Raw genomic sequence first — 115,702 nt, 5'->3', positions numbered from 1 at the left:
ACAACCACCGCCCACACCCTCGCCCCCCAAAAAACCAACCAAACGAACAAAATGCCCCACCAAAAAACACCCCAGAACATGCCACTTCCCCCCCCCCCCCAAAAAAAAAAACCCCGAAGGAGGGTTTTGGTGGGTATGGACAACAAATCTTTGAATCTTCTAGCCTCAGGTGGAATAACTCTGATGAGATAAGGCAGCTCTTAACTCCCACCCACGTTCCTAGACCATATGTCATCAACAGGCACTGTACAAACAGAGCAGATCCAAAATCCCAGAGGTTCAGACCCCAACAGTGCTCTGATACTGGAACAAAAATAAATGGGAGATTGACAACATGTCTCATTAGTAAAGGCAATGTCTTACTCAAGTTTCATCTAAGACAGCAACTTAAGTGTCAGCTTCATGTCTTACATGACTGAGAAACAAAGAAAAAAACTTTCACTGGGCCTCTGAAGAGCAGCAGGTTGTAACTGGCTTGCTCAGCAGCGCTAAGGGAGGTACCTTATTCAGAGAAGTTTTACAGCACGCTCATCAGTACAGCACCAGAGCACTTTCCTTAAACAGATCAAAATGATAACTCACTCCCTACAGGGAAAAAAAATAAAAATAAAATTAAAATACATGCATATGAACACGAGTGAGGAAGCACAGTCACTTGTACATTTCTCTAGGGCTCTATTTTTATATTCCTGTGTCTTAGAAAAAAAGGTCAGAACTGAATCAAATCACCCACAGTCTCACTCTATTCTTACTCTCATACATATTTTTATTACCTATCCTATTTCTGCCACATATATTAATATATTTTCTATGTTCAAGATTATCACTAATGCAGAATTTTACGTCAATCTCAAATTTTACTATCTTCCATAGTCATTATGAGTCAAATTACCACTGTCCACAGTTTACTAAATAAGGCCAAAGTGTTGAGTTCCTCACTCACTCTCCACCATGCATGTATTTCAATACAAATCTTGAGCAATATTTGCTGTGACCACAAACAGTCAACAAATGTTAAATGCTTTGCCCTGTTAGCTGAAGGGCTGACTAAGATGATCTTTCTCCTGTTGCCAGTGTCTCTCCTCCTTAGCCCTCACTTCCCCTCAGTAATTTTAAAAAGAAAAGAGCAGTATCTGTAAGTATAGTATAGTTGTCTGTAATTACAGACAACTGAGGCACTCAAACTGCTGCACTGCCCTCCTTCCAGCTGTTATTAAAAAAGTGCTTTCAGCCCCTTCCAGTGCAATGCAGCAGTTTTCTGCAGGAAAGCAGGGCCAGCAGCTTTCCTACCAGACATTTCTGACTCACCTCAGCACTCCTCTCAAGGCTCTAAGTAAAACAGCTGGAAACAATGCCTGCCACCTTCTCCCTGATACAACACTGTAAAATATGCACACAATAATATATATCTGCATGATAATTACTTTATTATAAAGACAGAAATCAGTCAGAAATGGTATTCAGGAAAGAGACTGATGCAGAAAATTCAGAAGTCTGCTAAAACTGCTACTGAAAGAAGTGTAGTTGAAATGGCCCCATTTTGGAAAGAACACTTAACAAAAAGGAACCGCTTCAAGTCCAGGGTTTCAGATTGTCAGAGTAATACAGAATGCTAAAAAAAAGCAAAAATACAACAACTTTGTACCAAAATTATATAAAATATATCTAATCATGTTTGTAATACTATACTTCCCAGTAATATACCCAATCTTTTACCAAATTTGTTAGTGTTCCAAGTGAAGCAGAAAAATGTCTAGGTAACACACACACTGAAGAGAAATAAGATTCCTTCTGATGTCCTCAAAGGCATCAAAGTTTCTTTTTTATACTTTTTTTAATTAAGAACTTTGCATTGTTCCTTGAATTAGATGTCGAATCTTCTCAGCGTCTTTTTCTAGAATTTTATTTCTAGGATCGATCTTGAGAGCTGCTTCATAATCCTGAAGGCCTAATACAGACACATTAATAAGAATATCAATCAATAATGCAAGAGCATCCTCTTTAGTAACTAACTGGAAATAAATACTCCCCAGTCATACGCATAAAGTGCTCATCTTGACATTTGACCTTAAGTAAGATGGCATCAGAATGACATTAGTTTAGCTTCCACCTGTAAATAAACTTATATTTTATCTTATTTTACAAAACTTTTTAGTGGAAACATTCTACCACATAAATATTTTCAGGTTTTGAGACATGAAAATAGAGCCTCTTCATTCATGTACATATACACCTATATATGTGTGTGTGCATGAGGGGACTGTTCTAAAGTGTTCTGCAGAAGAGAGGAAATGATCCTTTGTGAAAATATGAACAAAAAAGACATGAACTGTGAAAACCAGAGCTTGTGGGGGGAAAAAAAAACAAATCATGAGTACAAGAAGTAAAATCTTGCCTAGATTAGTCTTTTTTTATAAGGTTTCAAAGTGCAAACGAAGCTGTAAGGGAATAACCAAGTGAGCCTGTAGAAAAAGGTAAACAATGGCCAAAGCTTAGTACTTTAACACTGACATTTTGAATATTCTTCAGTTTCTATCACCAGCTCTCACTTGTAAATTTGCTTTACAAAACTAATCTGATACTCTTGAGGAACTGCATAGGGACACTATAAATGCAGTTATTTTCACAAATCACATGTACTTGATGAATCATTTTACTCATTAATATGGGCTTCCTACCTCATTTTACGAAGATGTTACTAAGCACTTGACAAGTATTTTAGAAATATTTCAGGTTTTTTTAATATCTTCAATGGAAAAACTCCTTAAATTAGGCATGCAATCCATTTTCTCAAACTTGTAAAGGTTTTTTGAAGTATCCAGTAAATTTTAAAAAAATTAAAGAATGTGGTATAAAGTTTCATAACAAATAGACATAGATTATACAGACCTCCTTCAAAATCACTTCTGAAAACATAAAGGTGTGAGCAGGCTCACTGAGCTAAAGAGAGTTACTTGCATGTCACTATAAATTCCTGTGCATGCTTTCATAAAACCAAGGCCTCACCTTCAGTGTATAATTCCAGCTGACAAAACGCTGTTCCACGTCTCACATGGGCTTTCACTCGAGCGTTCTCATTATCAGGAACAGGTGGTGTCAACAGTTCCAGTGCCTTTACAATGAGAACACCCAAACTATTTATAAGTAAATTTTACATAATTTGGGGCTTTTTTAAATTTATGAACACTTCTCTCACCTAATTACTATTATTATACAGTCACATAATAACTATTCAAACAAATAGAAAATAGCTATTCAAATTTAACTATAAATGGCTTGTGACTCTAGTCATTAAGATTTGTATCCATCACCCCAGTTTGCCAACTACAGTTACATTGCCATGGCTAAAAACTGACAAATACCATGTTAAATGTTTATTGCAATTAAATAATGTGTTCTGTTTTCATACATCATATGACCTATCATGCTATAAACAGAAAAAAAAAAAGGTAGCACTAAAACAGCACATGTGTTTTAGTAGCAGTTAGTAGGAAAAAACAAGACCAAAAACCCCCAAGTTTCAAGACTCAAGTACTTATTAGTTCAAAAAACAATAATTTTTGGAAACTTTTCCCAAATTACTCAGGTGCCATTTGAGATCATTCCTCTTGTTGCACAAATAACACTGCTAAAACATCAGGACAATACAGCCCTTCTTTAAAAATGTTTGGTCTGTTGGAAGTTTTTTAAGGTATCCTCTCATCACCACCACTTTTTTTCCGTCCAACCAAATGAAGCACACCACAACATAAGAGAAAATGTATGAGTATACTTTGGTTTTGTTTTTCTCTGCTCCAAGTTGTGGGTTTTTTCAAGTGTACATATTGCTACAATATTTTTATCTGTAAAGAAACATACTGGCCAATATATGGCCAATTGTCACAAATGTGTGGAAGCTTGGTTTAAGTTTATTTCATTGTTGTTTCATTTTAAATTTCTGAAGGTTCATTAATCACTATCAAATTTTAATATTTTACCATGGCTTCATTATATCAATTTTGAATTTTAAAACTTTGAATTGCACTAATACGTATTTACAGATCTGCTTAAAATAAAACCATCACAGTAACAAATCACATTAATGCAAAAGATGACAGCCTGAGCTCCTGAGGTTTTATACCTTGGAGGAATCTTCGATAGCTTTGTGCAAATTTCTCAGTTTAAGGTGGCAAGCAGCACGGTTCAGGTACAGCAGGGGAAGTTTATTGTTCAGCCTCACTGCAAGGTTATAGGCATTTACAGCCCCAAGGTAGTCTCCCATTGCAAACATTTTGCTGAGTATTAAAAAAGTGAAAGATGCACTTTAAATAAGGGGATAAATACAAAATAACCACCTACTTATTGTTAACTCATTTTCAAAAATTTGAGGTTTTAGCATCTTTTCCTTTGAAATGCCCCTTTATTGCCTTTTCTGAGAACAACATTGCTGAAGCTCAGTGCACCTCGCTGCTGACAATACAGCTTAGAGATACACAACAAAAATAGTCACTGCTTACAAGCAATGAAGGATTGTAAGAGTGGACACATTTATGTAGACACAGGATTAATTTTGAAAGCTTTGTATATCTGATTATGATTGCCTAATAAAAGCTTTCTGTATAACACAGCTATATAAATAAACCAATATTCATATAAAGTCCCTAAAGTTTATTTTACACAGATGTCTAATGTCTCACTAAAAAAGTACAAATGAAATGAAATCCACTTAAGTATAATAGTGCACTGTCTCAACTTTCTTCAAAGAAGAATATACATAATGTGTTTACAATGATTTTGTTCATCATGAACTTCAGCAATTGCATCTCATGATTTATCACATTCTAACCCCATAAGCTGTCAATAAAATCTCAAGTATGACTACCATGACTAATCTAGACATTCACCAACTCTGTCTACAATAAATAGAATATACCAAAACTGAACAGTAGAGAAACACCATAAAACTAATTCATTTTTAATACATCTTCAAGTGGAATGTAACTTACTTTCCTTTGTCCTTTAACCAGTCTGGATTCTTCTCCTCTTCTTTTAAATCTTCCAGCTCAGATAAATCAGAATTTATTATTCTTCGAGCTTCTGCTTGTTTGTGTAGCCACTGTAAATACAAAATGTACAAGTATTATTTCTGAAGCAAAAATTCAAATCCAAAAAAGGATTTTATTTTTATCTCTTCGCTCATACTTATCAAAAGAATTTTACTGACCACATATTTCAGACACAGGAAAATATTTGATAGTGTCCAGTATGAAAAACTTCCAAGTTTCCCCAAATATTTTATTACCATGAGAAGTCAGGTTACCACATCTCTAATACTTTTTTGTTTACTTGTCTGTTTTGATCTTTCAAAATTACTTTGTGTTCATTGAATCGAGCTCAAAAGAGCTGTGAGCTTCTTTTAAGACAGAACTGAAAGAATCTTAAATATAAGAGTTAGGACACTTCAGATTTTGTACTTCAAGGAATTAAATTAATATTGCTGCTTTTTCTCCCCTCCCAAAAAAGGAACGTATTATTTATTAATCTGCACACCGACATGGAGAAAAGAATTTTTATATAAAATTGTTTCTTTATATCTTAATTTAAATAAGACTGCCTTGGAAGATAAGGATATTGCACAGGTAACATTCCTTGGCACAGACACTATTTTTGTATTGACTGAATACACAATAATTAATTCCCCACCATACCTCCTCCTCTTCTGCAACACGAGATTCTCGCAGAGCTGTGGGAAAAACTCGTGGTGTAAAGTTGACTTTAATTGTAGCAGCAACTCGGGGAGCTGGTAACTGTTCTTCCTTTAAATTCTGTGAAAATATACTACAGGAGCCATGACCTATGAAAAGAGTTAGGGCACTGGAAATAAAAAATGAAGCAAGAGATTTTTCTGTTTTTCTAACAAAGTCCAAAGTACACCTAACTCAGAAATGTGGCACATTAGAATTAAACCTCTAGTTGCTTGAGAAAAGTTTAGACTTGTTCATCTGAAGGGAAGGTTCAAACAACTTTTCTTCCTAATGTAGCAAGTAAATAAATGGAGTTATACAGCATCTGTCACAAATGAACTTAAACTCCTATAAAACCTCTCTCTTTGTTGTTTGCGTGATGCTTTCGCAGGGCAACAATAAGAGCTAAAACTAACCTATCAAATCAAGCAAACAAACAATTAAATGTCTTCTGCTGGTTTAGTTCCCTGAATTGGGTCTCCATGGAGCCAAGACACAGGACAGAGAGCACAAAAGGAGATTGAGTATTTCTATGAAATCCAGCAGTTAGGTAACACTGGGTAACAGAAACCCCACCCCCAGGAAGTCTGCATTACACTGCCAGAAAGGCTTTCTGATTTACTTTCCTAAAGCTTAGAACAAAACCCACCCTTGTATTTCCAAAGACTTCAGCAAGAGCTAAGAACTCATGTGCTTTAGCTCAATAAATTGCCTGAAAATAACCATTTAAAAATAACTGCGAGCTAAAAGAACTGGTGGAGGCAAAGATAAGTGATGAATTAGAAACATCTGGGAATAAAGTTATATCCCACTTAAAAGAATTACAAAGTACAGTTCAATTATACAACCTCTTGTGGATTTGAGTCTTGTCTTAGAACTTCCTTCATTAGGTATCCGAGTTTTGTTCATTTTTTCATTTTTTCTCTCTTCTAATGGCTCTATTTCTTGATGTAATTCCTCCTTTTTTTGTATGCTCTTGTATTTATCACTATCTTTTTGTTGGTTTTTCCATAACTCTAACTCTTTAGCAACCTTCTGCCGCTCCTTTTCTTTTAGAGCTTCAATTCTTTTTCTTTCTGCTTCTTCTAGCTATTTGAACAAAAAAAAAAAAAAAAAACCCTATGAGATACAAAACATCTGACAATACTGACTTGACTAAGTTACCATTATTTTCCCAGCTCCATATCCCAAGCATAATGTAACCAATAATGTGACCATACAAGCAGAGTTAATTAAGATGCTTGAAAATGACTGTGAGAGAAAAGATTTCTGAATAGCTTTTAGAGGTGTCATCTTTAAACTATTTCGCTAACAACCCTAAGGTACAATTCAGATATATTCAGAAATAAGTTTTACTTTTAAACAGTGAAAATCCTAGCCATGTTCCAATGTAGATCTCTGGAAAATACAGAAATGTAAAATATATGTGATGATCTGAATACACTGTTTCTTATTTCTCCTCTTCTCTTTGAGATTGTTACATATTTAGAAGAGGTACAACGTTGCTACAAAGAAAGTCACTAACTGTAGTTCTTTTTGGTCCATATTGCGTATGCAATCTTAAAATTTCATTGCATGCTCAAAAAAAAAATCCTTGGAACACAAGTAAAGGGACCAGACTTTTTATATACATAAAATTTTTAAGAACATATCTTTAAATATACATAAAAAGCAGAATAACAAAGACAAAAATACACAAAAGACAAAAAAAAAAAAAAAGGCAAGTCTGATATAAAATACAATGAAGAATAAGTGAGAATTTTTAAAATCAGTATTTTTTCACAGTGCTAAAGAGGACTAAACACATGGAAAGGCCACAAAAGACTAGAGTTTTGCCACATGACTGTACTCTCCTTTGAACAGACAAAAATCTGAGCTTGTCACCAAAAACTTTCATTAGTATTACTCACAGAAAATGGCAACTTGTAAGCACTTTGTCAGTTACATTTTCATATTTGGTAATAAATAGGTTTTAAGTGCAAAGAAATAACAAGATTCACCACCACTATTAAAAAAAATTGAACTTCTCATATTTTTAATGTACATTTAACAAAGCATCTGCCAGATTAGTTGGTAGCTGTTTACATTTATGTCTTGCAGAGCTCCTTCTAAACCTACCTTCATTGTGGCCTCCAAAGCATATTTTTTGTGTTCCTGTTTTGTAATTTTTTTTGCTTCCGTCTCCTCTTTTGCCTTTTCTTGGGCTTTTAGAACAGCATTCTCTCTCAGATATTGTAGTTTCTCCTTGTCAGCTTAAAAAAATAAACTATCTTAGTCATTTAGGCCTGGTGTTCTACTGGTACATAAGATGTTAATGAAAACATGATTTCTTCTGCTACTTTGGCAAAATACAACATGATTACAATTTGACAAACCAGTGTCTACCAAGCCTGTCTCGAAAAGAGAAACATTAAGATTTGCTTAAACACAAAATGTAAATTTTACAAGAAGTATTGTGTTATTTCATACATGTTAGAACCAGTAGGTATTCTTCATTCTCACATACTTTCTATTTTTAATAATGAACAAGGCTGAACGGAGCAGATATCTACCAGGAGAAGTTTCACAGTATGGTTTCCTTACACGCAATCTACTTTTCAGAGTAGAAAACTTACCATTGGCTAGAGTTAGGGAATCCCACAAGGCCGGTTCTTTTTTATACAAAGTGAAGAAAATGTTTCCATTTCCAATCTTGGCTGTGCTGTTTGTGTCATCAATAGGAGCATATAAAATGGCTTCAAATAAAAAGGGAGGGATGCTTACCTACAAAAGTATAATTTGCACTAATATTAACTATTTTTAATTAGCTCTCACTTATTCAAAACAGAGCACAAGCATACAGTAAACCTCTAAAAACAATACTACTGACAGAACTAATTTGCTTTGTATCCACTGTGGAGCTTTGTAGAAGCCCAGAGAAGGTGCTTCCTTCCCGATAAGGGTGGGTCATCACAAGGTTATGTATTTCATTAATGAGATTGAGAAAGTCGTTCTTCAGCACTGCAATAGAAGCCATACATTTCAAATTTCGGATTATTCACAGTATAAGCAAATGTATAATTTCAGTCCATTTATGAGAGCAAAGGCAGCTGGCACCTGTTGAGTGGCAAGAGCATTAGTAGGGAATGAGCAGTGGTAAAGCCATTTTCTGCCGCAGGACGGGCGTTTAACAGCCTGCAGCACCCAGAGGAGATTATAAAAGATAAAGGGCTATGGACTGGAAGAGTTGCCATGGTGCACGGCGCGCGTGCTTTGAGCAGGGTCGCGGAGTCACCCCGCGGCCGTGCGCGGCAGGAGGCCCGTGAGGCGAGCGGCCCCACCTTCAGGTACTGCTCGCCGCAGAAGATGTTGGCGGGGGTGGCCCGGGCGCCGCGCAAGGGCAGCGAGAGGTACACGGCGGTGAGGGTCTGGCGCCAGCTGTGCTCCCGCAGCCACACCGGCATCGCCGCGGCCGGAGCGGCTCCCGGGCGCTCCCGGCCTCAGCCCCGCGGCGCACGCCGGGAGCTGTAGTCCCGAGGGGCCTGAGGGCCGCGGGCACGGCTCGGGCTGCCGGCGCTCACAGCTCCGCAGAGCAGGAAGGAACGCAGCTCATGTCATCCACGTACATTTCTAGAAAGAGACAAACTCATGATAGTGTAGAATTTCTGACAAAAACGATCAAACGTCAGGTTTTTATCAAAAAACCATCTGGTCCAGCCTCCCTGTTCAAGTAGGGTCATCCCAGAGCACATAGCACAGGATTGTGTCCAGATAGTTCTGGAATATCTCCAGAGAGGAAGACTCCACAGCCTCTCTGGGCAGCCTGTACCCACAGAGAAGGTCTTCCTCAGCTAAGGTAGAATTTCCTGAGCATCATTTTCTGCCTGTTGCCTCTTGCTCTATTGCTCAGAACCACTGAGAAGAGCCTGGCTCCATCCTCTAGCACCTCCATTCAGACATTTGCACACATTGCTGAGGTCCCCTCCCAGCCACCTCTCCTTGAGGCTAAACAAGCCCAGCTCCCTCAGCCTGTCCTCGTGAGAGATTCTCCAGACCCTCGAATGAACGTGGCAGCTCTGTGCCAGACCTGCTCCAGGATCTCCAAGTCTCCAGTACTGAGGAGCCCAGAACTGCACACAATACTCCAAGTGTGGCCTCACCATGGCTCAGCAGAGGGCAGGATCACCTTCCTTGACCTGCTCTGGCAATGCTGGCACTGAAACTTCCACATGTCCCCTAAAAATAACTGGGTCATACAGGCAGCCCCCTGCTATTGCTGAGCAATATTATCTGCTGCACTGTCTCTGCCAAAAACTCAGGAGGTAATTTGCACATTACCACTCCAGGGTTCTCAAACAAACTGTAACACTGTACCTGCCAAAATAAAGTCTAGTGTATTGAAAGCAACTGCTTCTGGAGAATATGGCCTGAAAGATGAGCCAAACACAGCTGGATAAAAAATCAGGTATGTTTAAGAGCCTAAAAAGTATACAATTACCTAGAACTATTAGGAAAAATCCAGAAACAAAAGTCTAGTTTTCCTTCTTTCTTTTAAAATGAGACCAAGAATAATGGAGTTTAATGACTCACATTAGCTAGTATTTCTAATGTGTATCACTGAAGATTTAATTTTTATGTTAAGATTTCATTTTTATGTTCTACTACATGTAATACACAGCAATATTCAAACAGTAGAGGTTACTTTTAAGTACTGTTTATATATAAAAGTAGGTATTGCAGAGATTTATAACTTTTTTAGAGCAAGAAATCCATTATAACTCATATGATTTCTGGGTTATTCTCCACCCTCACTCACCCACATCAATATCATCTGGAAGAATTCTTGCATAGACTGGAATCCAAGAATTGAATTAAATTCCTCTTTCCAAGAACATTCAAAGTACATAGCAGCAGCAGCTAGAATGATTATAATGTAGTAACTCAAAATCTCCTACCACTCCAGCCGTAGTCATCCAGAAAGTCAGAGGTTTTGAGTGCAGGTCTTCTGTCTTGGTCACCCAGGTGTCATTTTTACTTTAATCACAGAGAATATACTGAAATGAAGCAGCTTATTATTTATTCCTGCTAAAAGAACTATATTATGCATAAATGTTTTACAAGACACAGTTATGGTTACCAGTATTCAGTCTTCTCAAGTTACACAAAAGAGCTCTAATACATCAACAGAAATGCGTATTTACTTAAAATCTAGATCTGCAATGCAAAGCTGGTAGGAGATACAGTAAATATCACTAATGTTTTTTATGTCAAAGTAGCAGATTTAGCTGCTAAAGGACAGAAAAGGGATTCAGCAAGGTCTTGGATCAACCTTAAAGGTTTTGAATTGTTGTGTATGTGCAGAACCACCACCTCTGTCCCACCCACTCCACAGCCTTAGCTGGGCAAGCTGCTGTGCTCTCACTGTGACACACTTGAAAAATAAACAAGAGACATCCATGCAGCATGGTTCTCCTGCTGGCACTGACTTTATCGGTCAAAAAGTCTGCAGTGGAAAGTTTGCAGTGAAAGAAGATACATTTTTTTCCATTGAAAATCTAATTCCTAAGCTATGAAGGATGCAGATTTATGTTCCAGATAACCCTTAACAACATTATTAATATTCTGCACCTTCCAGCTGCCTATACATACATATATATTTTCTTGGGTTTTTTCACTTCTAATGGCTTCAGAAATTTTAATATATGGAAGAAAAAAACATCTTTTAGATATCACATTTTCTTACCTTTAATTATTAACCTTTTTTTTCTCACATCCTTTCTAAATTCCCTCTCATTTCTCTCATCCATCCATATTTTTAACAAAAAGCAGAAACATTTTATGAGACTCTGTTTATTCCAACAAACTGTTTTGCAAATAGCTTGGGACCTATATCCGTTACTTTTAAAAATGATTGGTAAAGCAGTGATTTGGAATGTGCTAGTTCTGGCATTTTAACTAACAGGAAGAGCTTAGTAATAATTTTATAAACTGGAATAAATAATTCTTTGTATAATCAATTTCCAAGTGCAGAAAGTTATTTTAAAAAATCTATTTGGACAAATGGTGCTTGAGCATCCCTTCCTATCCTGTGAGGAAAGAAATGGGGCTGAAGGCAGAAGACCTTTTCCCATCTGCCTTGAAGTCACTGCAGATGAACACCTTTACAGAGCAGTGGAGCTCTCCAAGAGAGGCAGGAGCTGTATTTTCTGATCCATATGACCTCATGCTGCTTCTTGCAGGATTATACCTAATCCAAATGTGTTCTCACAGGCAGAATATGAGAAGTATCCATCTAAGCATTACATCATCTTCAGAAAGTCCACAGGCAACTTCCCCACAAAAATTATCTTTATTTTAAAAGAAATTTAAACTAGACAACAGAAAGCAACAAAGTTACATACAGTGCTGGACAAAGCCTACCATATACATTTTCCAAGAACACTTGAATCAGATTCTGATATATGTTCTTCTAAAAGATAAAAATATCACATCATTATTTAAAAAAAAAAAAAGTCAACAATTTTAATCAGCTTGTATTTTGCATTGTTTGGATGGCAGTAGATTGGTAACTTGCCTTTTTCTACTCACTTATAACTCTAAAAGGAGAAGGTGGACAAAAAATTCCAAGTCAGAAGGCCCTAAAGACCACAGTGCCTGCTCTAAAGGCCACCAACACAAGCTTGGAGGAAAGACCAACTTTTGAATAAAAATCTCTAAAAATTTTGTATTATTTCACATTAAAAAAAAAAAGCTATAAAAAAAGAAAAACAAAAATAAAAAATAATATATTAAGAGCTTGCCCTCCTTAATTTATACGGAAACTCAGATTTAGACCATTCTGTAGAGGAAAAGATGAGTGTCTAGGAACGGACAACTCTCATAACTCCAATCCCAAAACGTCCCCAGTACAGCAATTCCTGAAATACAGTGCACAAATCTCCAAGGAAAAAGGTGGGGTTGGATCAAAAAATTATTTCAAGACAGTTTCTTTGAACATGAAAAGGAAAATTATGTATGGTAAACAATGCAGAAATAGTTATTCCCCATGGTGCTGGGATAAGCCATTTCTAAACCAGGAGACAAAGGGTGACACTGAAAACTTCAAGCTAGAGGCAGCACCTCTGAGGGCCTGAACACCACTCAGAACTAATTACCCCAGAACTGATGACACACAGCACTAGGCCACTAAAGGAACCTTTCTTTTCTTCTATAGAAAGCAGAAGTTATCACTTCCACATAAAGAAGTGAATGTTCATAACTCAAGATGTAGTGTAGGACAATTATATCGCCTTAAAGAGTTCTGCTAAGTACACTTAGTTTCCAATTTTAGGGAAGAGTCTATGCCAATATAGAAAGCTTCTGCCAAAACTTAGCAACTGCAGAATAACTTTAAAATACATCCAGTTCTACATCTTCCTGCATATTATCTAATCACATCCAATAGACAAAAAAATTATAGGCCTTCTAAACAAACAAAAAAAGTATATGTTTTGTAAAACAAAATAGAATAGAATAGAATTTTCACGCACAAGAGCTGATTACCAAATGTTCACGTATCAGTGGATAATATTAAGAAATTCATATTAAATAATGGCAACAAGAAGATAATACATATAAGTGCTGTGTGTTCTGAAAGGTACTCAGTTTTAATTATGAATTGCTACCATCTATCATACCTCATTCTATGCAAGATACCTCACCAGCTACCAATCCATAAACAATAATGTTTCACATACTTCATAGAGTAGCTTAAAACACATCATGGTATGAAATAATTTGTATTACATAGTAATTTAATCCCTGGCCACAGGGTTAATGTTGGACAAAGTCTGGAAACTTTTCCAATTTGAATTACATACATTAACTTTGTCACACACCACAGCACTAATGCATGTATTACATCAGACATGCTCTAATTTAAAATCAAAACAAAAAAGTTGTTGCAAAAATACATGTCACCAATGTGGAACACATTCAAGATTGTATAAAAAGTACTGAACTGATATCCCAAAACAGGTATATTTAAGCAGTACATAAGGAAAGATTAGTTTTAATATGAAACAGTCATTTAAGTCACATACAACATGATAAGAAGCATGACTTCCTTTTTTTAAAAATGTTACACCAATGCTTTTACTGACAGGCAATGTTTATTTATAAAATGAGAGGGATATATTTAATGCGATGTGTTACTGTATTAAGTTGGAATAAAGACAAATGTTAAAAAGGTGCTACATTTTAACACCGCTGATTTTGTAAAAATCTCAAACCATCTAAGCATTTCACTTGCAAATATCACAGGCCCCAAACTGCAAACACTTTAAAACATTCTTGACTGTGTGCATGCAGTTTCACTGACTTCATTAATTGTCACATGCTTGAAATTAAGCCTGAAAAATGTGATTGCAAAACTGGTTCTTAGATTAAAAACTTCAGAGGTCACAAAGTATAATCTTCTTTGAGCAGCCCCCAAAATTATATTTTTCTTTTAAGTAAACTTCATTACTTTTCTCTAGCTTCTTTAATCTGAAGATCTCAAACAATAACTAGGCCTCTAAACAACCTTTGGAAGTAAGCACCAATCCCATCTTCTTTCAGAAGAGACAAGCACAAACCTGCTAGTTTCAAGTTGTAGAAGGAATGAGTAAAACAGGAAGAAACAGGATTTTTGCTACCTGCCCTCTAGTCTGTATCCAGCACTGTCACTTACATGTTTTCTCATTTAAAATTGGTCACTAGCAAAAAAGTATGAAGGACAGCACAATCCAATTTATACCTGTTTATTTCACCTTGGGGAGTGGGGGGGAATTTGGGAGCAATATAAGGCTGCATTTCTGATCACGACCACAAACCATGTAAAAAGGACACAGGCATTTCCCACAAAAATGTTAAGGTTTGCAAGATTTACAAAATCTTTGCAATATTTTTGGTGTGCAGCACCAGTAAAGTCTAAATCACCAGTAATGAAAGAAGCACATGAGAGTTCAATACAAATTGTTTAATGTATTACAAAAAACCTCACCTATTCTAGCCAACCCTCCCACCCTCCCTCCCACCCATCATTCTAGAACTAACTTCTAATGCTAATCAGCTGACATTTTCCTAGTATCTCACTAATTAAACATGATTGCTGTTTCTCCTGTGCATACTTGAACTACTATTTAGTCAACACATGCAGAGAAAACCAAAATATAACTGCTCTCTAGATAAAGAGTTCAAGTATGCCAAGAGCATATCAGTAGGGCAAGCATATTAGCTGGATGACTTCTGGAGATCCTTCTCAGTCCTATCTCTAAGATCAGTGTGCTAACAAGTGTGGAGTTGGTTGTTCATTTGTTTTTATTTGATATCATTGACATTTGCTAATGCCTTGAACTTACAAGTTAATAAATGCAGAAAATTTACTGAGTTACAAACCCAGTATAATACCAGTTTAGAAAAAAAATCTAAAATAAATTGTTAGAGTAAGTTTCATAAATACACAATTTAAGGCCTCATAAAATGATATTCCAGATGATTTTAGGTATTTAAGAACACTATGTTTAAATACTAATGTCCCGACACCTAATCTAGAAAACAGTTACCTAACTTCATGTTGGGTTGAGGAAAAGAGTAAGAAATACATGGCTATTTTAAATACAATGTCTGCTCCAAATGTTAAAACATGAATTAGACTTCCAAGAACAAATGCCCCAAAATCTTCTCACAAGAGGCATGGGGGCGTGGGAGTGGGAAAGGTAACAATGTCATCATTGGAGCTTTGGTTGAATTTTCACTGAGCAAAATTTTGATTTCACTTATATTACTATAGGTGTGAACCAGCTCCATTATGTTCACAGTGGTAATTGTTGCAGTGATTAAACTGATTCCTAGAGGAACGAATCTATCTAAACAAGGCTTGGTTTAATTGCTACTTCAGGTACCAAAAGCAAATTCAAACAGTCTGTCAGTCATTAGGAGAACTACTGAAGAATAAATCTCTCTAACAGAGGTTGTTGCTTGTTTGGTGTTTTGTTGGTAGTTTTAAAATCACACCTCTAACAAAACAAGATTAAGTCTAGTTAATGTACTAAATTAAAGCAACTATTGATGAAAACAGGAGCTCTGGATCTACCTTACACTTTACATCTCCATACAGAAAAATTCTAAATTTCTCGTATGAAATATGTCACTTGCACTCTAGATATTATTTTCTTTTTTCTGGTAAGAGGAAAAAAAAAAAAAAAAAAAAAAAAAAAAAAAAAAAAAAAAAAAGCCCACAAAACCCACCAAAAAACTCAAAAAACAAAAAACACCCAACAAAAACATGGTGGGGTCATACTGCACTTATACAACAAAACTTTTCACTTTTAAAATAAAACAAGTTGTATAGATCTGCACAGTATCTTCCAGGAATGTACACAGTAGAGCCCGTTTAAAATCAAACACAATGGTGAGCTATCAAACAGGCCTTACTTTCATTCATTAGCATGGCTTACCATGAAAATACCTCTTCATTAGATGACTGTATTCTCTATAAACTCCTATATCACTCATGATCACAGACCTGAAAAATTTATCACATTAAGGAACATGACTAGTACCTGTAAGCTTGACATATGATTTAATTGCTGTTTAAAGTCTGTTTCCAGCACAGTGGTATATATTCCAAGCAGAATCTGTCATCACAGTGCCTCCTTTTATTAATTCAAAACAATACTTCTCTCAAAAGAAACTTTTTAAGTTGCACGTGCAACTTCATCACACTGCTAAGGCTGAACTGTTCAAGGCTAGATGCTTCCCAACATTAAAAAAAGAAGGGGAGTTATTTTTGAGATCAAGAATGAGATCAAATTACCCTTATTAAAATAGAATTTCTTAGCATCACACATAAGGCTCTAGTGCCATTAATACTGGTCAGTAGGATATCAGGTTTAGCAAAGGAGCTAAACTTCTGATTACTTAATTCTGATATGAGCTAAACTCACCTGATATGACAGCTGCATTTTCTTTCTTCACCTTAGATTTCCCACCCCCTCACTGCAAGACTGGCTGAGGCAGTTGTGGGAATTTAGTTTTAAGACTTTGCTAGCCAAATTATCAAGCAATTTGGAGGCTGTGCAGAGCACACTCCATTGCCTTGCCCCCTCCTTCATGCCAAGTGGACTGTGTAAGCTCAGGGTGACTGAGCAGGCTGGAGCTGACAGCCCTAGAAGCTGGGCAGGATTTTCCGTGCACTACTTCATCACAATTCTCAGGTAGCACTGAGGCAGGAGACTGGAACCATCAGTGAGAAAGAATGAGAGAGAGGTGCATGACTGCACAAGCGTGACAGATGCAAAGACTGTATCCCAAGGTATGTCCTCAAGATAAATGAATTAAGGTTACATGAGCAACCCTAGTTCTGGCAGTCTCTAGATTTAAAGCAGTGGACTTCATAAACTCGATGTGTTCTTTTTCCAATTTAATCTTATTTCACAAGAATTTCCAAATAATGCAAGGCCTAGCAAGAGCCTTCAGCATGTAATTGCCGAGAAGTCAAGAGATTATTGCCTTTTCAAGGAAACAGAAATTTGTAATAGTTAGCAGGTTTCAATGTGTTACTAAGCATGAATTCATGATTTTTGAATAGCACATTAATGCTTTACTTCAAAAATAGGAAAAATCACATTAAAAATTCTCTGTATTTACCCTAAAATAACAACTATTAGTACTGCACATTCCTCCATGTCATGTCTACTATATTCAAAGAAAGGCTAGCAAGAACATCAATAACAGACATTCACGCCAAAAGAAAAAAACAAAGTAATGAGTACTTGCAAATATAGTACCATCAAAACCAAGCACTAAATGCTAGTGTTAGTTAACACATTAATACACACTAGCAAATTAGAGCTATTCATACAGGCACATTTTTTTCTTCAATAATATTGTCAATGCTCATCCTACTTCCGATCAATTGTCAGTTACAGTTTAATCAGAAACAAAAAAATATTCCATCCTGTAAAACATTTGCACGCATAAAACTAAGAGTACAAAAGCTGAGATGGAAGTTTATGAATGACTACAGATTAGGGGAAAAAAAGATGACAGCAATCAAACACAACTGATTGTCTGCAGAAAGTGAAGTACCCAATTTGTAACCGAATTCTCATAGCAAGTATCTGCTCCACTAGCACCCATTAAGAGTGTCAGCCTTCTGTGTTCAGTGCAGGGGGTCCTGCAGTCTCTCTCGTGCGCATTAGCTGCACATCCTTGTCAGCCATGCAAGTGTCACAGCCCCACACTGCCGATGCCTCTGCCGTGAGAAGGCCATAAGCTGACTCTGTCATGCCTGTACAGATCCGATGGAACCATTTCTGACAAGAGGCTTCACAGAGGATGGCGTCCTGGTCATCATTGACTTCATGTGTACAAATTCCACACGGGTAGACGGGTTCAGAGGACGAGTGTCCATGGCGACTGGGATGGAGGGGTGTTTTGCTGCTCTTTTCAGAGTTGCATCCTTCAGCAGTACCTCGAGGCTGGCGGGACTTGCTCTGAGTCCCATTTGAGTGGCCAGCATTGGTGTTATCAGCACTGTTAGAATGGCTGTTATCCTGATTTACCACATTGTTCCGAGTAACATTTTTCAGATCACTGTTACCTTGACTCACAACGTCCTCTGTCCTGTGATGATGCTGATGAGCAGCAGTGTTCTGGCTAGATGCTTTGCTTGCACCTTGGCTAAAGTCTTGCTTTTGTGCTGATGATTTTGTCTGGTTGTACGTGTTTGGTGGAGGAACAAAAGAATGGTTTGACTCTAGCTGAGAATTTGGAAAATTTGGATTGTTTCCAGGACCAAAGTTAGTCGGCACATCTGGGTGAGGTATCTGACCAGAATGGCCAAAGTTCTCTCCAGGATTTGGTCTGAAATGCTGAGCAGACATATTGACATTTTGATTTATCTGACCACTGCCATAAGGTGGTTGATTCCCAAAACCTGGGTTATCATGTGGACCAAAGCTGAAAGAGTGGGGTCGACTAAAACCCATGCCAACAGGGTTTTGAGGAAGAGGATGTGGTTGGTTTCTGAGGGAGTAAGAACCACCATATGGTGAGGACACTCTGGGTAGCATGTGAGGTGGCATTCTGAAAGTGTTATAGCCTCCAAAGCCAGGATAACCAGGATTACTAAAATATGGATTTCCTGAAGGAAGTGGTTTATAAGACACGGTATTATAGTTGTCATCAAATGGATTTGCAGCTACAAGGTGGTCAGAGCTTGGGTTCGGTGGTGGAGCATATTCAGATGGAGGAGGAAATGACGACCCCTACAAATATTTTAAATACAATACTAATTAGTTTTAGTATTTCCCTGCAAGACAGACCAACCACAAAGATTCTGGATTAGCAATACAACTGCTGAAAGAACTGTTCAGCTGTTGTGTAAAATTCACCCGCTGCACCCTGCCAGGCTGTCTGAAATTTCAGTACAGAAGCAGGAGAGGAGTTTGGGCTCCAGATAATGTGGTGATTTATAGTAGTTTCAGTGTTTCAAAAAGTTTGCAGTTGAAAATACTACTTGATATGTGACTTCTATTTCATAATCTTTTACAAAAGGCAAGCAACAATACAGAAATCCAACTGTCACAAACACATGCACAAAGTATTTCCAAATGTTGAAGAGCGGATTTGAAGCATTTCCTTAATTTCATTTTGGGTTCATGTTACTGAACATACATCTCTTAAGACATCCCACTTCTATGAGGATATACAAACCTAATGGTACTATAATCCTAAAAAAGGCATTTAGAATATAGGACTCAGCAGACTGGTATTTTCTATAGTCTGTGGAATATTCTATGCTGTACATTTCTATACCAAACAGAGCATTCAGTGATTGTGGACATTCTACAAAGCATAGTCAGTAGGTATGAAACACGAGGATTATGCTCTGGCTACAGAGCATAATCAAGTGTTTAATGGAGCCCAGAGTCTGTTTAAATGTCACCAGTGCAGTCATACAATTGAAATTCATTCTAGACTAGCCTGTAGGGAACACCTGCTGGGTTCACCCTCACACTAACTGTGCTCACAGAAAGCACTTCCTCCTAAGTACTAATAAACTAAGACTGAAAATTTATTAAAAAAAAAATAAATTTGCTGCAGTGCAAATTTTAACCTGATCTGAAGGAACACAAACTAGTCTGCATGTCCTCTAGAGTTATTAACATTCCAGAACACAAGAAAACTGCACCAAGAAAGAGGTGTGAAGCCTTGTAAAGTATCTGAATATTTCTTGAAGCAAGTTTCAGCATGACTACTTTAAAACAAAACAAAAACAGATCCACATCTCAATGGACTCTACATAAGCTTAAGTGATTGTTTTACCTACATAAATAAAGGTTTTCCCACTGGGCAGTACCAAATGAACAGATACTCTCACTCAAAGAATACACAAAGGAAAACTCGGTGCTATATCCAATTGCTTAAGATATTTTGTATTGAGGCTTTCTTTTCTGGAAAGAACAACTGCATAGAAATGTCACATTGCAAGGATTTACTGGAAAGGAGCTCTACCTGACTTAGCTTTTGCCTGAAAATCACCTGTAGGGTATGCCAAGAGCTTTATCAAAGCAATAACAAACTGTACTGATTCACTAGCCCACAAACCTACACATACTGAAATGAAAGTAAGGTAAGAAGTAGTCTCATGGCAGCTACTCATGCTGTACAGATTTCTACCAATGGCTACAAAGTCATTAAAAAAAGTCTGCCTCAGAATCAAATCCCTAAGGTAAAAATCCAAGTTATTGCAGTCTCACTGTGCTCCTTTCTTTATATGTCTTTGGCAACTTACAGGGATTAAAATGACTTCTGCACAAATACTAGTATTCAGGAAGACTTCAACTTCAAAGTAAAACTGAAATACTTGGTATGTAGCTGCTATTTGTGACAACAAACTGATATTCTGAACAATGAGAGATAGTCATACCAGCAAACAACATTTGAGTGCACTGTTTATTAAGACTTCAAAAGAAGCAAAGGAAATTTACCTGTGTATTTGCTTTGCGCTTTTTCTTATCAGGGCTTCCAAGCTGAACTCCTGGTCCTCCTAACCCATCCAATCCACCGTCACCACCTACAAGATATCAATCAGTGCAATAGTACATTAATTTTATTGCAGACTGTATTTTAAGCTTGCCTTTAACTACCATAGCCTCAGATATCTGTTACAAATACTGCATTTGCATTGACTCTGGTGCCTTATGTTGCAAGTGCTAAAGGAGCACACATCTGGAGGTAAGCTAACACCCCTCCTATACCTCTGTCTGCTACCACTATCATGTCCCATTCATGCTCATTCTTATTGAAATAGACATTTCCATTTATTTTATTTTTATCTGTCCCTTGATTCTTAACATCTCCACATCACCAGTTAGAAGTATTTCTTGTTTGCATAAATCATAAAACTTTCAAAAGAACTGCAAAAAGCCATGTCTAAGACTCCCCTCTTAACTCACATAGACATAGCATCAGTGTAGCAATATATAACAGATTGTTACAATCCACCATGAAGGAAAAAAAAAGCAAACAGTAGTAGATCCATGAACAAAAAACCACTGAAAACTTGCTGTGTTGCTTAGACCAATCTCCAGTGCATCTAAATTTCACTAAGTCCAAGACTTGATCAAACAAAAAGACACCTGCCAATAAAAAGTGAACCAGCCCACCTCTGCAAAAACCTTATAAAATAACTGAGCAAGGCTATCCTGGCACAAAAAAAAAAAGGTAAGGAATATTCATTTCACTGGTTGCTCAATCAGACTTCACCCTGAGCAATACAAAGAGATATCTGTACTTCCCCTGGGATTCTCCACCTTTCACAACAGTGAGACAAGCTCTCAAATTTGTATAAATTGTGGCTTTCATTTTTAAAAACCTAGTTAGACCATAAGTGAAAAATAAATCTAGCAAATTCATTATTATCCCAGTCAATCTGTCTTCACAGGCTCAAGTGAAATTGCCACAATGGGAATGTAAAGAAAACCCTGAGCTGAAGTATGAGAAGCATTTTCAGGTGATACCAGAGCAACACATGTTAAAGTACTAACATAATTATATTAAGAAACTATATTAATTCTTTTTTTTTCCCAGGCCCATTAGGATAATAGCTTATTTGCTCTTTTATATAAATATATAATAACAGCACAGAACAGTAAGCAGGCAATCCAACCTAAAAATTTTACTGTTGTTTGTTTAAAATTGATATTCAGAATATGAGTCAAACTTTATCAAGATGCAAGCACCCAGCTGAACACACAGGTCTTCATTACCAAAGACAACCTGGAGATAACTGTGAATTATCAACAGTATTATGCAAAGCAGCACAATGTGTGACATTACACTGCTCTGTTAGACAAGTGTTCCCAGCAGACAGGTAAACCAGCTTTAGGAATATTCAGCAACATAATACAAAATCTCTTCTCACAGAGAAGCAGCAGTCCTATTGTACACAGACCAAAATATACAAGTTATTTGAAATACTCCTGATACAAAGAGGCCTGACAAATTTTCACTCCTAGCACTTCCTCCATGCCTTTTTTTTTACTTCAAGTAAGAATCCAGTTCTGCCTCTGCTTTAATAAGTTCCTTTTGGCTCTAGCTGTCACTGTTAAAACTGATTTTATTTTTCATTACACATAAGAAAGATATGTGGATATCCCATATCAACACCTATCAAATTTTAAGTCTGAATTTCAAAGCCAAGGGCATGATGTCACAATCAAGTTCTCAACATAAACTCATGCACATAGCACTTTGTGCTGATACCATCAGAGAAACTAGGAGAAACTAAGAGAAACTTTTCTTCCAAAAGAGACCTTTTTGCCTTGATTTAGAATATAAAATCCTGCATATACGTAGTGTGCTATGAAGCATTGCCACTACATTACCTGTAGATACTAAAAATATTACAGCATAAAGTTTTACATAAAGAATGATGGCAAATTTCAACTCTATAAATCATCTTTTTTATAATCTATTTTCTCAAAACTGTTCCTGTACTTTCTGTTGGCTTCTTCTCCATCGTTCCTATAAGTTTATACTAAATTTAGCGTAAGACTGCACCATGAACACTAATCCTCACAACTGCATAAATTACACTCCTGTTCATGTCCCTGTACACTTAAAAAAATAATTGACATTAACCACTGACAGCAAAATATTCCAAATATCCAGATTTCTTTTAATAAATTCAACTACTAGCACAGACATCAGTAAATTTGTGATCAGGTAGAATACATAGGGTCATATGCAAATGCTGGTTTACAGTAGCTGAAGTTAAAACTTTACAAAACTATATATAAATTCCCTCTCTGGGACATCATTCTTCAAAAGCATAAGCATATGAACATTAGAATTCCAGTGACAAGTTCCATCAATTTCTACCTGAATTACTTTAATCAGCAAAGCCATTCACATGCCTCGGTTTACAGAAGGGAGTCCTGTGTCTGGAAAGGCACAAAGCTTTTGTATTTTCAGTACTCACTGTGTGAGGCCAATGATTTAATTCAGCCCTAAGAATTCATATTTTCCCTGTGGGTTCTATAATGATTTAATTTATACATGAAAGGAAACAGAATGTTAGTCCTAGCATACCTCCAAAATAGAGTGAATAACGCTCATTTTCATGAAGCCAAAATAAACTTTCCACAAAGTCACTTTTGGTACCTACCACACAGACTTTCATTAAAGGAGTACCAAGCATTTTGGAATGCTGCACTAATGAAAAATTATTCATCATCCAAGACTAATTTTTCAGGCAAAAATACAATCCTTTTGACTGGGACATCACCTATCTCATGAATCTAAAGATATAAATACCTATCTGATAACTATTCCCCTATTAAACTACAGATCAAATTAATTTCAGCCATTCACAGTTGGGCAAAGGAGAAGAGATAAGCCTCATATTCTCTTTTACTTCATACATACCTAAGATGGACATTTTCAGTGTTAGGAGAATTGCAAGTTGTAGTTTTGTTTACACATTAAGGGATTTTGACTTTGCATGTAATTTATGCCATACTTAACATACTGCAAATACAGTATGGAATATTTTCATATTCACTGACAAATCTCAGTCTACGTTTCTAGAGGATGGATGCCAGAGTCTTTTTAAACAGTACTTTATCTCAGTAAGAACATTTTCCCAAGAAACATAAATGGCTGAATAAACTTTTCATAATAGACAGAAACCTACAAATAGTCTATTTTCAACCAAATTTGGTGAGCTTATTCCGTGGCCCTAAGACTGTAAACAGTTTTGATATTAAGCTGTAATCGGGTGGAACTTGGTGGGTAACTCCGGCATGTGAAACCATATATGCTTAAATATTTGCAGAATCAGGGCTTGAGAGTGGAGGAGTCTAATGAATCCCAGTCTCCTTTGTAACACTGCTGTGTGTCTTCATTCTCTCATTTTCAAGCTTGCAATCCAGCTGTTACTATAGCAGTTTTAGAAAAGCAAACTGTAAATCAATGACAATGTGCACCGTGGAATCCACACCTTTTCCCACTTATCCAACCAGAAAAAGAGCTTAAAATATCAAGAACAATAGAATTCCAGGGGCAAAACAGGAGGCAAGAAAACGAGAAGCACTAAATTGCAAATTTTATAATTTTGCCATGATTTTCACCCAACTCAGTCACCCATCCTGCTGTCTTTGATTATTTCATTCAGAGAGGCATTTCTGTGTCTAAGGACTATAAGGACACAACAATCACTACACAGGCTGATGTGCCACTGCCATTAAAGTCAGCCACTGCCATTAAAGTCAGCCGCACTGCCGAAGTCGGAGGAGACCCTGCATTTCTGCCCTTTTCCCTACTCCTTTGAAAGAAACGCATACCTTAAACCTCACCAGAGCCATACACCAGTGCTATTAGTAAAGAATAATATTTCGATTTTTTTCTTTTTTCATTTCCCGGAAAGGGAAAGACAAAACTACAACTAGACTCAAGCACAGGAGCCAGAACTGGGGGCAGAAGAGAGAACATTCAAGTGTAATTTATGGGCTCTGCATCAGCACGAACTCGGACATGTGGCACTGCCGCCGTATTCCCTTGCACCAGCAGTATGCTCGCTGCATACTAATGCGCTGCACATCCCCAGACACACAAGAGACAGGACCGCACGCCGCCCTCCCCCGCGGGGCACACCTGCGCGCACAGCGAGCCCCGGGGCTGCTTTTCAAGGCCCGCAGGCTGCGGGAGCCCGCGGGGCCCGGCCGGGCCCCACCGACCAAACTTCGAGCAGCCCCCGCACCGCCGGCCCCGCCGCAGCCGCAGGGAGGGACCGCGGCGGGGGCGGCCCGGCCCGCGCTGCGCGGCGAGAGGAGCCCGGCGGGCAGCGGCGGCGCGGGCGGTGCGCGCATCCCGCGGCTCCGCCAGCGCTCCGCACGGGAGCCAGGCCCCAGCGGCGGCCGCCCCCGGGCCCGGCCCAGCCCTTGCCGTACCTCGAGATCTCTTCAGCGCGATGGGGTCCTTCTCCTGTTCCGCTGACATTACAGACAGCAGCGCATGGCTCCCAGGGCGGCAAGAATCGGGGCTCTTTGATGCTGCTGCCGCCGCCGCCGCTGCCGGCCCGCACCCCGCCCCCTCCGCCCCCGCCTCCTCCTCCGCCACCCCCGCCCGCCGCTGCCCTAGCCGCCGCCGCCCCAGCAGCGGAGCTACGAGACTTTGCAAAGTTTGGGCGCGGGAGGACTCCGCTACAGCCCGCGGCAGGGGCCAGGCCAGGCGGGGTCCGGCGAGTGGAGCGCCGCTGCCCGGAGGCCGCCCGGGGGTCCGCGGAGCGCCGAGCCGCGCCGGCCAGGGCCCCCTCAGGCTGCAGGCGCCCGCCTCGCCCGGCCCCCGCCGCCGGGGCTGCCGGGCCCCGCGCAGCGCCCCCGCCGGACACGGCGCCGCTCAGCGCGCCGAGCCCCCGCTGCCCGCCGGCTCCCGGGCGCGCAGGGGCGGCAGCGCCCGCGGGGCACTCCGCGGGGCTCCCCCTGCGCCCGCCATGAGCGCGGCGGGACTCTCGGCCCGGGCCGCGCCGCCGCTCGGAACAAAGGCGCCGCGCTGGGGCGGCTCCGCCGGCGCCTCCACCCTCCGCTCGGCCACCGCTGGGACTCGGTCCGGCCGCGGGACAGCCGCGGAGCGGGCCGGGGCCGGCGGTGCCCGTGAGCGCGGGGGCCGCGGCAGGAGCGGGGCAGGGGCCGCCTCGGCCGCCGTGCGGGGGGAGTCGCTGGCCGGGACCGCGTCCGGGGCCGTCAGTGGTTCCACGGCGCGGCTCCGGTGCGGCACGTGCCTCACGCCTGCTTCCCGCCTCCGGGCTGCGGCTCCCGTTCTCCCAGCCCAGGCGGGCGGGTGTCTGAAGCGTTGGAGCACGGCGCTCCGGCGACTCCCGGGCAGGCGGGGGGACCTTCTGCAGGGAGGGGTTCCCCACCCCAGGTATCACCCGCCGGCCGGGTCTCTGGCCTGGGGGTACCGCACAAACCACTGGGCCCAGCCGGTGCCCTCAACGGCGTCGGTAAACCCTGCCGAACCCTTAAAAACATACGGGACAGATAAATCGCCGTCGGTGTAATTTTGTGCAAACACATTCTGCCTCAGTTTCCCGTCTTCTGAAATGGCTGCATTTTAGAGGTGTTACATATGCAGTTCTTGATCTAGATCAAAATTGTTAATCAACTGCATTAAAAGTACCATTTGAATTTATTCTCCCTAAAAGGATAAAAAATGCCCGGCTGTACAGTGTAGGGTTTGCTCACGTGCCTGACTTTGAAATACTTGTCAGTGCTATTTCTTTATGTACCTTCTTGTTAGATGGATAGTTGATACTTTTCCAGTCTTTGGAACACTTTTTCTGAGGGGAAAAGGTTACATTCGTGTAAAGGTTAAGATATTGGTATGGCTATTACTTACTTAGATGTGCAAAATGCAAAAGTAAAGTGGAGGAAGTAATTCAATTTATGTTGATTTCTGTCCTTCCCTAGACATCATTTTTATTTGTCCACAGTCTCTTACTTTGCAGCGATCCCAGATGCTCGTACCTCGAAGTACAGCACACCACCAGTATTCTCAAGGGATGTGCTGCTTGATTCTGTGTGATCTTACTGAACAGAAGCAGAGCCTGTTATTAGCAAGGTGGGTGTGAGCTTGTCTATATTTGGAGGAAGATGTGCCTTATCTGTGAAGAGATTTGCATTTTCTGTGGCAGAGCTTGCTGCAGGCCCAGCTGATTCTCCCAGGGCTGCACGAGCTTTGTGCACGGCTGCCGTGTAATGGCATGTAGACTGTAATTATGGATGCGCAGATTGATGTCACTGAGTCTACGAAGATTCCTACGGGGACATTGTCTGCATCAGAAATGTGAGCTGGGAATTCAGATTTAACCCAGTGCTCTACTTGCAAAAAATTATGTCTGTTTTGCTGTTCATCCAAATTCAGCTTTTAACTGGCTCCGGTCTTTTGTGAGCAGTCTGTGGGAATCCTGTTGGACTCACTTCTAAACTCTCATTGGAAATAGCTGATGTGGTGTCTGAAAGGAGCTAATTCACTGGCTCAAGTGCCTGCTACACCAGCATCCCAAATATTTCCCAAAAATCTACATAAGTTCTCATTATGACACATAATTCACCACCTGATAAGCCTCACTGCTCATTGGTTGCCCTTAAAATTACTCCAACATTTCTTCCTCTCAAAAGCTGGCATTAATTAAGAAGACTTAGGGGTAGCTAGTTAGCAACCTTCCAAAGTGGAAGTTACCAAGACAAGAGAGACAAAGGTCTTCACAGAAGAGTGTGACAGAAAAATTAGACTAATAATTTGAAATAAGCTTCCCATGGGACAAACCCCAGAACTGCCTGGTCCAAGTTCAGCATTAGACTTGCTTTATGCAAGAGCCTGGACTCAAACTCAAGACCTCCAAAGTCCTTTTGAACTGCCATGATGCTGTCATTCTGAAATAATTTTCTTCTGGAAAAAAAAGGGACACATTTAAGGAAATTTGTATTGCAATAGTCTTAGCTGGTAACAGTATTCGAGCATCGGTAGATTCTATTCCCCCACTTGCTATGAGGGGAAAAAATATAGTAATTCACTTTTCTAAAAGGCCTCTTTTCATGTTAAACAAATTTAAGTGCTAATTCTGCAACCTCATACATGTTTCACAGCACCACTGTGATAAACAGGACTGTTTATCAAGGCTGGAGGGGGTTTCTGTCAGGCCTGAGACAATACTAAAAATCTGGGTTTGTTGTTCTGCTGGAGTTATACCCCTGCTCCAGACTCATTTGTTCTCCTCCTCCACACCTCCCTTTGTTTGTAGTAGAACTGAACACGTGCATGTTTATAAGTTACACTAAGATGTGCTTTTTATGATTTTTTAGCCTGGCTGGTTAGGCAGCTGATACTACTCTGGGAAAATGTGTTAAGCAGGTCCCTTCTGGGTCTGTCGGATGCAGAGCATCTCTGCCGACCTGACTGGGTTGTGGCTGTATCTGCAACAGCACGAGCACGAGTCATTGAAGCCATTTCAGTGCAAACTGCTCTGCCTGCTGGTGAATGCTACATCTGTTCTGGTGATGCAAACCAGGCCTCACCAGCACACGTCTGTTTCGTTTCTGCTTTTAATCAGCAAAAATTAGGACTGTCTAAACTTCTGCACTAGCCACTTAGCCACATAATATAAAGTACAAAATACAAAACAGAATCTAATTAATCGTTTATTCATGTTTAAACTTCAGTCTGAAATGAATACAAAACTGTTTGTAGGAAAAAAGTGCAAAATATATTGGCTTATGAATTGATCCATGAAAGAATGTAAGTTTTTATCTGTAAACCATTACATTAGTTTTCTTCCATATGACACAAGTCTGAGAATGATCATGCCTTTGTCTAGTCACATTGCAAATCACTGGCTGATGAAACACATTTTTCTAAGCTTTGCAAGACAAGTTATTAGTGAACTGATCAAAAAAAGTCTCAGCTGTGCAAAGGCCACTCTAGTGTCATATCTATACTGGAACAAAATTTTTGAAGTTCAAAGCAAGCTCTTGGTTATGAAACCTAGTGAGACTAATTGATTTTTTTTTGAGTGCACATTTATTTTTTCAGCTTACATCTAAAACATGTATATGCTCAAGTATATCAGAAAGAGCAGCTTTCATGTACTCAGATACTCTTGCCAACAATGCACGACTTATAAAATTAAAACCTAAATTTTTCCATTAGTTTTAAACTATAAAATTTTATATCCAATATATAAAAAATAATTAGTACCTAAAGAATTAAAATATAAAGATGATATTGATTATCTAGGAACTTAAGTTTAGTTATTGTATTTACAGCTATATATACACCAAATAACAAAAGTTTTGACAAGCAATCCAGTGTGTATGTGTGTATGCATTAAAAAAACCTCATTTGATTTTCAAGTCACCAAGACAGATAGAACCTCTGTGACAAGTAAAAGGGAACTTCCACTTTGCCTTGTTAACTGCAATATAGTACCTTTTAGAAAGGGACAAATACATGCTTAAGTAACCTTTGTAGGCTTCTCTGCAAAATGGACTTCTGCCTACTCAGAGGTGGTCGCCTGTTGAGCAACGAACAGTGAAATGGGGACACTCTGTGGGGAAAGGAAAGAAATGCAATTTATTGCTTTTTCTGGATCATCATCTTGAATCCTTTGCATTTTCCCGTTTATCGTGGTCTGATGAAAAGAAGGGAAGCATGTAATTCCTGCACTTCATTGCTTACAAAATGCACAATGAAAAAAAAAAAAAAAAAAGAAAAATTACAAACATTGTTAGAAAATGTAGCAAAAAAAAAACTCCACTATGAAATGTCTTCTGCCATCCTTGGAGAGGAGATAACAAATCCAACTTCATTGCCTCTTTTGTTTACTGTGCCACTAAAGTAGGGAAGAACACAAGAACAGATAACTAAATATGCCTAAGTACACCGTGACCTAGTTACATAGATGCTGCACTCACCCATTACATCTGAGAGGAGCCTCCCTAATCCCCAGGCTAAAATTCACATGAAATCCAGGATTTCAAGAAAAGAATGTAGAATTATTTAAAAGATATGCTCTATCTGTCTGCAAACACCAAACTGGATTAAATTACTTGACATGTATTATATTTAGTGGGGACAATTCCAAATGGGAAATTTAGAGGCAGAGGTTTTAGGATGCTATGCAGCTGTTCCTCTGGGGATCCTGTCATTTTCTTATCTGCAACTGCAGGGCTGGGCTCTATGTTTTGGCCCAGTTGAGCTACAGAAAAGAAACATCATCATAAACTCTTAAAACCTAGTTGAATGCTAAACCAAGCTGCAGAATGCTCCTATTTCTGGCTGTTTCCAGTCATCGCCACTATAAATGGCAACCTCCTCCCTTGGGCTGAGACCTCTGAACCCCAGGCTGTGGCAGCAGCCAGCACTGCTGGGTGCCAGGGTCCCACCCCTGGCCAGTGCCCAACAGCCCAGCATGGAGGTGGCCTCTGAGCCTTTCCCAGCACAGGTGAGCTCCTGGGGACTGGCTGGGACTGTCAGCTGTGCTACAATGCCTTCTGACACGCTGACCTTCTCCACTGATTTTCTCCTATGCTGCCTACACCACAGAGGTGGAGAAGCAGTTTATAAAAAATGAGAGTGCTTTCCTCCTTAATATAGCCATTTTTCTGTAAAGTATTTTAAAAGCCAGAATTCTTCCTATTATGAACTAGAGCTTGTCTTTCTTTTGATTTATCAGAAGAATTTTAATTGAAATACTTAGAAACTCAAGCCTGGGGTTTACTTATCCTTTGAAGCTGGAAATCTCGATCTCAAGGGATTCATTCTGCCTTGACTGTGGGTTTTGTGTAAAGCAAAGCCAGATTGTTTTATTTGGTAGAGACTGAGCAAGCTGTTACTGACTTTTAAATATTCAGGACCTATTCCAAAGCAGGATGGTTGCTAACATGAATAATTTTAATGGGATTTTTTTATTATTTTACAGTCTGTGCTGTAAACTATCTTACTTCCAACTTCAGTTGTATAACCTATCATAAGGAAGGCTATGAGCAAGTAGTTCAGGGATTGTTTTATGGGATTGTTTTATGCTATTGTGTCTGTAAACTGCAAAAAGTGAGGAGGCAGCATAGATTGAGGTCTGTCACTCATCCCCTGCTGATAGTTTTCAGCAAACCAGGGGGGTTAATCTCCTAGACCAGCACACCAAACTGCAAATTGTTAAAAGGCTGTAGTGAGTTGCAGTGTATGCAACACTTTTCCTGCTTTCATGTGGTGCAATAGCCTGGCAGCCTAACCAGAAATCTGCTGCTTTACTCATGAAAATCTTTTTTTCCCAGCGTATTGCTATGCAGATAAAAGGAAATTCAAAACCATTCTATTAACAGGAGCTCTGGGGAGTCCCCATTTTATTTCCAGCTAAAGTAGAATCCAGTGTTTTAGACAGTGATTTAAAATGTCCCACAGAGTATAATAGGAAACATTATCTTCCATTGCCCATAAAAATTTATTTTCACCCTTCAAAACTGTGGATAATTACAGTATCCAGCACCCCTTGAACCCACCTGGAATTTTGGTCAACTTCCAGTGACACTTGAGTCAACTCTCCAGAGGAACTTGGGCCACTTGGCAGCGCTCCAAATGCACCTCAGCTGGTTCTTGCAGGGGACTCAGAGCCACCAGGACGGGCAGGAGGTCAGAGCCCAGGCCTCTGTTGGCAGCCAAGGGTGATCCTATGGACCAGGGATATCCGTGAACAACATCTCTGTCACTGAGCACAGCTAGATCCTGAATTATTTATATTTTCTGTATGTCTTAAAGGTGCTTTCCTGTGTAAATAGGATTTAAATTACGGGGTTTATATAAAGCTTACACTCCTCTTTCAGTAGAAACAATTTGATCTCTCCTTGTCAAATCTGAATGTGTTTACCTTGGGCTCTGACATGCAAGTATGTGAAGAGAGAGGGGCCCAAATCCCATCTTCTTTGCTGTGTGGGGAAGAAAAGGTGAAGCCAAGGCTTAATACATCAGTTGTAGAAGGAGTAGAACCCTGCAACATGGACAGCAGCAACATTAGCACCTGCAGCTTCTCTCTTACCGACAGAGCATGTGCTTTACTCTCCAGCAACCAATGCTGAGCCATGACTGCAGAGAAAGGAAGAAGGGAAAACAGGCTGGGCTGCACAGTGCCAACACGTATCAGAAGGCATAGTTTAATCCTGCAGGTAACAAATGTTTATGCGTCCCCAAACAGAAAACCCAACTGGATTTACTTGTATATATTCAGAGAAGTAACTAATAAATGGAAGGAAAGCAGAGGTCTTTTTTCATATATAACAAGATGTGAAATCTGGCTTCAGGTGCAAAGGAGATTCTTAGCCCAGCTGGCCTTCATATTCCAAGGTATTGATCCTTTTATCCAAAAAACAGATAAGCCGACTGTAGATTGTTGTCACTGCTAAACTAAACAAAGCAATAGCAATGCTGTCACCTCAATGAATGTGGCCAAACAGCACTCACCTGTCTGTAGCTCAGACATTCAGGTTGGTGGCAGACTGCAGGCAGGTAGCACAGCATCAGATCCCAAACCAGGGCTGCTTCTACCAGTGCAATCCACCAGAGATGTTACTCTTTCTCTAGGTGAGAACAGGAACCAACTGCAGTTTCCAGTTATGTTACTGCTGGCTAGTACAGGTTCATCTTACAGTCCAGAATCCTTTTTCTCAGTAGCAATAACTAAACAGTAAAGCTCCATCTTCCAAGGAGTTACTATTGCAAAGAAAAGCTTAGAAGCAGGTGTAAATGTGCTGGGGAAACTCAGCAGTGCAGCTTTGTCAGCAGCTTTCCAGGCTTTTGAGAGCAACTGCTCTCAACTTTCCAGGCTTTTGAGAGCAACTGCACTGAGAACCACGTGTTTCATACCCCATGAAAATAAAGCAGAACAGAGATCTTGCATGGGTGTTCAGCAATGGGACACAGAGATTTAGGTGGGAAATAATTCCAGGTACATAAGTGATAAATGAATACATGGTTGGGAAAGTTCTATGAAATTCAATGATAAGTTCAGTTTACTGTCTACCTCTTTTTATGACTTCAAGTGCCAACAATATCCCTATCTGCTCAGCCTGAAATGAGGTGCTGCAGTTTTTATCTTCTTTGTTTTGAGCCACTCCTCAGAGACACTGAAAATAAAATATCAAGTAACACTTTTACTAAGGAAAACTTTTATTTCAACTGTGCAATCAATCAGTATTTAGACAGCAGTTTCATAAACATTTGGCATTTAAACTTCTATTATTTTTTGGCATGACCTTGGGGTAGCATATAAACAACCCTGGAGGGGGAAAATTAACCAACACACTAGGTAACATTTACTAGAATGCTAGAAAAAGAAAAACAAATCCACATTATTAAACAAAATAGTTTTTAAAAGACATTAAAAAGTTACATTCAAATCAGGGCAAACATTAGCTTCCCTCATGCAATGGAATTCATGGAGCTGATCCCCTGAGACAAATATAAAATTAATACAATTCAGCTCCATCCTCCATTAACCAGTCAGCCATTGCTGCCCTTAGAAGAAAATGGCACACAGAGTGAAAGGATCCAGACCACCACAATGTCAGATACACACCTGGCTCCTACACTGGCAAGTCATTCACAACTTAAAAAAAAAAAAAAAAAAAAAAAAGAACCCAAACAATCAAAAAGCAACATTTGTATAAATCAGTTTTTCATATACAGTTAGTCTTCACTGAGAACACACCAGGCAGATGCAATGTGAGTATATGCAACCTAAAAAGCTGAAAACTTCTGTTTTTGAAGGAGCCCTATGGAACCAGAGGGCCCAACACAGCAAAGCCTTAAGCACACTTTTATTTCCCTTTTGAGTCAGTCAGGAGTGGGCTCAGCATAAATCCAGAGGAATTTCAAAGAAATAAACTTACATTTGAGCCAAACTGAATTTGTGTTCTTTTCTCTGTTAACAGAAAGTGATTTGAGTTTGGACTTGTATTGAAGAACTGTGTTTTTTGAAACACATGCTCCAAAATGCTACAGTGTTATTGTAGAAAGGTGCTCAGGATTTCCTGCAGAGAGGATTCCCTCTGCCTTAGAGGCTGCCTGCCATTAGCAGAGCTGCAGCTGCAGCAACTGCAAGCGTGTAACAATTGCTCAAGCTAAGAACTACCACTTCAGCAATTACTAACTGTAATTCTGCTTTCAATTTTATGAGAATAATGTCAGTTAATTGATTTCTGTGAAATACCACCAGCATTACACCTGTGCAGCTCTCTCTGGTTGCCATGAATAGGATTTTGGGCTAAACATGGAGTGCCCTGCAAAACCTACCAATTTTCCCCATGTTAGGAGATGGAATTTTCCCTGCATGGACTTCATTAAATGAGCAAAAATGCATAAAATGAACAAAAGCTCAGAGTTTGCTCAGAGTAACATTTTACTGACAGCCAGCAGTAGCTATGCTTGTGTACACCCAGGCTGCAGCAAATGAGAAGTCATTCAAGTTGACTTGATTTGCAATGAAAAAGAGGTAAACTGACTTGAAATACTCAGCGTTTACTACAGGCTAATACTGGATTCATGGAGAGTTCTAAGACTTCTGTCCTTTTAAAATAATAGTACTGTGAAAATTTAAAAAACAAACAGAAGCTTATTTTGTTTGTCCAGACTATGCAAACTGAAATACAAATTAATTCTCCCATAGGCTTAAAAAGAAACAGGATGAGGACCCTGATTTGAATAAGACAAACAAGATGAAGCTCATATCAAAAGCTTGGGATTAAACCCAGAGAAGGAATGAACTATAAGAATAATTAAGGACAGCAAAGCAATCTCTTGATACTCTTTCCTGTTAAAAATATTATCAATTATCCAAAAAATTGAGAGCTAATATAGGAAATTACTGAAAGTGATGTCGATTTTTCAGGTTTCTCTTACAATAACAGAGCTATTAAAAAGTAACCAAGTGATGTGCCCTGTCCTGCACAGCACACACGTTCCCAGTCCTGGATAACTCCTGAAAGATGGCAGTGCTTTGTATTTGTTAAACATGAAGAAAGCACACAAGTGTAGCTGTGGGCAGATTGAGCATTTAGTTTTGACTCCAGGCCTTGCTGGGGCACTGAAGGGCAGATCCTTTCTTACAAATACTATCACCATGGTAAGGCAGTTTGGAGGTTTCATCTGTAAGTTTTGATGTCACATCATCAAGCTTTTCAAGTCACATCAACAGTAACATTTTTGCTTTTTTTTTTTAAAACACAAGGGTTGCACATACACCCATTACACCAGCCATGACCCCTTAGTTCTTACAACACTTAAACAAAATCAATTCACATAGTGTAACACTAAATTCCACATTTATGTTCATCTTCCAGAACATATTTAGCAAAATTCACAATTAAGAAATTATATTTTTTTTCTCCAGGACCCAGTTTCTACAGACATCACCTAGAAGAAAAACCTGGAAAACCTGAAACCAGTCTGCCTGTTGTGTTCTGCCAGCTCTTTCTAGGCAAATGGAATGAACAAAGTGAAAAACTCATTCCCTTAGACAGCCATGGGTATAAAGTTTGAAAACAAATATCATCTGTAAGATCATATTTATAATTACAAGTGTTGGCTATGAAGCATTTAAACTTTTAAATTTTGCACTGTTACAATTATGACGGATTGATTCTGCTATGAAGTTCAATAGAGATATTATCAATTTATACAATTTTTCTGGATATTCCTTTGCTTACTTTGTTAGTGATTTCAACAAGAAGACAAATTTTCTCTCACAAAATCTTGTGGTATATTAGTACTAGGCTATGAATTTTGAGGAGAGGATTTTTGTTCTGTAGAAATCATGGCTGTGCCAAAGGGAAGCACATGAATGTAGACTGGGTTCTGGAGAAGTGTTTTATATTTGGTTAACATAAAAATAAAGAAAAAGACAGAATAATTAATGCCTAACTAAGCTTGCCTATACGCTGAGGTAACCTTAAATATCTTTGGTTTTCTTTATTTGCTGATAAGAAGTACCTTTATAAAACATTAAGTGATGAATCCAGTTCTGGGTGCGCTGCTCTCCAATACACTGCGTATTTTCAACTCCTTGGCTATTGAACTTCAAGCATCTATATAAGATTGGCAGATTTAATATGAAGTCTCTTTCTCTCAGATTATTCATAGGTTAAATTACAGAATGGGTCTTTGGAAGGAAGAGTTTAGGATTTACAGTATTTACCTGTAATGAGGATCATTAAATTATACCCCATTGCCAGTACTTACAGCAAACAAATCTTTGGAGAAGCAGTTACCATCTGCATATCAGCTCTTTCTGAATGCAACTAACACAAGAGGCTACTCTGAAAGATGAAGTGTGAAACTTCATGCTACAGTTACACATTCTTACTCTAGTTTTGATTAATTAACACTCTACCTAACTAAAAACAGTACTCTGCTGTACACTACACGTTCTGCCTGACAAGACCGAAAATAAATCTTTGGTGAAAAGTTTTCTTTTTCTTCAGCAAGTAGTAAAAAAACTGTTTAAAAATATTTTTCTTAATACTGTACTGTTCATCAACTACAAGCTGGAGAAAAAAATTACACTTGGAATTCTTTGGAAATATCTGCTGGCATTTTAACTCTCTTTAAAGGCTCTTGTAACAACAAGGTAGTTAAAATTGTTGAATACAACTCACCTATGCAATCGGCTACTACAATCAAGAAGTCCTATTGGTTTTTGTTAGTAACTACTTATACAATAAAATGTATTCAGCTCTTCAAACCTATAGCTTTTTAACTAGTTCAATCCTTTTGGATAATATGTGGCTTCCTTCTCCTCCACAGAAAAGTCTTTGGTACAAGATCATACTTCAAGCATTTGAATCGCCACTGTTAGGGAGAGGTGAGCGTGTACTGTGTGCTTCAGGACTGACAGCGGTTCCAGGGCAAAGAACTCCAGGAACCAGAGCCCGATTCCTCAGCACAATCCAACCACGAGAGTAGGGCTTACCCACATCTTCTGACCACCCACAGATACTGAGGAGAGACAGGAGTCAGCCTGGCACACCTGGAGGTGACATCTCAGCCCCAGTAACGTCAGTGGGAGTTCTGACAGACTTAAATAGAGCCAGGAGTTCCTATGGTTGATTTCTCACAACATTATATTTTAAACAATTTTTTAAAGTAAAAACATATGCCTATTTTTTTTCTTTTTCTTTCTTTCTTTCTTTCTTTCTAACTTTTTTTTTTTTAAAGTAGAACAGGGAAAGAGGGGGAGTGAGAAGAGGACTGGATATAGATACAGGCAAGTTTATAACATTGGATGATTCCAGCCTCCTCCCCGTCTCTCGCTCTCTCCTATTAAAACACAAAATGATACCCTGTCAGTTTGCTCCACGTTTCCGTGAGGCAGATTAAAAGTAACAAACTGTTCCCTGAGTACAGGAAAAAACAACAACAACAAAATCCAAAAAAACACTAGAATCATTTTTAAAGGAGGTAGTATAAAACAGGAATTGCATGGGTTCGAGGCAGTAGCAGTACTCACCTCTTTCAACAGACTCTTCAACTAAAGCTCTGGCTTTTTTATTTGTCATGGTAGCCTAATCAGAGTTTTAGATTAGTATATAGGTAAAGTCACTCCCTGAGCTAAAATTCCTGGCTAATAGCACACTAGGCGAAGGCAAGGAGGAGGTTTGCATCCTAACAACAGTTCTGAGACATACTACAATGCTAGCACTGCTTATCAGCACTCAAAGATGGGTAAAAATGAACTATAAACTCATGCTACAGTTTATTTAAAGTATCTAAGAAGCATTTAAGGCATCTTTCTGTACTCCAAAGGAACTTTATGAATACTAAAAAGGAATAAGGCAAATCAGTAATTTCACAATATATAATGCAAGGCACCACTGCTAAGAAGTACTGCGATACTGGAATACTCAGTGTTGTTATCTATTCCATCACTCTCAGGTAAAGCCAAGCTGTTTGAAAATACTGAGTACTTCATTTTGCTATGATTTTTAGCCTTAACTGTGAATACAGGGGCAATATTTGTCACACTCTGGGGAATCCAGCATGTCCCAGAGCCCCAGGGCTACAGCATATATGCTGCCAGCAGCTGCTGGCAGAGGTTTCTGAGGAAAGGCACTGTCCTAGGCTTACTGAGGGTCTAAGAAATCAAGAGGTACAAAAGATTTCATGTGGCTGTATATGTGAAAGTCTCACTTCTCCCAGTTTTTAACATACTTTGTGTCAACCACATGAAATCATAACATTTTATACTCTGAGGTTTCCTTCTTTTTAAAGACAGAGCTTCAGCTAAACAATCTTGTCCACCAACCTATACAACTCCCTGATCACTGAGTACATACACATGCACGCCCACACACACACACACGCTCTCTACACACCACTTGGGATGAGGTGGGAAAATGAAAACAAAAAAACCCAAAATAAAACAGCACTACTAGGAAGTATCAGTTCCATAGCTGAGACCAACTAGAACACAAATGAGGTAAAGCAGTCGTCATTCAGAGTTCACCTCTCGGCAAACTGAGGTAGATAGTCAGCAAAAGGGCCAACAGCCTTCCCTTTGCTCCAGTGAAATATTTTTAACCTTAGTCAGAAATCTTCACTCCTTTCACATTTTTTGACCACCGAACATTCAAAATGTGTGAACTTTAAAAAACAATCCAAAATATAGGGGAAAAAAAAAAAACCAAAACCCCCAACATTCAACAGAACTATGGATCGCCTGCTAGGTAGCCAGGCTTTCCACAATGAAACTTTGGCTCCCTGTTCATTGTCCTTCGAACAGACGCACGCTGCGAAGGGCGGGCGCGGCCGGGCTCAGTGGGGCGCGGCGGGCTGGCTCCGCGGAGCGCAGGGGGCAGCGGCCAGCAGCAGCGCGGCCTCCGCGCAGCCGCTCGCGGCCAGAGGGCTCCCCGCGCTCGAGTCCCTGCTGGCCGAAGGGCTGCCGCCCGGAGGGGTGGCACCCGGCACGGAGGAGAGGTGAATCTCATCGTTGGACTCGTGGGAAAACCTCCCGGAGTCGCCGGTCTCGTGGCTCCCCTCGCTGTTGGCCGAATGCTCCGTGTCGGCCGCGCACCCGAAGGGCACCTGGAAGTTCGACCGCGGGCCGGGGGAGCCGGGGGAGCCGGCCTGGCTGAGCAGCGCGGCGGGGCCTGCCTGGTACAGACACACGAACCTCCTCTGGGGCTGCACAAGAGCACACAGAAAAGAGCCTCTGAAAAGCTAAGCCATAATTCGAATTTTTACTGCATTTCCTGTCTCCTATTCCACCAGAATGCTTCTCTCAGGACTTTCCTAGAGGAGTTTAGAAATAATCCATCTCAAGTCTTGCTCATACTTTTCTCTTCCACAGCAGATGAAATAATCCTTCTAGGTAAGCATGGCTAATAAAAAATTGTTTCACTAGAGAGACGTGAAGAGTATTTTAAAAACACACTTGGTAGAGCTCCCTCCCATCCCCTCATGCATATTCTTTAAGCATTACTTAAATGATAGCAAGAGGCATCAGAAATACACAGCTGCTTGTAGAAATATTTTTCAATAAGATTTTACAACATAGATATCAAGACTTTCTAATTCTTAAACACACAGGAGCATAATACAAGTTAAAGTGCAATGAAGATTGGTTATATGCTCCATAGGTATGAATTTGCATAGTAATGTTCCAGATTTGGTTTAACACTTCAGTTTCAAAGTGCTCTTTTCCTCAGACAAATAGCAAATATGTCCAGACCAACAATTTCAGAAGCTAGACAGTTCTATTCAGGTTCTCAATTTTCTCAGTACTTTGGGTATATCATCTAGTTTCCCTTATTTGTTTCTCTTCAGCCAACAAAAATTTTATCTGCCAGAGTAGGAAAAGATTCTTTCTATTTTAATATTATTTTTATTTGTAAATATATATTTAATTTGTACTTATATTTATACAGAGTCTCTGCAGAAGTAGTTAATGCAATGCAAAGTACACAGAAATCTTTCTGTTCACAGATACAAAGGCAAAGGCAAGTAAGCAATCAGTAAACAGTAGAGTTAATGTCTGCTAACTGTAGAGCCACAGTGTCTTGACAACAATATCTGTCAGAAAATGGAATTTCTGTCAGACTTTACTATGGTGAGATAGAACACCATCAGCCTTACACAACTGAAACTATCTAATTAATATTAAGACCACTAAATATGTTTTTCCATGAACAGAAAACTATGTATTTTCCTTTGCAAAGAGGGTATTACAGTAAAGATTGTGCATCTCTGCCCATTAGAGCAATTACCTCCTCAGTCTTCGCCTTCTTGGCATCTTGGAAAAACAGCCACCTTTTCTTGCCATTAGTCTTTGTGACAGGCCCATAGCTGTTAATAATCAGATCAGATCCTCCCTACAACAGAGGAAGATGCAGACATTTATTTTAATAAAGTAAATTTCTAAGAGACTTGAAAATATTTTTCTATTCCTACCTATCGGTTCCATACTAAAAATGAAGACAAATGAAGTAGTGAGTCACATTTTCGTGGTCTGGTACACATCTGCTCAAGACAAGTCAAGAGCAGACCTGCTAAATCTGGCAAGGTTTCTGTCCAGACCCAAGGCTGCAATACTGCAGGCACACAGCAAAATACTCCAGCTACTGCTCTTGCTCTCGTACTTAGAGTGAGGCCATTCCTAGGCAGTGTCTGTGCCTCTGCTGGCTCCATTTCCACTTCTCAGCTCTCGCACATCTCCTCAGGGAGCAGCTGCACTCAAGTTTGCAGTGTGAACAGAAGAAGCCTGAACACAGTATGTGAGCATGTGAAAGAAAGGCCACTGTGATGGTGTCACACTGGCCTCCTGGACTGAAGGCTCTGCACATCCACTGGTACATCCTGCCTCTAGCCTGATTTATAATGTGACTGAGTATGAGTTTATAAACTGCAACACTGCCTTACCAGTAAATATATGGAAAAAGAATCCTCTCCTGAACACCTGCTTAGTGCCATAGTTGACTAGACAGTGCACAGGCACTGACTGAGCTAGGTGCTGACAGGAACTCTCACTTTTCTCCTGGGACCAGCAGAGGCCACTGAGCAGCCCCGAGTCTGTGGAGCCTTCATCCTTTGATGCTGTACCAGGGCCAAACTCCGCAATCTGCAGAGTACAGTTGAAGACAAGTGTACTCAACCAGATCTCCAACTGAATTTTCTGATAATTTGAAAATTTGAGCCTGGATTGCCAACTTTGTGCTTGTCCCATTAATAAAACAGCCTCGTTCATAGGAGGTTCATAGGATATATATTTTACTTTTGATAAGGACTCTGATATTATAACAATGAATACTAAAGAAAGATTTCTGACCTGGGAGTTAGTAAAACTCACAGTACCTTAGCATCAATGAAGCTGTTTCCCACTATCATTGGCAATAAGGATTCTTCATTCTCTGCAATTCCTTCAATATTCTTCTCCACCTCACTAGGGCTGGCTAATGAAATGCTGGTACGTGACAGCTGGTCAGTGCTTTGCTGCACAGGCTTAGGAGCAGATGCTTTCCTACACAATGTTAAGAAGGAATAAAATTGACCCACAGGAATACAATACAAAAAAAAAAATCAAGGATAAACTTCAAAGCTATTATTAATCAAGTAATCCTGGTATATTCTTGGCATTTACATTTTGTTATATGATACTCCTAACTCACATGGAATTTAAATGTTATTGCTTGTGATAAAAATAACATCTGCTTCCAGTTAATCATACACAGTAGGCAACAAGCTTATGTGCAGACAGGAATTGTCATGATTAGCAATATTACTTGGAGGAAGTAACCACTAATGACATTAAGACCTGTCTACCATACTACGCAGAGACTGTCTCCCAATCCATACTTTTTCCTGCATGTAAACTAAGAAGCCCTTGTTACTGAAAAGACACTTTCAGTGAGTTCTTTTAATTTATTTATTTATTTATTTATTCTTTTAATTTATTATTTCAAGTGATTTATATTTGTTCTGATCCCAAAGTTTTGGGCAGAGTCACTGGGCCAGTTTATACCCTCTAGCAGCTGATGACAGATACAGCCAGTGGCTTGCACCACTGCAAAGAAACTGCATCAGGGATCTGCTTTAAAATCTGCATCATGGAGCTCTTTAATGTCAGAGTTCCTCTTGTCCAGCAGCACCAGGGGGGTTAAAGCCTTGCCAGCCAGGTGTGGGCAGGCTGGAGGGCTCAGCAGGAGGAGCAGATGATGAACAGCAGCCTGCTTATCTGACCCAGCTGGAAACATGCCTCATACTGGTTTGCCAAAGCACCACCACTGACTCAGTCTGTGGGCTCTTCCTCCTTTTCATTGCAGAGGGGGCTCGGGTACAGTAGGAAGAACCAACAAAGTGCTTTGTTTCCAACACTGGTAGAAACAGGTGAAGAGACAGAGTACTTCAGAGAACTCTTGGAGGAGAAGGCACATCCTAGAGTGAGTGCATTGAAAAAGAGTCCAGTCTTCGAGAACAAAAACATACCTGGCTTTACTGCGATAAATTAAGATCAGGATGCAGATAAGGATGCAGGTCAAGGCTATGCAAACCCCAACAACAATGCCAGTCATTGATTTCTGGTCCAGATGGTAATAGTCAGAAAAAGCTGTATCAAAAAGGAACACAGAAAGGCTCAGTCAATAAGAAGAGTTAACCCCTGCTCCCTGTCAGGAAATTAACAGAGTTACAGTTACGACCACAGGGACAAATGCTTCCTTCTAATGAGATTTCCAGGCCTACTCTGTCATACATTTTTATACTTTTGAAAATAAAACTTGTAGACCAGAGGAGTGTCTGGTCAGTGCAGTTACGGGAGGGGAGGAAGAGGACAGAACCCAGTGCTACTGGTATCTCAAGCCAGATAAAGGACTAAAAGGAAATGCCTTAGAAGACTGGCTGCAAAGTTACTGATGTAAAATTCAAATCAGTTATGTATTCTCATTTGAAAGGCAAACTTCCCATTTCTGAGCAAGAGAATTAGACCAGTTCTGAGTGGAATTGAGATTAAAGTTCCAAAAGAGTTTCATTTAGAAGAAGAAAATGCTACACTGTTGGGACTGCCTCACATAAAACAGAATGGTTTGCCCAGAAAGTGGTTACAGCTAAAACAAACAGGATCTTTTCTCCCCAGTACTTGTGACAGAGTAATCCAAACATGGCTACTGACCTGTGGAATCTCCAGAATCCAAGCGTTTAGGTCTCTGGTTAGACTCTGATGTCTCCTTTGGCAGGACAGCAAATTCCACTGCATTTGAGAAGGGTCCTTCTCCCACTTCATTGGAGGCCGCTATTTTAACCAAGTAGATGTTTCCTGCTACAAGGTTTTCCAGCAAAGCCATGGTCATTGCTCCTATGAAAAGATACGATAAACAGTTCCAGTTTGACAAAATTTTGGGAAAAGACTCAGATTTAGACATTGGGACCTACACTTTTTTCCCAATAGCACCTCTAAATCTTGCTTGAGGATTGTGATCACTTTGGTATGTTCTACCCTGCATATACAAGCTATGAACACAGGGCTTGCATTCTCATCCCTTGCTTCCTTTCTCTCCATTCTATTTGAACATAGGACACTGTGAAGTGCCAGTATAGTTCAAAACCAAGATTCAAGTATTGGCTAAGACACACAGCACATCAACCCTAAATCTAGCAGAGCTGCATTTCAGTGTGACAGCCTTTATGTTGTGATCACATCTGTGAGGAGATGCACCTAGCATTAACCAGACTCTCAGGCAGAGAAACCAAAACATGAAACCTCTCTCATAAAGAACACATGTGCCTCTCCTCCACCTACTGTACCATGAATGAAAATTGACATAACAAAAGAATCCAGGTTCAGTTTATCAAATTTCAGGTCTAGTTAAATGAACAGGACAGCTCTGCAAGAGTACCTTATACTACGATTTCAAAATAAAATTAAACCCTATTTAGACCTGTGTAGGCTTCCTTGATTACCGTGCATCTAAGCTGTGCTACTAAGAATATTAGAGAAAATGTCTTTTTCGTATGCAAGGGACTCATTTCTTAAAGTCCCTGAAGGCAGGAAAAAAGATTAAGAACATAAATAGGATTCACTAGCATTGTCCTTAGACAGGCAAAACTCCTATCAAAGTCAATGAGAGCTTTGCCTGCCCAGGGACTGCAACTACTGCTTAGAATTTCAATTCATTTCTAAAATGCCTGTGTTTCTTGCTGCCACAGAAAAATGCTGCTTTTATTTCCCTAACAGTGGCAGCTACAGCATTAAATCTATCTTTTCGCTTTCACATATTCTATTTACCTTCTCAGGCTTAAGTAAAAATTTTAACTTTTAAAATCAGTTTGAGAAGTCAAAATTTATAGTATCATGGGAGCCTATAAAATATAAGGTTGTTTTGTTGACAGAAAAGATTATACATTTGGCAAAAAGGAAGCTACTTCAAAAGCTGTTTCGGTTCTTCCATAAAAAAACCCATTAGCTGAAAGCATTTGAAGTAAAATGTGAGGTATCTGTAACCAAAGGAGCTGTAATATTTAGCACCAGCAAGGGTGAAAGGTCACATTTCAATATCACAGGCTCCTTGCCACCAGCTCCTTTCCAATCTGCTGCATTGCTAAAGCAAGTGAGCACTTGGTATTGATTTACTGCACACCAAGTGTGCAAGGGCTGTAACTTCTGATCCACTTGAAGAGAGCTAGGGAAGAAGGGGGAGGTGGCTGGAACATTACTCACATCATGAATCAGCACCAAAATGCAGTTATATTTTCTGCTTTTGCCAGGCATAACACAAACTCAGTCAAATTAGGGGGTGGATTGGGAGAAAATTTCCTGCATAAACTGAAGCCCATGCTAGGACTTTTATAAGTGGCAGGGCTGGTTTGGGGTTGTTTGGTTTGGTGGTTGTTCTTGTTTGTTTTTTTTTTTTTTTTGAGAGGATTTATCTGACAATGGAATGGAGTCAAGATTTCACAAATCTTCTGCAGAACAAGTTTAGCATCAAGACAAAACAATGCTATTTATTGCATAGGTTTAACTGATCTAATCCAAATAAATGCATTAAAAAACCCAAACCCTGCTTCTACCTAAAATCACCTTTGAAAGGACTGTCACAGGACTGATCATGGGATGTGCCAAATTTTATCTCTACATACTAATTTCCTTTCACACTTTTCCATCTATACTTTAACTAAGACATAACAGATTGTCCTAGCGTGTCAAGATGCCTGAATTCCACACCATGCCTCAAACCCTAATATATCTGTCAAAATGCAAAATTTGTGGCTCTAACATTGATGGACACAGTAATACACCAAGATTTATAGCTCCCCATTTGTTCCTTCCCTCCAACACTTTCAGTATGGGACCACATGAAAATGTTTACTGTTATTGCCATCCTGCCATCCGAAATCTCTGGTGAAATACTGTCAGAGATGCTGTTCAGTTTCACAGGCATGACTGAGCTGAACAATGTATCTGAAAGCAATTCAGCCACTTTGCTGCATGCAGCAAATACAGTGTATCATCAACAGAATGACAAGATTTAGTCTTCAAATATAAGCTCTCTGTGAATTTAAATCTGCTGGGGTTTTTATTGAGTAAAAAATAACAATAAATTTGTCCTTTAATATAACAATATCACTGTTTCTTCCAACAATTTAGTTGGACAACTTTATTGAAATTCCTGTTTCATTGAACAATTTTAATAGTGAAAACCCATAGGCTCAATCTTCCCCTGTAGTTAGACCTGATCAATATTTCAGACTAGTTATTTTTCACAAATTTAGTTTAACAGTCATTTTCCTGTTACTCTTCACAGCTGCCCATTCTCTTTGAGGCCAGCCTGACAAACTCCATTGTGCTGCAGCAGACAAAGTGGCACTGCCACCTTTCAGAGGGGCTGGTCCTTTGCCCTCTCTTCAGGAGCAGCACGAAGAACAACAGCTCTGAACTAGAACAGCTCAGTCTCCATGATGGTGAAATGAATTATCCTCTGTGAGAGCATACTCATTAAGTTTTTAGAATCATCTCCACAGAAAATTTACAGCCTCACTCTCTGCAGACAGCTAAGTTTCCAGCCAGGTAACAAAACAGAACAACAAAACAGTAACTCTTCCAGGGGAATCCTCTTAAATGGGCTACTCAAGCACATGACTTCACTCTGTAACACTGAGCTTTCCTCTCTGGTTTAAGACATTATCAGAACATTATCAGTTCTGAACTACCTCTGTCTATTTTGACTATCAACAGAACAATAAATGACTTTTATTTTTTTTTTCTGGCTTCAGTAGAAATCTGTCCTTGATTCAGCTCTTCAAATCCCAGTATTATTCAGAAAAGTGCCTACAAAAATTTTTACTATCTCTACATTTAATGACAGACATGTGACTGGAGTTCACATCAGTATAGCCAAGGTACTGTGAGATTAGCTGGGGCTCAGCAGTAGAATAGAGCCAGAGAGTTAAATTGAATTTGCAGAGTGATTTACTGGGAGTAGGAGAAAGTTCATTAAGCAAACTGAGCTAACTGGATTGGCAGTGATCGACAGAAACATATAAACCCACACAGCCACATTTAAACATCTCAGAGACTTCAGACTTAAAAGAGTGCATTTACAAAATGAAAACCATCACAATCATGGTTACAATGAAACTAAGATGGATGTAATTGGATTTAAAAGACATTCTGGTTTACATGTACACACTGAGCTCTAAAGCAACCCAGAGAGCCCCTTCTCCCCTCACCTTCTGAATATGAACTTGTTTTTTAATGCATCTTCCCATGGCAATAATTCTAAATTCTTTGGAACTTTCATGTGAACATTTATATGAATTTATTTCATAATTCATAGTAGTAGTGCAGTCCAAGGTTGCTGAAAGTAACAAAGCATCTTATAAGTAGCATCAATGTTTGTCCAGTTCATAGGTTCATGATTTTAGTTTACCTTCTCTGTGCAACACTTGCCATTCCCCAGCAATCCAAGCCTTCCTGGAAGCATAGAGGATAGTGTACCGTGTGACAACTGTTTCAGGACCATCAGGTGGCTTCCAGGAAACCAAAGCAGTATTATCCTCTATCAAAGTCACCTTCACTCCTACTGGAGGGCCAGATGGTGCTGTGAGAACAGTAACACAATGCTATTAGGCTAACCCAATTTACATGCAATTAAATTGCTCAGAAAGGAACTGATGTGCAGTCCTAATGGCTACTGCTACATCCCAGACACCACATTGAAACAAGCACATGCTGCTCCTCAGAGACACCCTCCTGTTACCTCTGAGCCAGTCAATAGCTTAGATTCTGTAAAAGCAAGTTTCCCTCATCTCCAGAAGGAAACAGTTACTGACAACCTCCCACTTCATTATCCTGTGAACAAATACCTCCCAAACATTGCTTTGGTGAGAACATGGAGCTGCAGGTGTGGATTTTCCCCTACCAAGCTGACAGTAAATCAAACCAGCAGCTAAGGCAGTAGATGTGTAATATTCTTACAGTTTCCAAAACTTCTGGGATTTAAAATGTATTTCCATAAATGCCTATGAATCAGCCACACCTCTTCAATACATAAATATTTTAAGGGTTTTATTCAAGTTATTTCTAGTCAGTTGCTGCTAGTAGTGAAAGCATCACACTTTATTCAAAAATCAGTGCTGACTTAGGGTGGATTTTGAAAAAGAATTTCACAGTTCCAAAACAGGGATTTCCCTGCTAGCATTTTTCTCTCTCTCTCACCAAGACGAGCACTATCTGTGTCTCAGAGGAAAGGATTTCCCTCTCCTACACACAGCCTAAAATTAATAAGCACTTTTTCAGGCTATTTGGTTTACAAAATGTTCTTTTCAGAACCATAGGGTCCCTCTCCTTGTTCCTTACCTTCAGGGAGGGTAGTGTGGTAGACTACAGGACTCCAAGGACTGGAGAGCTGGTCCACATGCAATCGAACTGCAAATTCATACATGGTTTTTGGCTCAAGACCTTGAACTAACATGTGAGTCTCTGACCTGGACAGATGAAAGAATAAAATGTATTAAACAGCAGCAGTTGACTTGGGGATCCCCAAATCAGATGTCTCAGTCACATGAGTAGATTCCCACTGTCAATTAACACAGGACAAACCAGTCCAAGTCCAGACATGTGGCACATCAGTGCTGCCTACCTGGAGATGCAATTGCACCAGCCCTGGAGCTCTCAGGAGGATGTTGTATCTGCTGTCAATTGATGTGAGCTCAAGTTTTTATGAATATTATTTGAACAGCTGATGCACAAACAGTATTATTAGCTGGATCACCAGCAGGTATCCCAAACTCAGCTCTTTCCACACTTATCCATAGGACACTGTGCTTCAAGCTGGAGTAACAAATTGCAACCAGCATCACAGCTGACAAGGTACATGGATCTGCTTCCCAGTTCACACACAGAGGCTGTATGGGCAACATCCCTTCCATTTATGGCCTCCATACCTCATGTTTAAGGGATGAATATGAATGCTCCTTACTGATCTGGTAGCAACATTTAGTAATATATTAATTGCAGAATTAATTCTATTAATTATAATACTGCAGTTTACAATTTGATCACAAAGTCAGTTGTAGACATTTCACTTTACTTTGATTCTGGGGCAGAGGGAAATCTTTCATATATGTCAGGGTTAATTCTGGATGATAATACCCCATCATCAAGATTAAATCTCAATTTAAAATGGTCTTACTCTACAGATATTGCTTTATTAAATCTCATTTAGTATTTTCATCTTCTGTACTGCAGGGGCAGTAACCAGTACTTGCAAAAGCCTCATCCTATCACAGAAAGCAGCACTCATTGCTATGCTCCACATTGCACACTAAGAACTTTACATGGTGATTATACTGTGTCTAATCATTAAGCTGGGAGTTATACAGCAGCAGATGTGTTCTTGGAAGAGAAAACCATGAATATTAGGATGGAACCTATTTATCCTTTAAGACAGCATTTTTCTTATTTAGAGGCTTGAGTAAACTGAAGTTTACTCAAGTTGAGGGAGCTACACACATGGATTCCCTCAGCAGCCCCAGAGCCCCCAGCATGGAGTGAAGTGTTCTGCTCCCACACCACCTGGGCAGAGGCTGAAGAGCAACCCAAGGCAGGCTCCCTTCCCTGTTCAGCCATGCTGTGCCTCACACATTGCTTCTCTGCAGAGCAAGCAATCCTACTCAGCTTTGCCCTGGCAGGGTGCCACACACTCAGGAACATGGCATTCCCACAATGAAATGCTCAACCCCTCAAAAATTCTCATTTTCGGTCTTAAAATCAGACACTGGACTAAGTCCCATCTTTGCCCAGACAAGCTACCTATAAAATAGGTATAAAATGCTTTTTTGTATAGTTGAAAAAGAGCTTAAAATTAAATTCAACCTAGACAGCTAAAAAGACATTAAACAATCAAAGAGCTAGCCTGATGACCCAACACAAGGATCACCAGTAGAGAATGAAGCTCTTCTATGAATAGATCTTAAAAAACCCCTAGCAGCCAATGGGCAAAACACGCAGTCCTCTGAGGGAAATAAAAGTTGTTGCTAGTAAAAGAAAATCAAAAGAGAGCAGGAAGAGCAGAAAGTGAGTGGGAAGGATGTGGAACTGGCAATCCAGGAGTCCCCAGGAGCTGCACTCACGTTTGGAGGTAGAGAACCAGGGAGGCGTTCTGCAGCCCCACGGGGTTGCAGCGCACGGTGTAGTTGATGAGCTGGGCAGAGGTGAAGGCAGGCTTGCCCCAGTGCAGGTAGATGGACGAGGAGGTGTTGGCTTTGGCATAGAGGTGGTGAGGAGGCGGCGGGGGCGGCACCATGCGGTCACGGACAGCTGTTCACAACAAAACAGGAGCAGGAGTTAATAACTGCACTGGATACAGATGCTGGTTACATTGGGAGCTCTGAGCCTACAGTTTAGATACAAGTCTTCCCTAATCCAGCACTACCAGGTATTCAGACCCAGGAATCTGGTTAAAGCTATTAGAGATCCCTCCTAACCCAGTACATGTCCCATATAATTTCCGCAATCCCACTCGTTTATTCAAAAATGAAGTCAAAACTATCAGCAGAGACCAGAAAAGGAGATAAATCTCTCATAAGATACAGATACATCATGTTAGATGATGCAGGTAGTTCAGCAAGGGAAGGAAGTGTGCTTGGGCTGTCTTCTTTCTTCAGCTGTGCTTCATGAGCACAGGACTTTGTCTCAGCTGCAGGATGACTAAGGCAGGATTTGTCACTGATATGATCTTTCTTGTTCTCTGTTTTACACAGAATTAATTGATTATTTAAAAGTTAAAAACACAGAGCTGCTGGGACTTTGAAACACCTCAACTCTCAGTAAATTCTTCATGCATCTACAACACTTACAGACACATCCTGGAGTGCTGACTGTTTGGTCAGCCTGATAACCTTCTTCCATACTGTTGTATGCCAGCAGCCTTACATGATACTTTCTTCTAGGATCTGCAGAAAGAGCAAAGGAATAATTAAGCTCAAGCAAAAAAAAAAAGAGAAAAAGGAAAAAAAAAAAGATATTTGGACTTCTACAGATAGACAAATTGATGCTCTTGAAAGTTTGTTTCAAAACTTGTTTGCTACAAGCAGTGGACTGACAGACAGGCTGGATGCCTGGAAATCTGTCTTTTTCTCCAGCCTTTCGAATTCCCCCAATTCTTTGCTCAGAAACAGTCAGTTATCTCCCAGTCTCATTTGCAGTAGCCTAAAGGAAAGGTTTGTAACAGAATCAATGGGAGTAGGACAAATACCACATTTCTATCTGTAACAAAGCCACACCTTCACAGCTACAGAGCTAGATTTAATAGTAAGATTCAGCATATTGTTTTCAGACCTTTAATAAAGATTTGTTAAAGCAAACAGCAGGAGGTCCACAGAGACCAACATTTGTTTCTGGATACACAAGCTGCAAGGAAGCAGGGCAGTCAAAGCAATGGCAAGACAGCACCCAGCAAAGAAGTGGGAAAAGTTTCAGTTCCAGGCTTCGAAGGAGATAAACTGTGAAACAACAGGGATTGCTAATAATGCTTTGACTACAAAGTTCTGCCTCCATATGTTTTCTTGAAAGCTGGTTCTGGCACTCCTAGAGGGTCACCATTCCAAGCTGGAAGGATCTCCTCATTCCCTTTCTCTGCCCACACCTTTGGGTTGGCCACATTTCAGTTTGCTGCTTCTCTGTTCTATTGATGACATGCTGGCCTTGATCCAAGTGAAAAATTGCTGCAGAGAAATGAGTTAGGAAGGGGCCTGGAGCTCTCTAAGTGGTGATGGTGTAGGACATCCACAGGAGGCCAAATGCAGGCACCAGAGTGGCTGCTCTGCTTCCTGCAGCTACTCCCTTGCAACTGCATTTGCAACCAACCCCTTGCACACAACAATGATTTGCAGGTGGCAGCATTTGCTACCCATTTATATGAGCTAAACCTCACCCCAGTAGTAATGCAGGTACTGGGATATTCTCCTCTTCTAATGACAATGAACCTATTTCTTGTAATTAAGATTTTTGGAAGGTTCAGATGTTATATAACTGTGCTGATCTTGCTCGTGTCTTTTTTCTTTGCCCTAAGTTACCATAATATTGTCCCTTCTCAAAGTAAGCTCTTCCCTTTCTCCTTTTAGCTGAGACTTGATGTGGCCTCTCATGAAACAAACAGGAACACACAGCCCTGACATTGCTCGACCAGGAACAGGACTGTTGTTTCCATCAGATCGTTGGCTCCCTCTGCAGTCACTGCACCAGCAACACCATCTGAACAAAATGATTGGATGCTTCTGTAAAGGTGGCAGAGTAATTTCTTAATAATGCCCTTTATAAAATCTTCTAGTATGTATTTTGAAATAGACACTCTTTTTGTGCTGTTGTTACCCATATCAGCTGTAAATGAGATATCACTACGTAGAGTTAACATCTTTATGTATTTTATGGGTTTTTTGAAAGGTTATTTTACCAAAATCCAAATATAGGTGCAAAATCAAAAGGGCTCCTGTATTTGGATTATTATATTTGAAGTATTTCTTTGATGTGTTTGACCTTAATGGTAGAATAGGCAAGAGGAGGGCATTCCCATTTTTTGAAGACTTTAACATCACTAGCAGGTAATGTAAATAATGAAATGTAGAAAAAAAAAAAAAAGAAAAGAAAAAAACCATGTTTTTTAAACTAGAGTCAAATTCTCATTTGCTTTGAAGGTTTTTTTCACTTTACAATAGCACTTTTACAACAGATGATATCAGCTGTTCCTAGGCAACAAATTACAAATCAGAAAAAAAGGATATGGATACAAACACGCAGAATAATCTTAAGCATGTGGTAAAAGAAAATATAGAATTCAAATAGTGAAAATTCAGAAAAATAGTAAGATGCTATAGGTAAAAAAATTCAATCTTTTTAACAAATGGTAAAAATGCAAGGTGAATTTAAGAACACTTGGCCCAACCAAAAGGATAAATGATAAAAACCTTTCAAAAGTCCCAAGTGATTTGAATCCACTGAAATCAAGGGTGCCTTGGTGAGGAATATTGCAGCATGCACCTGAGAAAAGCAGAAACATCCTCCCAGGCCTCAAGCTGCGGCAGGAACGGAAGGATTCACCAGCAAGGGCAGAATTTAACACAGAGGTCACCAGGAGGCCTGTGAGGCCGCGCCAGGAGCGCGCTCCGCTCGTTGTGCCCGCAGCGCCCCGTGCCCAGCCGGCCGCGCTCCTGCCCCTCCGCATTTCCGCGGGACACAGCGGGACAGGCACGGCCATCCATCATCCTGCCCAGCTCCTTCAAAAACTCCCTGCCCTTTGAAAGTGCTCACCCAGAACCGATCATCTTCACTGTGAAATGAGGGATAGCTGAGCTCTAGCGCCCTGCTGAGCTGAATGAGGAGCCTGTGAGGTCTGGTTATCCTCACCGCATTTTTTTTTAAACTGAATTCCTCATTAACACTTGGTTGAGGAGAAAAGGAAGAATAATGGGATGTGGAAGAAAGGCAATAAAAATCTAACTCCCACAAAAAAAATTGAAATGTCTTTGAGAAAAACACGTTTTTAAAATCTTACTTTAAGTATCCTTAACACTTTACATGTAGAAGAAGCACAATGTTGAATGCTATTCTTCTTACTCCTGTATAACACAAGAAGTTTCAAGCAGAATTATCTTTATATAGAAAAACTTTTTTAATAGTAAAGTCTCCCACCTAGTCTATAGCATCTGAAAAACAGGGTTATTTCCATTTCATGATATCATGGTTTAATTAGTAGCAGGACCAGTTCAAGCCAAAAGCAATGTCAGAATTTTTAAGCTGTCACACATTAGGGCATCTATGGTCAAACCCATCTGCTGGTTTCTAGAACTGAAACAGCAAGTGAGGAAGGAGGAGTACATTATGTACTGGCCTAGGAAAGGCTAAATGCTACAGTCACCTATAAAGGAGACTAGAAAAGAATTAAAGGCAGTGTACTGAGCAGCAATAGAAACTGATGTGAAACTTGCTTCACAGAGTACACACATAAGGTAAGGAAAGACCAGATCAAAACACCACCAAGATGCAGCTCCACCATGTGCCAAACACAGTAACCAAAGCTCTGCCAAAGACCTGCTCAATGCCAACAGTTATTTGCTCACTATTTGTTTTATGAGGTGGTGGGAAATATTTTTTGTCTGAAGCAGCCTCTGTTTAGAATATTTTTTACAATTTTACATTTCATTTTCAGGCTGATGATATGATTAACTCCTCAGCGGCAATCCCAACACACACCTGGCACAAAGACTTTCATCTCGAGTTCATCAGCTGGATCAAACACTCAAAACCAGACACTTCCATGACAGAAAACAAACTTCAGGAGCTTTATCTTTAACCAGCACAGGTATCCTGAGTAGTTTACACATGAATCACTGATAAAAGACTGGGGATAGCATGGCCACCTGGGGACTGACAGTCTCAAAATCAGTGTGTACCATCACCATACACTGTGCATACCACAGGAGGCTTGGAGGAAACAGTTCTGCTCATAACAGACCCAGGAGTAACACATCTCTCCACAGAAAATCACTGCCCTTCAGGAACAAAGCAGGTGCAGTGATTTACTCTGCCCACTCAACAAAATTCAGCTTGAGTAAAAAAAACACACATCAAAATTTCATCTCTGTATTAGATTGTGTTAAAATTGTCACAGCACCTAGAGGTCTTTAATAGGCATTCTTATTGTTATTATTTAAATCAGCTGGTGGAAAGGACAAAAAATCTACACTGTACAACTCAGGAGGTTGGCAGTGATGCTGACAGTAACACACTAAAGCTAATTCATAAATTTTATTACAAGAGTGCCTCTGAATTACACAGAGATTGACTTAAAAGACATGACAGAGTGGATGCGATAAGTTGGAGTAGCTTCACACAGTTCAAGGGATCTGCTGCAGACACCTTTTTTGTGTAACCAAAACCTATCAGCATTAAGAACACATGAATAATACTTCCATCAGAGGCACAAATTTTGTTTCTGGTAACAATATTCCTATAAAATAAGAGTAGGAAAAAGTATCTTATGTCTTCTGTTTATGCCTTATTTTGATTAACTTCAAATACCAAAATAGATACTGTCCCAAAAAAATCACTGGTTTGCAATTTATGTCAGATCAGTCTATGGCAGTTTTTGTAGGTGGGTCACTGCTCCCTGGTGATATTCCTCTGGAACCCCATATCCTGTCATTCCTCCCATAAAAATTTGCAGTGAGTCCTGCGGATCCAACTGTGGTCTCTCTTTCAGCAGAGAGACACATGGGGGAGCCTTGCCTTCATTTTGTGAGTCTGTGAATGGGTTCTACACCTCAGAGTAAAACTAGAGCAAAGTTAAGTACTGCAAGTATGAGGAAAAAAAAAAACTTGAACTATAATTTAAAACATGGACTGTAACTTGGAAAAATTCATTGCAGTAGCTGAATTTCAGTAACAACTCAGATGATAATGATTTATTGGTGTATTTCACTGCCTTACTCCAACCCTGATATATAATCCTAGAAATTATATTTAGCTTGTCAGAAAGCAGACAGGAAGGTCACAGCAGATACAGATTCTTCAAGAAAAATTCTACAGTGTACTCAGATGTTCCAGCCTGGTTTGGTGACAACTAATTTCATTTCCCAGCATGGAGGGAGAATCACAGATGTTTATCTGTCTGGATGTGAGAAACTGCAAAAATATCACAAAGAATTGACACTTGACTTATTAGCAGTTCTGTTGCTCTGCACTTCATTGTAACATGTTATTGCATCAGCTTGAAATTATTCAGTATTCTTTACTCCTGCCATCAGCCTTGCTTCTACATAAATCTTCCATTTCTCTTTCAGGAAGGGGAAAACTTGCAACTACAAAACATCTGCCAGTCAGAAACATTCATATTCATATTCATATTTTCTTTTCCAACACTTAAGATTTTAGTATGTCCAAATCATGTCTACTTACTGGTTAAACACAGATTCAACATTCAGAGCCTAGTTTTGAAAGCCTGGGATAGTATAAATGGTCTGGTAAATATATACACAGTGGTAGGCAGAAGCAACTCGAGGCTCTCTGCTTTGAAGCCATTCCCAAGTGATAAAGGTGGCATGGGGAGGGGAAGGTTCATTCCATCTGGTAGAGCTATAGCTCACAGCAGCCAGGTGGTGTCCTCATGCACTTCCAATGGACACAGCTGGAAAAACGGGAGGCATCAAAGATTAAATGCCTGTATTTGCACTTAAACCACTAAAAACAGAAATGTGCTTCCAATCACTTTGCAGCTGGTGAAGCACTTTATAATGCAGCTACCTCATTCTTAAATTACCAAGATTGCACAGATCGAACTTTTAGAAAAAGTTACTAAGAAAAATAAAGGCAATTCCACACTCACAGGAACAAAAATTCCATTTTCAATATTGTATTACATTATTAAAACTCTCTAAGACTAAAGCAGCATAACACAACAGAGCCAATGAGAAATCCTAATGAATGTATAGTTCTATCCTCCCTTCTCAAAAGAATACTGAGAAATACAAATGTCCTGATTACATATTAACAATATCTTCAAATCAATTTATCTCATTCTGATTTTGATAATTTGTTTTCATACAATTCTTCTGTCCTAGGGAAATTTACAGCATTAAAGATAAGTATAAAACCTGTAACAGCAGGTTTTTATATATTGTACACATGGGGCACACTCTGGGTAACTGCTCATTCAGCTCAAGATCATACTGAATACAAAATCAGGAGTCCTAAACCAAAAGTGTTGAAAAGCGCTTGCTGATATCAATACAGCCAAAATTTTGGCTTTCTGGCAAATGCTTCAGAGAAAGCATCTGTTTACAGGTTACTTAGCCAAGGTTACAAGAGAGTGTAATATTGCAGCCCCTAAAAGCCCTGTCATTGTTTCTTTCAGCTGCTGCATGTTTGTGAAGCTCTGAAGGCCTTGAAAGGAGCCAGAGCAGAGCCAACAGGTCAGGGCTAGATAAAATTAAGAAAGAATCCGAGGTCAGACCATGAAAGAACTTCTTTTTTTTTTCCACCCCTCCAGAACAGTGAGTCCACCTCCAGCAGCCTTTCATTCAGTCCTGATAAGAAGAGACAGCACCCCACAATCTGGATTTCAGACATTTTAAGTCCTCTTTGCAGAGAGGAAAAGATAGGGAAGATGAAAGAAAATGGACATTTTACTATCATTTACTGTTGGAACACACTTTCGCGCCTGTTTTGAACATCCATGTTCTCAGAAATTTAAATGGAAAATATTGATTAAATTAAATTACTGGGGGCTCTTGTTTATAAAATAATTGGTAAAGCACTAAATTTCTAGAGGGAAAAAAAAAAGTTTGATGTATTGATGTTTTAAGCCAAGTTCAGTGACTAAAAACCTAGAAGCAACTTCTTAAGCTACAGCCAGTATAGCAATTCTAACAACTGGGGAAGGAGATAAGAAAATATTTCAACTTAATTCTACCTTGCATACAAAATCTAAAATAATACTTTTTTTCTCTCAGATAAAAGTATCAAACCCACAGTAGACTGAAACAACAGTTGTTCTAAGGACAAAACTTCCATGTCCAAATGTCCATTTTTAATTTAATCTTTTGTGCTGCTGGATTTTTTGTGTAAGCTACGGGTCCATTGTTGGGTAGTGGTCTGGCTGGAGAGCTCATTGGTCTGGTTTGCCAGGGTGACTGTGCTGCCCCCAAGCCCATCCCTCCAACACAATAAACTCCAGATAATTATTCAAAGAAGAGGCCAGCAGCATGGGCTGCTCTGACACGGGGTCATGGCCTTTGACACCGAATCTGGGGCTAGCCAAAGTCTGCTCCAAGCAACAGAGGTCCAGGGGAATTATTAAGGGGGAAGGGTGGGAAAGGAAGAGCACTGAGAAATACTATCCTTAAAAATGTACTTTTGAAGCAAAGTAATGTAAATACAGCAGAAACTTATTAGGAAAATAAGCAAATACATTTCAAATGTAGCAGAGGAAAAGGACAGAGAGAAGTGCATCAATCCAAACAGAAACACAAAGCTAGGAGGCAGGAGGATGATACTCAGGTCTGTTCTTCTCTAAAGCAGGTATTCCTTCTCAGATTTTCAGTACTGGATTTTATTTCACTTTTCTAAAAAATGCCCTTTCACGTTATTTGTACATATCATTAAACAATTAAACACAGTTAAGCAACCATGTCCTATTACAGTTTTTAAAAACTTGTTGAAGCTCTGGATATGCAATTTCTGAGCATTATTACTAGCTTTAAATAATAGTATATAATTTATTTTATTTTAAATGAGATGGAATTGCAATTGGTTGCACAACTGGATTGATAAAATTTTAAGTAAAAACGTTTTAATATCACATTAAAATAGTTTGAGTAGCTACAAATCGCTATTATTTTATATGCCATGACTTTTTTTTTTTTCAATTTAAAGGTAACTTTAAACATTTAGATGGAACAAAGACTGTCTGTGATACTCATGTTTTCCTTTGCAAACCAAATAACTGAAGTAGAAACTAAGCAATTTGTTCTTTGTACAACATTGTAAAAGTTTATTTTGGTAGAAACTGGAACATATGACACATGTGAATTGATCCAGCTAAACAGTCTGGCTTTCCACAGCTTTGGATGGCTCTCGCTTATTTGTCTAAATCTGAAAAGGGTCTGTATCCCTTTTGTAGCTTTGTGCTATCCCTCAGAGGGCCCCAGGACAAACAACACCTCACACCCCCTTGCAGTAAAAACATCACCTCTCCTACTGCCCACCATCAGCAACAGCAGCTTCATACAAAAACTGCTGGGGGAGGGCTGGCAGGGCAGGATGAGCTCCCAGCACACAGCATTTTAGACTTTGGGGCCCACAGAAATAAGAACTATCTAAAGCTCTCTAATCTTTTTAAAATAAGTGAAGCAAATCTCAAGGATTTTAAGTTTTCTCTATTTCCTCATGGGTGTAGGACATTCCCACCATGCCTGTAAAGTCTGCCATCAGCCCCTGTGTTTCTCCTGCATTTCAGAGAATTATTAAATTGCACAAGCAAAAAGCTCTCTCCCAATATTATTCTAGCAATGCTCTCTAAACCAGCAGACACCCTTATGTTAACTAGCCTGGCTCACCGTTTTCAAAGTGAGCCCTCAAAAGCTAACTTGAAAGCAATACCAGAGGCCTGGACAAACACCTAATTTTGATCTTTTGTGCTCTTCTTTTCTTCTAAGAGACCTTTTCTTTTGTTGCTGCCCAGCGGAAAGCACATAGCTCGTTGGTCCTGCTTTGAAAGATGAGAGCACTGCCCCTCAGTCCACCCCTCGGAGCACAATCACTTTAATGGAATTATGTAGAGAGGCCATCTCTGCAAGAAGAAAGGGAGGGCGAGGGGGGAGGGAGAGAGTGTCCAAGGAGCCAGCAGAGCTGTAATTACCCCAGTTACTAACACACACACGTCCTCTGAGGATTCATGCAGTGATCCAAACAGGATGTGCCACCCCACACAACAGGTTCCCTTACATACAGCCGTGAGCCCTGCACAAGTGACAGGACACTGTTGGTGAATCAAACATTACAACAGTGGCTCAGGAAAAGGGCAAAGAAACAACCCACACAGAAATGCTGCTACAAAACAGGAGCATGCTATAAAAGGTCTTTTCTGTAAGATGCAAGAGGCTGGAAAGATGATCTCCCCAGTGGAGACCAACATGTCTGGGTTGCAGATAGGAAGAATGTTTAGACAATTTGCCTGGCCTTCATGCTAAGAGGAATGCTTCCAGAATATACACCTAAACACAATTCAATAAGCACTTCACCGAATTTGGTTTAACATTTGTTTAGGTGCCAAGATCTATCATACATATGCACTGACTGCCTGACATCCAGCATCACCTTACAAGCAACACATTTGCACACAATGACAAAGGCAATCTGTTCACAGCGCCCAAACTTTCCCCTGGAGCTATGATATAAATTTTCTTTCAGAACCAACATTTTCTGCTGGTCTGTCATGGACTCCCTGTGCCATTTTGACCCTTTTGTGCAGCAAAATGAAAACACTATCTATCATTACTTGCACCACAGTGACTTTGGAGGAGGTGCACGGTTTCATTGCAAAAACATCTGTGGTCTGGTGACTCAGATCTCAAGCTTTAAGATCTGTGCTGTTGCAAGCATGACTGCAAGATGCAAAAGTTTCAGGCAGGGCAACTAAAAATCAGTCTGGCACTTTCCTCCTTCAGAAGGTAACAAGGAACTGCACTAAAACACATTCAACTTGTTAGGTGTCAAACAAGTCCATCATGACAGGAAAACAAACAACATACATGCGAGGGGAAACCACCACTGTATTTTCCTTAAGGCAAATTTTGGCTGCATGGGCTCTATCCAGCTGCATCTACAATTAGGGCCCAACCTCCAGCAGGATGTTCTGTTATTGCAGGTGTCACAGGCCCTGTTCTGCTCACACACGGCTCCCTCTCACTGCAGGGACACCGGGAGCCAAGGGGCACTGCAGGACAGACAGACACCCACCTGCACTCGTGTCCACGGGCCTGGGGGCATGCACAGTTGTGTGAGCACTGAACTATTATCATACAGACTGTCTGCAGATGTAAATAAAGCAGCCTCTAAAGGAAGCTCAAAATTTGGCACTCATTGGTTGAATACAGGAGAAGGGGGGCAAACTAACCTAGACAGCTGACAAATTTTATAGTGAAATTGCTAAACTGACCCATTTGTCATGCTCGAGCTGCCAGCTCAACTGATACATTTAATGCTAATATTAGAACCCTCATACTTAATTTACTGAAGTTAAATCCAGACGCATTAAAAAAACCCCACAACTACAGAAGGGGTGGCATTGAGCTTTCTCTATTACACTACTTTTAATATAAATTATTCATTGAAAATCCATCATATAATGCTAAATATTTTCCAATTACACATGTTAGTAAACCAGGAAGCAGGGAAGACAGCTAACAGTACTTGTAAAGAGTTCATTTAAAATGCCTTAGCTCAGTATTCCACCTGAAGTGTGATGGCCTGAGGACACAGGGCTCTGTTTCCTCAGCTGTGAAATGCAGGATTTCTCCCATACATGAACATGTCTGTTACATTTCTCTCCCTATTTTCTTAGAGGCCTCATTCCCTTCAGTGTCTCTGACTGGTTGCATATCTTTGACATTTGGGAAGGGTATTCATTTTAATTACATTTAGATTAGGCTGAACCGCCTCCCTAATGGTTTGGCACAGCAGTGTTACTTTTACCCTTTACATTTTCATACAGCACATCCCAAACTTATAAAACATGTCATAAAGAAAATTTCCAGTTGTAATGACAATAGAAATATCCAGGACCCTACAAGCCTTGGCTCTAACATTCACCACTGTTACATCCAATGGCACACTGGCAGAAGCTATTTATAATGAGTTTTGTGATATGAATTTGCAATTAAACATTTATTAAAAGAACACAGTAAGTGACAGCTTGCCACCAGGCAATGAAGCCTGATATACTACATACACTCATTTTTGACTGCTTTCAGTATGCTGAAAACACCCATCTAGAAGGCCAAATATCTGTCAAAATTATAGTAACTTTTCATCTCCACATTGATTCTTCCCAAAACAGTATTTCAATGACATCTTGTGTTCTTCTCTTTCCAGGCCAAGACTCCACTCTTCTAAGATAATTTATCAGGAGGATTACTCAGTCTGTATTAGTGGCAGCAGCTGTGCAAGTTAATGATGTTGTTGCCTTTAGTTAAATAGATGTTAATGGTTTATTTGAAGACTATTTAATTATGACCAAGTTTCTGAAACACCAACTCTTGAAAGCACCACAGACAAATCTTGCAGGTGGTGTAAAAGAGGTCAACATGTGCAATCTGAATTTGGACCTAATATTCTTAGGAGCTCAAATTCTTTACTCAGTGAACTGTGGCCTGAGTACCCTTTTAAAGATTCTTAATGTCCACACAAAGAAGCAGTTAAACAAGAAGAGTAGCCTAAAAGATTTCAGGCTTCCTCAAACTTTTGAAAATATTTTGCTCTTCTGGCTGACAACACAGCTTCTACTATTTATTTTACACTTTGTTGTATTTCATAAAGACAAAAGTGTATCTTTCCCCCCATAGAAATGGGTTTTACAACATTACATGTTTTTAATATAGATAGTATTTACTACAGGTAAAAACTATTGTACTTTATAGGATAACAATAACAACATAGGAAAGAAAGCATACCTCTGCAGAAACTGCAGCAGAATTTTAATTATTGTGTCCTTTTATTTTAGAAAGTTTCTTCTATCTGTAAAGTATTTTCCAAAACTATATACATGGGAATTTGTTCTTGTTTAAATTTTTCCTTCAAAATGTTTAACTTTTCTTTTTAATACACAAAATCAGTTTTTGTAGGAAGCAATGCTACTGCTGTCCAGATGTTTGACCACAGACAAGTTATAATGTAAATCTTCTGCCTTACCTACTGCATTATTTAATAGTTTTGTGAAGAACAAGCATTTAATACCTGTCAAACATTGTATTAACAAACTGAAAGGTACAGAGCAAACAAGTAGGATACAGTTAATAATGAAAGTTATTTTTGTTAACTTTTCTAATGCATTCAAGATTTAAATTCAACCTATATCAGTATCCTGATTGAAAAAAGGAGAAGAAAATTATCTTGATGTAATCCCTCTGCATATGAAGTTTATACAACACTTAGGAAGTGGAAAGCAGCCTGACTGATTGATTGCTTAAGTAAAATAAACACACAGCTACTTAACTCTTAGCTATCTCTCTCTCTCTGTACAATTGAAAGGGTTTTCCATCATCAATTCAGTTTTACAAATGCTCTGTTGAGCCTGCAGTTTGATGAGCATTTTAAAGCAGCATTAGCTGTGCTGCTGCTGAAAGAAGCCAGCCTGCTCCCCTCCCCTTCAGCCACTCACTGCTGCCACTGCCTTCCTCTGCCACTTCCCACCCCGTCCCTGTGCCCCGACACAAGTGTCACAAGTGTGAAGCACAGAGAGCAGCAGCACGAATTCACAGAGTACACAAGAAATATGGGGTGTTTTCTTCCAAAAGGGCCACCTTTTGCTACTTTATTGTGCTCTGAGTTGCACTTGGATGAATTCTGAGAGCCAAACAACATCCCAAGGCAGCAGAGGGAGCCCTGGCAGTGGTCAGGACTCAGCACAGCCACCATGAGTCCACTTTGTTTTATCCAGCCTGGTGAAACTGTGACCCTCAAACCTACCCAAGAAACTCCACTGATCCCAGAGCTATGAGTTTATTAAGAAAAGACATTTCCCTCAAGGGGGAGCTGTTATCTAATAGACTGAATGCAAAGCTGGAAAGCTGCACATTCACAGCTCAGTTCTGTCACTGACTGCAGGGCTATGATTATCACGCTCAGCTTAAACCATGATCAGGTCCATGATCACCTGATCAGTACCTGAGCAGTCCATGAAAAGGGCCCTTCTCTTCCTTGTGCTCCAGGTACCCAGTGTGTACCATGGGACAGTGAACACTCAGTCACCTGTGAAACCCATGGGAATGCTTACAAACTGCTGGAAGAGCACAGCACGTGTTCTTAGCACAGACAGATGAACATGTGTTATTAGAAAAGTGGAAATAAGAATAACTGCCTAAGGTGGATGCTCCAGGCAGAGCTGCCCTGCACAGGGGTACAAGAGATAGCACAGGCTCTGAGGTCCCACAGGCAGACTCCTCCAGGCTCCAGCAAGGGGGAGATGATCCTTGAGAGACAGATCTTCCAGGGAGGCTCAAGGGAAAGAAGGAGGTGTAGGCACTGCTGGGTCAGCTGGAGTGCCTGCTCTCGTGCCTGCACTCTGAATCACACCAAGCAGTTCACTTTTCTGTGCTTTGGTGCTTTTCTTAAGGTTTTTGATTGGCTTGGAAGCAAGATCTGGCTGTCAGTTCTGAAGAAGAAGGATGAACACCCCTGCCTATCTGACAGTGATATCAAATACAGCCCATGTGTGCCTGTCTACTCTGCCTGGATAACACACAGACTTTATACATCCAAGCCACCTCTGAGAAAAGTTTTCCAGCATGAACAACTGGTAGGGAGTGCTACAGATAGAGATTTCTAAGGCAAGTGATTGTCACCAAGGCAACATGGGCTGATGGGAAACTATGAGAGATTAAATAAAGGCAGGTGAGAAGCTGTAAGAAGGCAGCCAAGACATGAAGAGAGAAAAAAAAAAAAGACAAATTAAGCCATTAGAAATTATCATGGAAATAACAATGAATACTAACTAAAATTAGTATGAATAGTATACTAAAGTACTAACACAGTGAGAGGTACGCTTGTGATGGAGAAATGGTGGGCTAGACTAAGACAAAGAGGATCAACAAGATATCCTATTTTCTCCCAACAGTGTCTATATAAACATGCAAATACCGACCCACACATACTGAGCTGGGCAACAGGCTGTGAGCACAGCCCTCCCTGCACCTTGAATACACAAGGGAGAAAGTTGGTAAATGGACTAAAGGCACAGTAGTGCAACATCTATCCATCCACCTCTCTCTTCTCCCACATACACCATCCTACCTACCACCCCAAAACATCCCCAGTTCACCTACTTTAAAAAAAATCCACATTTTCAAGGTGTATTTGCATACAGGATTCTGTATACTCCTCCTGTGTCTTTTATACAAAAGTGTCAGTTGTACAAAGACCCCCAGCATGCTCAACGGGATGCCACCAGAGGCAGAAAACTCAAGTCTTTCACAGCTCTGCCAAAGAGGATCAGAATGATTTCCCTGTCCTGGTTTCTACAAGCACGTGCACTAACAAGTGGTTGGTTTTGCTCTGTAATGATAACCAGCTTGAACAGGGGTACAATATTTGGCTATTATAAAGGTAAAAAACCACTTTGAAAGTGAGTATAAATGTTGAAATACACTTTTTATGCAAATTTTATTTATATGAAACCTTTTTCTTAGATTAGAAACAAAAAAATAATCCACCACCACAACAAAAAAAACAACCAACCAAAAAAAAAAAAAAAAAAAAAAAAACAAAAAAAAAAAAAAAAACCAAACCAAACAAAAAAAACCCACACCCAAAAAAACCCCAAAAAACACCCCAAAACAAACCAACCAAAAAAAAAAACTTCAAATCCCAGGTATGGAAGAGATGTTTTACAGCAAGAGGGGCTTCTTCCAACACAAGATTGTTTTTTTCCCCGCTTCCTGCATCCCCCCTTCATTTGCCAGAGAAGTGTGACTCCAGGAAGCCCAAAAAAAAACAAACATGCACTTTTTCACAATTGCATCTTTTCCCAAAATTGAAAAAATGCTTCTGTTAGCAATAATGCTTTCATGGCAAATATATAACCAAGGTGTTACTCAAGACAGGGAAGCTACCAGAAGGCATATTAGCTTAGCTTTAGAAGTGTGTTTACTTATCACTAACACAGAAATTACAAAGATCCCCTATTCTTACCTTTCCCATACAACTACAACTAGTAACATGACCCCAGAAAAAAAAAAGCTAATGAAAAAAACCTTCAGGATGAATTAAATTAACATTTGGATCACAACATCTGGGTTGTTGTTTAACAACGGAAGAAAATAATAAATAAAAAAGGAAAAAAAAATTAAGAAATGTAACTAGCCCTGTACAGCAAATGTTTTCTTCTGTCCACTCTGAAGTCTCTTTCATGTGCTAATGGTGGCATTTTTTTAAACTCTTCCCCTTTGACTTACTCAGACCTTTAAGGACCTCACACATCTAATGGTTCCTCACATTCACCAAGAACAATCAAGAGAGGTCTGGGGGTTGACATGTAGTATGATTAATGGACAATGTTGATTTAATTTCCTATAACAGGAGTTTTCTCTAAGCTTTCTCCAAGGAGCAGTTTCTTTGCAATCCAAGACTTAAGTATTTTACTAATGAAGTCCAATAAATAGCAAATTAAATAATGCTGTCTCCCAGAGACAAATCCTCTCATTCCAAGAAAAAAAAAAGGAGGGGAAAAAAACCCACCCACCATATTTAGAGTTCTGTTTAAATCTACAAAGGGTTGTACATAAGGAATGTACATAGTAGTTCAGATTTCTGGGGTCCTTTTGTTTAGTTTATTTTGTTGTTTGGTTTAAGAAATGTATCACTCATCTGGTCATTCCTGTCATCATTATCTGCTTGCTCATTTTTAGCTTTAAACAGGGGTTATACATTTAACTTAATTTCCAGTTTCAAGAAATTTAGTCCCCATTTACTGGTCACTTTTACAGCTATCAAAACATACTTATTACATATTCATTGTAACATTAAAAACATTTTGGAGGTTCTTAATTTAAAGTTATTTACTACTTTCTTATTGTAAGGAGTGATCAATATGTCCTTTCATGAAGCAAATTTTAACCTTCAGCTCCAGCAAATGAACAATGCAACACTATTTGCATGCATCCTAACTGTTACTCAATCAACATGACACCATCTCCCAGCTGAATTCCCACACAGGTTTAGCTCTAAAGGGTGGAATTCCTACCCCAGGAACTCAGAGCAGCAGAGAGCATTTCCTGCAAGATTCTAATCGCTTTCCCACCATGGAAAAGTTTACCTTTAAATACCCTGAAGACAACACATTTTGTTTCACTACAGGCTAGCAAGTTATTTTGCCAGAGTGCAAAAAAATCTTCTCCTCCTACTTTGAAGGCTTTGAAGCACCCTTGATTCCAGATCTTAGAGTTGTTACACAATAAATCTGATCTCCTGAGAAAAACATGTGTCCAACTCAGTCATGGGGACAGTTGATAAAGAGGCAAAAGTCTCAAAAATAGGCAAAACCCCTCCATGCTGCTGGAGTGGGCCCATGGAACATAAATTCTCCTATTGCCTTAGCAAAGCCCATATCTTCACATTATTGCCTTTAACATTGCTACAGGGCATTGTCCCAAACGATGACACTTCTCTCATCCTGACAGCTCACAGGATCTCTTTAGAGCAGGGCTTAACTTGTCTTAGCACTCTTGATTTTGATTTTTTTAAGTACAGTACACTCAACATTTACTCTGCACTGAGGATCTACTCCCTTGCCATGTGCTTCCCCTTTAAAGAGCCACTAGCTTGGGAAGTTGAAAGTCAAGGCATGTTTAAATGGGGATATCACAGTTATTTTACCAAATAACCAAGTGCAAACTGGACCAGATCATGTTCCAGAAGGTTACATAAAAATATATTAGACATAAAAATCCTTTCAAAACACAATCTACCCGTACATGAAAGAGCTTAGTTAAGAGAACAAGAATGCATCTTTCTGACCCAAGATTAAGTGCTTATCATGCTAACAAATTAATACATTTCCATGAGTTTTAGAGCCATTCCATGACTCTGTAGCTAAGTAAAAGAAAGCCCAAGGACTCCTCTTCATGAGGGTCTGTCATACATAACATTTTAATCAACACCAAAACAGGTTATGCTGCTAATGCAGGTGTTACAAATGTCAGTACTCCAGTGCATACTGCAGTTGATTACTGACTAAATTGGTAACCTAGAGAGGCTTGATGGTGTAATTTAAAAATGGCAAATACATTAAAAATTAATTAAAGCTTTCCACTAGAAATTAACTGTATGACAATAACATTTACTTAAAAAAAAACAACAAAAAACACAGGCAGAAGTAATTGTGATGTGGTTTAGAAAAACATATAAATCCAATTTCTTTAAGAGAAGTAAATTTAAATTCTGACAGAAAACATAGAGGACAAAGCAATATTTTTAAAAACAAAAATTAAAGTGAAAATATGCAATAATGATACAAATCTGCAATATTGCATAATGCAAAACAAATAATGGCAGAACTGCACAGGAAGGAAGGCATTACAGTTTTTTACAGATGTGTCACTTGAACTGCACAGAAGGTATGCAGCATTAGCAGCTGACAGTTAACTGGCTACTCCCCAGCAAATCTGCTCAGAACAAGCTGATATTTATCAGGGATTCCCACTCAGTGCTTAAATAAAGCTTTGCCCAAAACACAGTTGATGTAATGGAAGTCAGGCCAACAAGCTCCAACAAAGGGCCACAGACTTCAACATCAGCTTCAGTTTTGCCCAGTAAGAATTCACTTTACAACCCTGATGAATCAATTTTTCACCTAAACAGAGCAGTGCAGTATTTGCCTTCCATAAGGAAGGCATGAACCCAGTGTGTGGGTCTGGAACCACTGTCTGGTCACCTGGTGTCAGTGTATTTGCACTGTGCAGCCTCCTGCTATCCCCCTGTACAACCCAGCTGCACACAGACCAGCAAGCACACGAGCAGAAATGCCACACAGGACAGAGATTTGATGCCTTCCCTGCCTCTGCCATTCAGTCTGGTCTTCCACAAGCATGGATGGTAAATCTGAGCCTAAAGGGAGCTCTCTGCTACAAAACAGCCCTGGAGAAATTACTAGCACTGCCACACACTGGAAACAAAACAAGAGGCAGCAGTTTGTAAATCACAACAAAACACAAAACCTAGTTTGATCTCTGTGTGCATTTACAGCCTGTAAAATGCAATATGGTTCTTATATAAAAGAGTTAAAAGCTTATCAAAGAAGCATTTGCTTTGATATCTTACAGGTAAAAAAGTTACAGGGTAATAAACTTCCCTCCATTCTCTCTTCTAATCTACAATCTAACTTTCAAAACCTGAAAGGGACAAAAAAACAGGAAAAAATGATATGCAGATATGCCATGTCTGCATTTGGAAGACAGACTCATTTAGAGTGGTGACAGGTCTGTCTTTCATGACTGTGGAGCAAGGAATGTGTCTCTTGTTTATTGAGGTGCCATAGAAGCACTATCATAGCAGGACTAGGCAAGAGCTTGGGTTTGTCAGCCACAAATATACATAATCTGCCATGGCTGGGGAAGAGAAAGGGGTCACAGTTAGCTGATTTTAAACATACCCAGTTTACTTCCAGGGCTTTTGGTTTTATTCCTGTGCAATTTAACCAATTCCTCCTCCCCTCTCAGCAAATCCCTTATGTTTTAGCTGATAAGTAGTAGTAGCAAGGCTGTTACACACAATCAGGGGAATTGACAGATAAGAGGTTTAGTTTAAGGATGTAATCAGCAGGAGTAAACACTACACTGACCCAGCTGTAAACAGTGGAAATAAATGATAATATTTGTCCTGGTCACCTACTGAGCTATTACACACTTTCTACTATGTAACAATGTAAATAAAATGACCACAGTATATACAGCAGGCAGTGCAATCATCTGGTTTTCCAAGCAAGAAAACTGAGCTTTTAGTTGATCTTTTTTAAGAACTAAAGCAATTTCTGATTATTTTTTTAACAGAGCTGTCTTTTTGCTCAAATCAGCATTTCACCAACTGTGCATGTCTGATCTGATGTAAAATACCTCAAGCAGAAAAAAGTACATCTGTTCTAGTAAATTATATTTTCTTTAATACCATTTGAGAACAGTTAACAAAAAAAAAAAAAAAAAAAAAAAAGAGCATTTCTCAAGAAAAACCTGTGTTTCTTTCACATCACTTCATGGAACTGTAGGAATACCTGGCTCCTTGAATTTGTATGGGAATTCCAAACTAAATTTCCACAGTACCCTATAAACAAAAAGCAATATCAACTCCCATATACACAATTTTCAGTATTCCAGAACTGTCAGATATAAGCATGTGAGACTACATTTTAACACCAACAAACACGGGATAAAACTGAAATTATAGCCCCAGCTTTCAGAAATGACTGCATTAACATATGAAATGCACTTAGTGTTCCTTCTCAATATTTCAGCATTTGCAGTTCTTAAGAAAGATAGCATCAGCTCTGTCAGAGATGCCATTAAGTTTTTAAAACTTACATTTTCCAGCACATTCATTTGCAATATGGTGCAAATGAAACTGCTGTGTGCTATCTCACCATCCTATCAACTGCTTTATGAAACTTTAAAGCACTTTAACAGGATCATTACAAGAAAAGCTTGGGTGATATGCAGCAGGCAGCTTAACTGGAGGAATTCTTTGCACTGACTCTTCTTACACACCCTTATTCAATTTCAATAGACTGTTGAATGACCTTGTCATCTTTGCTGCCCTGGACTAAAGCTTAGCTACAGTCATGGCTGTAACACAATATAAATAGATCCCAGGGAAATTAAACAACTGAAGGCCAAGTCTCTGGGGGAATCCTAAGTGTAGTAGGTACTGGCCAATTTTTCAGCAGAAGCTCCATTTCCAAAGGGGAGTGCCATGCAGGGTCACAAAACGTGCCTTTGTGTCATTCAGACTTTGACAAATTCTTCACTTGGAAATATTGTCCAAGTCAAGGAACATTGGGAAATGCACTTTTCTTTATTTCTCCTCTCTGTAACTGGGAAGAGGCAGAGCTTTCAGACGGGGAAGCTTTTCTGATTAAGACCAAACTTTTTGGAGTACATCACACACATGAGCCTGACAGAATCTATTTTTTTTTCCCCAAAAGTACTAGACTGGGGCAGGGAAAAATGCCAATAGGTAATGTAAAACCAGGGTAACAGGAGAAGTACCAGGGCTATTATGCACCTCATGTTAAACAGTTCAGATGACCCCATCAGCACAGGAGAAGCTTTCCCAGAGAGAAAGCTTGTATTGCAGTGTCTCCAAGCCTCTCAGGAATCATCAACCAATTTATTAGTTTAATGGTTTATTTTATAACACACTCCATACATTCCATTTCATGGCCATCCAGCACTTGGCAGCTCCTGCCAAGTGCCCCTGCAGCGCCAGGCCCTGGAGAGGCAGCAATGCTCCCAGCACAGGCTGTGCTGGGGAGGGGCCTTCTCAGGGAAAGGCCAAGGAGCTGTGGGCTCCCGTGCTCAGGGCATTTTCACCAAAGCAAACAGACTCGTTTGTCCATCCCCTAAGGTGTCTGTGTGAGAGGTGTTACTCTGATATCATCATGCAGCAAAAAGCACCTACAGAACGTGTGCACTTCTCTGCCAGTACCTCCTGGCCTCAGGGTTTTGGGTGCATTTACTGGCACCCTACATCTGCCTTGTCACCAAAGTGCAACTTCCTGACACTCTCATGCAACTGCCAGCACCAGGGTGGTACAGCTCCCACACAGCAGCCAGGGAAGAATGAATTAGCAGAGTGAATTCTTGCTTTCCTCCCTCCCTCCCTCCAAGTATAGAAGGCTTGGAGGCTAAAGGCACACAGACATCACCAGTGGCATTCATTTAATTAATTACCAGCATGATAAGAACTGAACAGTGAAGTTCAGCGATTGAGATTTTCAGGCAGTTCTCGTGTCACAGCACCAGAACTGATCATGCTTTGAGTTTGCTAACCAAGAAGTTGAATTTGATTTTATCCTCCCAGACAAGGTTCAGATGGGTTCTTCTGAGGCACTGCCATCCTTGTGTAGGCTCCACTTCCCCACCAATGATACAGCTGCAAACACAGTGAGCTCTGACAGGCAAACATCCACTCAGCCCAGCAGTGATACCAACTTCATGGAGGCACAGATGCACATGCACATGATTTAAATACTCTTTGAAAATAATAATCTGAACACTCTTAAAGGGGGAGCTGAGCTTCTCTGGACACTGTCTTTGTTTTAACTTTCAAGTTTTTCCAATCCCTCTCCTGTTGCACAGTGAGAAGGTTCCCCAACAAACTCTTCCACCAGCAAAACTCACTTCAACTTCTGAACCATTACCTGGTACCAGCAGACTTATCAAGACTCACAATGAAAGACTTTCTGTGAGGGAAAAATTTCTAGACCAGGAGGAACCAATGGAGGAATTAAAAATAGAGGCAAAAATGCATGGTATGCACCCAAGAGTCTGCTCCTGTGGCACATTCAAGTAATAATGGATTTTTACACTGGACTAGGAAATGGCCTGCTATTGAAAAATAAATGCTAAGACCTTTAACACAAACGAATGTCTATGTGAAACTGTGGATATTTATTTTGAGAATAAACTATCAGATCATTTAATTCTATTTACGTGGTGACTATCACACTAAATAATCCAGTTTAAAAACACACAGAAGTAACTGGGTAGACCTACACTGGAGAAAGAGAGATCATGTCTCAGAACACAAGGTAGGAACAAACAAGAGACTAAAAATATGCAGCATAATATTCATATTGCTACATTCCATGTTTAATCATTGAAATCTGTTTCACACTAACATTGCTGATTCTGCTTTATCTATCATAATTATTCTTCCATCAAGAGTCCTGTAGACATTTGCAATCATTTACAGTGGTTATATCAAAGCTACCAACAACCAAGCAATCAGCAGTGCTTGTAAGAACAATGCTGATGCTCTCTCTGGTTAGAGACAATCATGAACTCTCACTTTGTGATGCACTTTAACTGCCACAGGGTAAGAGAAATGTCTTCTTTAATACACCTATCTTGCACAACTGGCATTTTTACCAACATCTGCAGAAAGTTCCATGGACAGATGTATTGACATACCCTAAATGTCACTAGAAGTCTATCTGCAGTTTATTAACTATGCAAAAGAACAGGGAATGTAGGGCAGCCATAGGTCGTGACAAAGACATGAAGAGGGAGTGTTTGGAAGCTATTAAATTCAGTGGCAACAGATAATGCATGAGAAACTGCTCCTTCTTCCTTCTTTGCCACTGGGAAGCACCTAGGACTGTGAGCATATTCTTTCAAATTAAGAATAATCTTTCCTTTTGACCATATTATCCAACATATATTACACCAAAAGTCTTAACACACACCTTTCCCCTTCAAGTTTCACACTTGCAGTATTCTAATTCCTGTAGCTCATAATGAAGACATTTATTTTAAAGACTCTGTCAATAAATCAGTAGTTTAATGTCCTCAGGAGAGGCAAATGGATGACAGAACATCAGTCCTCAAAGCCTCTGTCCAGTTCATGAAAAATCAGTTTACCATAGTTAGAAACCCCAGTGTGGTGGCTTGCCTTGTTACACCTCAAATTTTACCAGGTAGGTCTACTTCCTAATAACTAATATTTTTAATTTTTAAATGCACAAATAAATAAATGTACTGGTCCAAATTACTTAGATTATTCACAAGAAATAAAAATATTAACAAATCACCTTCTTAATGTGTGGATGTGGCTACAGACTTTGTGGATTTATATACTGCATACAATTCTACCTGCTATAATCACCACATGTGCAGCTGCCAGAGGCAAAAGATTGGCTGTGTACTGCTTTCTAAGAAATAATTGGGCATGCACAAGTATTTCAAGCAGGCAGTTTGGTAAAGGGCAATCAGAGTAGTCAGACAGGCATTATCACTACGAGAAGTCTCTGTGAACTTTCCAAGCTGCAGTGCAAGTAATCATCTTAGCAGTGGAAAATCATGACCTAATCAATTTTCCTGAGCTGAGTCTTTTGTAGCTGTAGTGATGAATGTCTTTTTGTCTTTTACTGTAAATGCTATAAAGCAAAAAAAAAAAAAACCAAAAAAAAAAAAAACCAAAAAAAAAAACAACAAAAAAACAAACAAACAAAAACAAACAAAAAACCCACCAAAACCAAGAAAAAAACCTTAGGAAAATTCGTATTTTATATGCACTTCAAATAACTCAGTACATCTCATTAAAGGAAAAAAAACACAAAAACTACTCTTCAGTGAAACCAGCCTACAGCAGTACAAATTATGTAGATGTGAAAAATATAAATTACAGCAATCAGAGTATATGGAATGTATCATGTTTTGGTCACCATATTTAGATACTGAGAATTATGATAAAGAATAAACACTCAACACATCACATGCATCATGACTGAATGGTTAACTCAAGCACATGAATTCTTCCTTCTTGCAATTCAGTCAACTGCAACTATGTGAAAGTTGTAATTTCCAAACTCATTTTTCTTTCATTTTCCTATCTGTCTACATGCTTAATAGAAAGAAAATCCAACAAAACCACACAGATAATATATATGTTAGTATAATTCTGCAAAATATCATTTTCATCTGAGGAGTATTAGTGTACTGAGAAAATCCATATCATGTAGATCACTTTGTTAATAAGTTTGCACATGTTTGAAATTACAGCTTTTTATTGCATAATAAGAAAAAGATTTATGCATTTCTGTCCCAGGACACAGAGACACCGCATCCTTTCTGTGCTCTCAAAAGTGCTCTTTTGTCTCGCAGCTCTGTTAAACTGTCAGCCACTGCCAGATGCTCTGGCTAGAAATGGTCACAGATGGTCAGTTGTCCAGTTAACAGACCAGAATACTCCTCTCAAGTCTCCCCTAAAATTGTATCTCGACTGTATGCAGCAGATGAGAATATTTGAGCATGGTTAAGGCTGCAGGTCAACTTTGATAACTTAGTCAAAATTAACTCTCCACAATACCACCAAGTAAACTTATTTCAACACATTTCAAACAGCAAGTGTCAAGTCCTATATTACTTTTGCTGATTATGTGATAGATTGCATCTTCTGATAAGGAAACTCTCAGTTCTGCATGCAAACAAAGTACCTTCTCCTTCAGGCTGATCCCAACACATCTGTACTAATACACACTGCAAGAGCTACAGGAGGAGAGAGAGTCAGGTGATCAGTGGAAGGACTCCAGTGGCACTCAGCAAGCTCTGTGCCCAGTTCTGCAAATATTTACCAGTACTTCTTAAAAATATTGACAGGATTATAACATGCACAAGAGCTACTTGCTTCTGTGTTGAACGAGCAGTGCTTGTCATGCAGATACCTGTGACAAAGGCTATGAGTAAGACAGAAATAGGCTAAAAATAGCAGAGAAAAATCGATGGTGTTTTGTATTAATCTTTCACTGTTCCTAGATCAGGCATAAACACCAAAAATATTAAACCCCTGCATATTAAAGTGAATATTAAAAAGACACATCTTTTACTAGCAGCATTTACTAAGTTCTGTATCTTGTGATAAGTAGTTGCATTTTCTTCCAACTTATACAAGATTTACAAGATCTGGTTATCAAAGTGTTGTGCAACACATATTTTGTGAGAGGATTTTTCCCTCAGCAGCCTAATTCAAGATTGCAAAGCTTATTGCTGGGAAAATAGGTGGCCAAACCTAACTCTGTTGCCTTACAGGTGTAGAGATTTAAGCTCTCTAAGGTGTCACTGTCTTCCAAAAGCGTTGAGAAATATTTTGTGCACTCACCCAAACCACTGACAGTATATTCCAGGTCACTGGCATCCAGCAGAATGGGTCCATTCTCCTGCTGCCCCTCTTCCTTGTAGTACAGTTTGTAGCCCTGGACAGCTGCAGTGTCCTCAGCATCCTGCTGCCACTGCACTGCAATGGTTGTGCAGTTCATGGGCTCCAAACGCAGCTCAGGAGACTTCGGTGCTGGGGTTAGAGAAATAGATCTAGAAAACAGTCTTGTATTCTAGAAAGAGCTATTTTTCATGCAAAAATCTGGATGTCCATCAGTCCAAACTTCACTCCAGACATTGATTCTAACTCATCTGTGTATTCATGCAATTATTTCTTTCTTATGATATCTGACTCCCTATAACCTAAATCTAACAATTTAATTTGGGATACAACAGAATAGAAACAGCTTTTAATTCTGCATCTTAATAAATAAATAAATAAATTTATGAGGTAGTTATTTTTAAGCAAAAATTAAAACACTCCAAAGATAATTACAAAGTTACTTCCTGTTTTAAAGCGAGCCAAAACAAATATGATTAACAATACCATCACACTTCATCAAGTGTTAATACTTCACTAGTAGTCAAAACTCAATTAAATCCAAAGCAGAAGGATGTGAACTACAGCTAAGGAATAAAGTTAAAAATTCAAATCTGCATAGTTTTCAAGCTATTTGTGCGAAGTTGAATGTTCTTCTGCATGACATTACTAAATAACAATAAAATCCAAAGCTCAATTATAACAAATTAGACTTCACAGATCAAGTCAATTTCCATATTCAAAAATACATGCATTTTTTTATAATACAGACATACATGAAACAACTCAGATCCTTTATTAGAGCATTATACTGCTAATGTGCAGTGTGTTCCAGTTTGCAGAAATGTATTTTACACTGAACAAAATGGCACAGGAAACTGTAGTTCATGTAGTTCATGTTTCTGAGCTGCTCAGATGCCTTAGCTTCTAGCCTCATTTTCTTCTGTTCTATGCAATTTGAATTAAAAAGAAAATTTAGAAATCCAACTGTTGTTCAGTGCACAGTATGTTGAGAATTACCTCTCACACTCGTAGCTTTGGGAGTTCGGTGCGAGGTCCACAAGGACGCCTCCCCCCAGCCGACCCTGGTGGCAGCAGTGATGCGAACCAGGTAGACGCTGTCCGGCCTCAGGCCCTCGAGCAGGTGCTCAGCAGCAGTGCCCGGCAGCTCCAGCACCTGGATCTTGGTCTCTGTGCTGAGGCGGAAGGACAGGCGGTACAGCACCACCTGGCCCCTCCTGTATTTCGCAGGAATTGGCAGCCAAGATATGAGAATATCTGTAGGACTCCTGCTCGTCAAACTGATTTCAGGAGCTCTCAAGGGAACTAAAAAGGCAAAGACAAAGCTTTTGAGCTCAGGGAAAAGACAGAAAATTCTTGTCTGATACCTCAGCCCACAGTGAGATGCCAGTAACGTAAGACTAAATAATCCAACAAGTTCTGTAGATTCTTGTTTAAGGATAATTTGACACTTCTCACATTTCTCACCTGCTGCATGCAGAACAGCTTAAGCAAACTGTTTTCTGTAAGGCCCTCAACATCATCTTCTCTTATTGCTGCCAGCAGTAATCAAAGGCAATCAGCACCTGACTGGTCTGACACACTGCCTGCCAAGGTTAGATGCAGCAGCTCCACCCGAGGGCCCAGACAACAACCTGCACAGCTGAACACTTGGTGCTTGTTTTCTTCCACTTACTCTGTAATGAGGGTTCTGACAAAGAGACTGGCAGACAACTAGAAATGGTAGTGTTCCATACTGCCAAAGCTAAACCCTGTCAGAATTTATTAATCAGATCTAATCATCTACACTAAACAGTGTTTTGTTGCCATGATGTTCAGATTAATTAAATCATTGCACAGATATAAGTCAGCAGGGTCTTTTACAAAATTCTGAGTCTACTAAAAAAGGCACATAGACACAAAAAAACTCCAAAACAACAGGTTAATTTTTTTCCTGTACAGCAAATTTTCCTATAAAATTTGCAAAAGATGTGGTAGGTGTGCAGCTGGATCCACATTTCAGATGCCCAAGAGAGCGTCATAGAGACTAAATCCTAGGCTACTCTCAAATTCTCATCACAAAAGGAGTTCTTAAAGATCTAGAATAGTTATTGACATGATTTAATGAAATGTCTTTCAACATAGAAAGAGGCTCTGTGTAATACACACTGTTGCTCTGTCAGAATGTTATTTTATATTCATTCCTTTCATGAGCTGCTGTCTCGTACTGTGGTATCCAGAAATCTCACTGGTACCAACAGAAATTCAAGACCCTCAAGAACTGTTTCCACTGGACTGCACAGTTTGACTCAGTGCAGATAAGAACATTCTCCAAAATGACTTCTTACCATCTTCAAGGGTGTGCTGAGTCACATGATCTGACATCTGACTGGCTCCCAAAGGCATGTAAGCTACTATATAGAAGGTGTAGTTGCTGGCTGGCTCCAGGTCATCAATGATGTAATGGGTTGTATCATTTCCAATGACCACTTGGTACTCTTCATTATTTAAACCTGGTATAAAACAAGGGTTAGACAAACAAAAATTGCTGGAAATCCTCAAACATCACAGTATCTTGGCTTTAAGATCTTATGAATTTAATTTCATCTTCTTCCCAGCTTGCCTCTGTTTTTTTCAACCCTGTTAAGCAAAAGCTCTTTTATGCACAGGAGTGACTGTGTCTTGCTGTAGTACAGATTGTGGTGTTTCAGGATTTTCCTCAATAAGGGATGCTGAATGCAATTCTAAACCCTATTTAGCATTAGTCACAACAAACTGTGCTCACTGTACAGTAACACAACGGACAAGCTCTAATAGCCTTATCATTCATACCCAGCTTCTAAATCTATTTGTTTAGAGTCAGGGTGGTTTTTTTCAAAACCTATTTACAGAGCCATTCTATAGTAGACTGTGAGGAATGTGAGGGCTCCACTCTGTCGAAAACAAAACAAACACCCTCCTGCCCCCCAAAAGGAACAAACAAAAAGAATTTATTCAGCAAAATTTTAGCCCTGCAACTTCTATTACATTTGATTGACATGGTTTTTATTTTAATTTGGAGAAAGGCCAATAAGAACAGACCAGAATAATTTTCAGAAATGTTTGGCTTCTTAGCAAGCTGTTAAAAAAGAAAAAAAATCCAGAAAAAATTGTCAGCAATTCACACTAAAATATGCATAGCAATGCATGCAGCAGTCCTTGTCTTTGTTGGGCTTTATTCCTATAGAGGAAGGCTCTAAAGTGGACCAAGTGTGCTGAAAGCTGCTGTGTTAAGGAACAATTCACACCAAGTGCATGTCAACTTAATCAAAACTCTGTAAGAGCCAGCTCCTCCTCTTCACAACTGAATTTATAAACAAAACGAAAGCCAAATTCCACCATTAAGTTTTCCCACATTTATGAATTAACTTGATAGCATTTTAATTAGACAAGATTACGAGCATCTCACAACAGACTAGTTAATGACTTGTTAATTAGGATTTGCAAGGCACGATTTCTGACCTGCTAAACAAGATCCTTGAGCTCAAATTAAAAGGACTTGTTCTCTCATTGAATGGATTGCTGGGCCTCATGCAGAGGCCCTAATGAAACAGCCATAATAGAGAACAAGGCTTGCCTTCCACCACAATCAGTGTCCCCTTTGTGCCTTTTCTAAATCGCTAACAAGGAATTAACACACTCCAACATGCACGCTCATCAGACCCTTATTCTTCTTGCTACTATGACCCCAATTTGAATGTAAAATATTCTGCTAAAAGAAACAAAAAACAAACACACAAAACCCACACCTGTTAGTTTTTTCAACTAGCTTGATTAAAACACTAACTTGTTTTTATATAGGGAAGAAAACCTGAACTTGTTTGTACAGTGAAACATCGGAATATGTGAGTTGTGAAATGTAACAATAAGTGATGGCATCTTTTGTATTCAAAGCACCTACCACACTGTGATGTCTATTAAAAAAACTCTTTAAAACTGCATACAATTCATGCATTATCCAGTTTTGCTTTCTGTTTAAAGTTTATGAAATCATAAACATCAGTACAATTTAGAAGACTTGGCAAGCACTGTTTTCCTTTGGCAATACTATGTTCTTTCCTCACACTTGCAAAGGAGGTTCCTAACTAAAACAAGAGAGCAATATGTCCATAACTTTTTTGTTTATACATTTATCTTCATAAGAAGCTTCAAGCAAAGATGAAACTTCGTCAAGTCAGATGTATCTGAGATAATTTTTAACCTTCATTATGGTCAGAAACAGGGTGTGAAGGTGGAATGGGAAAGACAAGCTGGAGGGAATAATGAAAGCAATACATTAATACATAATATTTACATTAATAGATAATCATATAGAATTCTTAGAGAATAAATAAGATGCTGGCAATGTCTACAGTCTATGTTAGAACCTCTATGATCTGGTATGGTGTGAATATCATCAAAATATTTTCCTTAATATTTAATTTGCATTTCTTTAAATGTAGTTGTTTCTCAATTTACATTAGAGAGATGGTTGATGTGATAATTTTTCACAAAGGCTTTTTCTAGACTTTCAGTAATGCCTCTGATATGAAAGCAAGATCCTCAGAAAGGTTTACAGGCTATCACTCTATCACTTAGAAAGTTATTATTTTTACAGAAGTGCAGTCTACTAACCCTTGAAGTTCAACATTTTTCTATAAAATAAGACTAAAGTAAGGTTTAAGTTCTTATGAAAATTTCTGATACTATGCAATCATGTTAAAAATTAGAAATGCATGCAGATCACCTACATTTTGAATCCCACCACTGTAATTACTCCTCTCCACTCTCCTTGTATGGATTTTTTCACTAATGTGAAAGGATGCACAACAACATTACATTAAATAAAATAAATACCACAAGACAGTCAGGAAAGAGTAAAAAAAAATGGGTATTTGAGAAAGTACATTCAAATAAATCAGAGGTTCCTGTTTGTCTGCTTGCTTTTGTTTGAAGTTTGTTTTGCTTTTTAAACCAAAACAAACTATAATCTCATTTCACAAAATATAACCTTTGGATAAGCAAGCAAATAAGGCAGGGACTGCAAAATTATTTTGCAAAAAATGTATTCCAGAAGATACCTCCTTTCACTACTGTGCAATATTATTTCCTGCACAAACTTCCCTAAGGACAGTTTCCCAAGTTTCTTTGAAGTTATCTGGTCTCTGCTCTCCACAATTATCCAGATAAATTATCCAGTGTGACTTTATTCATATTAGCTGTAAGAGGGGATTGTGAGCACAATACCTCAGTGACTGAAAGAGTAGGGGGTAATTTCCCACATCTCTTGTTCTCATTATCTTTTAAAACTCTTTCCTTCCTTCCTTCCTTCAGACAAAATTCTCCTGTGTCCTGAAATATCCCACTTGCAAAAGCAAATGTGGCTATTCCTGCATCAGCATGAGAGTAATTAAGCTGTCCTTCCTGTCCTCTGCTTAGCAGATGGCAGGCTGGTATTCCACACAGAGCTGAGCATCTGCAGCCCTGTCCTTGAATAAACCACTTACTGAACAGCAATGGAAACAGAAACCACTCCGAGAAAACAGGGCTGCAATACACCTTACTTGAAGCCATGCACCTAACAATTTTTCAAGTCATTAAGCCATCACCTTCTGCTTTTGAAAAAATGGCTGTTTCCTACCACCTTAAATTACCTTGACTCAAAGCAATTACATAATACTAAGGGATTTTAAAATGTCTAGTTATTCATTTTTATTCCAATTATCCATTCCATTCTATACAGGAACTTGTATATCATTTCAGAGACTGGGATAAGCCACTCATGGCCATTCAGCATTTGAATAGACTTTTCTCATTACAGGACAGCAAGGGGTGAGGGAAGAGTAGATTTTACCATTTGGCCAATATTCCTTTTAAGAGAAGGTAGTGAAGACAAAGTATCAACTATTCTACTCCAAAATATATGAAAGCCAGTAAAGTCACAAGAATTTGGGGGTCTAGGCAAAAGAGCAGTCTGTGGTGAGAAGCTCAGCTCTGTGGTGAGCAGTCTGTGGTGAGAAGCCTCCAGGACCCTGCTGTATTCTCTGTTCTTCCCTGCCATGCACACAGTGAAGAGGATAGGCAGAAATTTCTGCTGAGGACAGAGGGAAATCCAGAGAGCACCATGGAGGCCCCAGGTTCCAAGGTCCTGTCCTAACTTCAGAATCTGCTCACTGGAGCCATCAGACACAGGTAAGCTAGGAGAACACTCAGTCCCAAAATGAGATGATGTGGGAAAAGCATTTTTCCCAAGATAGTCTGTTGATTACAGCATGCATTTATATGCTGGAACGCTGTGATGCAGCCCTGAATATGAACCATTCAAATCTGACAGTCTTTGCAAGGACATTCAAGTTCTTATCACACTCAAATCATTAGATGGCATTGAAGTCAAACTGCTTACCTTCTGCTTTCATGTAATGCACAGAGTAGGCAATCACTTTGTCTGAATTATACAGTGGCCTCTCCCAGGCCAGCAGGATTGCTGAGCTCGACATGGTTTCAGCGTGGACGTTGTAAGGTGCACTGGGCCTGTCCTCTGACATAACCACAGTGAGTCTGGCCCTGGAGAGAATGGAGCCCTGGCTGTTCTCAGCCATGCACTGATAAATGGCATCATCTTCAGGAATGATCTGGTTAATCACCAATTTACTGCAGCCAAAAGGAAGAAAAAGGTGGAAAAGAAGCTCACATCTTGGATAAACTTAGGTCCATATAAGTGAAACAAGTTATGTTTGCCTCTGCTTCCTAAATTTAGTATAATTGACTTACATGCCACAAATTCTTCTATTACAAATGGATGCTCAGCAGTGAAATTTAGCACCTTGAAGCGTTCTGCAAAACCTGCCACGTTTCTGTTTGTGCCTGCAAAGCCAGGCACAGTGAAAGCAAAACTGCACATCTATTCCCTCCCTGTAAAAAACAGACCCTTAAGCTTGCAATTACTTAACCAACTCTTTAATATAAACTGCTCACTCAACAGAAGTTGTAGCAAGATTCTGCTACTCTGTAAATCTGAAGTAATTCTGTGGTGAAATTCTTCAGTTCAGTCCTGCCCACCCTCCTTGCCAGGTAAGGCACTTAAGCATAATAAGCCTCACTGATTTTAGGTATTGATTAATGTACATCCATTGCCACATTTAATGACCCATTTCAGGTTGACTTGAGTTCTATCTTGATTGTCTGTAGCTAGCTATGGTAATGTCATCTTTAGCTATCACTAGCACAGCTCTCCTACAGCAATTGCAATCTTACCTGTTGTACATTTTTATTCTACCATTGGAGTGTATTCTCCTTCCATTTTTTAGCCATGAAATTTTGGGGGCAGGATTTCCTTCGGCTTGACAAGCAAAACGTGCAGTACCAGCTCTAGGCCTTGTTAAGCTTTCTGGCCATTCCACAAATGAAGGCGGAGCTACAGGTAAGTTACAAGAGGAAAAAATAGTTTAAAAAATCAAGCCCTTACAAATGCAAGAATAGTCATAACAATAATAATAATTAGTTTTCCAAATAAAAACCTCTCTCATCAAGCCACCCAAACACATATACACAAGCAGAAAGCACATTCCTTGTAAACAAAGCACATTTGTTTAAAAATACACTATCTGCACAGATAGTATTTCTGTTCATGCATTTATGAATACAAACAAATCAAACTCCAGGATATGACATACTGTTCTCTCATAGATACACATTACATATTTTACTTGGTTACTTGGCTTACTTTTCTTTTCATCACAGAAAAGTAAGTACAGTACTCTGCCTGTCTTTCCAGAGCAAACATTACACCTGGGTATCTCCAAGTGCTAGGTCACAGCTCAAATCTTGAGTATCTGACACTTCTCATCTAAGTCAACAGACAGAAGAACGCAGCCACAGTTCTGTGATCTGTTCAATCTCTGCAGACTCTCTACAGCCCTTGGCACATGATGTTTGAGATAAAATGTCAGCCCAGCACACAGCAGAGCTCCGAAGGACAGACACAAGGTGTTCAAACACTGAAAATGGAAGCAGGCTCACCCAGCACAGTCAGAGTTGCCATTGCCACTGTGAAGTTGCGAGTGCCAGGAATGGTGGCCCGGCAGACGTAGACACCTGCGTGCTGCACCTTCACGTCAGAGATCATCAGGTTCCCATTCCCAAGGACCCGGGTGTTGAACACATCAATGGACTTGTGGTCTGTGTGAGAGAGCAGCAGAAGTGGGTTACAAGGCTGTTCATCTAAATAACTAAATTGAGTTGTCTATGCAGTGATGGCTTATATTAGAGTATAAAAGTCAAAAAATGCAAAGGAAATCACAGCTGAGCTTTCAGAGGTTTCCATTTTGCATTTACTTTGATCTTCACTAGCTACCTGACCATTCAGATGGCTGAGCCTCATCACTTCTTAAGTGGAGTATATCTGGAATTCACCACCTCAGCTGAAGTTAGCCTCCCATCTGCCTAGCTCTATGATTCAGTTCATCACTACCAACATCCACATCATCTTTACAAGCAATGGTCAACCATCTCCTGAATTACACTGCAGATAAAACTAACACATTTGAGTACCATGTACTTTCTCCTATTTTCACACCAAATGCTCTATGACTATAATGTGAACTTTTTTCCTACTTGTTTGTCTGTAAGAGCCACTGAATCAACCAGGAAAGACACATTTATTTCTTACAGTTTGAGAAATAGAAATGGAGGAAAATTTTTCATGGTTTTCTTCTACATGTACAGTCCTGGCTTCCACATTTAGGTACAGGTTGGAATGAAAACAGAAAGCAGTTTTAATGAAAAATATGTGATGCACTGCTCAGTGTTATTTTTCTTGCATTCCTTCTTCTCCCCTTCCAGGCTGACTGTCCTGGGTTTGTCTATATCTATTCATAGTCCAAATGCCCATTAGCACCAGGTGCAAACCACATTCTCACAGGGCTTCTAAGAAGAAGAGTGGAAGGAACTCTTACAGGTCTGTTTCATGGGTGCAGCCATCCCAACCTGCCCTCACCACCAGTTCTACTCCAGTCACAGATCCCTGGAGGTCACCACCCTGCCTGTCCCTGTGCCCACCCTGTGCCTGGGACAGTGCAGACTGACAGCAGAAACAGGGAGTCCAAAGCTTCAGAAAACCCCGGGGCTCCTTGACAGCAGTACTGCAGCACAGAACTGAAAGTGTTTCACTCATCCTACCCTAACCTAATTGTTACCTACAACACAAAGCCTCAGAACAGAAACCTAATTGCTCAAATCCTTTCTTTCCAGTTTTACTTCCTCTCCACAGGCTGAAGGTTGCATGCTGTAATTTTAAGACCTACCTAACCGGCTCCATGAGATGATTGGCTTTGGATTCCCTGTGGCTACACACTCCAGTATGACAGTTTGATGAAGAGATGCTGTAATGTTTTGAGGACCAGCTATTATAGATGGCTTGTGAAAAGGCTTCAAGTCTGAGGCTTTGCAGAGATAAAAAAAATGATAAAAGGTGAGCACAGTTGAACAAAAACTCAATTAAATAAGAAATAAAACAATTTTTTTAGAGGTGCTGAGAGTTACATTTACACCAAAGCCTTATTTCCGTAATTGGAGAAACTTACATTGAACAATATTTTAGCACAAGATAAAAGCAAGCAAAATTATTTGGACATTTTGGATAATTACAGCTTTTAAGTGTTTTTGCTATATTGTAAGAAAAAGAAGATGGTGCCACTGAAAAAAATCTCACATGATAAATACCTGGAATAACACTCAGCACTGCCTCAGTGCTTTTACGTCTATTGGCTGCAGTTGTGGCAACACATCGGTAATTCCCAGCATCCTTCTGCTCAACACCATAGATTTGAAGCACTCCTGTAGGCAGAGCAGTTATCCTGCCACAGAAACCAAAAATAAGAAATGCAGATAAACATTCAGCCAACAAATACTGTGGTGGAATTAACTCCTTGATTTACAAACAACCATTGCTACCCTGACCTGGGAACAGCAGGCTGGAGACTCAAAAACATTCCCAATACATGACTCACCTTCCTGCCTTTCTGAACTACAGGCGAAATTCCCCTCAGCACCACAATGAGAGCAGAGGAATTTACTTTCGACAAGCAGATCTTTCTCACCCTCAGAATCAACCATCCCAGCCTTCTTTAGCCTGCTACTACATTCATACTGTTCAGGTTGGCTGATTTTTTACAGCAGCTTCTGATATATGGGCATAACTGGTGTACAGTTCCCAGAAACCCACCTATGGTTTCAATTTTTAGTTTCTCTTTTTTCCTTCCTTTGCATGCGGAGCATCTTAGACATTTTCAAATGGAATTACAGGTCAAAAAGCACAGGAACACAATGAACACAAACTGGACATGGAAAAGAATCTAGCAGAGAGCAGACTGTATTCTTCAAGTTAATCAGTTCATGAGAAGACTCCCTTGCATAGAATTTCCCTGGTATCAAGTGTTTTAACTCAATTTTCTGTATCTGTAATTCTTTATTGTCCCTCTAAAGAAGAACAAGTTCAGCATCAATTCTTCAGTGAAAGCAATCCCACTAGTCAAGCCACTCCCAGAGCCAAAGCTCACCCATTCCGTTCCCCACTGCAATGCCTGCTCCTGAGGATGACTCGTGTACAAAATTCAATACCAATAGGAATACAAAGATCAGTGATTACTGTGCAGACAATAGTGGGTGACTCTGGTCTGCACTCATAACACCTATTTAAAATTCATTAGCAACATACCTATGACCAGCTATTTCAAGAGTTGATATGGAACCTTTCTCATGTAATGGCACTGCATGTATTCAGATTTTCTTCTTGTAGCAGGATCAGAATGATAGCAAAGAATGAAATACATTCTAAAATGTGTAATCCTACATACCTGTCCATGACTAAGGGTAAAGTTGTTCTATTCACTTCCCATGTCACAGTGGCAGGAGGGTTTGCTGTTATTTTGCAGGCAAATCGAGCTACTCCACCTTCTTGGACTTCAGTTGAAAGTGGCTGGACTTCAAATGCAGAAATGGCTAAAAACAAGAGAACATCAGTTTTAAGGGACTAAAACATTCCTGGTTAAATCAAACTCTAGTTCATAGATTGACTTGTAAAAATACCCAGAAATACTTCACATAGTTCTTTTATTTCTGTATGCAAAGAAAGATGGATCTAACTGCCTTGTCAGCTTAGCTCAATAGCTTGTTTTCACTGGTTGAAGGTTTACTTAAAATAACTTTGCTTTAACCTAATTCAGTAAAAAAAATGTTTCAATGAAAATAAATATGACACGCTCAAATGGAATTAAGCATACAAATTGACTGGCATGCAGCTGGAAACCATATCAATTATTAGAGTAACAAAGTTCAAATCAATTCAACTAGTTTGGGACAGCCTTAAAAAATTTGACTGCAATAGGAAATTTCCAAAACAACTTTTGGTTCCTGACTCGCTTTAATAAAAGAAAGCATTTGCAGAGTTGTACAAGTTCATGTGTGGTAAGAAAAATAAATCAAAATCAAAACAAGATCTCAAAATAAGTTTAAGCAGGTGAGAACACTTTTATCCCAACAGTCTGAGCAGTCACCAAGCTAATGTCTGATGCACAGAGCATCAACATCATTTTGAGCATCTACAACTTGAGGAGTTCACAATACTGAGCCAACTGAAGTGGCAGATCAATAGATACTCTGCGGCTAACAGCTAAGAAATTGATCAGTTGTTGTGTTTCCTTGCTCAAAAACAAGGGAAAGTAATACAAAACCTGCTAATTAATTGCTTATTTACTGCTACTTACAACTAACAGAACAATTCTCCAGAAGCAACTCCTTTTGGATAACACAAATAATTTCACGTTTCCACCCCCTGTAACTGCAGAGGGAGCAATCTCTATAAACCTAATGGTACTTCCTTTGTTTTTTTAAAAAATCAGATTCCAATTAATTTTCTATTCCTGTATAAATGATAGAGAAACATGGTTGCAATAGATAGTCCAACAGAAGAAAGTTACCCATCTTTTAATATTCAAGTTTTGTGTTAAAATAATGTCTCTGTTTTACTTGTTTATTAATGGAAAAGGTTTTTCATCCTGTTTACTCCAAGACATCCCCAAATATGTCACAGAGAACACACAGCACTGATGCACACCAGGCATTCTACTGAGTGCTCCCCCTCCCCATCATTTTAATGGCACAGCACAGCACTGAGAGATTAATATTGGGGTGTGAAGGAAACATGAACTCACCTTGTCGTTCCCCCCCCCGCCCCCAAATTAACTCCTAGCACAGGTCTAACTACACAATTGAAAGATTCCTATTAATCACATGCCTATTTCACTATCCAGGTGTGAATAAATGCCCCTTTTTTGCACTGCATTCCTGTAGCTGCATCAGCACTGCAGGAATTAGTGTTCCTAATCACACCAGCAAAGTGCTGCAGCTTCATGAACAGACCTCCTAAAGACTGTGGATAACAAGACCACAGATCCACCTTGAACAGCAAAAGCACCAGAAAGCAGCTGGAGCCACATGCTGCAAACACTGTGGCCACTGTGAACTAGGTCTGGCACCTGGAACGTGGCTCAGCCACCCGGACACAGAGAGCAGAGATGCTCCTGGTCCCCAGTGCTATGGCCAAACCTGTGCCTTTGGCAGCAGACCTACACAGCCCCAGACACTCTTTGATGCTGTTCCCTCCCCACCTCCACTGCAGACAGAACTGTCCTCTCTCACCAACAGAACTAGGTTCTACTTTTTGCTCTTTCTTTCACTTTTAGCAGTACCAGGTTCAAGAACACATAAAAACCCCCACAACATGCATAAAGGTGTTACAACAGAACTCTCACATTTAAAACCTGTTGGGGAGACACAAAAACAGTGCTTGCCTTAACAGGTTTTCTTTTCATTGCAAAGGAATCATCAGAAGTAAAAAAGACTTAGCTTTTTGACTATTTACAAAAGCTCACTTCACGAAACAGACTCAGCACAAGGTAAGTAACCTGCACATAGAGCAGGTTGTTCCCACACTGCTAAACTTTCTGGATTTGCTTTGTGCTGGATTTGTTGCCATCCAGCTCTCCTGCAGTCTTCCACCACAAAACAGAGAGGTGGGGGGAAAGAAGAAGAAACAGGAATAAAAGAATCCAAGCTTGTGTTACTTTCTTCCCTTCTTCTTAGTTCTAATTTCTCCCTACACAAATGTGTGTTCACCTGGATTCAGAATATTTCCCTAGTGCCACTCTTAACAGATTTTCATTCTTAACAGAAAATAGAATACTTTGCATTCTTCATTTATTTACTGAAAGTATGATGCAGCAAATTAGACAAGACTGCTCACATTTCAAAACAGAATCTCTAGGAATGTAATAAAGGCATAAATGATATGAACAATCCAAACCAATGCAATGTGATTTTCAGAGCCATTCTGTAGCACAGCTGCACCACAGCCAGTGGCATTAAAAAGGATCATTGCAACACAGCAGAAAGTAATCATACAAGCTTACTGAAGCAAAGTTCTTTCACAGCTTTAAAAGTTTCATCTCCATTGGAACTATAAAATTGCATCCAGAATTTTCTTATACAGTTACTTAAAGAGACACAGTGGGACAAATGAAACACAATATAGATTTTCATTTCTGTATATAAAAATAATTATTTACTTCTGTGCACTCAGTACATTATAGCTGTAGATTAAAGACAGAAGTGACACTCTCCAGAACTACAAAGTAAACTGAGGGCAATTAGTATTTCTTAGGCCACAAAATGCCATCACAACAGCAGGCAAGAACAGGTTCAGCTACACTGTATAGAAAGTCCAATCCAAGTTATTAATTTAAGCTGATATGCAAAGAACATTTTTCTACCTGAGCAGGAACAATGTATTTCCCCTGAAAATTCATCTTTAAAGACAGCAAAAGTCACAACTATGAAGAACTGCACAAAATCTTCAAAAAAACTTATTAATGCCACTAAATGGAGATTTTAGAAACAAAAAATCCCTGCTTACCTCTTATCTAAGTTCATATATTGTTTATCAGTTTAGGCCAATACTTGCTCCCTCTGTATCTTTTTCTTTATATACATCTCTGATTTCTTATTAATTCTGACTTTATTTGTTCCAGTAAAATCTGTTTTTACAAGTCTATTGCTGTCTCGTGAAATATGACCTCTTTGTAACAGGCTTGTTTTCCTGGCAAGCATTGATTCCAACTCAGAACCCCAAGAACAAGTCATTAAAGCAGTGCTGTTAAGAGGCCAGAGCTCTATAAAATGGATAAGAAACAAAGTCTCAAGAGACATACCCTGCTCCCAAAAACAACCATGCAATGCAATAAATGTAAGTGCCTTTTTATTTGAGTTTCCCCCTGCTCTTCTCCAGTCTATTTAATCATTTTGTTCCCAGATTTATAGCCAAAACAAAATGATTAATACTACTCTGAGAAGCTGATGCTCCCACCTTTTTTAACTTGCAAGATATCAAATGCTTGCAGAAGCAGAAGACAATAACTAGAAACGGTATTTACTTGTACAAGTTCCTAAATTTATGTGATAGGTGCGTGTATTTGTACAGTTACTTCTGAGAATGAAGATCTTTACTGGGCAGAACTGTGTGATTTATGCCATCACTGTGATCTATGCAGAGAGAAATCAGACTTCAGTTCTGGTATGAGTTCCTTCATTAACCATCGAGGCAAATATCCACAGGCTCAAAACCCAAATAATGGCTGTCTGTGACACACTGATGAAGGATTAGAGAACTGCTGCTGATGCACATGGATTGAATACTATCCTGCATCATGTAAAATCCTTCTGGGTACCTAAGCAGGTTTACAGATTTAACTATTAAGGTATGAAGACATCAAACTTAAGAAGCTCATGCCTCACACCTTTTGTTTGTATGCAGCAGCAGTCCCTCACCAACTTTAATTATGAAAAGAAAAAGCCCAAACAAACAAGCAAAAAGAAGCACAACACACACCCACTTCATTCCCTCCTGAAATGAAGCTTGCTGCAACACAAATCCAGTGACCTGCTCCCTTACACACTGCACTTTCTACTTACACACCTCATGTCATTATGAACTCATTTTCTGAATGAGCTTTCCTAAGAGGCAAAAAAAATTCCAACAACCTACATGTTGATTACTGTTTTATCACAGCTGACTCTAGCCCAAGACTGGACTTCAACTTGAAATAAAAAACCTGTAAGATTGAAAGATAAAGCTAGAACTGAAACAGTAGCACAGTTTTCAACTAACCAGAATGCACCAAATATTAAGAAACTGCAGCACATGATGGTGATGCTCAAGTGTTTCTCAAGAGATAATGGCCACTCAGAGAGATGAACTGCTCAGGTGGAAAGAACAGAAGTGCATAATGCTATTTGTACAAGGCATCTGTTAATGCTATTGAGAATTCCACAATAGCCCTAACCCTTCAAGTGAAACCAAGAATCTTCCCAATTTTTTTAAACTCTCTGGTGAAGAGATTTCATTTGAGAAAAATAAACTTGTATGTTAAAGGGAAGTTATGGCTTTTCCCAAAGAAATAGATTTCAGGGAAGCGCAAGACAACTCTTGTCTTCTTGATCTAGATTTTATGATGCACTCTCTCTGAAATAGAGTTGAAAAATCCAACAAATATATGTGTGCATTATATTTTAACATCAAAGCCAATTTGCACATATTTTCTTGGAGTTTTTGAGTTTTCTCTGTTCTTGTAGGAATGAGGCTTAGAAGAGATTATGAAAGGCATTCTGCCATGCCTCTTGGCTATATAGGCACACATTTCCAAAGATTTGCTGCTCAAATGACACACTTTGGTCTGGATCTGGATTTGGAATAAACTTTATATGAGTATATACTGACAGATCCAGACACTTGGCAAAACTGCAGACACCAAGCCCTTTTCCTCATTTCTGAACGAGCATGTGGAGTACACAGAGCTGGGGCAGTCATCAAGTTATACAGTGGGTGAATCTGAGTTTCCCAAGAGATGCTAGTAAAAATTAAGCTTTTTGGAGTCCAAGTTCTGCTTATTACATACAGTTCAGAGGTGTTACACAAATACAGCAATATGGATAAAGACTTTAACAACTGTAAGTTAAAAGGGATTACTGTGAAAGGGCATCCTGTATGTGCTACCACAAGCAGAGTGATTTCTTACACTCACCCTTAGAATTTTAATCAAGTGTTGTTTGACCTAGAATTACTATGTTTAAAATGTAAGGCATAAAAACAAGAGATTTCAGGAGAAAAAGAACCTGACCTGTAAGGGAAGATTGAAAGAACTGTGATCTGATTAGCTCTGGGAAAGGAATCTCAAGAGAGAAGTGATCGTCTTACTGATTAATGAGAGTCATTGCTCCCTGTTTTCCCTAATACTTCTTTGTATATTTGTAAGAGCAGAAAAAGCAATAGAGGGTTTAGCTCCAGCATGGGAAGTTCAGGTGAGGTTGCTGAGTGGAAATGTATTGGCATGGAGCAGGCAAATAAGGGAGGCAACTACATCTGCAAAGACTTTATCTCACTCATTGTCTGCACATCTCCCTCCTCTAATGGCCATTATTTAAGGCAAACAACTGAGTTGAGATGGAACTGAGCTCCATCAGTAAGAGGAAGTGATATCATCCAGAACACATTTGGCCCTTTCAGGCACAAAGGAAAAGTGTCAGTTCATTCTGACTGTTATAAAAGACTGTAATTCAAACAACCTACTGGTAATGGCATTCTTATAAATTACCAGAGTTTTAACTTTTTTGATAAATTGCAAAGTGTGTTTTTTTCACTAAAGTCAGCTGCTATTTTTAATTTCTGCCAGAATGGTTGGAAAAATAAGCTTAATTAAAATACTTTTTTTCTATAACCTTGCATTTTAAAGAGTTATTCTGAAATTCCATGGTTTTGTGCTACTATTGGCTAAAACTTTAGTTTAATATACTTGGTTTTAATTAATAACCAAACCATGCTGAAAGGCTAATACTTAAACTTAATTGGAACAAAATTAGTTGCTTTAAAAAAAAAAGACATAGAGGTGGCACTAAATAAATAAATAATCAGATAAATCATACAGCCTGCTGACATCACTGCCCACATGTTAAGAACTCAATGAAAATTCTGCAGAACGCTATATCAGGTGTTTAACTTATTACATGAGAATTTTCAAACCGTAGTTTTCTTTCTCTGTATTAATAATCCCTGGCAGTAAATGCTATCACACATTGCTATGTTAACAAGTTGCACTAGCCTAACAAAAAGCAACTGATAGTAATAAAACAACTAAACAACTGTTCCTTCCTTCTCCCAAAAGTCTAAAAGCAGGGAGGGGACCGTAGTGTTCACAGGCCTTTTCTCAGATATAACTTCAGGCTCTCAGGATGGTTGTTCTTCTCACTTGCGTGCTGAGAAACACCTGTAGGAGGGGAAAAGGGGAGGAGAATAATGATCCATCCTGTTCCAACCCCTGTGTAGCTGCAGGAGAAGAGAGCAGAATACTGCACATTATCCTTATCTAATGTACAGGGAAGTCTTGATTACAGATGGAATCTCCAACACCAGGACCCACAGATTTTAATGTCCTTGAAGTAACCCAGGCCCAACCACACCTTCAGTGCCTTTCCAACTCCAACTGCCTTTCTTTACTCTTCAAACAAGCTTTTCCAGACAATTTCACTTCCAAAGGTAGCATACATTTTAAAGGATTAATGAACCAGTTCACCAGTTTTAAAATCCATACACGTGTGTGTGTGTGTGTGTGTGTGTGTGCAGCATAACTGCAATAGTCAGAAAAACCAGAGTCTTTAAGCTATCTCGCTTCACCTCACTGATATCTTGGGAAAAGCTTTGCTAGAATGGCACCTTGTACCCTCTAATCCTAAATTAAACTAAATCCTTTTAATGTACAACAAGGAGATTGCTGCTATTAATCCCTGGATTTAATGAGGTACTAACACTAAACGGTTAGACATGACTAAAATCAGTATGCACTCAAATTGCCTGGAAATGCAGTCATCCTGCTAAGGGCATTCATTTTACCTTTCTGTTTTGTTTCCCAGCTTCCTATTTTAGCTTTAATTCCTGCCTTTCCTTTCTTCTTTGAAGCTGCTTACTACAAACTCACTCTTAGAAAAAAAGCAGGATAGACAGACCTAAGACAACAGAAACACATTGGTTTGCCGTAACTATGACATGCAATTTCTCAATATGAAAAAGAAAATAACTTTCCTGGGAAATCTAGAGGTTGCACAGAAAAAGTGTGGGGGAAATGACACCCAAATCAAATATTATGTAACAGAAGAGAAATAATTGAAGGAAGAAAGAAAAATAAGAGAGAGACCAAATCAAAAAGCAGCCTTGAATTACTGATATCAAATCTGAGGAAGAAAATCCTTCCCTTTAGTATGAACACTGTAGCAGCAGTTTTAAGGATGATAGTTCAGAATTGCATTGAAAAAGGAGTCCAGACTCAAACTGTTACCCCACAATTAAATAATAGGGAGGTTAAATGAGACTGAAACTGCCACATTGATTTGTCACTATCAATAATTGATATGGGAAACCTAATAATCTCTCTATCCCACAATTGTTTTAACCATTTGACATTTAGAATCTCCCAGCAGGCATTTTAACATTTTAGAGACTGTGGATCAGAATTACAGCTTATACAGAACACAATGATATTCTACAGCAATCATTCTGATGCTTTGGAAAACCCTGCAGAGTGGGAAATTACAGAACTGTATTTTTATGAGCTGCTAGCTTAGCAGCTTTCAGAGTTCCTGAAAACACAAACCTAAACAATAGTAAATTAAAAAAAAAATTAAAAAGCCCCAAATATTGCAAAAAGCTAACAAGATTAGAAACCCCATTTCTACAGTGTGAAAGACACAAGCACAGAATATGAGCCAGGTTTGGCCATGAAAATTGACATTCTGAAAATTGACATTCCCTTTGGATAAAACTGATCCTTCACACCATGTCTCCTCACGTTTCAGTTCACAGAACAGTACTGTTGTATCTAAGCAGCAAATTTTTCTGAGGCATTAGCCTGCAAAACCTTTTCAAAATCACATTCTGAGTTTTGGAGGGACCAGAAAATGCTCTGTATATGGGGTAATTAAAGAAAACTTTCACTGATTAATAGCAAGAAGATCCCAGATGAGGTGATAAGTGAGGATTTGGGGCATCTGCCCTTTCTGCTATTCTCCACTCATTACTTCTGCTCTGGACAAATCTTCCCCAAGGCCCTGACTGCTCAGCTAAAGGCTGAACTCCTTTGCACAGCTTACTGCACTTTGCCTCCAACATAATGCCAGACAATTTGGGAAACTGCTCTGCTAAAACTTATGGTCACCTTCTTGCAAAAACAATTACTCCAAGCCTACCACATACTTACTTCCACACTGAACTAAACAATGAGAGAGAAATGCAACAAAGAAAGTAATGGAAAAGGTAAGAAACAAAGGTATGCTCTCATTTTTTCCATTCCTCTCTCATATTCTTGCCAACTTGCACAGATATCTAAGAAGTGCAATGTTTAGAGTCAATGGATTCCAATCTAAGATGCAGATCACCAGGAATTACTCTCCAATCTCTGATAAGGGAGAAAAGAAATCATTAGCCTCATATACAAAACCCATACTTATAAAATACTTATAAATTACTGTTTCTTTGTGCATTAAAGTCTTTGTACAGTAATGTCCAGTGTCTCTGCTTAAAAAACCAAAAATTTAAAAATTGCCCATTCACAAACTACCCACTACTTTTCTGGTACTGAAGAATGCTCTAATCTAAAGGCAATGAAATGGAGAAGCAAAGAGGTCAACAGCCTGAGCACCCTCGAACAAAAGTTCCCTTGGAGATGTCAGCTGCAATCTCATTTGTTTCCTCTAACACTTTCAGGTCCCCCTGCTCCTTTCTTTAAAGCTCCTAATTCAGTGGCTGACAAATGATCATTTTAAAAATCCCTGTACAGGAATAACCAAGTCTGAATTTGTCCACTGAAGATCATTCAGCTCTCCATCGTTTGGCTGGGACTAGATTCTATAAAAGTGCTTATGGCCACACACAGGCAGCAGTTTTCACTACCAGCTTCTCAAAATTAGGACCAGTCTGAAGTTTCATATGTAGTATTTTCTCTTCCTGAAATCCTGGAAGTCAACTGGGCTATTCTGGACCAGGTTTTTAGGGAAGTGTACTCATTTATCCTTTCTTTGCTCCACTATATCCTTATTCCTTTACTCTTACAGTATCCTCAGAAAGTAGGAAAATATATTGTCTTCTCCACTGTCCTGGTTTCATGATATCCACATACAGAATAGAAGTTTTGTGAGCAAGTTTCTGATCAATTCCAGTGAAGAAAGTCAAGAGAAGAGGTCTCAAGTGAATCTTGAAGACAGTTCACAGGAAAGGAGGAAAACCTTGATAAGTTAAGAACAAATACCTCAACACCACCACAATACATCAGGAATCTCTCTGATACTGATCGATTTTTTCAAGGATAAAAGCAATAATTTCTTCTCAGGATATAGTATACTTTAAGAAAGATACTCTTTTCTTTAGCTAAACAGGCAGCACTAAATTTTGGAAAGTGTTAACCTTAGCAAGAGAAAGAGTTCATAATTAGCATGTCCACTCAGTATGTTATGAAAAAAAATCTCAAAACAGTTGAGGAAAACTGGCTCCTCAGAAGTGGATAATCACTCATCTAAAAGTTCTCTTCAATGCAGAAACACACACGCAGGAACAGAAAGGCACAATTTGACAAGGTGACTATTAGAATGTATTGCTCCCTCCTCACTTCTTCAAACCACTGGAACAGACACAGAGCTTGTTATTCATGCCATATTAAGATAATTGTAACAATAAATGGGATCCTGGGCAGCAGCAATGTGCCAGAGAAAATAACAGGAGGATCCTCACTGACACACTACCAGCCTGTGAACGCCTTATTTAACAGTTTGCTCTCCTGCCCATCAGCTGCTCTTAGAGCCACACTGAGATGAAAACCCAATATTGCAATGCAAGGGCATGCATCAGAATTCTCAGTCTGTGAGAGAAGAAAGTACAGGGTAATACATCCAGGTCTTGCTATTTTACCTTGGTAGAAGCAGCTACCAATATTGCAAAAATGCCGCTGCTCTTGCAAGCTACTCACATGAGTACACGAGTACACATATTGCCTTACTACACCTGAATCACTTAATAGGAGGCAAAAAATATGCCACTACCACCCCTCCCAACAAAAGCAGACAAACATATCACCTCAGGAGTTATCACTAGCACTGTTTTAAAGGAATTAAAAGCTTGAGGCTTTGAAAAATGTGGCTCTATAGATTCAACAGTTTATTGATGGTGTGACTGACATTCCTTACCGAACCATGTAAACAAGCATGAGAGATTTGATCTTTTCACTTCTGAAGGCATCCCAGCTGGGGTTTTCCCTTCTCAGTCTATCTATCATCCAGGCAACAGTGTGTGGCCCCAGAAGGCACAATAAATGCTAATGCACTTATCAAGGAATTCCCTTCTGCTCTTCTGCAGACAAGAAGCATAGGAAATAGGAGAGAAAAGGCACACAGTAAGCCACATTAACCAGCTTCAAAGCTGTTCTACTTGTGTGGCTGCATGCATTCAGGAGAAAGAACACACCACTTTCTCCCTTGCAAGGACTGATTTCCTTCAGCAGCTTGCCCAGTGATTGCCTTCTAGTATCTATGCTTAATCCCACAGATGCCTTTCTTTGGAGTTGATGCCATTCTGTGAAGAATTAGTTCTGCTTAATAGCCCAACTGTTGCATGGGGAACATCCACCACAGTTTTGCACTTTACAACATGAAGACAAGGATCAGAGCACAAGCAGGATTTTGCAACAAAAGACATGTCCCTTCACAACTAATCTAATCTGGCATCCAAAAAGAAAAACCAAAAAAAAACCCCACAAAACCAAACAAAACCAACAAAACCAAAATAAACCCACACAAATAAAAATAGAACATGAAAGATTTAAAGATTGACTGCTATGATTCTAAAGTTCCTCAAAGAACAAGAAAATTTTAATCGCTCAGTGCAACACAGAAAGACAATTTCAGGACTTTGTAAGAAAAGTCTGCAGCACTGGAAGCACAAATCTGCCCCATTCTGACCAATGAACTTCACTGCAGATGCCAGTAGAAGGGTAAGACCTCTATTTATCAGTCTTGTATCTCTAAAACTTAATAAATGCTATTCCTGGCTAAAATAAAACTAGACCCTAAGCAGAATGCAAAACCCACTCTTCACCTCACTCTGCCTAGCTCATCAATCAGAGGAAGCACCAGAGAGCACATCCCAGGCCAGGAGTGGGGCCCCACACATTCCTGTGCTGCACCACCCACCCTGTGCCTTCGCTCACATCTGGGGGAAGGCAGAGGAAGGGGTTTCATTTCATACAGTGGCAAACTGACACCATCCCCATATGAATGAGTGTAAGTTGATATGGTGGTGCTGTTAAGTCTCCAGACTGTCAGAAATGCTATTCCTAAGAGATAGGAGCACTCTCTATTTTTTGCTTACAGTGTTTCAGAATCAGCATCCTAGGATGAAAGACCATTTCAATGCAAAAAGCTGAGCAGGGGTGTTGGGAATTCAAGCCCTTCAGCCCCCTCTCCAAATGTCAACATTTCCTCATTCCCACGGGGAAAGGAAAGAAGAAATGCCTCCACTCTCAAGGGCCAAATGCCTGCAGCTCATTTCCCTGTCACCAAATGCCCACTGCTGTATTACACAGTGCAGAGATCTCACCCAGGAACAGTTTTTCAGCAGAGTAGTAACTAACACTTAAAATCTGAATGTCCTAAACTTCAAGAGCATCAGGGAGAAAATCAGAAACAAACGTCACACAGAAAAAAAAAATCAAGCAACAAAAGACATTGTCAGTACTACCTATTTATTGAAGCTACTTAAATCTTCAAATTAGATGGAAGACCTGAAAAATTCTAGAGGTACAGGAGGGAGATATGTTTAGAACTCTTGCATTTTTCAAATTAAACAAATCAGAAGTGCAGCTTCCAGAAAAAATTACTTTGCCTTCAATGTCTTTAGAGGAAGTCACCTCGCTATGGCTATTGACTGTTTGGGTGGGACACAATTGTTGGACTCTTGGATTTCCAGTTTGCCCAGTCATAGCACAACCAAACAGCCATGTTCTACTAAGTAGGTAATACATCTAATTATTAGATTACTTATATTTTCCAATACACAATGACAACCCATTTTTCCTTTCCATGACTTTTTAAAGCTCATTGTTTGTCTCCAACTCAAGGCCATGAATCAAAGCCACCAGGGAAGCACTGAGTGAACTGTTATCAAGAGCCCAGAGAAACTGGTATCCCCATCTCGGACATCCTACTCCAGCCTGGAACAAGCAAGTCCCAAGCAAGGGGACTGATCCCTGGGAAATGCAGCTGCTGGCAGAAAAGGAATATCACTAGGCCTCCATGAAAGAAGGCTGCCTATTCAACAGGTGTTTTACTTATCCCAGATTCCTGACCCATATGTAGAGGTGTATAACAGAGAAGCGTTAGCAAGGTCAGATTATCTCAGACTTCCATCTTCCCCTGTGCTCTTAAGGTAGTTAAGCCATTCATTTATCTTGACAAATACAAAATTCTCCATTCTCCCCCCCAAGAAAAGGGAGAGAAAAAGATACAACAAATCAAGCTTCGCTGTATTTTCTCCTAAATTATGCACTTGCTCTTCCATCAGCAGAAGGAAAATACCTTGGCCTGGAGCCAATCAGAAATCCCTCATAATACGTTCCATAAGCCAAACCAAAACAATACATAGCTTATGAGAGTGGGGAAAAGAAACTTGAAGGTCGTGTTTCATCTGCTGCAGCTCGTGGTGTTCATTCAGACAGAGGCAGAAGGTTAACTGGCAGGATCTGCTCTCTAATGCCTGTTATTTCCAGTGGAAGGAGCTAAGCAACGACACGCTTTGCTCAGCACTTCATGAAGAGGACCCACAAGGAAATCCTAATGCTAAGGAAACACAACCCAGCAGGGCAAATGGGAAGAGGAGCTGGCAACACGCTGAAGCTGAGACACACCTCCCTAGCACAACTCAAAGTTGGTTTTTTGGATGCATTATTTGTAGAACTGAAAACATGATTCAAGTTTCATAATGCATGGAAACACCTTCCTAGTTTTACAAAAAAGGGCATTCTAAACCAGCAGAGGGAAAACAGCTCTCCTGAGAATTTAGAAAACGCTGAGTTTTTACAACAAACTACTGTTGCAGGTGAAAACAGGTACTAGATAGAAAATACAAGGTTCTACCCTCAGCTCTACCATCATCTGCGCTGTCTAGAGGAAAGTAACTTATTCGTTTGATCCTGTTGAATTTATTTTCTTCTCACTTTTCTCTTCATCCAAAACAGAGGTAACACACTGATCTTTTACTTACTTGACACTTTCCTGGATTGCTCAAAACGAGATATGAGAGGTAGTTAAGGAACATTAATACTCATATAACATACACATTAAATCTAATAATGAGATTAATAGTAATTAATATTCTTAACTCTGTCATATCAACCAGTCACAAAAATCTATGGATTTTTTTTGGCAGAAACACATTGGGGAGGAGAAATCACAGAAAGGACAGGCGGAAACAACAAAAAACAAACAAAACAAAATAACTCTATTGCACTGATGGAATTGAAATTATCTGTCCCTCTACATGAGTTCCACACTGCACTGATAAACTAAATCTCTCTTTGATTGAAGGCCGAATTAAAACGGAGCAATGCAGGAACTCTTCTGACCCAAAAGTAATCCACTCAATCATATAATGCATCCCCTTCCTTTTAGTAAAATGAATAGCCCTCCATAGAACCTTTTTCTTCCTTGACAAGTCCTTGACAGAAGAATGTGAATCTGGACAGTTAAATGAATCAATCACCAGCTGCTAGTCTAGGGCCAAGATGGTGAGCCGAGGGGCCTGCCAGAGTTCACTGACCACTGGTCAAAGCAGGACAAAGGCTTTGCCTCTATGAATAGTCTACTCCTGGGTTCCAAAGGTCACTTAGCTGCCTTGGAAACGGTCCCCTTTGGTTATTTAAAGTTCTCAGGCTATTCTGCCACAGATATTATTGTTTCAGGTGGTCACCATCTTTCCCCATCACAAGTCTGTGAAAGGCCAGGCAACCATTATTTAGATAAACGGAAGACAATGGTGAACACAGCAGCAACTAAATAGTGAGGAGAGGAACAATTAAAATAAATAAAAATAATGCTTTAAACTTCCCCATAACTCCAGCTTCTGAACAGGCCTATGAAAAACATCCTCAGAGAAAGAAGGTCCCAGCACCCAAAGGTACAGATCCCCAAGAGGATCTAGACGTACACATTGCATCAAAGGCAAGAGGTCTTGAATACTCCACTGCCTTTGAGATTCTTTACATAAATGTATCAGGAAAAGCAAGAAAATGAGGGAAAAAAATAAACAAACAAACAAGTATTGGAGCTTTGCTCTAGTCATGACTGCAGGGCTGTATCACAAAAATCTGCCCTATGGCTCACCATAAGACCTGTAGCCTAGCAAGGTGGTAGTCTAGGCTATGTGGGGGAGTAAATACTTGAGAGAAGAGACAGAGCAGACGAAAGAGGAGGTGAAACCCACAGGTGTCAACTCCTCCACAGCACGGGAGCCCACAGTCCTGCCTGGCACCCCAAAAAAGCTCTTCTCCTCTGCACCAGCAATACAGCTGATTTCACCTCAGTCAGATGACAGAAAGAGTAAATTTTGTGCTGTCAAACAGCAGATATAAGCATATGTATGTGTGTATATATATATATATATATATATATAACCTGAGGACTATTATTATCAAGTTAAAGTTATTGCTAAATACATGCCCATATACCAGCCCATGTTTTGGTTGAATCAGAAAGTTCCGACAAACTTATCTGTTTAAGCAGTTGCCACAAGACCCTCTGTTACAAATCTTTTTTTTCATGACCACCTGCCCATATAAAACTCTAATACTTTCAAGCATATTTATTTCATTTTTTAAAAATTACATACATCATTAGATAAATGAAGTGAATCCCTACTCACTCATTCAATACACCTCTTACATGTGTGTATATACACATGATAAAAATTTCCCAGAAATTGCTCAGAAGTTGAGAAACGGAAGAAATTACTCTGTTTATGTTACTGATTTGCTCTGTTTATATACATGCTTTAGGAAACAATACAAGTGCACAATCACACTTCCCCCACTATTCACAGCACCAAATGAATGGTGCTCACATACTGAGCATCTATTCAATATTTTGTTTTCTCCTCTGTTCAGTGTGTGGCCTCATTCCTTGTTTATTACTCTGTGTTAAACACTGCCCTCAACAGAGTTACCAACTTCCTTCTGGCCTTCCCTGCAGGGCTTTGCACTACAGTTGTTCACAAATGTTACTGCATCCACTTTCACAACTTGAGATTACATTCTATTATTATTTGAATTTTACTGTTGGGTATGGACAAACATTTGGACGGAGGACTGAAATATTCACTAAATTTAGACATCCAAGACACAACACTGATCCTTCACAGCTCTCCATGTGTTGCAATCATGGACAGCTCCCCCAGCTTGTTGCAGCTCCAACTGACCAGACCTCAGAACTTGGCATCAAATACTGAGGTCATAAGAAATACGTAATCAAAGACTTCCCATGAAAAGCTGAGACAAGTGGACTAGTGTCACATATTGCAGAAGCTTCTGGCTGGAGCAGAAATGCATTTTTAATACTCTAAAGATCTCCAGACTAGTGATGCCTCAGGCATCACAAGGCATCACTAGGAGATTATTCTTTGTCTTTCTGAAGTTCCCAAGGGCAGTCCAGGCCTCCTGGGTCCACATTCGATGTCCTGAAAGATCAGCTGCTCGGATGGGCACACTCTCTTGAGTCTGGCTTTGCCAGATGCCCAGTCCTCTTCCACTCTGAGGCTGTAGCCATGGCAATCTGCAAACGAGCCGAGCCCAGGTCCCCTCACTCCACAAGATTCTCCTCAGCACTCGCCTCTTCCCACCAATACCCTTCCTGGCCCACTCACACCTCCACCTCACCCCCTTCCCCTCCCAAACTTCCTCTCCAGGTAATTAGAGCATTGTTTCCAGCCTTCGATGCCAGCTGGTTTCTCCAGGCAGTGTTAGATCACACTTCAGCTCCTCATTAATGCAGAACAGGAAAAAAAAAGCAGGTCTACATCTGTCCAGGACTGCTTAGAGAGAAAGCCCAGCTCAGTGTTCATGAGAACAGGCTCAGTACAAACCAAAAAAAAAAAAAAAAAAAAAAGGAGAATTTTCCTCAGAACTTACAGGACAACCAATTCTAGTCACAGCAACAACAAAAGCTACTTCCAGACACAAAGGCCCCAACAAATTCGGTGTCTCTGTTCCCTAAGTAGACATTTCCATGCTGTCCTAGTGAAGAAAAAAGCCCAAACCAACCAAACAAACAAACAAACAAAAAATCAAAAAACCGACAGAGAAGAGTTTCATCTTCAATTTGCTCTAGGGAACAGGATAAACAGTCCTGATGAAATATACTGTATTAGAAAAAACAGAGATTAATATGACATGACATATTTCTGTCCAAAATGTTAACAGAAAATTAACAACCACAGTTTTACAATATAAGTATTTGCTAAATTTACAATCAGACTCGCAATAGTCCCCTTGGAATAAGATCACCATTTGTACACTGATTTTTTTTTTTCTTCCCCCCCTCCTCCAAGAATCATGATTAAAAGCATCAATAGGTTTCATCTCTACTATGCAAAAATAAAGTCTGGCAGATGATTCTTTCTTGGGGGCAGGCAGTGGGATGACTTTTTATGCCTTCTTAGAAAATCTTGGAATATTTTTCCCATTGATTGAACTCTAGGCTCTGCTGTTCCTTCAGAAATACCCTTGCTAAGAGGACTACAGCCAGACCATGCTAACAATTCAAACCTATGTCACCTTCCCTAGGTTAAATATTTCAATTATTTTAAATCAACACCTTGGTGAGGTTACCTTCACACTACTATTTCTTGCTATGGTCAGAGCTCATCTACCAGTCAGCAGCTGCCAAAAAGAGAAGACAAGCTCTTCCCAGATAGACCCAAAGCCCCACCCACTACTCCTGCCTACCCACCTCTAGCAAACTACTGGAATGATTAAACTTAACTTTATGTTTCACTGCAGTTTCTTTTTTTTAATAACTTCATGTTTACATTATGGGTGGACTTTCATATCTAGTATACACCAAAAACCCCACAGGCTGCTTACTACTAATGAAGGTCATTAAAGAAAATGTCAACATGATAAACATTCATCTAAACACAAAGCACAGATTTTGAACATGCTTCATTCTCTCAGTAGGATCTACTTCCAGGATCTCCTCTGGTGCACAAAGTGTACACAACTCTAAAAGGAAAGAAATACTGTTTCTAAGCTATAGCTAATAAAATTCTTCATGAAAAATATTTATTCTGTTCTAAAAAGTGACCATTTTCAATAAAATCTCTGACCATAAAGGAGTCTAATCTACTACCATGTGCTCCATAATGATACCTATTTGCAGATTAGGTATGTTGCCTTTCATGTACAGAGTTTCCTGCAGCTATTTTATGATAGATAATATGAGGGTTCCTTCAGTATGTACCGATTTTATTATTAGTATTGTGTATTTATCTTAAATAAATCCATGCAAAACCAGTAATTATATTGAGGGGGGAAGGGAGGACAAAGCCCTGTTTAGATTTCAGGGATTCACCATCTGAAAGCTTTTATTCTTCCACAGTGAAGGAAAGTTATGACCTTTGACATGTGGCCATGGTGCCAAAGAAACTGCTCATAAATGTGTGTCAGTAAAGAAGCAGAAATCAATAAATTCATTTAATCCAGTGAACTATTATGTAGTGAGACACAATATATTTTCAAGAGCCAACTGCTCTACTCTTTCACTAAAAAGACAAAAATTTTATGCAATGGGTTTTTTGGATATTCAATTTTTTGATGGTATCTTAGACCCTTTAATGAATGTTTTGGTCAGTTATGGCACAATTTGTTAGTCCACTCATTTCTGTTTGAAAGATCCCCGATACAGCTGGATTCAGGTAGCACAAGAGGAGCACTAGAAGGCAGGCAGGTATCCTATTAACTACCTCTACCACTACCAGAGATAGCTATCCCACAGGAATCAAACACTGGCAGGTGTTAAAAGTGTGCATTTTTTCTACACTGGGTGCTCAAGAGCAGAAAAAAAAAATGAAATATTGTTCATCATTCCAAACAAAGGAATTTCAAAAGACCACACAAAGCACTATTAAAAAGGCTTTCAGCAATGCATCTGGTCACCTACCAAACACTGTAAGAATCAGCAGTAAGCAACACTGGGTAAAGATTGTGACCAGTAAAAACAAGTACTAACTGCCATGTGCTGGGAAGGTCACAAAACTCCCATCAATGCTACCAAGAATTCCACAGTTAATTTCTTGTACACTATGGGATAAAACTGAGCTGCCTTCCTGGCACAGACTGACTGAACTAATAAAAGCAGGATCCACTTTCAACCTCTATTGAAGATCAATGCTAAATCTGCTTACAAACTGTGGACTACATGGGTGTTTGCATAAATAAGCATTGCATAAATATGCATTAAAGGTGAGAGGGGAAAAAAGAGCTGATCATATGCTCACTTAGGCTTTCGGACAGGAGGTGGGGGAAGGAAGTTTCACCCTTGTAATTTGGGACATGCTAGGTACAAAGTTTCTCCTCAGGCAAAATGACAGAGTCGTGCCAGAACTCCCAGAGAATATTTCCAGTTAACATCAATTTACCGGATGTCACAGACAAGTTTAATGAACAAAATGATAAATGTCTGTCAATGGCTTCATAAAGTCAACGAATTCTCATTACAAAGAACATACATAATGCACAGCTCTGCCTGAGGCACATGTTACAGTTATTAGAGGTTTACTAGAGATCTTGATGTGGACAGTGAAATGGTAATTTAATCATTTACCCTAGTTAATTTGCTGATAAGTCATCTAAGCAATTTATTAATATGTTCAAGATTCTACAAGCAGGAGTAAGCATTGAAAATTCTTCTGCATGTTCAAAGACTTTAATTTTAAGGTTTCTCTGAAAAGATAATGGGTTATTTGAAAACTTCCAGTTGTAACAAGTTGGAAAGCAAAAAACAATACCGTGTAACACTGATTTGGTTTTATTGTACATTATTCCAATGGCTATTAAAACAGCTTTTTCTTAATCAAAATTATTGTCTGATTTTAAGTGACAGGCAGACCACCTGAGACAAGGTATTATACTTCTGTAGAATAATTTTTACCTCATCTAAATTTGGGGTAAAAACTGACCTCAAAGTATCTTATGACACTTCCCTCCTCTGCCACAGCTGTGAAAATAAGCTCCACTGGAAAACAGCACCTCCTTCCAGGCACCAGACAGGAATAAGGAAGGAGGGTCAACCAGAAGCAGTTTTGCAGATCCAAAGCAATGATGCACATACATGACAATTTATAAGAGAAAATGAAAAAACAAAAACTAACTAAATGCAGAAAAATCAGCCTGCACATGACATGAGAAAGAAGATATAGTGGGAACATAGGAGAGGACACAAATGATGAGAAAATTTTCAATGTTAGAACAGATCAGCAAATCAATGAAAATCTTTGCTATTTGCTATGTTTTCCTCTGTGTTTTCCTCTCCGTTTTAAGGTGTACAGGAAGTGCCTTGATACAGCTTAAAAGAGCAGACAAACCCACTCTGTAAAATGTGGTGATATGGACATGCCGATAGATAACTATTATGATTTTAGAGGGAGAAGACAGAGCATTGCTACTTCACATGCTGCAAAGGCTGAGATGTAACCTGGTTTTCTAAACTTATTTTAACTTGTTTGGACTTTAATCTGAAATGGCTCAAAGTAGAGTCAAGAAAACACCAGGAATGATGCAGGTTTCACACAAGAAATTCTGGTCTACTGGAATAAAAACAAACAATATAATCAATCAATGTGATCAGGTGAAGATACTAAAAATCGAATTTGAAAATATAAAGATGCTTCTGTTCACAGGATCCTCACCAGTTTCCAACATTCATTCATCACTATACACAAGATGCACACCACAAGCTGTAAAGACTTATTTTAACTTTCCCCCCAGCTATGTATTAAAAGAACGCACGATGACACGTTTAATGCTTGTAATAACTTACCTCTTATTACCTCTTGTAATAAAGTACCTCTTATGCCTGGTCAATCAGTAATTATTTCTTTTAAAACTCTCTCATCAGCAAATCATTTCAAAATTGAACAACTGCACCTCAGAGCTAAAGAGCAAATTTCTAACACACTTCTAAGCCAAGGTAAATTATTGCTATTATTAAATTCTAAATCATAATTTTAGCATGTTCTGAGGCTAGAGGACTACAACAAGGTAAGTTTTGCTGCTTTGTCATCAATACACCATTCAGAGTAGCTTGCAGCTATGACAGACTTTTCTCCTTTCTAGAACACTGTTTGCTCCACCTAAAGCTGCAGTTCCAAAGTCTCACACTCAAAACTTGTCGCCCACGTCGCCATCAACCTAAAACGTGTGCTTGGCAAAGGTGTTCCACATCAGAACACAGATACAGTGAATTGCAATGTTTGAGATAAAACCCATCTGACCACCAGTCCCCTGATATCAGTCAGTACACAGCAAGTTTTCTTCCTAAGATTCTGTAGGTGGGAAAATATATCAAAGACCTTCTCTGCAGTTGCTTTTCATGACACATTTCTGCCACCATTCTGAAACAACAACCATCTTACTCCTCACTATCCAGGAGAATTGTACCAGGACTCTGGTGGCAGACACTGCTTTCAAACACAGTTTTTCTCCAAGGCTGGAGGTGTCATTTGCCCAGCAGAATTCTACCATTGAAAAAAGTGGTAAAATACAAGTCAAAATATAGCTGTGAGGTCTTGGGAGGAAGAGAGTCGATCGTCATTTTCTGTTTTGTTTTCCAGGAGTCATTCCTTTCCTGCTTTGCCCACATGCAGAACTTTCAAATAATTTATGAGAATAAAGGTGTATTCTCACCACTTCAATCAGAAGAGGAAGTCAGTTAAAACAGGTATAAATGCAAGAGTCATGACTACAGAAGGCTAAACAAATCCACTCCTTGCTGACTTTCTTCCTCCCCAGTAACCCTGCCAGAGATGGTGAAGTAGTGTCTTGGTACATTGCAACTTTTGCTTCAAATGACTTTTGCTTCAAATGATTAAATCCTGATAAAAGCTTTAGATATAAAGCTTGTTATCAACATTCCTATGTCTTTTATAACAAGTTCATTTTCAATATTTCATTTCTCACATTACATTCTACTGCTCTGACACCCAGTAAACAAGCAGCTACTTACTGAATACTATTGCTAGAATATTCAGGCTAGAAGCAAACTTTCTCAAGCTTAGCTACCAAATAATTTACAGTTTTTTCATCAGCCACAGTCAGAAGAGACCCTAACCACAGTGGGAGTTTTAAAAGTTGTTTAGTGTAATACTGGCACAGAAAGACTCGGGAACCCTGCAATTTTTACCCCATAAAATACAAAGATTACACGTTCTGTCATTGTTGGGTTTTGATAATAAGAATCTAAGTGAACTTCAGGAGCAGACCTGTCTGCCTCTGGGGAAATGATACCAAGATTCTATTTCCCTATATTGCAGATGCTCTGATATGTCAGAAACATTTACCAGAACTACAAGAGATGGGCACTTGAGAAACAAGCACTTTAAACAGGGCCTTGAGATGTTAACTGTATTATCCAGATGCAACTTAGTTTATTTTGTCTTTGATGATGTTTATGCTGTTAAAAAAAAAACAAAAAAAAAACCAAAAAAAACCAAACTTCCCCTCACCTAAGACCAAATTTGATTTCATTTTAAAAAACCAACAAAACCAACAGAATTATTATTGAGAGTTACAAAACAAAGCAAAAGCAGCAGAAAAAAAAAATCCATCTACTAATGCTTATTTATATTTTCCTCTGATAAATTAGGAAGGCCATCTCCCTCCAGAGTTTTTACATACAGAAAAAACAGAGGAGTTTACAATAATTCCATACACTAAGGCAAAAGCAAACTGTCCATACTCAGGTGGTTTCACAGACATCTCTTCCCTAAGTCTGCTGTTTATGTCTTTAAAAAGTAACCATTTAATCCACACAACCAAAAATTGTTTCCACTACAGATGCAGGTTTTGGAAGGCTGCCAGATGGATTTCAAACTTCCAACACAAATGATCTAGAGCGATTTTTTTTCCACCTCTAACTCAATTGCTGAGACAATCAACTTTAAAATGCAGACATTGCTTAAAATGCTGCTGCTTAAAAGCTACCTAGAGGTTGACCTTAGTAACTAATGTTGACCATACAACCCACACTTACTCAACAAAATGTGGAGTTTTGACATTGTTGATTACTTTTTCACTTAGGTGGTGATTACCAGTTATAAAGACTGGAAGTAATCAATCCCAATTTAACAGCTGGGCCTATTGATGAAACAAAAACAAAAAAAAAAAACCAAAACTAAATAAAGATTACATCCACAATTTTGGAGATAAAATGTGGAAAAATACAAAATGCTGAGGAAAACAAATACTAAGCCAAGTTTGTCCAACAATGGGCATGACCATATTTCTGTAGGAAAACGCTTAGTAACTTTTAAATTCTTCCTCCAAGATTCTCTTTTGTCATTGTCTTAAATTGTTCTGCACACCATCAATAGCCACAGCTGTTAAATTGTGAAGACGTGACAAGAAGTCTCTAGGCAAACAACTGCTCAGAGTGAGATCCTTTTCTTTAGGATAATCAGAGCTGGCTGACAAAAGGGGGCCTTACTGAATGCCTTTTCAACAATTTCTACACCAAGAAATGCAGAGAAAAAGGGAGGGGGAAGAAAGGGAGCGGTGGTGGGGGGAGCACCACACTGCAGGAACAGAACAGCATCTTTTGCTGCTATACATTGCTTTGCAAGTAGGAGAGGAAGCTCTATAGGTTTGTGCACACAGCACACACAGAACTTGCACCAGGTGAGGAGTGAGTGCTTTTGGCTACAGCTCTGAACAGCATCTATTACAGCACCGTGGTTTCCTTCAGCCTTTCTCATGTAGGTGAAGGTTTTATTAGCTACAGAGTGCACTGCCAAAAAGATTGAGCATTCTTTTAAAAAAGAAGCTAGTAAAAACTTTATACATTGTAAAGTTACGCTGATAAAAACTAGTAAATAAACCCCAACAGCTTTGGTCTGACTAGCTAGGAAGAAAAGCAAGGGCATGGAAGGCCTCAGTCTGGCATTAGGCTTGACACAAATTTGAAACTGAGGTGTTGAGGAAACCCATAAAAAGCTCACCTCTCAAGTGACATGGTAGTGGAAACAAACACTGTTCATGTGCACTAAGCAAAGTTCTATACATTTTTTTTATCTTGGTGACAATATAAAACCCATTCCTCATTCTGTGGAAGAGCTCTTACAAGTGCAGCCCAGTCATTGTCGAAAAAGGAGGGAATGCCCTGGTACCAACAAAAAAAAGTAACTAATGGTTATGTCTTAAAAGGATGCTGATAACTGTCTTCTGTCAAAGTGCTGCAGGACTTGAGGTCAAAAGATGCCTGGGGAGTTGTAGAAGAAAATATTACAATAAAAAGGGTTAAAAAGATAGTATTTCCCAGTTTTCTTATTTCTTCAGGATATCTCAGTTAAAGAACAAAAATCTTACTGTTCTTCATTGTTATCAACTGACATTGCTGACTAAGACATTTGAACCTCACCCTCCTGCCTAAAAACACTGGAATTTAAATGCACTAATAATCAGCCATGTGCACTCTCAGCTTAGAAACAAATTTTCCTCTCAGGACATTCAATCAACTAATCAAAGCAACAGCAGTAGGGCAGCACTTGTCAAAACCCAGACCACCAGGTTCCTCGATCTGTCTGTAACCACACCAGTCCTACAGCATTAAGACCTTGCTCTCTTTCAATACATTACTATTTCCTACAGCTGCCATCTGCCATTTCACTTCCACCTCAGTCCAAAACCACTTCTGCCCCCTAACACCACCCTTCTTTCTCACAGTTTGTACCTCTCTCCATTGCTATTTAAAATAATTAAACATAACTTTGATTTCTATATGCACTTGGAAGTCACCTGAAATAGCTATAAATCCTGTTATTTTAAGGAAATATGCAATATTATTTTTAAAAAATCAGAAGCAGAAGGGCAAAAGTTTTGCCTACATGTTTCACAAAGGCCATAGTTTGATAAGTGTAAGTTTCATTAACCTTCCCCTGTCCCCAGTAGTTCTTTCCACCTCCACTTCAGTCCTCTCAGTTACACCAGTGCAATCACTGAGTGGCTGCAAGACAAACCATATGGGAGAACTCACCTGGGTTAAACACCATCTTTTGTTTTAATTCTATTATTTTAACCCAGACCAGTTCCCTGTTCAGTTAGCTACACGTGCAGCTGTGCCCACACAAGGAACAGCACAATGCCAAAACGGGAACAAACGGCTGGAACTGCTAAGGAAACATGATTGTCACAGCACAGAAAGAGGCTCAGCTGGATGCACTCTTCAGTGCAAATATTCAGTGCAAATGCACTATTCAGAGCAAAAGATGCTATTAGGCTACAAAAACATAAATATGGCCAATTATTGGCAGGACAGTGGGATCTGAGGTCACATGACTGCCAAAGCAGGTAAGCAAAGTTATGACTTTCCCACCAAGTACAGCCTGCTCTGTGTAAAGGGCCCAGCATTCCAGAAGCTGCAGTGCAGTGGGCACATGCACAGCTTCCCTCCAGAAGCATGTTCCCAGAAACCTGCTTGCATCACCTTTCACTCTTGTGAAATGTAGAAGCCTGTACAAGAAGAATTAGGCTTACATTTCTTCCAACTCACAAACATTAAAATTAATTCAGCCAAGTTACAAGAGGAGAAAGGGTGATCCAGGAATGCTGTTTATGTACCATCCAACCATCTCAAGACTTCAATTTCTACTTTTTGTGAAAAGGACATAAACAGTCCCATCCAATCACTGCCCAATGCCCTTGTTACAAACTTCAGAACATGATCTACCTTCTCCATTTCTCCTGAAGAATATTTTATTGGAAGTCTAGCTTTATTTTTAGACAGAATCTTAGTTAACTGTGGTTGAAAAATCAAAATTTTAAAGTGCAGGAAAACAAAAAAATCACAGCTTGTTTACTTTTGAGTGATTCAAAGTTGTGCCAAAAGGACTTTCCCTGAAGTCTATGTTCCCTTTATATTCTGTTTGAAGAGATCTCTCTCAGTAGCAGTGGCAAAAGTTGAATTTTGAGTAAGTCATGCTTTTAAGTAGTACCATTTTCCCCTCTACAAAGAAGCAGACAGGACCTCCTCCTCTGCCCCCACATCAATCAGCTTTGGAAGTAACTACAAGCAGGTACTGAAACTAATATTTAGTTTTACCTAAGCACTACCTCAGCACCAGAGTTTCCTTTTAAAAAAGTAGGGGGATCTCACCAAAAAAAAAAAAAAGCCCTAAATTAGTCAAATTCTTTTGTGCATGGATGAACAACAGGAAAGCAAAGCCTTGGGGCCTCTGGGGAGGAACCCTGTCCCTGCAGACCTACTCTGATGTGCTCGGGAGATAAGGCTCCATAGTGACACTTAAGGAAAGGCCTGCTCACATTTGAATTTCTGCATTCCTCAAGAACAATTCATGGCAATCACTAACTTTGCAGAGGAGCTACATGAAAGCTTTGGCCAATGAATGAGGGTCATCTGCTCTTTATCACAAGGGTAAACCTCATCCTGGCCAGTTTCTAACCTTTTAACCCTGTGAATTCTTAATTTGCACATGAATAATGGAATTCTTGCCAAGAGTGCAACCTTCAGCTTCCAGTTTCTAACTTTAGAAACCAAGACCTGATCTCTTTGTGTGTTCAGATCTTAAACTCTTGGACAGATTAAAGTTTTTGATTTCCAAATGCAACACTAAACATTACAATTCTGAAGCAAGAGATAAGCTTATTGGCAAAACCTCTGACCAGGCAAAGTAAAAGAACATCCTCACACCCCGCTGCTACCAGTAACTGAAGAGAGCATTTGCTTTTTTCCTCCAAAGAAAGAATGCCCATTTAATGCCTATTCTCCACCTGTTTAATATGTATAGTTCCTTCTGTATCCTGACCACAAGGCAATTTGCCTTTGCAGCAACCGACAACTTCTTCTAAAAAGAAAAATTGTAAGACTACAAAATCCCCCACAAGACCTTCATTTATTTCACTTTAAACGTCTGCAAAGTTCAATCCGTTCACGAGAGCAGGCAGAAACACTGTGAAAATGAGAGAGAAAACTAATTTTGCACGTGTTTTATGGGCTCCAAATTATCACAATACAAATTATTGCCCAATTTCACAGCTTTACAGTAAAGATGACATTGTGAAACGGGTCAGAATGCTGCATGACTAAAGAGAAGAGACTGCTACACAGGATAGCTTCATGTTTGGCCACTAGTTAACCACTTAATCACTAAGTCAACAACACCTACTGTGATCATTATGGATCCGCTATCTCTTCCAGTTTTCTCCAGCAGCCATAGAAAGCCTTTCAAGTATTGAAACAAGAAAAAGAAACCTTTTGTCACAGTCTTACAGAGAAGGGGAGGGAGTAAAAAAAAAAAAAAAGGGCTGCAAAACAAGAATCTCACTCCACAGTGCACAATCTACTGGTTCACAAGACCTTCTTGGTGAAAATCAGCATAATTAAACCACCTTTCTGCTGAAATAATGTGCATGTGAGAAACAAATATTTACAGAAGTTCAGTATTGTCTGAATAAAATCAAATACTACACAATTGCATTACCATGCTATTCTACTATAGTGCTCTGTACTATTCCAGAAGTTCTCTGGTATTAAGCATAGAGCTCATTCTGCAATGTCTCCAATTTAAAGTGGCCCTGAATTTTCCAGTCCTACCCACAGAATCCATCAGCCACTGCTTGGCTTTATGTTGGTTAACAACAACAAAAAAATCCTATCCTCTTTAGGAGGGTTTTTATGTCTAATTTTTAATCATGCTGACATTCTGAAACTTAGTGAGGTTAAATGTTAAAAATTTTAATACTTCGTTTTTCACCATTTTACCAAAAGCACCCACGAATTACTTAGTCTCTCAATCCTGTATATGAGCAAGATAAAAAGTAATATGTAGGCAGATTTTTGAAACTGAGACTTCAGAGTTTCACGTTCTTACAGCATGTGAAAACTCAGCACTCACTTGGAGCCACCTGCTTCCAGGATGGTTTTGAACCACCCAGTGCTCTGGCTCTGAACAAGGCTTTTCACACCTTCCTGGGGGATCTCGTGGACAGTATTTAGAATCAGATCAGTAGCACACAGAAAAAAACTAACAATGTTAACATACACACATTTCTTAATGTAAGCTAACATAACAATTTCATTAACTAGTTTCAGATTGAATTTAGTAAAAGCTGCAACTTAGAAGTAATGTCAGGTTTTCACAGAGGTACCAGCACTAGTTTTATTCAACTTGCTACTAAGAACAGGGTCGAAGAGGTCATAGGAAGTCTTTTCCTATTAGATTAAGTTCATCAGTTAAGTCCCATTATAGAGGGAACATGAGAAGACTACATAAACTGTGTACTCTCTGTGTTATACTTTCTTTGAAATGGAAGTTTTCTTTACTTTGCCAAAATTTACTTTTCTTTGAAAAGTGCATTCCCATGTACTTTTGGGAAGCAAAGGGAGATCATGTTGTAGAAGTAGTCTAGAGCCAAAGCTCTGCTCTGCCATGGAAAAAGGCACAGCATTCTGTTCCTCACACACATCTGTTGCTCAATGTTTAAAGATGATAGGAAAATGGAGGGCAACAAACACCCGGGGTCAGTCTGTTAAAGCCATAAAGGCACTTGGACAAAACTATTTCCTTCACCATTCACCCAGCAGTAGAGAGTCACTCCAGAAATGCGACTCTCCCTTCCCAGTGGAACCACATAACAGGCCCTTATGGGAGGTCCCAGAGGAACCAGAAGGGACAGCACCCACATCTGCTTGGCTGAACATGTCAGAAAAGCAAGGCCTTACAGTTGCCCAGAAAACTTTTCCCCTCTTTCCTCTCCCAGAGATAAACATCTACATTAATCATTTCACTCTGCTCCAAGATGGCACAATACAACGTCAAGCTACTGAACATGGAATTTCTTTCTTTTTTTTTCATCAGATCTGTAGATAACCCTTGTAAGGCTGCTAGAGCAGCACTTGGGAAACAAGACCCAGGACTTCTGTAGCCAGCATGACTCTGCATCACCACCTGCTCCAGAAACCATAAGCCACCCACACAAGGCATCACTGCCCAAGAGGTCTCATAGGTGCCTGTGCCCCTTCTGCCACATCAGGGACTGAAAAAGGGACCACCACAAGTTTTTCCCTTAATCTCTATATATTTAAAAATAAAGAAAAGTTTTCTAGATTTTGCACTTTAACTTTTCAGGTACACAATCAAAACAATAGGTTGTTTGTGCTATTCAGGGAATTGCTGTCACAAACTCAGGAGCAGATTAATAAACAAGAGCTGGGACTTACTTGCTAGTGTGAGATGACTTTTTTGACTGAGAATGGCCCCATGTTTGTTCAGAGCTAAGCACTGGTAAAATCCTTCATCAGACAGTTCTCCCCTCTTTCCTTCTACCTCACGGATATACAACGAGCCATTGGATAAAGTGTAGATCCGTTCATTTTCAGACACTTTGCCTCCATTTTTCAGCCATGTAATAGTTATAGGAGCTTCACCACGGGCTTGGCAATCTAAAACCACCGGATCCTTCCTTGACACAGTAACGTCCTGAGGCTCTTTCACAAAAAACAGTTCACTAAAGCACCACACTCCTAAGAGAGAAGAAAAAAAAAAAAAAAAAGGAATTTTTTTTTTTGCCTGTAAGGACGGACATGTAAACAGAGACATGCAAGTTACCAAGCGCACTGTGAGCTGCGAGTCACCCCGCGGAACCCACAGCACGAGGTGAAGCCATCGCTATCACACACGCTCCGAGCGCTCCCAACTCGGACAACTCTGGGGAAACTTGGTACTGACTCCAAGCGGCGCGAAGCCCCCAGGCTGGAAAAAGGCAAAGAGCCAGAGAACCAGCGCCTTCCACGCCGAACCGGGCACCGCCACGGCGCGGGCGGGGGGCGCGGTGAGCCCGGGGGCCGCAGGGCGCGGGGAGCGCAGCGCCGGGGCGGCCACACAGGTGCGACCGCTCCGCCCGGCCCGCTCGCTAATTTTACAAGCCTGCCGAAGCAGCCGGAGTGGGGCACGTCGTAAAAAGGCTGATTTTACAAGGAATCGTTAGCGAAAACCTCTCACCAGAGCGCGGAGGGGCCGCGCACCGCCCAAGCCCCTCACGCCCCCCCTGCCCCGTCGCGGCGCGAACAAAGCGCGGAGCCACCGCCGGTTCCCGCTCCCTCCCCGCCGGTGCCGCCGATGCCGGATAAATAAAGCCACGTGCGGCGGCCGCAGCGGAGCCGGGGCGCGGGCGGACAATGGGGCGCGGGCCGGCCGGACTCACCTGGCAGCGGGAGCAGCAGCAGCAGCAGCGCCCGCAGCAGCGGCCGGCGGCGGAGCGGCGCCATTCAGCGGGACGCGGCTGGCATGCCCCGCCGGCCGCTCCACAGACCGGTCAGCGGGCGAGGGGAGGAGACTGGGGACGGACGGAGCGGCCCCGGCGCGCCCGTCCCGGCCCTACTCTCTGCATCTCGTCTCCATTGGCCTTTGGGGAGAAGAGGGGCGAGGGGCAGGGCCGGCCGGAGGAAGGAGGGAGGGAGGGAGGGACGCCGCTGGACGGGGCGGGCCGCGGGGCGGGGGTCGCGGCGGACAATGCGGCGGGGCGGCAGGGCCGGCCGGCCGCGCGCACGAGGGGCCGCGGGCTCCGCCGCCATCTGGGCCGAGCACGGCCCCGCAGACGCGGCCCCTCCCGGGCGGCACCGGGACCCGACGGCAGCTCCGCCGACCCCCGAGCCGGGCAGGCGCTGCCGGCTGTGGTACTTGGCGGGTGGGCTGAGCCTTCCAGCCGCGGCTGGAGCTGCCGGCCGTGCCTTCCCCCGAGACGCCGGGCTCCCCCCGAACACCGCACGGCTCACCGGCGTGGCGAGCATCGGCAACACGTGCGCTGGACCTGGCGCGGCGTTACTGAAGGGC

At 39.8% G+C, this 115,702-nt stretch overlaps 3 protein-coding genes across 4 annotated transcripts; all 3 read right to left on the bottom strand.

Moving 5' to 3' along the window:
* Positions 1–1,404: 1,404 nt before the first annotated feature.
* DNAAF4 (dynein axonemal assembly factor 4) lies at positions 1,405–9,255 on the bottom strand. 2 transcript variants are annotated; one of them, XM_053955036.1, is made up of 10 exons: positions 8,820–8,957; positions 8,593–8,723; positions 8,339–8,486; positions 7,842–7,975; positions 6,572–6,812; positions 5,688–5,833; positions 4,986–5,095; positions 4,121–4,274; positions 3,007–3,112; positions 1,405–1,948 (listed from the first exon to the last, which is right to left on the bottom strand). In XM_053955036.1, the coding sequence occupies exons 2-10, from the start codon at positions 8,671–8,673 to the stop codon at positions 1,839–1,841; spliced, it is 1,230 nt and encodes a 409-aa protein (XP_053811011.1). In that variant the 5' UTR covers positions 8,674–8,723; positions 8,820–8,957; the 3' UTR covers positions 1,405–1,838. The 2 variants fall into 2 exon arrangements, with proteins under 2 accessions (XP_053811011.1, XP_053811010.1); XM_053955035.1 differs by lacking the exons at positions 8,593–8,723; positions 8,820–8,957 and adding an exon at positions 9,044–9,255.
* Positions 9,256–17,630: 8,375 nt separating this feature from the next.
* PYGO1 (pygopus family PHD finger 1) lies at positions 17,631–25,280 on the bottom strand. Its single transcript, XM_053954797.1, has 3 exons — positions 25,184–25,280; positions 20,720–20,805; positions 17,631–18,994 (listed from the first exon to the last, which is right to left on the bottom strand). Exons 1-3 carry the CDS (start codon positions 25,230–25,232, stop codon positions 17,873–17,875), a joined length of 1,257 nt encoding a protein of 418 aa, XP_053810772.1. The 5' UTR covers positions 25,233–25,280; the 3' UTR covers positions 17,631–17,872.
* Positions 25,281–38,588: 13,308 nt separating this feature from the next.
* Positions 38,589–115,158, bottom strand: PRTG (protogenin). The gene is given in 20 exon segments (XM_053954967.1): positions 38,589–38,957; positions 40,040–40,144; positions 41,124–41,289; positions 42,255–42,375; positions 42,937–43,119; positions 46,691–46,861; positions 47,620–47,747; positions 49,395–49,581; positions 50,121–50,216; positions 74,398–74,586; positions 75,454–75,759; positions 76,782–76,946; positions 80,855–81,102; positions 81,706–81,865; positions 82,471–82,629; positions 83,754–83,891; positions 84,172–84,305; positions 85,305–85,449; positions 114,091–114,393; positions 115,074–115,158. Coding segments are annotated over 20 exon segments (3,558 nt in total).
* Between the last annotated feature and the right edge of the window lie 544 nt (positions 115,159–115,702).

This window comes from Vidua chalybeata, chromosome 13 (assembly GCF_026979565.1).
Source record: "Vidua chalybeata isolate OUT-0048 chromosome 13, bVidCha1 merged haplotype, whole genome shotgun sequence".
Taxonomy (NCBI): domain Eukaryota; kingdom Metazoa; phylum Chordata; class Aves; order Passeriformes; family Viduidae; genus Vidua; species Vidua chalybeata.
Note: the sequence above shows the minus strand (reverse complement) of the source record. Positions and strands in the feature narration are given on the sequence as shown.

Coding starts and splice junctions, on each gene's coding strand:
- DNAAF4 (XM_053955035.1), bottom strand. CDS start 9,166: ATGCCGGTGTGGCTGCGGGAGCACAGCTGGCGCCAGACCCTCACCGCC. Junction 7,976..8,338: donor TTCCCTAACTCTAGCCAATG/GTAAGTTTTCTA, acceptor TATTTTTTTAAG/CTGACAAGGAGAAACTACAA. Junction 5,096..5,687: donor GTGTTGCAGAAGAGGAGGAG/GTATGGTGGGGA, acceptor TTGTATTTACAG/TGGCTACACAAACAAGCAGA.
- PYGO1 (XM_053954797.1), bottom strand. CDS start 25,232: ATGTCAGCGGAACAGGAGAAGGACCCCATCGCGCTGAAGAGATCTCGA. Junction 20,806..25,183: donor CGCGCTGAAGAGATCTCGAG/GTACGGCAAGGG, acceptor GATATCTTGTAG/GTGGTGACGGTGGATTGGAT. Junction 18,995..20,719: donor AGCGCAAAGCAAATACACAG/GTAAATTTCCTT, acceptor AAATATTTGTAG/GGGTCGTCATTTCCTCCTCC.